At 41.5% G+C, this 144,179-nt stretch overlaps 1 protein-coding gene across 9 annotated transcripts; it reads left to right on the plus strand.

Moving 5' to 3' along the window:
• The first annotated feature begins 5,262 nt into the window (after positions 1–5,262).
• Positions 5,263–109,442, plus strand: TNFRSF19 (TNF receptor superfamily member 19). Of its 9 annotated transcripts, XM_054665083.2 has the most exons (11): positions 5,267–5,821; positions 13,737–14,500; positions 25,096–25,198; positions 28,286–28,396; positions 50,811–50,989; positions 61,644–61,729; positions 94,111–94,275; positions 95,459–95,584; positions 101,338–101,440; positions 102,051–102,456; positions 106,720–109,442. In XM_054665083.2, exons 3-11 carry the CDS (start codon positions 25,130–25,132, stop codon positions 106,726–106,728), a joined length of 1,254 nt encoding a protein of 417 aa, XP_054521058.1. In that variant the 5' UTR covers positions 5,267–5,821; positions 13,737–14,500; positions 25,096–25,129; the 3' UTR covers positions 106,729–109,442. The 9 variants fall into 9 exon arrangements, with proteins under 9 accessions (XP_063648008.1, XP_063648007.1, XP_054521059.1 ...); XM_063791938.1 differs by lacking the exon at positions 106,720–109,442 and having other exon boundaries at positions 5,263–5,821; positions 102,051–103,115; XM_054665084.2 differs by lacking the exon at positions 95,459–95,584 and having other exon boundaries at positions 5,264–5,821.
• The last annotated feature ends 34,737 nt before the right edge of the window (positions 109,443–144,179 follow it).

Here is a 144,179-nt window from a genome sequence, read left to right on the forward strand (position 1 = left end):
TTCATTAATTATTACAAATATATCACAGTGATGCAAGATGAAAATACTAGGGGAAGCTGAGTGGGGCACAGGGAATGTATGGGAAATCTCTGTAGTAGCTGCTCAATCTTTCTGTCAATCTAAAACTGTTCTAAAAAGTAAAGTGTCTCTATATAAATTGAGTGCTGGCATCAACAAAATGCAAATTTAAACTATCATAAGCTACTACTGGACTGCATTTAAATAGCTGAAATGACAAAAATTGACAATATCAAGTTTTGCCAAGGATGTAGAGCAAATGGAAATCTCCTATATTGCCAACAGGAATGCAAACTGGAACAAACACTTGAGACAACAATTTGGCAGTTTCTTTTTTTTTTTTTTTTTTGAGACGGAGTCTCTCTCTGTTGCCCAGGCCGGAGTGCAGTGGCGCAATCTCGGCTCACTGCAACCTCCGCCTCATGGGTTCATGCCATTCTCCTGCCTCAGCCTCCCGAGTAGCTGGGACTACAGGCACCCGCCATCACGCTTAGCTAATTTTTTGTATTTTTAGTAGAGACGGGGTTTCACCGTGCCAGCCAGGATGGTCTTGATCTCCTGACCTTGTGATCCACCCACCTCGGCCTCCCAAAGTGCTGGGATTACAGGCATGAGCCACCACGCCCAGCCAGCAGTTTCTTTTGAAGTTAAACATACATACACCATATAATCCAGAAATTCTACTCCTACATATTTACTTAACAAAAATGAAAATATATATCCACACTAAGACTTGTACACAAGTATTATCAACAAATCCACTGAAAAGGATCTTCCTTAAAAAAGAGAGTGATTTTATTCCTGTAAGCAGTTTGCAAACCAGGGAGACCCAGCCTTCAGTACAAAACAAAGATGCTCTGCCTGAGAACAGAGAGACAGGTTATCCTTTATAGAAAAAGCTCCCACCCAGATTCCCACTCTGGTCTGCTCTGCAAGTGAGGGATGCAAGTATGTTTGGTTTTGATTGGTCAAGGCAAGTCACAAGTCTATTTGTTAGATCCAGGAGTCAAGATGAGACTTCCCAGCACCCATCAAATCAGGGAGCATAAACAGGAGCAGACAGCCATGAAAGTCCCCAAATCACGCGAGCCTGTGGTTTCTCAGAGAATGCAGAAGACGTTTGTGACCTGGCTCCATTCTGAATTTAGACCCAGTTAGCCACTCAGGATCCATTTGGAAGGATTGGCTCTTTCAGGTTCATGAAGTGTTCATGGCAGCTTTATTTACAGTAGCCAGAAACTGGGTTCTATCCCAGTTACCTTTAGTGACTTTCAGTCATACTCAGCTTCACTGAACAGTACCCCTGAACTGGCCCTTTAAGAAAAGGAAGGAGTCTTCTGCCCACGAGGTCGGACGGAGTCCAGAAGGGCAGGGGGTGTCCACTGGAGCTGGGGGTGCTTTGTAGGAGGCAGATGCTGATGAGGAGAATGTAAGGCTTCAGAACATGTAGGAAAATGGGAGTTGTACCTCTTGTAGTTTGTTGGATAGTGGCTTTGTATTAGTTTCTTGAGGCTGTGATAACAAAGTACCACAGACTTCAACAGCAGCAGTATGTCCTCGCACAGTTCTGGGGGCTGGAAGTCAGAGATCAAGGTATCAGCAGGGTTGGTTCCTTCTGAGGCTGTGAGGGACAGGTCTGTTCCCGGCCTCTTACCCTGGCTTGTAGATGGTCATCCTCATGTCCACACAGTGTTCTACCTATATGAGTGTATGCCTCTTTATCTAAATCTCCCTTTTTATGGGGACATCAGTCATTCTGGGTTGGGGCCCACCCTAATGACCACATTTGAACTTGATTACCCCTGTAAAGACCCTATCTCCAGATAAGCTCATGTTTTGAGGTGCTGGGAGACAAGACATCAACATGGGAATTTAGGGGGATACAATCCAACCCATAACAGGCTTGAGCCTTTTTCTTTCTGTGATTATGTGGACCACAGTCCCAGATAGCAGCTACTGGTCCCAGATCATGTACAAGTGGTCCCAGCATTGTGAAGGACCTGAGGATGTCTGGGCTACCTTGGCTTTGAATAACCAGCCCAGGAGCTGTGTGAGAGCCTGTCCTGCCCCTTTAGAATACTGAAGTTTGAATTGGATCCCCTAGCTAAAATGTTGGCATTTTAATAGTTACAGAGAAAAGAAAGGAACCTTAGCTCTTCTGTTGAGGGTTTATTCTGCCTGATGCTTTCGAAATAAGTTTGTTATTTTGGCAACACTAATGAGGTAGGTGTTATCCCCTTCCTGCAGCTTAGGATTAAAAAGCTCAGTGGGACTAGGTAGCCTTCGTCCACACTGCCTAAGCTGTTATTCAAGAACAGGTAGTAAGAGGGATTTGAACACAGGCCTTTCTGACTCCAGCATCCATGTTCTTTTCATAACCATGAGCTATTTCATTTTCTAAAAAGTGTTCAGTTGAAACAAATGCAGAAATTATTCCTCTCAATGTATGTAATAGATCTGTGTTTATCTGATCTAATCCAGGATATATCCTCTGAACAGAAAAGTTAGAAAAGACGGCATTAGAAAAGACATGCAGACAACTCAAAAAACTATGAAACTTGATGGGGAAAATGTGTTATCACTTGATCTATATCTTAAAATGGTGAGAATTTATGGCATCCACCTGTCAAGATAAAGGAGCAAAGGAACCACGCTCCAAGTTTTGGGAAGAAAATAGCGCATGGTGGCAACTGGGGGTGACATGAGACCCCACTCCCCATCAGGAATCTCAGGCAGCCCCTCCCTTCTTGGATATGAACAACTGAAGTTTTCTCATTTATTTTATTTTTAAACTGATTAATAATAATTATACATATCCCTGGGTACCTAGTGACATTTCTATACCTATAAGGTATAGTGATCAGATCAGGGTAACTGGCATGCCCGTCATCTCAAACACTGACCACTTCTTTTAAAGTGCAGCCTGGAGCTCCCCACTGTGGATCCAATGGCTGCCACAACTACTTTGCAGAACCAGGTCGCTGAAAGGCAGCTTGGCAAAAAGACTAAGATGAGCCAAGTGTACTGCAACATGGCACAGGAACCATTGATCAAATGCTGTAACTTGGTGTCATGACAACGGACAGTGATGTCGAGTGGAGTGCTGGATCTCTTATCACCACTGTATCACACTGATTTAATCACACTAATCTAAGCTTCTTGGAGGGGAAAGAGAAAAGCTTTGTAGTAGCTCCCCTTCCTGGTGCCGTTCAGAAACAACAATGGTGCAGGCCACACCTCACAACGAAGGGGGCTCGGCTGGCTGGGCACAGTGCTAAATGAGCCGCAGGTCACGAGGTCACTCCTGCAGCCAGGCCGACCTTTAGCCACACTCTGGTCCAGGCGACAGATGGGGCCCTAGCCTCAGCCCCCTTTCATCTCACATGTGGGGAGTTCTTGGCCACAGGAGGACCAATTCAAAATAATATCCAGTGACTTGGTGAATAAACTGTTCCACTGGAGATGGTATTGCATTGTTAGATGTATCTTGAACTACAAATCTTGCTTGGGGAGATTTATATAAATTGAAGATCATTTGATGGGTTTTCATTCAAGTCCCTGCTTTCAAGTGCCTCCTGTATGTTTTTCAGTGGAACACAAGAACCCGAATTCAGTCCTTCACCTATTTCTACTGGTGTTGAAATCTATAAAGACATAAAATCTACTTGCTTAGCCAATGAGCCTTACAGAGTGTCTAGTTGCTCTGATTTAATATATCAGTGTATCGGGAAACTTTAATCCTGAGTGCAGGCTGCTGGCATGTGGATTCCATGCTGGTGGTAGGTTTGGACTACCTCAGAAAAGAAATGGGCACATGCCTTCTTGTAAATATTTTGTCTTTGTAAATATTTTCTTTGTATTCATGGGTTCAAGATGCCCAGGAAACGTATGTGAAGCCCAGATGTCACAGGAATTTTCCTGGTCTGCTTTAAGGAAGTCCTTAAGCATCACACCTGCCAGTTCAAATACTATTTGAGCCCTGTGCATTTTTGAGAAATGATGTATAAGTAGAAAAATTATACAAGAAACATGGAAAAATCAACAGGACTATTTAAATGTTATACGGAACTTATGAACTGTTCAAACTAAATATTTTGCTATTAAAATTATTCAAGAATCATAGAAATCTGGAAATAAACACTTCATAAATAACGTTTTCAAATATCGCGTCAGGAAAAATTAGACAAAACCAGTTAAGGAGGGAAGTTACATTGAAAAAGACTGAGTTCTACTATCCCCTAAGTTTTGCAAAAATATTTTTAACTTACCTTCTAAAAGTTAGTGAGTTTCCATTATAAAATAGAAAAATTGTCTTCATTCCATGAAAGAACTGTCTGAAAATCAGAAGAGCACCATATCCTGGATTTCAAGGAAGATGAAACTTCTTCTTATCTTCTATTTTACTAAATACTCAAAATAAAATAATCATATTGTATTGCATCTGACATTGTTAAGGAAAATAGCTTAAAAATTTTAAATAATGAGCAATATATTTAATTTTAAAATATGAAGAATTAGGCTAAGGTGGTAATTTTTTAGTGAGTTGAAAGTCCAAACTATGAGTTTGGAAGAAACAGCCCTAAAAGGCAAATAACATGGCTTTGGAATAATCACAGGGCAAATGCTTTGTTCTACATAATTCTTCTTTTGTGAATTTTAAAATGCTCAACAAGTATTAATGAAATATGTCTAAGAAGTAGATATTGCTTTAAAATCTAATTTCCAGAGTCCCAAACTAAGGCAAAGATTGAGATTAAGTCTCTGCCCAAAGTCTTAAGTGAGCCAGTGGAAGACAGCAGTTTATTCATGAATTGTTGGTTATCTGCTGCTTAACTACTTAACACACCCCGGTTTGATTGGTAATCAGATCCTAATAATGTATGTTTCAAAGAAAGGGCAGTTTCCTTAAAATCCTTAAAGACTTGTCACTTTGAAAACTGGAAACAAAATGTGAAAATGTTATCGGTCCATCTGGCAGTGTCCTTGGGTGTTTTTCAGAGTGGTCTCATAGTGCTATTTAACTATGCTGAAAATTTGACACCCAGTCTCTGTAGGAAATTGTGATTTTTATCAGCGAAGAGGCAATTAAATGCTGTCATTTGGCACGTCCATCCATCAGGGATCTTATCACCCAAGAAGCATCCAGCAGCAGTTGCTGTCCTTTCCAGCTGGCAGACAGATAACAGAAACTGTCCTGTGTGAGGCACAATAGTCTAACGTGATTAGAAATCAGCCAAACTCTGGCTTCTCTTGAGCTATACTCCCCCACAGGCTGAATTATAGCTCTCCTACCAGTCCCACGGCGCTGAATGATGTCATGGGATCTGCAGTTCAGCGAGATGAAAGGGATAAAGCAGAACCCGCTGGCACTAGGAAAAGCTTCCAACACACAGTCCACAACACAGCTTGGGAACCAAAAAAGCTACAGATCCAGCCACTCAGCCCAAGCATGGGAGAACTACCAGCATTGCCTCATTGCAAAAAAGAGGAGGAAAACAACGTGATCCATGTTTAACAAAAGAATCTGTGGACTAGGAGGCGGGAGGGTAACTACCTGCTGAAAGTGAACTTTCTTGATATCCATGCATATATATAAACTCAGCCCTGCCTTTGATGTTCAGCAACTGATCACTGATCAGATTACAGGCATTTCATCTCCCTGCTCGTCTGCCTTTGATCTGCATGGTTAATTTTATTTTCCTGGATTTGAAGTTTCGTCTGGGCTTGTGCTGACATACATTTTTGGGAAGGTAGAAGCATTTGGCACAGAAGTGCTGCCAGGAGAAACTAAGTTGCTGAACGGGTAAGTACTGCAAAGAGCTCAGCATGTTGCAGGTACTTTGTTTTAAGTTTTGTTATAGCTTTCACTGCATTTTTCGCATGTGTTCTGAGAAAAGAATGGTTTTAATTAATTTTTTAGAAAGCATTTATACAGCTGAATACTACATGATGCTGAATGTGTGTATCAGAGTAACTATGGAACTTGATGTAATTTTTAGTAGTTTGTACAAGAGGGTTTGCAGTCTGTCATGAAAATTTTACTTGGAAATGAGTTGTACAAACAGGACAAAACAGAACAGCGCTAACTTTAGCATGCAACTGGTACTTCAACCCCTGAGATCTGTGAGCTATAATTGCTCTAAGTATTTACAGGTTACCTTATTTAGTAAACAGTCAGTGCAACTTTGCTTGTTGAAAATGCTTTCTTTGTTTTCTTATATAAAAGTAAAATGTATCTCTGGCAATACTGTTTCTTTAGTTTATTTATTCTCTCACTTCCAAGATGTAAATCTATCAAATACATTTCCTTATGCAGTTTGTACACTCAAGGGAATCACTGAAAAACCATCAAGTATGATTAAAGACTTTTATGTGTAAAACTGAAGAATTTAAAAACAGTGAGGATAAAGTTGCACTAAGTTTGGCTAAAAATACTCTAGTGGTTTTCTATAACCTTTGGAAATAGCATAAGCCTTATTTACAGAAACATTCACAAGGTTAATATTCCTAAATTAACATTTACTTTACATTTATAGTGACAGCTGTTTTCAGTCAAAATTTGCCAACTGTTTATGAAAACTATCTGAGTAATCAACAGTTATTATGTTACATAAAGTATCTTAGTCACATTTTCACTTTAGCTGATGCCCAACATGACAAAACCAAATTATATTGCTGTACCGAATTTGAAAGTTAACTGTTATTTTTTTGTCAGTTCATGATACACACACACTCACGCTCACACACACACACAGTAAAATCTTTACAGTGAAATATAAAAACTAAATACAATGGAAAAGTAACACTGTTACTTTGTTCACGATTTTTTTTTAATGTTCTAGTCCTAAATTTATCTGGGCAAAATATTTAATTATTATCACAAGTCTATTTGATGCTAGCTGAACCATAAAGAAACCATAAGTGATAAGACCAGTTATCCTTTAGTCTGAAATTCTGATGAAACAGGAAAGGTCTAATGAGTCTCATTTCATAAGTAATTAATTTTTCACAGCCAATTAATTAAATTACTTTCTACACTTTCCTCTTGATACTAGAAGGGTAATTAGCATTGTTTATTTAATTTTAAAACTTTGCTAGTTGTTAAGTGGAGGTTATTTAAAGCCATGCTAAACTGATTATATTTTTAAAGTGTGTCATTAATAATTTAATCTTAAAGATTTAACTGCTGTTTTTAGTCATGCCAGGAGAGGCATTTGCTTTTTTTTTCTAAGAGTACAACAAATCATGTTCACAATATCCTGCAATATCGGTTTAGTTTGATTTTTTTTTAATTTGTTTGCTTAAAATCTTCCTTTTAATCACAAAAGTGGTATTAATGTTCACATTCAGATAAAGAAAATTAGCCTTTTAAAACAATGACTGGAGACGGTGCCTAAAGAAATAGTGTGTCTGAAACTTGCTCATTTAGTTCAGATTTGGATTTTAAAATTTTTTAAATGACTGTTTATCCTGCTACTAGGATCATTTTAACAAATACAGGCTCTCCTCAGCACAAAACAAAGGGGAGAATTAGCAATTATCTGATTAATTTAGGCTTTGTAGAAAACTAGCTTGGGCAAGTCAAGTCCTTGAAAATCCACTTCAGTGTTTGAATTAATTCAGTTAATTGTTTATTTCTAGTGTCATTGTTGAGAAATGAAATAGAGTGTATTTGATTTTAAAAGAAAGATGGTTATATCTGAAGGTACAGGTACAGTCTCAAAAGGCATTTCCTAATTAATTGCCACAAAATGACTTTGGCAGATATAGTCCTATTACTTCTACTGAACAAAACCCTTATGGGACATTTTTCAAAGCACTTTCCTATCTGTTGCTTCAATGGCAGCTTTGTTACTACAGAAAGTCCAAGTCTTCAAAAGACTTTTATGTTGAGTCCTGATACTGTCACCAATTAGCTATATGACCTCAAGAGAGTTTCCTCATGTGTGAAGTGAGGGAGTTGATCACATCATCTTTATGAAATAAGCAGAACTGGAATTTTTATGGCCATTTTACAGATGAGGAAACTGAGGCTATAGAAAGCAAGTGTCCCTATCTTAACAAGGTCACATGGCTGATTTTCCCAGTTCTAGTCCAATGTTCTTTCCAGTCTACCATGCAGGGTCTGCTTTCCAACAACTGCTTAAACAAATGCACTCTGTAGCTCATCAAAGAACAATATTAGTTTGAAAAATAAAGACAGCCACTTCCTATTGTAGTGCATTTTTTTTGTTTCCATGATAGATATGTCAGTCAGCTGGATTCGTCTGATTATTTTCCAACTGTTCCTTCTACTTCTGGACTTCTAAGCTGTCTAAACACAGTAGCTGCTACCCATAATTTAACATAATTTAACATGTAAAATAATTTTCACAAAAAGTTGAATGCATCAATGTGACGTGGAATTATATATGTATTTGTGTGTTTGCCTCTGTGTGTATGTGTACATAGGAGTTTGGCATTACATCAACACATATTTGTGTGTTTTGAAGGAACTGATATTTTCTTAGATGATGCCAGTGGCATCCACAAACAGTTTAATAATTAAAGGTTAATTTTCCTCCAGGGAAATTCCCAGTGGGATTTTGTGAAACTTCAGTTGACAAACTCAATGTGCATTTCAAACATGATATGATATGTGTTTCATATCATTTTTGATTATGTTAAGACTCTTGAGCATGTTTTCATTAGCTCTTTGCTTTTCTTCCTTGAAAAAATATACCTTGGGGCAAGGAGCGGTGGCTCACGCCTGTAATCCCAGCACTTTGGGAGGCCGAGGCGGGCAGATCACGAGGTCAGGAGATCGAGACCATCCTGGCTAACATGGTGAAACCCCATCTCTACTAAAAATACAAAAAATTAGCCGGGCAAGGTGGCAGGTGCCTGTAGTCCCAGCTACTTGGGAGGCTGAGGCAGAAGAATGGTGTGAACCCGGGAGGCAGAGCTTCCAGTGAGCCGAGATCGCGCCACTGCACTCCAGCCTGGGTGACAGAGTGAGACTCCGTCTCAAAAAAAAAAAAAAAATCTATCTATCTATCTATCTATATCTTGTGTGAAAAATTTTAATTTAGTTACTGATAAAATTTTATACAAATACAGGACTCTCATGGCCAAACAACTGCCCTCATAATAGGGCTTATCACCCACCTTAGGATTCTTATATATACAAGATTATTACTAACATGACCTAATATTTATTAATTCACTCATTATCAATTAATTCAATATCAAGTACTTGTGCAAGGATAAATAACGTGCAAGATTATAGGAATAATTCAGTGGCAGCATTGTGATCTACATTTTTTTTGTTCTGGGGCTAGGTGGTTCATTCTTTCTCTTATAAGAATTACACAAAGCTGAACTTGACTGTCAGCAAACATTATAGCCAAAATTTTGGCCAAAAATGTGGGCTCCAGTTTTTTTTTTTCCTTTTATATATTTTGTAATAACTATTAGACATTTTTAATAGTATTTTCTGTCAGGATGGCCATAAAGGACCTCCCTAAGCCATGAAGGCATAATCTGTTCTCCCTCTGCTTCAGGAGTGAACTGAGCTCAACCATCTGGCATTGGTTTAGTCGGATTCTCTTTCTGCGATGGCAAGGCCAGTCCAAGCCACCCTGGAAGAATGAGTGATTTGGTCCCCTTTAAAGGATGGTTCTTTAAAACGTTGTCCACCTGGGTGAGCTCTGTGATGGGAGGGCAGAGGGAGGCTCCCTGGTGGCTGTGTTGGCTGTGCTTTAATTTCTCCTCTACTGTCACTAGTCATTCAGCTTTGGCTCCAAAGTTGTTACCTCAAACCCACCCACTTGCCAAAATCAATACTCACTTCTTTAGATTAAGTAGGTAGTTTAACACCCTCCTTTGTGACTTACATTTTCTCTTTGATGAGAAGGGGAAGGAGAAGTCATGTGGGGGTTTCAATTGACTTCATAAAACCATTCCTTCCAACATAACCCACTGTCTTTGAGAGGAGTTCTGATAAAGATAGTTTTCTCCATCCTGTTAAATGCCCCCCATTCTTTGGTGGCTCTATAGCTTAGCACCATGGGCTGCTGCTCAGCCAGCCTGGCCTCAAGCCAGCCCTAGGTCGGGGAGTCCACCATGTTCATCAGGAAGGAGAGAAGGAGAGTCAATGGACTGTCTCTTCCCTCATCAAACTCATGAAAAGGGTCTAGCCAATGAGGTACTCAGGGCCAAACTCACAAAGATCAGTGCAAGTGCTGCAACTTGTAACAACTTTGCTCTGTAAGTGTCTTGAGCTCCACTTACAGGAGGAGGCTATAAAAATAGCCTCCTTGGGTTTTTCATATATATTGGTTTATGCACCCATGGTATGGTGAAGATTATGTTAAGATACAGAAAGCCCAGATTCTGATTCCAGCTTTGTTAATTAACTTGGTGTGCGGCATTCAGTAAGTCACTGGGCATTGGCCTCACAGTGCTCCCTCAGCCCCATGCTGATAGTATATAATTGGCAGTAGTGGGTATTGGGAATTACTTAAATAGCTAGGTCTTGGGGGTTCCTCCTCCACTTATTTTCTTAACTGTATTTGGAAAACTTTATTACCCTTTGAGATTCTCACTCTCAATTACTAATTCATCCAACAAATTTTTAATGAGAACTTACTATGTGCCAGAAACTGTAAACCAAAGAGACAAAATTTCATATTCTCCTGTAGCTTGCATTCTGTTCCACTTTTTTCCCAAGGAATAGTGATTTACACTAGAAATGACTAGAAGTCAGGCAATTTTTCATTAGCTTTGCTACCAGTGAGCTAATTTATCACTGAAACTATTTTTTCAGGGGTTTTTCAAGTTTTCCTTAGTTCAACTTTTGGGGAAAAATATTTTAAACAAATGCACTTTGTATCAGCTCAGATATTGCTAAAACTATCTTCAGAAAACTAACTTTTAACATAAATCTTAAAAACAAACACCTCTATCAAGATTGTCATAGCAATTTTGCTTTTCCAGTAAAAATTTTAACCCATTAATGATATGCAGTGTTTTAAAGGAAGTAAAATGCTCCCAGTCCTAATTACAAGCATCCAGTTTCATTTTGCATGAGCCTAAGGATCACAGAATTCTTTTTTTTTTTTTTTTTGAGACCGAGTCTTGCTCTGTCCCCCAGGCTGGAGTGCAGTGGCATGATTTTGGCTCACTGCAACCTCTGCCTCCTGGGTTCAAGTGATTCTCCTGCCTCAGCCTCCCTAGTAGCTGGGATTACAGGCACCTGCCACCATGCCTGGCTAATTTTTGTATTTTTACAGAGACGGGTTTTCGCCATGTTGGCCAGGCTGGTCTCAAACTCCTGACCTCAGGTGATCCGCCTGCCTCGGCCTCCCAAAGTGCCGGGATTACAAGCGTGAGCCACTGCACCCGGCCCACAGAATTCTTTTTATACTACTATGGTGCTCAATTGTGTGCCTGAGTTTTTGTTCAGACACTGTCTCCAAATCATATAACACTCAAATGAGGGAAAGTGGGAACTATAGTGTTTGTTCCCTCAGCATCTGAGGGGGAGTGCTTTCAGGACACCCTCTTGGATACCAAAATCTGCAAATGCTCAAGTCCCTTACAAAAAATGGTATAAATTTGCATATGCTCTGAATCATCTCTGTATTACTTATAATATCTAATACAATGTCAATGCTGTGTACATAGTTGTTATACCATATTGTTTAGGGAATAATGACAAAATAAAGTGTACATGTTTAGTACAGACACAACCATTCATTTTTTTCCAAATATTTTCAATCTGCAGTTGGTTGAATCCATGATGTAAAATCCATGGATGTGGAGGGCCAACTGTGTTTAACTTAATGAGTCTCTTTAAAGAATTAGATGAATCTAACAGCTGGAGTCCAGAGGTTCAATGTCCTTTTTCTCACCGTCAATGATCATTTATTGATTGATGCTAGGCATTGTAAGAGGATATATTGCTACTAAGAATGGCTATTTAGTAAGTGTCAGGCATTGGCCTAAGCACTTTAAATACCTTATCTATTAATACTTACCAACCATCAATGAAGCAACTCATTTCACATATGGAGAACCAGAAACTTAGAGAGGTTAAGCAACTTTTCCAAAGTCATGCAACTACTGAATGACAGGTTGGCATTGGGACCAGATTGTCAGATGCCCAAGCCCATTCAGGCTAACAATAGGTTCTCTCTCTATTGTAAGCTAACAGGCTAACCGGGAAGATCAGTCAAAACACATAAAATGATTCAAGAACTAATGAACTGAGTAATGTGTTACTACTGTCTCTAAGGACAAAAGGAGGTCAGAGAGAAGAAGAACATTTGGTTGAAGTCAGAGAAGGTAGTTCCTGAGCTGGCAGATTCAATTCCACTCAGAAAGCTTTGGTTGAACATTTATTTGAATGATTGATACTGTCAGAGATACAAATCGGAACAAAATATGCCCCTTCTCTGAAAGTGTTTTTAACTCCTTGAAGAAGAAAGTTAGTACACAGAATCTTATGATACAGGACACAATGGGCAAGCGCTAAATTGCTACAAACCTTGGAGCAAGGAAATACATAGGCTCAGAATTGAGGGAAAACTCGTGAGAGCCGTGGCTTTTGAGCGAGGTGCTGAAAGTGGAGTAAGACAAGTAGGTAAAGCTCAGAGGTAAGATGGGAGAGCACGAAGAGGAAATAGAGAGCAAAGGAAGGGCCACGCGGCGCAGTTTATAAAGCCTGCTCCAGAGGCGAGGCAAGGCTGGAAATAGGTGTAGGGCTGCACCTGGACATCTCGGAATGCTAATCTAAGGAGCGCAGAATCCATTCTTTACAGTGAGGAACCTCCTGTGACTCTTCAGCCTGACAGTAGCAGTGATGAAAGGCGGGAAGCAGGGTTGATGACCGAGGCAGTGCTGTGGGGAAGGGTGGGGAGGGTCTGCATGGTGGTGAAGGAGGTGGTGGGCACCAAGACAAAGAGAGGACGATGGGGGACTGCGTGAGACCTTGCAAAGGAAGATGCAGTAACTCAGCTTATAAGTGCTGAGTATCCGTCGTGTGCTAGGCCCCGGGATATCAAGGAATTAGGAGATGCCCTCGGGAGATCCAGGTGTAGTTGGGGAAGGAAACAGATAAAGAAGTGACTTTTCAGGTTCAGCGGGATGTGGGAATGAATATGGTAGTGATGTGCACTGAGGGCTGGAGTCTGATCAGGTAGCCGCTGGGAGATGGGACAGGGAAGCACACACTTGCCTTGAGGTTCAAATTAGATAACGTACATCATTTGGAAATCGTTTACCAATAAGTCGTTATTGTGATCTATATTCTGGATGTGTTAGATTTGAAATATACAACCTCTATCAAGGTGTGACATCGGGAATGATAATATTTTTAACATTGTTCACAAGTACCTAGTATAGTGCTACGCTGTTGGAAGCCTGGGATCACAAGCTGTGCTTTTGGGCAATTAAATACAACAACCCATTCACTCATTCATTCAACAAATACTGATGGAGGGGCTCCAGTGGGCCTTGGGGTATAGAAAAGAAACAGGGACTTGGGTCCATTCACACAGTGCAGTTGAGTCGGGAAGTCAAAACCAACACGTGAGAAACGGTGGATGCCTTGGTACCAAAGTCATGCACCATACGTATCTTGGGTGAACGAATAGAACAATACTGCTTGCACTTTTACAGCATTCTACTGGTGGAAAAGTATTTTATTACAGACGCGATTCTCTTAACCTTTTCAGCAAAACTGCCCAGTGAGTCCCTGGCCCTGGCCCCGCCTCGCACGCGCTGGTGCTACAGCTGTGGTGCAGACGCCCTTCCGCTGCGAGGGTGCGGCCGTCTCCGGGCGAGTGCTTCCCGGCCTGCAGGAGGCGAACTCGGGCTTCCCCGGGAGGCGTCCGTGGGAACGCGCACCTGCGAGTCCCTGCCGGCTGAGGAGCCGAGGTCTGCGACCTCTGCAGACCTGGCTGCCGTATCCCCTCTGGGTGGGATGCGGGCCCACGCGGGAAAGGCTGAAAGGTGGGGAACACCCCGGCGGAAAGGAACCCTCCCTCTCTGCTCTGAAGGAAAGTTTCCCAACACAGCCATGTTCTTGGTGGTCTCCGGTCCCCCATCCCCAAGCCCCCAGTCAGCCTCACACTCATCCGCTTCAGTAGCCGCGGAGTGGGGGCCTCCAAAGAACCCAACTGCAGAGCAAGTCCGGCTGACGCAGTGTGGGCTGGGGGCGGGGCTCTGGACGGGGGCGGAGCCACGGCGAGGGCTGCGGTGAGGGCGGGGCCCGGGTGGGCGGTGCCCTGGGCGGGGCTCCTGGTGGGCGGGGCTCTGGGGTGGCGGCCGTTGCCGGGCTACGGGAGAGCGCGGAGCCCTGCGCGGGGAGGTGCACGGCGTGCACGCTGGACTGGACCCCCGTGCAACCCCGCGCCCTGTGCCTTAACCAGGACTGCGCCGCGCGCCCCTGAGCCTCGGGCTCCGGCCCGGACCTGCAGCCTCCCAGGTGGCTGGGAAGGTAGGTGCGTCGCTGTCCCGGGCGCGCGGCGTCCCGCGAGGTCTTCAGCCCTCGCCCTGGTGGATCCCCGCTGGGTGGGAGCCGGGAGAGGAGGCGGCCGCCCGAGGGAGGGAGGAGCGCAGGCGGGGGCTGCTCACGGGCGGAGTACTGCGCGGCGAAGGGAACCCCCGAAGGGGCTGACCGGGTCCCGGGGCCGTGACAGGCGGCGAGGCGGTGGGAGGGGAGCGTGTGAATTCACGCCGGGTCCCCGCGGGCGACGCGAGCGACGCGACCTGGACTCCTATCCGGGATATTGTAAATAGATCTGCTTGTGAGGCTCACGACTGGGAGCCTGTCACTCTGCCCAAGCCCGACCCGGCCCCGGCGCCCGCCCGCGTCCTGCGGAGGTCCCCCGAGCCAGCGCGCGGCTGCAGGGGTCTCGGGGCCGCATCCCGGACCAGCGCCAGCGGCGGGAGAGCGTTGTCTGTGAGCGGCCCAGGGTATATTCCTTCTGTGGGAAAGAGTTCCTTAGAGTTCAGCAGGAATTATTAGTATATTGATGAGTAGAGCCTGTGATAGATTTAGAGAGTGAGAAAGCCAGCTCTTACAATGCGTGTAATGCCATCTCATGGGACAGAAATTTGGCTAATATACTCCTGGAGATCAAGTTTGGCGGATCAAAATTCTGTGATCTGTTTTGATGGTAGTGCACTAGTCATCCAGTCTCCGTTCACTATTGTAAGAAACCCATGTCATTTGTTTGCATTTTAATAAAGGACTCAATATGCATACAAAATCATCACCATTGTTCAGTGTTTCTTTTAACTGAAACAGTTTAACCCAAGATATGTATGAAGACGTAGTTTTTACCCCGATGACAGTTTCTTTGACTACAAAACCAAACAATTTCTTTATGTAAACAGGAAAGTTATTGTTAAACATACCTCATGCAAACGATATTTCTTAGTGTTGTCATTTCATGATCAGATATTAGATGCAAAAGGGAGGATTACATTGCGTTACTTCAGGATTTACTCAGTACCTTTTCTGTGGTGCAGTTTCACCTTAGGCGTTTTTGCCAACACTGCTTTCATGTAGTCTTAAAAATTCCAGGCAGTGCTTATTATCTAATTGAAAGGTATAGAACTGGAGGGGTGAGAATTGAGTCCTAGTGTGGAAGACAATTTTTGACATTCACAGAGATGTGAGTACTTAAAAAGAAAGCTTCTTTGCATAACACTTATCAAATTGTTCTGAAAGTAAAACAAAACATAGAAATGCATTTTCATTTGCACAATATAGCCTTGGCATCAATGCATGAAGCATTATCATGAGCCCTGTTCTTTACTTTTTAATCTATGAAACTGTCTTACCATATCTACTTTATTACCAAAGCCACATGGCTTTACTGACTTCAGGAAACTTTTTTCCATAGTAAGTGCTAACTCTGAGAGGTGGTGTTAGTATTTTCAGAAAAATCATAAAAGTTATTTGTTTCTTTGGCCGGAGTGTGTCTTGCAACTCTGAGTCCAGGCTGGATCTTGAATATGCAGTTATGGACACATGAAGAGCATTATGCACTGGAAATTGCAATGTCGATGTGCCTTTTCTTTTTTTTCTTGGTTTTTTTTTTTTTTTTTTTTTGAAACGGAGTCTCGCTCTGTCACCCAGGCTGGAGTGTAGTGGCGCTCTGCGCACTGCAAGCTCCACTTCCCGGGTTCACGCCATTCTCCTGCCTCAGCCTCCCGAGTAGCTGGGACTACAGGCGCCCGCCACCACACCCGGCTAATTTTTTTGTATTTTTAGTAGAGACAGGGTTTCACCGTGTTAGCCAGGATGGTCTCGATCTCCTGACCGCGTGATCCGCCTGCCTCGACCTCCCAAAGTGCTGGGATTATAGGCCTGAGCCACCGCGCCCGGCCGTCGATGTGCCTTTTCTATCCAGAAGACTGAATAAGGAACATTGCTCACATGTAAAAGTAGCTGTAAAAGAGATTTTTTAAAGGGACAGAACTTTTTTTTTAACTTCAGATGATAATAGGCTTTTTACATATATTTTATAATGGAAAATGGATTGCGACATGTAATGTCATATGCTGTCCTTAATATATTAATTTCCTAGTTATAGCTCTGTTACATGAATTTAGGGCATGTTGGGGACTTTTTAAACATAAGTAAGGAATTCTGCTAACATTCATAAAAAGAATTTGAGTCTCTTTTTTCACCTATTGCAATCTCTGAACCTATGCTTAACTCAATCCCCTGTGGCCAATTCTACCCCTCAAAAATTAACACAATTCAAACAAAAACTCCAGGCATCTTTAGTAGGTGAAAAAAGCCAAAGCCCTTTTAAAACTGATGCATCAATATTTAAAATCAAGCATTAAAAAGTCTGAAAAAGGCCAACATGTTCCATTTGTGTTGACTACAGATTGAATATGAATGCCCACTTGAATAAAACACACTCCCAATAAATACATTGACAGCTGCCTATGTGATAAGAGAGCCAGGGAACAGTTAAACGGTTAAATATATTTGTCCTGTGGCAGCTGATTATTAAATATTCACAGGCTTGGCCGGGCGCTGTGGCTCACGCCTGTAATCCCAGCACTTTGGGAGGCCGAGGCGGGCAGATCAGGTGGTCAGGAGATCAAGACCATCCTGGCTAACATGGTGAAACCCCGTCCCTACTACAAATACAAAAAAAAAAAAAAAAAAAAAAAAATTAGCCGGGCGTGGTGGCGGGTGCCTGTAGTCCCAGCTACTCGGGAGGCTGAGGCAGGAAAATGGCGTGAACCCGGGAGGCGGAGCTTGCAGTGAGCTGAGATCTTGCCACTGCACTCCAGCCTGGGCAACAGTGTGAGACTCCGTCTCAAAAAAAAAAAAAGAATAAATAATAAAGATTTGGGATAATGCATATGTGAATTACCCCGATTTGATCATTACACATTGTATACATATATTAAAATATCACTGTCTCCGATAAATATTACAATTATTACATGTCAACTGAAATTCAACAAAACTAACACCCTTAGTGAGATTGATTCGCATATAGTAAGTGGCATATATTTAAATTTATAATTAGGTAAGTTTTGACATACTGTGAAACTGCCAACACAATCCTGATGGTGAACACATAAAACACACCCAAAAGTTTCCTTACAACTCGTAATCCCTTTCTTCCATATTTCCTTGCCCTCTTCAAGCCCCTGACAACCTCTGATCTGCTTTGTCATTATGTATTAGTTCGCATTTTCTAGAATTTCATATAAATGTAATCGTATAGTATGTCATTCTGGGAGGAGGGGTCTGGCTTCTTTCACTCACAATAATTATTTTGAGTTTCATCCACATTATTACAGGTATCAAAAGTTAAATCATTTTTATTGCTGACTAGTATTCCATTGCATGCACCATAACTTGTTTATTTCTTGACTTGTTTATGGACACATGGTTGTTTTCAGTTTTTAGCTATTATATATAAAACTGCTATGAACATTCATATGCAACTTTTTGTACGAAAGTTTACTTTCCAAAATATTGGGAGAAGAATATCTAGGTGTTATTAAAGGTGTGTGCTTAACATTTTAAGAAATGTCCAAATTGTTTTCCAAAGTGTTTGTTAGACTTTCATTTCTAGTAACAGTGTATGGGAGTTCGAATTCTCCAAATCTTCACCAACAATGGTGTGACCAGATGTTGTATTTTAGACATTCAAATAAGTAGGCTGTAATAGTTCATTGTGGATTTAATTTTCATCACTCCAGTGGCTAAAAATGTTGGACCAAAAAAAATGATAAAGTAACCCTCGAGGTGAAGAAAAAAAATTAAAGTGGTTATGAACATAATTTTTTTTCATGATTTACTGATTGACTAGTGAGTTCTTGGTATTTTATGTGTCTAAAATGTTTACATTTAAAAGTAAGATGTTTAAACAGTATTGGGTTATCTTCTAGTCCACATGTCACATAATATGTACCTTTATTTACCTTTTAAACTGAAGTTTTAAAACCTGGGTTTTAAAAAGAGAACAACTACCCATCAGCAATTACAGAAGACAAAGGAACTTGTGTGTCTGAAGACTGAATGTTATTTAGCAGCTCTTTGGTCAGCTTGGATTGGTCACATATGTGGAAACTGGGAAATAATAGGGGCTACTTACACTGGAGAAGAACACTACAAATGGTGTAAAGAGTGGTTTTGGAATGTATCCAGACTTCCTTCTAAAATAAAAATTTAAACAGCTGTGTTTGAGAGATGGGTATGCACAATTCTCGTAAGAAAGACTGTGTAGATGTTTGAGGTCCCCTTAGTCCCTGATGCTACCATTGTTCCATTTGCATTTCAGGGTAGAGAAACATTCATGAATTTTGGGAAAAACACATTAGTTACGGTATGCTTGTTGACTGAACATTTTGAGAATTCTGACAGTGATTTTCCTAATGCAAAGATGATAAAATGTACAACTTAGAGAAATAAAAAGAATCAGTCTCAGAAAACCCTGTACTAGGTTATTTTTTGTTGTTGTTGTTTTTATTTTTATTTATTTATTTTTTCTTTATTTCCATAGGGTTTTGGGGAACAGGTGGTATTTGGTTGCATGAGTAAGTTCTTTAGTGGTGACTTGTGAGATTTTGGTGCACCCATCCCCTGAGCAGTATACACTGAACCCAATTTGTAGCCTTTTATCCCTCACCCCCTTCCACCCTTTCCCCCCAAGTCCCCAAAGTCCATTGTATCATTTTTATGCCTTTGCATCCTCATAGCTTAGCTCCCAGTTATGAGTAAGAACATACAATGTTGGGTTTTCCATTCCTGAGTTACTTCACTTTGAATAACAGTCTCTAATCCCATCCAGGTTGCTGTGAATGCCATTGATTCATTCCTTTTTATGGATGAATAGTATTCCATCATATATATATATACCACAGTTTTTTTAGCCACTCGTTGATTTATGGGCATTTGGGCTGGTTGCATATTTTTGCAACTACGAATTGTGCTGCTATAAACATGTGTGTGCAAGTATCTCTTTTGTATAATGACTTCTTTTCTCCTGGGTAGATACCCAGTAGTGGGATTGCTGGATCTAGGTTAAGTTTTATTTAAAAAAAAAAAAAAAAAAAAGGAGCCTAATAGAGGCCCTTACTGTTTTGAACTTTGGGAGAATTGGAGATACTGTATTTGGCAGCAGAAAATTTTTAAGTTTTTAGGGTTTTTAGTAGAAAATACCTTGTAATTTGAAAAAGAGAAACCATTCTCATTTTCCAGCCAATAACAATACGTATATTCTTAGCACACCTTTGTGAGTTCCTAGGCTACAAAGAGATCTGCCAACTCTACTATGTAAGAAGAATGATTTTCAGAATATAGTGAGATTGAAAGCTAAGATACAGAATAGCTAGAAGCCTGGGGTTATTGTTTTGTTTGGAAATAGCATTACTCTAAATTTCTAATTAATGTTTTATTCTCTTTGCATGTGGGACTGGCAGTATTTCTAAGTCATTCGTGATTATGTTGTGCCATTAAAATGTCAAAGGCTGTATTTATAGCATTGGCTTTATTTCAGTGCTGATTTATAAATTGTAAAACTGCCAGTTGAATATCAACATTTTAAAAATGTTTCATCTTATTACATATTAGAAAAATGTATGGGTTGAATATAGTTTCATTACATAGTGTGAATACAGTTTTTTAGATGAAAACTGTTACCAATTGCATGCACTGCATCTGTTGGATAATAAATAGCTTTCAAGAGATAGGAAAAAACAAAATTAAATAATTTATTCTGAAAAAAAGAGTATCCAGATTATTAGAATTATTACAAAGCACATATGTTTTCATCATTTACACCATCAAAAATATAGATGATTCTCAGAAAGGTTACTGATTATAATATAATTTTCTTTCTAATTATCACCATTCTTCCTCCTTAGTGATTCTTGTCTGTATTAGAGCACTACCTTCAAGAAATGGGGTTCTGACCTGGATTTGTTCTACCACAGTGACTTGCATTTCAACCTCAGGTTATATTTGCTCATATTTTTCACATATACTATTTTATCCCTTAGAACTCTGAGAAGTAAACTGTTATCCCTAGTTAATGAATTTCTCTCTTCATTTAGCATGCATTGGGCACATATTGTGAGTTACAGTTCTGTAGTGAAATCACAGCTCTTGTCATTAAGCCCTCAAATCTTATTTGATTGGTGGTCAACTCCAGTGGCTGGGTTGGTGATAAAATGAGGGAAGGGAGCCCAGTGTGACAGTGGGGAGTGGTGGAGACTAGTGCACTAAAGATATGTCCTTCCGTGTAAGAGACAACTGATCATTAGCTCTAGCTCATATTGCTTTGATGTGGGACTCAGGGCCGTCAGATTGCCTAATTTTTCAAGAACATTTTTCATTTTTAATACTGAAAGCAAATTTTAAAGATTAAGTGCTGCAGTGACTAAAGAAAATAAATGTAGCCGGGCGCGGTGGCTCACGCCTGTAATCCCAGCACTTTGAGAGGCCGAGGCGGGCGGATCACGAGGTCAGGAGATCGAGACCACGGCGAAACCCCGTCTCTACTAAAAATACAAAAAATTAGCCGGGCGCAGTGGCGGGCACCTGTAGTCCCAGCTACTCCGGAGGCTGAGGTAGGAGAATGGCGTGAACCTGGGAGGCGGAGCTTGCAGGGAGCTGAGATCACGCTACTGCACTCCAGCCTGGGTGACAGAGGGAGACTCTGTCTCAAAAAAAAAAAAAAAAAAGAAAAGAAATGCTGACCAGATGCAACAAAAAGGCTAGAAAGAGAGAGGAGTAACAAGGTAATTATGCAGTGAGTGGAAGTCCGGGGTGCTGTGGAAGCAGAAAGAAGAGATGCTGATGCAGATTTAAGGGGATTCCAGAAGACCTGTGACAGGCTGGAGGCAGGCATTGTAGAGGAAGGGACAGTTGAGGGACCTGTTGGTGGAAGCAGTCACTGTGGTTTGAGATCCAGGGGTCCGCCCAGCCAATCAGAGATGAAGCCCAGAGCTGCCCTTCCCAGGCAGTGCTCCCCTGTCTCGGCGTGGTGACACGCTAGCACCGGTGTTCATGATTTTGGGCAAGAAGGTACAAGGGGTGTGCATTATAACACCTATTGGATTTATCTTAGTTAGACGGAGGCCAATTAGGACACATCCGTGTTAGTTACCATTCACTCAAATGAGCAGGCTGAGCAGCTTTGAGAAGCAGCCACTCTGTGTGCAGCTGAACAGCACGTTTCCCCGCTCTGCACTTGGGGTTTGTGTCCCTTCTTCTTTGCATGCTCCTGATACTGCCAAGCTGCGTATTGTTGTTGAATAGCAGATAGTGAGGCCGACATTTCATGTTTGTGGAATACAGTAAACCAGGCATCATTAGTCTTCTCCCTAGTGCTTATGTGGAGGACATGTACAGAGAAACAGTTTCTCTGTACATGTCCTCCAAGAAATGCATTCTAGATGCTGTGGAGACTGGAGGTTTTGGCAAACTGTAAAAACCCCAGCAGCCAGACCCATGGTACATAATCTCAGTTATTTGTATGGCTTGTGCTTGCTAAATCATCCCCAAGTAAATAGAACACTGAAGCATATAAAAGCATTTTTCTATCTTTGGGCCAGACCTTGAATGTCCAGAATTTAAAAATAATTTTAATAAATAACCTTTTGATTGCCTTATTTTTATTTTAAATATTATTACTTAAATGCTTAAGCTATTTCATTAAATTTTCCTTCTTTTTATGAATGCCAAATAATTTCTTAAGGAATTTCATTCCACTCCAGGAAATTAAAGGTCACACTTATAACCCTCCACCAGCTAAATTGTTTATTTCTAAAATACTCCTAGGCCAGGCTATGTCAAAAGGTGTTTTGGAGATCACTACCTTGGCCAAGCTGTGAGCTCCATTGAAGGAACAAGTTGTAGTGTCTTCTAGCCTAGTCCTGCCTCCTTTCAGGCACCTAATGACCGTTTAACCAATGTTTGTTGAATAAATAAATACATGATTAAATGTATTATTGCATTATGTGTCTCTCATCAGTTTTGTTGAGGTAGCCGTGCTGTCCCGAATGGCAGGAGTCATTGGATGCTGGTGATGGGTTAGGACACAACCCTAGGTCAGCATGGCGGGATGCTGAGGAGCCCTGTTGTGGAGTTACCAGGCATGAATTGGATTTGATTTCCACTGGTTCTAGTATTTGTTTCCTTTGACCTTCAGTTTTCTCTTCCATCATATGAGGATAAATGTCTACTTTAGAGTGTGGTAGAAAGGAGAAAAAGCTATCCTTTTTTAAAGCATTAGCACAGTACTCAACATTATAAATGCTTGGTTCAAACTCTTAGTGGATTCTTAGTCTTCAGATGCCTTCTGCAGGCTCCCAGGTCCCGAGCTGTTGCCACTTGACTGCGGCCGCCTAGATGCCTCCTATTTGTCTGATGGATTACAGTCTTCAAGGACTGTCACATCCTAACGGATCATTTGATCCTCAATAATAATGTCATTAACATGAAGGACAATAGTGGTTGCTAACACTTCTATAGCACTTACCATGTGCCAGAAACGGTTTACATCAGCTAATTCTCCTGAAAGTGCTTTACAGCTGTTAGACTCATTCCTCACAGCAATTTCAGGAGGTAGGTACTATCATTCTGCCCCATTTAGAGATGAGGAAACTGAGACTCAGGGTTAAGTAACTTATCCCAGGTTGCACAGCTCATAAGTAGTGGTCTCAATAACAACAGCAGCAGTAACAGCATCAGCAACTGCTCCGGGCGCTGGGCTCAGCACTTTGTGTTAGCCCAGTTAGTCCTCACAATGCCCCTGTGAGATGGGTTCTATTTTTGTCTCCTTATGGATGTGTAGCATCAAAGTGACAATGTTAAGAAATGCTTCACAATTTGTCTGCCTTTTTCAGTAGTTACTGTAGCATCCCACTAGACGATTCTATCCAGACTAATTGCTCGAATATGGTATGTGCTGATTGACTTGTCAATTTCTTTGTCTCATATTTTGTGTAAATGCTTTGGCATTATCCCTGTTTTTTCTTATTAGTTTTAATTCCACCTAAATTACACATTTTTTACTTTTAGAACTTAATACATTTTTTAAAATGTAAGATCGTATCCTGAAAGAAATAACCTGAAGCATGTGCTTCAAAGAATGTGATTTTTATCTTCTCACCCTAACCCTGTGTCTACACAAGCAGTAAGTTGCATGGTTGAGTAATTGCTGGATGATTTTGAGATATGCCAGCAGGAAAAAAAGTTATGACCAAGTAGCTGGAAAAGTGAAAAAAGCTGTTTGAATTCACTTCAAATGGGTCATTCACTCAACAAAGGTAAATGATTTTTCATTGCCCCGGCAATGTGACCTGCCCAGGCAGTGGACGTGGTTCATCTGGGTTCAGCCACTTCCGGGGTACCTGTCAGCTCACCCCTGATAGCCGCTCAGCCTGCGGCGGAGGCAGCTCTGCCCCCTCTGCCTCCTTTGTTGTTGTCGTTGTTGTTTTTCTTGAGCTGTTTGCCCATGGTTCTGGTTCTGTGCTCTGGTTTCTTTCTAAGTCAGATGATCCACTTGGGATCTGTTAGTTTTGGAAACTTCAACTTTAAAGGAAACAGAACTGCTGTTTCTCTACCTGATGGAGCAGCCAGATGAGGCTTCGCTTTTTCTTTTGGATCTCTTCTCTGGACATGTGTGGATCTGTAAAAAACAGCCAGATTTGGTTCTACATTTTAGATCATTCCTGGTAAAGATAAGGAGGCTTGGTTTATCTTGTATTGAAATGTTAGGTTAGTGCCTGTGATTTCATCACTCGTCAGTGACTTTTAGATGTTCTAAGACGAATGCTTATTTTTCTGCCATACATACTTTGCCCTATTCTGGTTGGGGAAAGAATTCATAAATGCAAAATATTGTCTGTCTGCTTCTTAGTGAAGATGAAGTTGTCAAGATACAAGCCTGGTGTCTTCATTTAATAGCACATTGTCTGTCAGGGCGTATGTGACACAGGAGCTGTAGAAAGGGATGCTCCACCTGGGTTTGCATCCAGCTGTGCCTCTCACTAGCAATGTGACCTTGGGCAGGTTACTTAGCCCTCTCTGAGTTTCCCCATCGCTAAAATGGGAATAATGATAGGATCTACCTTCTAGAGTAGTTGTGAGGATTAAGTGAGTTAGCATGCTGAAAGTAGTACCTGGCACATAGTTGTTATTTTATCACTATTATTACCCTGTTGGCATTGTCCAAACCCAGATAAATGGGAGGTTTATATAGTCACTATTTGAATAGAATTTCATGCTGAATGAAGTAGATTGGCTGCTGTAGAGACATGGGTAGAAAATATCAGTAAAGGCGGGTATAGCCTGGGAACTCAGAGCCTGTAAGAGTTTTGCATATAATGTATAGGTAAACAGAGCTTCAATTCTCATAATATGAGTTATAAAAGAATTACATATGATTTTTCTTTTTTCTTTTTTAAAGGTGGTTTCTTTTAAAACACAAATAATATTTATTACCTAGTCTATATAGTAAGTGGTAAATATTATATAGTAAACAAAGCACAGTCACTGATGTTTTTAATATTAACTGCATCTTCCTATCTTTCATTTAGAACTCTCCAACAATAAATACATTTGATAAGAAAGATGGCTTTAAAAGTGCTACTAGAACAAGAGAAAACGTTTTTCACTCTTTTAGTATTACTAGGCTATTTGGTAAGTAAAGTCCTTTTTTCTTTCATAAGAATGTGGTGAAAGAATTCATGTACTAATAAGTAGTAGGAGTACCAAAATCATTTTATTTTTTATGAGACAGAGTCTTGCTCTTTTGCCCAGGCTGGAGTGCAGTGGTGCAATCTTGGCTCACTGTAACCTCTGCCTCCCGGGTTCAAGTGATTCTCCTGCCTCAGCCTCCCGAGTCACTGGGATTACAGGCACCCACCACCACTCCCAGCTAATTTTTGTATTTTTAGTAGAGATGGGGTTTCACCATGTTGTCCAGGCTGGTCTTGAATACCTGACCTCAGGTGATCCGCCTGCTTTGGCCTCCCAAAGTGCCGGGATTACAGGCATGAGCCACCACGCCCAGCCCAAAATTATTTTCTATTTCTGATCCAATATTATGTTTTTATCTGTTTCAAATGGCATTTTATTATTTTTGCATGTAATTAATAAGTGAAAGATTGCTGCTCATTCATGATATTTGTAACAATTGTTGAAATTATCTTATTTAAATGTAGGTGAAGTCATAAAATTGCAGTGTTACTTGTGGCACTATGATGATGATATTATTTTGCCTTTATAGGCATATATCTCTTGTAACATATTCTAGAAGCTAAAAGACCATAAATTCTAATTTGGAGCCCATGACCTACACAGTTTATGAATAATTTAGAATAGATTTTTAAAAGTTATTATTTCATATAGTTGTTTATATTCTTTTTGGTTCCAAAAAGCAGGAAACACAGATGGAAAATTTTAATATTTGAAAGTTTGACAAAAGATTTATGAACGTGTTCAAAAGAACAAAGTTTATTTAATCTAGTGATAAAATAATGATCTACAGATATATAAAGAAAGATTTACACTGAAGACAGTATGCAAAGTTTTCTTGAAAGACAAGGTTAGGCTGGATGCTGTGGCTCATGCTTGTAATCCCAGCACTTTGGGAGGCCGAGGCAGGTGGATCATTTGAGGTGAGGAGTTCAATACCAGCTTGGCCAACATGGTGAGACCTCATTGTTACTAAAAATACAAAAATTACCTGGGTGTGGTGATGCACACCTGTAAACCTAGCTACTTGAGAGGATGAGGTAGGAGAATCGCTTGAACATGGGAGGCGGAGGTTTCAGTGAGCTGAGATCGCGCCACTGCACTCTAGCCTGGGCAACAGAGTGAGACTTTGTCTCAGAAATAAATAAATAGATACAAATAAAAAAATAAAAAAATAAAGACAAAGTGGGATTCAGGTGAATGTAGGAGAGCTTCCCTGCTCTAATTGGAGGCTGTTAAACATTGAATAATGGTCTAAGAGGAAGGTTGTGTAATTTCTTTCTCTTTACAGTCTCTCTGTGGTGGAAGGGAAGCTCCTACCCCTTATAAATAAGTAAACTGCAAGATTGGGAGTTGAGGAGGAGTTGAGGCAAGAATCTTTATAGCCTTAAAAAATTTTCTTTCTTTCTTTCTTTTTTTTTTTTTTTGAGACAAAGTCTCGCTTTGTCACCAGGCTGGAGTGCAGTGGTGCGATCTTGGCTCACCGCAACCTCCGCTTCCCAGGTTCAAGTGATTCTCCTGCCTCAGCCCTTGCAAGTAGCTGGGACTACAGGTGCGCACCACCACACCTAGCTAATTTTTGTATTTTTAGTAGAGACAAGGTTTCACCATGTTGGCCAGGATGGTCTCAATCTCTTGACCTCGTGATCTGCCCACCTGGGCCTTCCAAGGTGCTAGGATTACAGGCGTGAGCCACTGTGCCTGTCTGCCTCAAAGAATTTTCTAGTCTCAAACCTCACCTTGAATTCTTCCTCTTGCTTGCCCTAGATGTTAAACCTTTGACCTTAAAGAGGTTGTTAGATATCTTCACAGATATTCCTGCTTCAAAGTGGAGAAGGTTTGTACAGAATTATATGCATCAAAAACAATGTCCTGTGCTCAACTGTGTGGTAAGCATTAGACAGAACAGCAGTGTCTGTTACCCCAGTTCCTCCTAAGATTTTCAGCTTCCATTAAGGAAAACAGAACCGCGTCAGTAGCACTATTCAGGGCATTCTTGCTTAGGGTAAGGGGTTGGACCAAACGTCTTCACCAATTCTGTGATGCTGCTAATACCAGCATTACTCATGAAATACTGTCCGTTAAGCAGATAAACATACTTTTCTAGGATGATATCATACAAGGAGAACTTGTTGTTTTCAGAAAAAATAAGAGAAAAAAGCTATATTTTGGAAAATGACAAATAACCTCTGTTTTTGCCTAAGTATAAATTTTCCATTTAAGTCCTATGCTGTGAACCAAAGCATACTGTTTGTTAGGTCCCAGGCAGTGGTTCAGTGGTAATCAGTAAAGGCATAAGCTCAGATTTGGATGGCACTTCTACTTTGAAGAGTCCCGAGAATTGGGCCACTACTGCCATCTTTATCATCATCACCAAGGATTTTACTGGTGTCCTGATTGTTAGAAATTATTATTTGAAAGACATCCTCTAAGGAAATGTAGTTCAGTTGAAAAGGGTTGAAACTTCCTCATCAAAACCGCATGGCAGATAAGTCTAAACGATAATTGCGAAGTTCTTGTGGCTACGCTCTTGTGGCTATACTAATTATTCAATTTATTTAATTCATTATACTTGAATATGTTTATATTTCTTAGATTGAAAAATTTTTCAATTCAGGTTTTTTTCTGGTAGCAAAAGGACCTTGGGTCATATATCAAAGAAAGTCATAACTGTTTTTTTTTAAAATATCTTCTTACTTAGAGAAGAGAACAGCTCCCAAGTCATGTCATATCTTGAGTCCCAGAGGGTATCTGAGGAGGATAGCAGTTAATTCCAAGAAAATGGAATACCCTGTTTAGAGAATCAATGAGTATTCTCTGGAATACAGAGAAGAATTTGGCTTATTGATTTAGTTGTTCCACTGACTTATTCAGAAAGTGTGTTTTCTTCCTAAAGTGAACATTGAATTGACTTGAACTGATATTTACATTCAGCGATTGTGTGATTAATATTGAAAATATTGTTCCTTTCTTGCAAAAAAAATGTTTAACATACTTTAAGATAACATTTTGTTAAATTTTTTTTTTCAGTCATGTAAAGTGACTTGTGAAACAGGAGACTGTAGACAGCAAGAATTCAGGGATCGGTCTGGAAATTGTGTTCCCTGCAACCAGTGTGGGCCAGGCATGGAGTTGTCTAAGGTATATTGGATACATGGCAAAGTTGTGTATCTGTGTTTGTAAAATGCATTCGTCTTAACTCAATTCTTTGAGTTAATTATTAATGAAACTTTGGATACCATGACAGAATTATTGGATCATTATGTCACTTTAGCCAAATATCATACAATTCCTTTTTTAATACTTTTGATTCATGTGTCTTACTGAGATAAATAGGTTCTCAAACCCAGAATTCAACAGATGTCATTGTTTTATATAATTTAAGATTTGTAGTGTTTCACTAAAACAGTAAAATTTTTAAGGTTAATTTGCATTAATCAATAACAACCGAAATTTCATTGAAGATTTAAAACTAAAGCATTGTGTGGTGGCTAGCAAGATGGCCGAATAGGAACAACTCTGATCTGCAGCTCCCAGCGAGATCAGTGCAGAAGGCAGGTGTTTTCTGCATTTCCAACTGAGGTACCCAGCTCATCTCATTGGGACTGGTTAGACAGTGGGTGCAGCCCATGGAGGGTGAGCCAAAGCAGGATGGGGTGTCACTTCACCTGGGAAGTGCAAGGGGTCCGGGTACTCCTTCCCCTCACCAAGGGAAGCCTTGAGGGACTGTGCCATGAGTAATGGTGCACTCCAACCTGGATACTACGCTTTTCCCATTGTCTGTGCAACCCACAGACCAGGAGATTCCCTTAGGTGCCTACACCACTGGGGCCCTGAGTTTTAAGCACAAAACTGGGCAGCTGTTTGGGCAGACACTGAACTAGCTGCAGGAGTTTTTTTTCATACCCTAGTGGCATCTGGAACACCAGCGAGACAGAACCATTCACTCCCCTGGAAAGGGGGATGAAGCCAGGGGGACAAATGGTCTAGCTCAGCAGATCCAACTCCCATGGAGCCCAGCAAGCTAAGATCCACTGGCTTGAAATTCTCACTGCCAGCACAGCAGTGTGAAGTCCACCTGGGACACTCAAGCATGGTGAGGGGAGGGGCATCTGCCATTACTGAGGATTGAGTAGGTGGTTTTCCCCTCACAGTGTAAACAAAGCCACCTGGAAGTTCAAACTGGGTGGATCCCGCCACAGCTTGGCAAAGCCACTGTAGCCAGACTGCCTTTCTAGATTCCTCCTCTCTGGGGAGGGCATCCCTGAAAGAAAGGGAAAGAAAGGCAGCAGCCCCAGTGAGGGGCTTATAGATAAACTCCCATCTCCCTGGAACAGAGCACTTCAGGGAAGGGGTGGCTGTGGGTGCAGCTTCAGCAGACTTAAACGTTCCTGCCTGCCAGTTCTGAAGAAAGCAGCAGATCTCCCAGCAAAGCACTCGAGCTCTGCTAAGGGACAGACTGCCTCCTCAAGTGGGTCGCTGACCCCCCATCCTCCCGACTGGGAGACACCTCCCAGCAGGGGTCGACAGACACCTCATACAGGAGAGCTCTGGCTGGCATCTGGTGGGTGCCCCTTTGGGACGAAGCTTCCAGAGGAAGGAACAGGCAGCAGTCTTTGCTGTTCTGCAGCCTCTGCCAATGATACCCAGGCAAAGAGGGTCTGGAGTGGACCTCCAACAAACTCCAGCAGACCTGAAGCAAAGGGCCTGACTGTTTGAAGGAAAACTAACACACAGAAAGGAATAGCATCAACAAAAAGGGCATCTACACAAAAACCCCATCCAAAGGTCACCAGCATCAAAGACTAAAGGTAGATAAATCCACAAAGATGAGGAAAAACCAGTGCAAAAAGGCTGAAAATTCCAAAAACCAGAACATCTCTTCTCCTCCAAAGGATCACAACTCCTTGCCAGCAAGAGAACAAAACTGGCAGAGAATGAGTTTGACAAATTGACAGAAGTAGGCTTCAGAAGGTGGGTAATAACAAACTTCACCAAGCTAAAGGAGCATGTTCTAACCCAATGCAAGGAAGCTAAGAACCTTGAAAAAAGGTTAGAGGAATTGCTGACTAGAATAACCAGTTTAGAGAAGAACATAAATGACCTGATGGAGCTGAAAAACACAGCACAAGAACTTCATGAAGCATACACAAGTATCAATAGCTGAATCAATCAGGCAGAAGAAAGGATATCAGAGATTGAAAATCAATTTAATGAAATGAAGCGTGAAGACAAGATTAGAGAAAAAAGAATGAAAAGGAACAAACAAAGCCTGCAAGAAATATGAGACTATGTGAAAAGACCAAACCTACATTTTACTGGTGTCCCTGAAAGTGACGGGGAGAATGGAACCAAGTTGGAAAACACTCTTCAGGATATTATCCAGGAGAACTTCCCCAACCTAGCAAGAGAGGCCAACATTCAAATTCAGGAAATACAGAGACCACCACAAAGATACTCCTCAAGACGAGCAACCCCAAGACACATAATCTTCAGATTCACAAAGGTTGAAATAAAGGAAAAAATGTTAAGGGCAGCCAGAGAGAAAGGTCAGGTTACCCACAAAGGGAAACCCATCGGACTAACAGTGGATCTCTCTGCAGAAACCCTACAAGCCAGAAGAGAGTGGGGGCCAGTATTCCACGTTCTTAAAGAAAAGAATTTTCAACCCAGAATTTCATATCCAGCCAAACTAAGCTTCATAAGTGAAGGAGAAATAAACTCCTTTACAGACAAGCAAATGCTGAGAGATTTTGTCACCACCAGGCCTGCCTTACAAGAGCTCCTGAAGGAAGCACTGAATATGGAAAGGAAAAACTGGTACCAGGCACTACAAAAACATACCAAATTGTAAAGACCATTGACACTATGAAGAAACTGCATCAACAGGCAAAATAACCAGCTAGCATCATAATGACAGGATCAAATTCACATATAACAATATTAACCTTAAATGTAAATGGGCTAAATACACCAATTAGACTGGCAAATTGGATAAAGAGTCAAGACCCATCAGTGTGCAGTATTCAGGAGATCCATCTCACGTGCAAAGACACACATAGGCTCAAAATAAAGGGATGGAGGAATATTTACTAAGCAAATGGAAAGCAAAAAAAAGCAGGGGTTGCAATCCTAGTCTCTGATAAAAGACTTTAAACCAACAAAAATTGCAAAAGACAAGGGCATTACATAATGGTATAAGGGATCAATGCAACAAGAGGAATGGAAGGGCTAACTATCCTAAATATATATGCACCCAATACAGGAGCACCCAGATTTACAAAGCAAGTTCTTAGAGACCTACACAAAGAGACCTGGACTCCCACACAATAATAGTGGGAGACTTTAACACCCCACTGTCAATATTAGACATATCAACGAGACAGAAAATTAACAAGGATATTCAGGACCAAACTCAGCTCTGGATCAATTGGACCTAATAGACATCTACAGAACTCTCCACCCCTAATCAACAGAATGTACATTCTTCTCAGCACCACGTCGCACTTACTCTAAAATTGACCACATATTTGGAAGTAAAACGCTCCTCAGCAAATGCAAAAGAATGGAAATCATAACAGTCTCTCAGACCACAGTGCAATCAAATTAGAACTCAGGATTGAGAAACTCACTCAAAGCCACACAACTACATGGAAACTGAACAACCTCCTGAATGACTACTGGGTAAATAACAAAATTAAGGCAGAAATAAATAAGTTCTTTGAAACCAAAGAGAACAAAGACACAATGTACCAGAATCTCTGGGATACAGCTAAAGTAGCATTTAGAAGGAAGTTTATAGCACTAAATGCCCACAGGAGAAAGTGGAAAAGATCTAAAATTGACACCCTAACATCACAATTAAAAGAACTAGAGAAGCAAGGGCAAACAAATTCAAAAGCTAGCAGAAGACAGGAAACAACTAAGATCAGAGCAGAACTGAAGGAGATAGAGACACCAAAAAACCCTTTAAAAATCAATTAATCCAGGAGCTGTTTTTTTTAAAAGATTAACAAAATAGATAGATCGCTAGCTAGACTAATAAAGATGAAAAGAGAAAAGAATCAAATGGAAACAATAAAAAAATGATAAAGGGGATATCACCACTGATCCCACAGAAATACAAACTACCATCAGAGAATACGATAAACACCTCTATGCAAATAAATTAGAAAATCTAGAAGAAATTGATAAATTCCTGGACACATACACCCTCCCTAGACTAAACCAGGAAGAAGTTAAATCCCTGAATAGACCAATAACAAGTTCTGAAATTGAGGCAATAATTAATAGCCTACCAACCAAAAAAAGCTCAGGACCAGATGGATTCACAGCCGAATTCTACCAGAGGTACAAAGAGGAGCTGGTACCATTCCTTCTGAAACTATTCCAATCAACAGAAAAAGAGGGACTCCTCTCTAACTCATTTTATGAGGTCAGCATCATCCTGATATCAAAACCTGGCAGAGACACAACAAAAAAAGAAAATTTCAGGCCAATATCCCTGATGAACATCAATGCGAAAATCCTCAATAAAATACTGGCAAACCGAATCCAGCAGCACATCAAAAAGCTTATCCACCACAATCAAGTCGGCTTCATCCCTAGGATGCAAGGCTGGTTCCATATACTCAAAACAATAAATGTAATCCATCACATAAACAGAACCAATGACAAAAACCACATGATTATCTCAGTAGATGCAGAAAAGACCTTTGACAAAATTCACCCCGTCATGCTAAAAACTCTCAATAAACTAGGTATTGATTGAATGTATCTGGAAATAATAAGAGCTATTTATGACAAACCCACAGCTAATATCATAGTGAATGGGCAAAAGCTGGAAGCATTCCCGTTCTCATTGAACAATGAGAACACATGGACACAGGGAGGGGAACATTACACACCAGGCCCTGTCATGGGGTGGGCGACAAGGGGAGGGATAGCATTAGGAGAAATACCTAATGTGGATGATGGATTGATGGGTGCAGCAAACCACCATGGCACATTTATACCTATGTAACAAACCTGCACGTTCTGCACATGTATCCCAGAACTTACAGTTATATATATATATAAACCCTAAATCATTGATAACAGAAATCATGAATGCTACTACTTACTGGGACTTCTTTTTCTTAAAATGAATGTTAGCATTACTAGTCAGGAAGTAGAGCCTGCCAGTGTCTTAAATAAAGATGCTCTGAGATAGCAGGCATTTTCCAAACCATGGTTTTGAACATTCCTTTGACAGTATGTGTCTTATTATTGATCTCACCACAGTGAGTGTATGTTACTCCCAGGAGCACTTTAAATATATTCATTTCAACCACTATATGCTAAGAAACTGTGTGTTAGTGTGTGTTATACCAGGACACATTTCACAGTCTTGGATGTTTTGAAGCCTGCCTTTTCTTGTGAGCACGTTCAGAGCTATACATCCATTTGCTTTATTTGCTGATCTTTTGAAGATGTTACTAGTTGTGGAGAAGTGATGTATTGTTTTGTTTTAAATAAAACATCAAAGCCTTTCTGTTAGAAAAGGAACAATAGATTTTTCTTTTTATTTAAAGGGACTTTTAAAGAGAAGTCCTTTTCCCCTACAGACTGCCATTATCTACAGTTGAGTCTTGTCATTCATAGATTTTTGATCAATGATCTATAAGCAGCAGGAAACAAAGAATTATGCATTCCACAAGTGGCTTCTGGTAGATAGCGTTTCTCTCTGGCTTTTGTGTTAAATGAGTGGTGGCTTTTAGTATCCTGGGCTTTACATTTGGATTGAAACTGACTGACCTTCAAAGTCTGTGTGATATCTCATTAACAGTAGCATCTCAACAGGTATTTTTCAACCCCTGTTGATTACAGTAACAAGTACTTTCAGACATAGATTTTTCTGTGTTGGGTGTAAAAAGATTAATTTTTAACAGGTTGACATATCTAGGATCAGTGAACAAAGTATTTAAAAATGCCATCATGCCCAAGAGGAAAATAGACTGCTGATGGAAAGAGTGAAACTCTGTAAAATATTTGAAGAGATTTATTCTGAGCCAAAAATGTGTGACCAGTGGCCCATGACACAGCCCTCGAGAGATCCTGACAGCATGTGTCCAAGGTGGTAGGGCTACAAGTTGGTTTTATACAATTTAGGGAGACATAAGACATTACTCAACATTGGTTCAGTCTGGAAAGGCAGGACAGCTGGGAGTGGGGAGCAGGTAGGGGAAGGGGGATTCCAGGTCATAGGTGGATTGCAGGATTTTCTGATTGGCTATTGGTTATTATCTAAAGACCTGGAGTCAATAGAAAGGAATGCCTAGAGTCAATAGAAAGGAATGTCAATAGAAAGGGTTAAGATAAGGGGTTTTAGAGACCAAGGTTTTATCATGCAGATGAAGCCTCCAGGTAAGCAGACTTCAGAGAGAATAGATTGTAAGTGTTTTCTTATCAGACTTAAAGAGTCTGTTCCATCAGTAATTCCAGAAGGGAGGAGGGTACCATGAGGCATGTCTGGCGCCCCCTTTCCATCCTGGCCTGAACTAGTTTTTCAGGTTAACTTTGGAATGTCCTTGGCCAAGAGGAGGGGTCCATTCAGATGGTGGGGGCTTAGAATTTTAATTTTGGTTTAAAGATGATGACATTTTCTTTTCCTCAAACATTCGTCTTTTCCCAAATCTCAGTGAAAATCTGAATGAAACTTCACAGATTCTGAGACATGAGTGAATAGTTTCTAAGAAATTACTGTCTTATATTCATCCTTTGAATCTGCAGAATATAACCTTAAGGTAATTTTTGGAGAATCAGACCATAAGATGAAAGTCCTATTAGCCTTAATATTTTTGTTGATTAAGAAATCATTTTTCCATTTCTGATTTCATATATATGAGGAATTTAGAGGTTGTCACTCTATCCCAACAGGAAGTAAAAAGCTGAACAAACTGAAAAGTCCGCAGCTCTTAGATCTGCAAGAGAAGTGAGGTCGCAGGCAGCTACAGAGAATCACAATACACTGCTGCAGAAGCCTCCCCTGGAGCCAGCACCAGGGTGGGAAACCTGCACTGTTATTGACAGCCTGCTGTAGCCTAGGTTTGGAAAAGTCTGAGAGTTAAAACTCCAGGAGGACCCACTCATAGAGCACCCTCCCATGCTTTTGTGAGTTTTACTTCCAGGAACTCAAACCGATTTTCATAGTAAATGTCAAAATCAAAACAAAACCAAACAAAAAAATCCCTTGTTTTTCTGACAGGGGAGGCAGAAAAGGAACATTTTGAAATATGCTAGAGTGCTCTTTTTCTTAACAAGGACTGCCCTCAAGAGAAACACATACACCAAAGGCTCACCTGCTGGGGTTTTATCAGAGCCTAACTGACCTGGGGAAGGGAAATACTGACTCAGTCTGCTCCAGCCATTCTCTCCCATTTAAGGGAGAGGTACTGGGGAAGCTTACAGTACAGAGGCACAGGCCTGCACAGGACTATGGAAAGCTGCCCTTTCCTTCACATCTCACCTCCACATTACTAAAGGCCTGTTTATAGCAGCTCCTTCTACCCAGTATATCATGTATGACATTTAACACAAATGTACAAAGCATACTAAAAGGCAAAAAATACAATTTGAAGAGACAGTGCAAGCATCAGAACCAGACTTGGCAGGGATCTTGGAGTTATCAGAGAGAATCAAGAACAACTATGATTAATATGCTAATAGCATTAATCATGAATATTCTGATTTAATATGCTAATCAGAGAAAGGAACAGAAGAAATATTTGAAACAATAATGACTTAGAATTTTCCCAAGTTAATGCCAGACACCAAACTGCAGATCCAGGAAACTCAGAGAACACCAAGCAAGATAAATGCCCAAAAACGACACCAAGTATATCATTTGCAAATTGCAGAAAAACAAAGAAAAAACCCTCCAAGAAACTAGAGGGAAAAAACGCCATATGTACAGAGGAGCAGAGATAAGAATGACATCTGACTTTTACTCAGAAATCATGCAAGGCAGAAGAGAGTGCAGTGAAACATTTAAAGTATTGAGAAAATAGCATCTAAAATTCTGTACCCTGAGAAATTTTCCTTCAAAAATTAAGGACAAATAAAGACTTTCTCAATCAATTGAGGGAATTTGTTACCAGTAGACCTGCCATGTAAGAAATGTTAAAAGAAGTTCTTTAGACAGAAGGAAAATAATATAGGTCAGAAACAGGGATCTACATAAAGAAAAGAGCATCAAAGAAGTGCTAAGTGAAGGTAAAATAAAAACTTTAATTTTCCTATTCTTAATTGATGTAATAGATGATAGTGTGTTCAAACTAATAATAGCAACAATGTATTTGATTGAGTATGCTTGTGGGTACACATACACACACACATAAGTGAAATTAATTACAGCAATGATACAAAGGGTGAGGAGGAGGAATTAGAATTATTTTGTTGTTATAAGGTATTCACACTATCTGTGAAGTAGTACAGTGTTAGTTGAAAGGAGGCTTGGACTGGTTATAAATGTATAGTGCAACCTCTAGGGCAACCGTTAAAACAAGTGTAAAAAGAAGTATAACTGATATGCTAAGAAAGGAGATAAAATGAAACCACATAAAATGCTCAGTTAAAACTACAAAAGGGAAAATGTGGTAGACAGAAATAAGAACAAATAAGAAGGCCAAGAAATGGAAAACAGTAATATATATGGTAACTATTAGCCCAACTATATCAATAGTCATTTTCAGTGTCAGTGATCTGAATGTACCAATTTATAAACATTGTCAGAGCAGGTCAAAAAACAAGATCCAACTCTGTGGTCTACAAGAACCCACTTCAAATATAAAGACACACATAGATGAAAAGTAAGTGGATGGAGAAATATATACCATGCTAACACTAATCAGAAGAGCAGGAGTAGCTATATTAATTTCAGACAGAGCAGACTTCAAAGCAAAGACAGATGTCAGGGATAAAGATGGACATCACATAATCATAAGGGAGCTAATTCTCTATGAAATTATAATAATCTTTAATGGGTATGCCCCTAGCAACAGATAATCAAACCATGTGGGACAAAAACTGATAGAACTATAAGGAGATATAGATAAATCCACTATTGTAGTTGGAGACTTCAACACTATCAGAAATGGACAGATTCAGCAGGCAGAAAGTCAATATGGACATAGTTGGACTCAACACCATCAATCAATTGGATATAACTGACACCTATAGACAACTTCATTCAGCAACAGCAAAAGACACATTATTCTTAAGCTCTCATGGAAAATTCACCAAGCTAGACCACATTTGGGGCCATAAAACACACCTTAACAAAGGTAAAAGCATAGAAATCGTATAGTGTCTGCTGTCAGATCACAATGGAATAAAACTAGCAATCAATAACAGAAAGATAGCTGGAAAATTCTAAAATACTTGGAGATTAAGAACACACTTCTAAATAACATATGGGTCAAACAGGATATTGCAAGATAAATTTAAAAATATTTTGAACTAAATGAAAATGAAAACAGGACTTGTCAAAATTTGTGGGATGCAGTGAACCAGTGCTCAGGGGGTACTGAAGGCACATATTAGAAAAAAGAAAGAGCCAAAATTGGTGATCTAAGCTTATACCTTATAAAACTAGAAAAAGAAGAACAAATTAAATTCAGAGTAAGCAGAATAAAATAAATAACTATTAAAGCAGAAATCAATGAAATTAAAAACAGAAACTCAGTAGAGAGTGAAGAATCACCAAAAGGTGATTCTTTGAAAAAGTTCAATAAAACTGATGGTCCTCTAACTAGGCCAACTTAGAAAATAAGGGAGAGGACACAAAGTACTAATATCAGTAATGAAAACATGGACATCACTATAGGAACATTAGAAATGCTGTGAACAACTCAGTGCCCACACATTTGGTAACCTAGATGAAATGAATCAATTCCTTGAAATACGCAGTCTGACAAAGCTCACACAAGAAGAAATCCACAGTCTGTATAGGCCTATATTGACTGAAGACATTGAATCAATAATTCGTAACCTTCCAAAACAGAGAGCACCAAGTTAAAGTGAATTTACTGGTGAATTCTACCAAAAATTAAGAAGAAATTATACTCATTATCCACAACTTCTTCCAGAATATAGCAGAGAAAATACTTTCTAACTCATTCTGTGAGGCCAGAAATCACCCTAATGCCTAAACCAAAGACTTTACAAGGAAACTATAGACCAATATCTCTCATGAACAAAGATACAAAAATTCTCAACAAAATATTAGCAAATTGAATCCAACAATGTATATTAAAAAAATCACACACTGTGACAAAATGGGATTTATCCCGCATACACAAGGCTGGTTCAGCCTTTGAAATTCAGTTAATGTAATATGTCACATCAGTGGGCTAAAGAGGAAAAAAATCACATATAGCAGTAAGTGCACAAAAAGCATTTGAAAAATCTAACACCCATTCATGATTAAACAACAACAACAACAAAAACCTCTCAGTAAACTAGGAATGGAAAGGAATTTCCTCTACTTGGTAAAGAATTTCTACAACAACCACAACAAAACCAAAACTCTAGAGTTGATATCATACTTAATGATGGAAACTAGAAGCTTTCCACTAAGATCAGGAACAAGGCAAGGATGTCCCCTTTCACCACTCATTTTCAGCATCATACAAGAAATCCTACCTCATGCACCAAGACAAAAAAAAAAAAAGAAATAAAAGGTAAACTGATTTGGAAGGAAGAAATAAAGTTCTCCTTGTTCACATATGGCATAATCATCTATGTAGAAAATGCAAGAGAATTAACAGAAAAACTCCTGGAATGAATAAGCAATTATAGTAATATTTCAAGATACCTGGTTAATGTACAAAAGTCAGTAACTTTCATATATACTGTCAGTGAACAAGTGGGATTTGAAATTAAAAACACAATATAATTTATATTAGCACCCCCCCCAAAATAAAATACCTAGGGATAAATCTAACAAAATATGTACAAGATCTTTATGAGGAAAATTACAAGACTCTGATGAAAGAAATAAAAGAAGAACTAAATAAATGGAGAGATATTCCATGTTTATGGATAGGAAGATTCAATATTGTCAAGATGTCAGTGTTTCTCAACTTGATTTATAGATTCAATGGAATCCCAATCAAAGTCCCAGCAAGTTATTTTGTAGATATTGACAAACTGATTCTAAAGTTTATATGTAGAGGCAAAAGACCCAGAATAATCAACACAGTTATTTAGAAGAAAAAGTTGGAGGATTGACACTACCCACATCAAGACTTACTGTAAACATATAGTAATCAAGACAGTGTGGTATTGACAAAAGAAGAGACAAGCCAATCAGTGGAACAGAATAGAGAGCCCAGGAATAGACCCAGGTAAGTGTAGTCATCTGGTCTTTGACAAAGTAGCAAACGACATGATGGAGAAAAGATAGACTCTTCAACAAATGGATCTAAAACAACTTGACATCCACATGCAAAAAATGAATCTAGACACACCTAACTCAAAACAGGTCACAGACCTAACTGTAAAATGCAAAGCTATAAAACTCCTAGAAGATTTTCTCTAGAAGACCTTGGGTTTGGTGATGACTATTTTATATGACACCAAAGGCACAACCTATGAAAGAAAGAATTAATAAGCTAGACTTAATTAAAATTGAAAATTTCCACTCTGCGTAAGACACTGTTGAGAGAATGGAAATACAAGCCAGAAACTGGTGGAAAACATTTGTAAAAGATATCTGAAAAAGGACTGTTATTCAAAACATACAAAAAATTCTTAAAACTCAACACTGAGAAAACAAACAAATCCAATTTAAAAATGGGTAAAAGACCTTAACAAACACCTCACCAAAGAAGATATACAAATGGCAAATAAGCATATGAAAAGATCCTCCATATAGAATGTCATCAGGGAAATGCAAATTTAAGCAACGCGATACCACCGTACACCTATTAGAAATCCAGAATCCAGAATCCAGAACACAGACAACACCGAAGGCTGTTAAGGATGTGGAGTAACAGGAGTTCTCATTCCTTGCTAGTGGGAATGCAAAATGGTACAGCCATTTGGAAGACAACTTGGCAGTGTCTTACAAAACTAAGCATACTCTTATTATTTGATCCAGCAATTGAGCTCCTTAGTATTTTATCAAAGGAATGGACACTTAACGCTTATACAGATACCTGCACACAGATGCTTATAGCAGGTTTGCTCATAATTATGAAGACTTGAAAGCAACCCAGCGGTACTTTAGTAAGGGGTGGGTAAATAAGCTGTGATCCCTACAATGGAATATTACTCTGCACTAAAAGGAAATAAGCTATCAAGCCGTGAAAAGACATATAGGACCTTAAATGCACATTACCGAGTGAAACAAGCCAATTGGAAAAGTCTGCTTCCTGTATGATTCCAACTATACGACATTCTAGAAAAGGCAAAACTATGGAAACAGTAAAAAGATCACTGGTTGCCAGGGGTAAGGGTGAGGGAGGGATGGATATGTGGGCATGGAAGATTTTTAGGGCAGGGAATCTACTCTGCATGATACTGTAATGGTGGATGCATATCATTCTGTGTTGTTCAAACTCACAGAATATAACACCAAGAATAAACCCTAGTGTAAACTATGGAACTTAGGTGACAGTGATGTGTTCATAGATTGTAAAAAATGTATCATTCTGGTGCAGGGTGCTGATAAGAATGAGCCTTTGTGTGTGGTGGGGGAGGGCAGAGCATGTAAGGACTATCTCTCTACCTTCCTCTCAATTTCGTTATGAACCTAAAAACTGCTCTAAAAAATTGTGTTTCTAAACAGAAATAATCCATCTTCTGAGAACAGTATCTGATAACAGGTGCTGTATTTCATATTCCCATGGCTATCCAGAAGAAATATTTTTCTCTAGATAGCAGTTTTCCATAAGGATTGAAACAGCTATCCCCCTGTGAAGGAAGAGCCAAAGGGAAGCAACCAGAACATTTCTGCCTTTATGTACTTATTTCATTTGTTCATCTTCTGTTCCCATATTTATAATTTTTTTTAAAAAAGACCAGGACAAATTGAGGGAGGAGCAATAAAAGTAAAGGTAATAATGTCAGTGAAAAATGAGATTCTTAGGACCCACTCAGGTGCACAGTTGTATACCATGTTACCACATGCCTGCCCTGAGCTGTCCACCTGGAAGCCCATGTTGTTCAGTTTTCTACCCTGTATCTACAGAGCACCCAGCTCCTGACACAGTACATGAGTGAACAAATCAGTTAATCTCAAATATTACTTGGAAAAAAAAGTGACACTTAAATCTGGTAATATAAAAATGAATGAATTTGTATATATGTTATAAATCATATATTTTGCCAAGTCTTTTTTCTTAGTTTTAGCTCATAATAAATAAAATCAGCAACTTAACTTTGCTCATGCTCTAACATACAACAGAGAGGCAAAGGATTCAGATACACAAATGAAAACATAAATATATTTTTATTTTCCACCCCACTTAACTCAGAGAGCTTGAGCTTTTTATAAGCAGTTACTTTAAGGTTAGATGTTTTTAAATTGTCCATTCATGAATTTGTGATTTCTTCTTTTCATTGTTCCTTTTGCAACAGCATATGTCTTTCAGAGGAAAGAAAAATAAGTTATGAGGATATTAAAGTCAGATAAATCACTGAAATTAAAATTACATTTAACTGGCTAATTTTCACTTCCAAGCTTTACAAATCAAGGGAAATTTTAGTCTTTTGACTAAGACTAAGCTTTAAAAATTTTTTCAGACAACTACGTTTGTAAATAATCTTTTTTAAAGCTTGAGATATTAAATGTATAGTTTGGGCCAGGCACAGTGGCTCACACCTGTAATCCCAGCACTTTGGGAGGCCGAGGCAGGTGGATTGCCTGAGGTCAGGAGTTCCAGACTAGCCTGGCCAACATGGTGAAACCCCATCTCTACTAAAAATACAAAAATTAGCCAGGCGTGGTGGTGGGCGCCTTTAATCCCAGCTGCTCAGGAGGCTGAGGCAGGAGAATCGCTTGAGTCTGGGAGGCGGAGTTGTGGTGAGCCGAGATTACACCACCGCACTCAAGTCTGGGTGACAAAGTGAGACCCTGTCTCAAATAAATAAATACGTAAATAGATAGACAGTTTGGAGGGATACCTTTTAATTTGTAATTTAACAAGTCTCAGGGCCCTTTTTGACTGAGGCTTAGAATTTTGGTTACCTATGGTATTTGAAATTTTGAAAGCAGAGTAAACATAAAACTTTTTAAAGTTAATTATGAAAAAGAAGAAAAGCTAGACCAAACTATTGATATATACAACAAAAGATTTTTTTATATTGTGGGTAAAAGTACATTTTTTAGTAGGCCATTAGCATTTTCAAATTGTAACGTTATGTTATTTGCTTCTCTGTATTAAAGGTATCTTAAAACTTCTGACATTTTCTGTCCTCCAGTCCATCTGTCTAAAATAACGCACTCTGGGTCATGAGGTTCTTTCAATTACAGACATGTACCTGTGCCTTAAAACTAAAGCCTGGAAGTGCTTTGGTTAAGCAGGTATAGTTAAACTTTCCATCTGCGGTTTTATTTCTCCTAATTATTATTTTCTTTGGAAGGCATTCAATTCTATTTTTTCCCAAGGTATCTGGGCGTCTCTTCCATTGTTAGTTAGGTTTCTACCATAAAAATGTGTAGTCAGGGCTGGCTGGGGCTGCTGGAATCGTATTCCTGGATACAGTCTACGCCTTGACCCACCAGTGGTGTGTGGTCAGTAGGTCCCAGCCTCTTTTCACTTCCTTTCAATTATTAGGTATTAAGAAGTCTGCACAGCAGCTCCAGGTCCACCGATACTGTTGCTGACTTAGATTGATGATACCCTTCTCTTCCTTGGCCACTTTTAAAAGATTCTTATTTTAACCGTTTACCTTGGATATCTTGGGCTATGTTCACGTAAACGACATCTGTTAACATAAATATGAGCTATCTCTTGTAATACATATTATGCAACTAAGATAATATTAGCTAATTTTTCATGCAGTGAGCCAGGTACTATGTGATCTTTGTATATTAAATAATGGAATCCTTACAACATATGTTTTAAATAGGGAATATAACCATCCCCATCTTATGGACAGGGAAACTGGGACACAGTGGTTCACTGATTTGTCCATTGTCACTGCTAGTAAGTAACAGTGCGGGAGGAAGGAGTGGTGGAGCCACATGGGAGTAGCAATCTCTTGCTCGTTTTGTAAATAGCCTAGTGCAATTCTCTCTGATAGAACTGTCTGTGATGGTGGAAGTGGTCTCTATCTGCTCTATCCAGTATACGAGCAACTAGCCACTGCGGTTACTGAACACTTACAGAATTTTATTTCATTTTAATTGATGAAAATTAAATGAGGCCACATGGGGTCTGGCTATTGTATTGGACAGTACAGCTCTAGAATGATTAACTTTCTTCCAGTAATTCTGGCATGGGACCAGCCTGTAAAACAAGGAGATACCAGAATCATATTGACCTAACGCACATGCACCGCGGGAGCTGCCTTGCTGGTCAGCCTTCTTCCTGTCCTTCGTCCTCTGAGCTACCCTCGACCTTGCCACCAGTTCCCGACCCATCTGTTTCCGGTCCTCCATGCTCCTCATGCCAGATGCTGTTGCCCTGGGCGTTCTGAGCAGGCGCCTCTCACTAGCTCCTTTGCTTCCTTCCCTGTAAGCCCCAAGCAGCATCTCTTCCCATTCAGTTCTTTTTTAGAAATTTTGCTTAATACATAGTTATCTTTCCTGCATTTTTAGGAAAATATATGACAGGTCGCTGAGCCATGTGGAGCCTGAGGATTTTATCCCATTGAGCCGTATTTACCCTGTCTCTCCTCCACTACAGGATTTCGATTCTGAAAGTGTATGAGAAAGATAATTCAGAATATTTTTCCTATTTCAGAGTCAAAAAATACAAAAGCTTGTTCTGGGCGCCCCATAAGTAGTACCTGCTCGGCATTCTGAACCATAAATATGGTGAGGGTTACTCGGCCATCAGGCATCCTTTCAGCTCCCAAAAATAAACCTAACTTTGGGATATGTGGGAGAGGATGATTTTTGTTTTCCTGAAGTAACCACATTAGACTTTTAATTCTTACTGCCTAGAATTCGCCCAGCCCCAGCCCATCCTCCTCACTGGTATTAATGCCAACAGTGTGCTTGTAACATGATCGCCTCGCAGCAGTAAATCAGGAAACTAGTTTTTGCATGAACCACTTGAAACAGGCTTCAAGTCTCTGGCACAGTTTTCAAAGTAAACTTTTCTAACCAATTATTGGGAGGACTTTAGTTAATGTGAAAAAATTAACTCTTGTAAACAACAGCATACTTTCCTCCACACGGGGCATACCCAGCTTCATATTTCTGAAGATGTTTACATTTTTGAAAACTGTTTTTGTCTCTATGAGGAAAGTTTTAAAAAAATTAATTTGTAAGCATAAAAAATGAGATTCATTTCTGCCATTTAATTACAGTGTTGCTCACTTTATTTATGTTTAATTATAGCTGATCTAGCCTAGGGATGGTTGTAAGATATTAACAAGCCCTTGCTTGTCAGTTTTCTCTAAAAAACTCAAGCACAGATTTTTAGAAACTGAAAGTTGAGGGGAAATATCTCTTCAATGTTGTTTTATTAAAGGAAATTAAAAGTTGATTTCTAAGCACCAGCAACATAAATCTAATTTGTCATTTCCATTTACATGCCCTAGATTTTCCCTTCAAATAACTTCTCCATCCACATTTAAAATTTAACATTTAACTTTGAAAGTTCAAAGGACTGCAGTTAATAACGCACTGGCTGTACAAATAAATAGTGCTTTCAACCCAAGGCCCAGAATGTGTTTCCTGGACAACGAGGGTCTGTGAGTTTTCCCCTGTGGTCTGAAGAGCTGCTCCTCCAACCTGTAGGTAGGACCCGCTTATGTTTTTGTTAAAGGCTGGATTTGCAGAAGGAGAAAAGAGAGAAGGGGATTTGGGGACTGTTTACTTTGAGTCATTTTGCTACTGGAAAACCACCAAATGTGGCTTAAAAATATTGGGCAGAGTGACAGAGCTACAGCTTGGGTGGAAGTAGCCCAGCTGAACCCAGCCCTCTGCTCCCTTGGGACCAAGATAAGGAAAGCCGCTGACCCCACTCCACCCAGACATCCCCAGCCCAGCCCACCCTGCCTGCCACCCTGCAGCCCAGGAGGACTATATGGCCTCACCACATGGGAGCCCTTGCTGGGGCCGTTACAAGCTATTGCTCCCTAGGATTTTTTAAAAGTATTTAGGAAATACTACCTTAAACAATATTTGTTCATCCATTTGTTTATTAGCAGGCATTTATTTCTTATTCACCGGCCTGTTAGATACCAGGCTTTTGGGAAGGAGAGGTGGAGGGAGGCATTGGATACCATGGGTTGTTCACTTCTCATATGATTTTAGGAAGTAAGTAGGGGCCCTATAATAATGCCTTTTTATTGCATTATTATTTTATCTATGCATATATTTTCCCATCTTAAAGTTTATTGATAAAAAATGTCTTCTCAAGGATTCGGGGAAGTACTGTGTACTTCCTTCAAGCTTTTAAGGTACCAGGTCATAATTTCAAGAATACAGACTACGGGGTATTTTAAAACAGAAATGCATTTCTACCATTGATATTAATGGCGGACCATGCTCCATAAACATAATCACATATCCCTTATCCTGAAGCCCAGGCTAAAGATGGACATACTCTGCCTATACCCTCCTTGCCCTCCCCTCACCAGACATACACACACATGCGCGCGCACACACACACACACACACTCCTTCTCTTGCCATGATGGGAGGGACAACTCTAGTGCAACTTGGAAAGTGTCAAAGAAAACCCAGAACTGGACAGTGGAACAGCAGATTTTACTCAGGACTGTTGCAGTAGAGGAAATGAAAGCTCAGTGTAGAACTGGGCTCCACTCCAAATACAGCACAGGCAAGTGGGGACATATAGCCAAGGAGCAGGCTGGGTTTGGTGGATGGAAAATCATGAAGAGGAACCGTCAGGGGTGAGGGAGATTCTGGCTAAAATGACCTCACAGGATTCTTGCTGAAGACAGGCCAGGGTGACCAGGCATCACCTGGGAGATGGTGAGGGTTGAGGAACCTGAGAAGATACTGAGCATGGCCAGATTTAGCCAGGTTTTTGGGAAACTGGGCTCTTGAGGACAGGGCCCAACAGAGAGTGGCTCATAAGAACCTATCTAGAGTTTGGTCAAGGAGAGAGTCCTTGTCAAAAGGCTAAACTCAAACATAGCTCATTTCATTATTTATTTGCTTACTTGTCTGCCTGCAGCAGAAAATAATATACCTAGGGAAATTACTTCTTTCTATCCCTATGGGGTAAAAAACAAAAAAGATTTGATACTGTTTTCATTTGCTGCATGGTTAGGTCATCTGATCAATACAAATGCAGTGGGCCAAACCTAAATGGATACCCTCTCTGTGCCAGGACTTGGGGTGCAGTGGTGAGTAAGAACAGCTCCAGCTCTATCCATGCAAGGGAATACTCTCTATTTGCTGATATGGAGCACTGTCCAAGATGTATGGCATGGGAAAACAAATCTAGTTGCAGAACAGTGTTAAATACATGCACTCACGCTAGGAGGATATTTTTGGCAGGTCACCCCAATACCTGTGTTGGAGGAGTGGGAAGTTAAGGAGCAGGGATGGGAAGAAAGGTGTACTGTTTGATTAGTTTTGTTAAATCTCATGTGTGTAATAGTTTTTCAGTATACGAATGATAAGAAAAGAAATGATCTCGGCCAGGGTGGTGACACAAGTTTGTGAAGGCAGTGTCAATCTGTGCTAACCAATGTCACCATGGGTTGGAGGCTGTCAAGCTTCCCTTTCAGCTGTTTTCCCTCTTTCTTTTGTTCTTGGTAATTATTTATTGAACTTAATGGGGAAGATTTCAAGGCATTTTAACCACCCAGCTTTACTGAATGAAATGAAAACATCAAAGCAGACATTTATATTGGGGGTAATTTAGTATTTATATGTAGTTTACTTTATAGCCTGGATTATGAGTAATTGCAGAGTCTGTGTTTAAGGTGCATTAGAAATATGACAGTCAACTCAAAAAGCGGTTGCTGTCATGGACACCATACTGTAATTTAATTCCTTGGAATCACCTTCTTTGAATTTCTAGTTATTTCATGGTTTCTAGTTAATTCAATGTGTAGAATGGTCACTTCATCAATTTCTTAGACTTTTATGAACTGCAGGCTATTTTTTAATAGTTTCAAATTAATATTAGGCTTTAAAAATATTACATTTTTGAAAATAGTAAATACTTTAGAGAAAATCTATTTTAAGTAAAATTTCCCAAATAAACAGTCTTTATGAAAGCTCCCACGAGTATTTGGGATATGATCAATGAATTTTATTATTTTGTCAAAAAATAACCACAAAGACCTCCACCACATTAAGTTGTATGTTCATTTTCAAAAGAGTTGTGACACTCAAAACTTTTAGTCCATTGGATTACTTGTACAGTTTCTCAGTGGAGGGAGGAGGTGACTTGGAGACAGTCAGCAGGACAGGGAGCCACAGTTGAATGACTGACAGGAACGCAGGGCTCTTATAGCACAGTGCAGCAGTTGACTCAGATAGGGTTGAATTAGAGTTTGTGTTCCATTAAACTTGTTTTAATTAAGAAAATTATGATTTCTTTTTGAAAGATTCTTAGTCAATAAAAATGTCTTAGATGTAAATTGGGGTCTGATGGTCCCCTTATTTCCAGTGAAGCTTTATGATTCTTGAATCAGCAAAGTTGGTTTATTTATTGGATTGTAGAAAATCCAAAATCCTAACACTTATAGGTATAATTTGTTTAGGAAATGTGCACTCCGTGCTTGATTTAGAGTTTAGCACTTTATATGTATTCCCATTTATTCCTCACACAACCTTTAGGGCAGGTATTCTTATCCCCATCTCACAGATGAAGAACTGAGGATCGGAGAATTCCCAAAATAACTTGGCCCACAAGTGGCAGAGCTGGCATTCAAACTCATGTCTCTTTAGATCCAATGTAGGAAAATACATACTTTTCTCCTATGTTGACCTGGCTTGAAACAGAATTTCCAAGGACATTTATTTCCAGTTAATGCACCTCTTTCTCTGCATTCTCCTTTCTCTTTCCCTTTGTTTTCCCTTGTACTTCTCCTCCTCCTTCTTTTCCTTTGTTGTGTTTTAACTCGTACATGAGACTCTTACAACCTCAAGCTGCCTGGATCAAAGTGTGATTTTGAAATACTCTGCTCTTTCCTGAACCTTTGCTGTGGAGAACCCTAGCTTGGGAACAAGGCGGAGACCACCCCCAGAAGGTCACGTGCACCTGTGCTTTGATCCCAAGGGACTTTGGGAGTGGGAGGCTCTCTCCTATACTTCAGAAAGCCTGTGCCTGCACACAGCTCTCCCAGCAACCAAAGTGCTCAGCAAAAACACAGCTGTCCCAGCCCAGAGCCAGAGTCACAATGATCACCCCGCAAAGACCCAGCACATGTCCAGAGAAATTCTTCTTGAATATGCATCTTTATTGTTTTCCTATTACAAGAGTAATGGATGCTTTTTGCAAAAATTACATTTTGCAGAACTATAAAACTTGAGACCACCCCGTAATTCTAATCTTCCCCTCCTCTGAAAGAGATAATCCCTGTTAACAATTTTAAAGAAATTCTAACTTGTTAATCAGTTCTTTAAATCAAGTGTTGTTTTTCTCCCCCCTCCTCTCTGTGCCTCTGATGTAGAACATTGTGTGGCTGGAGCTCTCAGGAGTGAGGAGGAGGCTGACCTTCCACCTTTTTCTCCTCACTTCTTTGTTGTGCGCACTCCCGATGTACGTTTGAAAGACAGGCAGAGTAATTGAAAGGAGGAAAGAAAGTATCACTCACCCAAAATGTGAATGAGTTAATTAGTAAAAATCTGGATGGAAGTGATTCCTCCGAATCCTTTGTTGAGTAGTTTATTAAGTACAGGCAGCACTATCCTTCAAGTTGGTTTTCATTTAATTTTTGGCCAATAAGTACTGCTTAGTTGATTTCGTATACAAATATGGATGAAGAAATTAAAATATGTAAATTTTACAGAAAAAATGGGAATGTTGAACTAGGTGGGACTTGCATTTTAGCATCCAGGGTTTACAAATGAGGAAACTGAGGTTTCTTGCAAACCTTTCTTCCTCTGCAGCATCCAGTCTGCATTTGTGGGCATGCCCAGCCTGCTGCCTGCATGGGTGCCCTTCTTGCTCTTCTTAAGCCACTGTCTGTTTTTTGTTAATGATGAGTGTTCTATAGAAACCATCACAAAGACTGACAACAGGTGTTACCAACAGTGTGTAGTCCTTCAGCCGCTTCCTGTGGATAAGTAATACATATATATATATGTAGTACCTGGCAGGCCCTGTAGTGTAGTGGTTATGAAGCCTGACTCTGGAATTAGATGACGTAGGTTGAAATCCTGGTTCTAACACTACTTCTGTCACCTAGCCCAAGGTACATAACTTCTCTGATGCTCTATCCCCCAATCTAGGAAATGGGAAAAATGGCAGTGCTGCCCTGATTGGGAAGGAGTATGGATTATTGAGATAATGGTGTAAAGTTCTTGGTCTAGAGTAAGCACCCATAAATATTGGTACTTACATGAATGTTTTTGTAAACAATGGAATCATACTTCTATTTCTGTATTAAAACTTATTTTTAAAATTGTCGTGAACACAGATCACATCTACATTCTTCTTTTTATAGCTGCATTATAATTATGTTACATGATATGCTATAGTTTACTGAGTTCTTGAACTTGTGGAAATGATTGTATGTGGGTCAAAGAGCCATTTGTTTTGCCCACTCTTGGAAAACAGTGTGTTCTGATGTTCAAATCTAGAGAAGCTTGAGACCTTTAGTACCACAGAGTTTGTCTCAACAGGAAGTTAACATCCTTTTAACAAATATGTAAGACTCTTTCTACTCTCAGGAAATACTAAATTGCTAACTATTTCAAGGAGCTCTCCATTTGGATTGATTTCTAGGCTTGTCTGCTAATGAAATTTCTTATGCACTTATCCTCATTTTTGAAAATAACACCCCTGATATCAAAGTACTGATTTTCTGCCTTAGAAGTGAGTGTGTGAATGTTTCCCTGGCGTTAGCTTCTGAGCATGCACATGACTGGCTTAATTAGAGGAGAAGAATTGCCATAATTCTGCCATCCACTGATAGTAACGCAGCAGTGGGAGCCTGAGAGACCCTTGATTATTCTCATGCTCACGGCTTCTTGAATAAAGTGGATGACTAAGTGGACTTACCGTAGTAAGAGAGATCATTAGCAGTGGAAGACACATTTGAACTTGCTGAAAGAGCTGCCTTTGTGTCTAGGAAGGCCGACACTTGGTAATTATTAGACCAGGTCTTCGTTTCATCCTAGCGGTCTTTCCTTTTCACGCTTGCAAAGTCTGAATAGCTTTCTATTGCCCGTTAATCCCCACAGGAATGTGGCTTCGGCTATGGGGAGGATGCACAGTGTGTGACGTGCCGGCTGCACAGGTTCAAGGAGGACTGGGGCTTCCAGAAATGCAAGCCCTGTCTGGACTGCGCAGTGGTGAACCGCTTTCAGAAGGCAAATTGTTCAGCCACCAGTGATGCCATCTGCGGGGACTGCTTGCCAGGGTGAGTTGGCCGGTTTCTTTCACTTGTAATTATTTAATTAAGTAACTTTTAAAAAGGCAATTCCCTTGTTCCATTCTGAACTGGAATGCATGCTGGTGTTAACCTGAAGATGCTGGTGGAGTATTTGTGACTTCTTTCAGTATTAACCACTGGATTATCTGTGGTACCGTGTGCCGTGCATGCAGCAGACACTGGCTATAAAGAAAATGAATAGGCATGCTAACAAAGGATTTCTGTTATGAAAATCTAAGGAGTTCCTACAAATCAGTAAAAAAGAAAACTTGGACAAATGGACACAAAAATGAACAAGCAACCCACAAAAGAGGCGACCCATGCGACTGGCAATCCTCTGACAATGTTCACCCTCATTAGCATCAGAGGAGGGCAGGTTACACCATTCAGCCATTCAGCAGAGACGTGCCCAACCACCTTAGGCATTGCTTTACATACTTGGGCTATGTCAGAAAATAAAGTGGCAAAGATCCCTGCCCATGGGGAGCTTATTTCTTATAGGTTTTTTTTGTTTGTTTGTTTGTTTTGTTTTGTTTTGTTTTGAGATGGAGTTTTGTTCTTGTCACCCAGGCTGGAGTGCAGTGGCGCAATTTCAGCTCAGTGCAACTTGTGCCTCCCAAGTTCAAGTGATTCTTCTGCCTCAGCCTCCCGAGTAACTGGGATTACAGGCATGCGCCACCACGCCCGGCTAATTTTTTGTATTTTTAGTAGAGACGGTGTTTCTCCATGTTGGTTAGTCTCAAACTCTTGACCTCAGGTGATCTGCCTGCCTCAGCCTCCCAAAGTGCTGGGATTACAGGTGTGAGCCACCATGCCCGGCTTCTTATAGGGTTTTAAAAAATATTTAAATAGTAAATAATAAAGAAGCAAATTATGCAGAAAGATAGAAGATGATAACTGCTATGGAAGAAACCCTAAGGCAGACAAGGGTGATTGGGCATGGCCACAGTGAGGGGCAGGACAGTGACAGCGTAAATTGGGTTGTCAGGATAGGCTTTATTGCAAAGGTGAGATCTGAGCAAAGGCTTGAAGGAGACGAGGCACTGAGCCAAGCAGAGAGGTGGGGAAGAGCACCGCAGACAGAAGGAACCTCCAGCAAGAGGTTCTCAGGTGGGCATCTACCTGGTGTGGGTAAAAAACTGCCAGGAGGCCAAGGGAGTGGCAGAGAGAGGGAGGTGTGCAGTACACCGAGTTACAGAGAGCCGGGGAAGGGGTGGGCAGGTGCGAACGCAGAAGCCTTAAATAGACTTGTCAATAAGGCAGCCAGGTCCAGGGAAAGGAGAGGGACCACACCTGGGCCAGGGGGAGCACCAAGGAGGAGGAAGTTAAATTCCTGACTGCTTCTAAGTAACTGTGGGATGGATTAACACAGACAGCTGGAGGAGAGAGTCTGGATGAAGAGCCGGACTCAGGGTGACAAGGGGGGTGATCTATAAGGCAGGGAGAAGCCATTGCTACACCAAGTATGCAGAGAATGGGATGAAGCAGAATATCCTTAGAGCTTAATGGAGACAGAGTGGAGCCAAGAGTTACTGACCAAAGACAGAAGAGAGGGGAAGCAGAAACCCTGGAGCATCAGAAACCAGTCTGTATTGCAAAAGTAAGAAACAACCAGAAACTGCATTGCAGGGGCAGCAAACATTTATTACTTGCAATGTACCAGGCACCTGGCCAAGTACTTCTCATGAATTATTTTCTATACTTTTCACAATGTTTTAAGAAGGAAGAAACTGAGACTTATTCAGGATTAAGTTTATTCAGGCAAGATCACCTAACCTGTGTGTGGTGAGTCTGGGAGTCACATCATGGGAGTCTAACATCAGAATTCATGCCCCGAGGCACTACAGACAAAAGACTCTAACTGGATCGACCACAAGATCAGAGTGGTTTTGACCAGATGTCCCGGGGGTGGGGTCTTGTTGAGGCCAGAGAGGAGATAAAGCTCTGGGCCTGAAGGGTGGAAACAGAGTAGAAAATAGACTAGTGGGTCCCACGTGGTCATATACAGAGACCCAGCACCTAGGGAGCTGTAAGATGTAGTGGGCTAACACCAAAAGTACAAGCAGCAAAAGAAAAAATAGCTCTGTTGGACTTTATCAAAATTTTAAACTTTGTACTTCAAAGGAAATCCTTTGAAGTACAAAACACAACCACACAACCCACAAAATAGGAGAAAATACTGGCAAATCATATGTCTGGTAAGGAACTATCTTAAGTAGACTATGTCCTCACATATTCTTACAACTCAATAATAAAAAGACAAATAATTCAATTAAAATAACAATGAAGGATTTGAATAGACATTTCTCCAAAGAAATATACAAATGTCCAATAAGCACATGAAAAGTTGCGCAACATCATTAACAATCAGGGAAATGCAAATCAAACCCACATTCTTCAACCCCACTAAGATAGCTATAGCCAACAAAAACCAGACGGTAACGGTGATGACATGGAGAGATTGGAATGTTGGTGATGACGTGGAGAGATTGAAACCCTCATACACTGTTGGTGGGAACGGCAAAGGGTACAGCCAGGTTGGAAAACAGTTTAGAGTTCCTTCAGAAAGTTAGACATAGAGTTACCACGTGACCTGACGGTTTGACTCTTAGGTATATAACAAGAGAACTGAAAACATGTCCACACAAAAACTTGTACACTAGTGTTCATAGCAGCAGTTTACATAATAGCCAAAAAACTGAAACAACCAAGCTCTGGTTTGAATGTGTCCCCTCCAAAATTCAGGTGTTGCCAGTGCGATTGTATTAAGAGGTGGGGCCTTTACGAGGTAATTAGGTCATGATGGGCCCTCCCCTCACAAATATGCCCTGATAAAGGGGCTTGGCAGAGGGAATTTGTTCCTTTTTTATTTGCCTTCCACCTTCTGCCACGTAAGGACACAGCATTTCTTCCCTCTGAAGAGTGCAGCAGAAAGGCCCTCACCAGACGCCAGATACTGGCATCTTGATCTTGGACTTCCCAGCCTTCAGAACTATGAGAAATAAATTTCTGTTATTTATAAATTACCCAGTCTGTGATATTCTATTACAGCAGCACAAAACTAAGACAAACCCAAGTGTCTATCAACTGATAAATGGAAAAACCAAATGGGATATATTCAAACAATGAAATATTATTCTTCAGTAAAAAGGAAGGAAATGCTGACATATGCTATGAGATGGATGAGCCTAGAAAACATTATGCTAAGTGAAATAAGCCAGTCACCAATGATGGCATATTACATGATTCTATTGAAATGTCCAGAATGGGCAAATCTACAGGGACAGAAAGGAAATTAGTGTTGCCTAAAGGCTGGGGTTGGGGAGAGTTGGGAATGGGAGGTGACTGATAAGGTTATGAGGCTTCTTTGGGGGATGATGAAAATGTCCTAAAATTGATTGTGGTGATGGTTGTACAACTCTGTGAATGTATGGAAAACCATCCAATTGTACACTTTAAATGGGTGAATTGTGTGGTATATAAAGTATAAGTCAATAAATCTGTGCCTTAAAAAAAAAGGAACGGTCTATAATCTCAGACCTGTGATGATATCTATGGATAGCATTACTCAGAGTTTTGATCTTGTGCAAATCTAATTGAGGACATGAACTGAACATCTCACACACCTCTGTTGTTCGTGTTCTCCAGTTCCCTGATAAAAGCCTGTCTGTGCGTGTCTACTCTCTACACCTGGGGGTAGAGAAATGAGGAGGTCTTCAGGGGATGTACAGCCTGAGATAGGCAGTGCCCAGGGAGGGTGGGGAAAGGCCTGACCTGGGACTGGGATTTTATAGAGCCCATGCAGGGCTGTGCTGCCGGAGTAGGGGAGCAGGTCTGCCCGGGACTCCACCGTGCCTGGTTCCTCCTGCTTCCCCGTGGTCCTTGTCATTTGAGCCCACTGCTCTAGTTTCTACAGTGTTTGTTTATTCTTTAAGTAAATTCTTGGCTATAGGAAAGTTATAAGTGAATAGACAGTTGAGTGATGTTTCACAATTTATTTATATGATTACTTTAAAATCCCATTTTTTTCTAAGTCAGCATTAGTATATGAGGCAGGCGTAATTACATAGTGACTTTTACCCAGGTCTTTTCAAAGTGTTTTCAAAGTACTCTTCCAGTTTAACTGTACTTCTGTGAAGAAACCGAATAGTTGAAACCCATTTTATAAACAGAAAAACTGAGGCAGAAAGACGTGAGCAAAATGCATATTGCTCCCCAAAAAGTGATGCAGAAGTCAGGCAAAAGGCAGGCATTGCTCTTTTTGGTGCCACTCTGCCTCCTACGGCCTCGTTCTCTAGCAAGAACCTGCTGCTGTCCATAGGCCCAGGTCCCCCAGGACACCAGCTGCTTCCCTCTCAGTAGCAGGTAGGGTGTGGAAATCATCTGTCCTCCGTGCCCACAATTTGAGTCATTCGAGAGAGCCAGTCCCCTTATTCCCACATCTGCTCTGTGACTTTAGACAAGTCATTTAACTTCTCTGAAATGCACTCTTCTCACCTGTAAAATGACCATGCTGTAAGAATCCACCCTGCAGAATTGTTAGAAGGATTAGAAATAGAAGGCATGTAAAGTGCCTAGCAGAGTGCCTAAGCCATAGGAAGTGCTAATGGAATATTGGACATTATTGCCAATTGATGATTTTGGGGGCCAGTGAAAACTTGGCATGACTTTTTCAGAGTGTGGCCAACAGGCCTCCAAGCTCCTTTGCTGGCACCCGGTTCCTGATCCCTTCCTGGCCCAGGGGAACTGGAACCCGCCCTGAAGAGTAGGCTGGCCCCTGCCAGCTCTTTGCTTCTTCTGGTGACAATGACAACTAACATTGAGCACTTACTATCATCCGAACCACTCTGTAAAGTAGGGATTCCTACCACCCCCTCTTAACAAAGAGGGAAACTAGTTCTCAGAGTGGATAAATGACTTCCCAGAATCACCCAGCTTGTAAATGAAAGGACTGGAATTCACCTTGCAGCTCCTCTGCCCCATGCTTAGGTGAATGTCTGATATCACTGGGAGGTCACTGCTGGGGCTTCCGTGATTGATTGATGGGAATCACAGGGACTGCCTCTGCCCGTGTGTGCTGTGTGCCCACTTCACCCTCACCCTACCCTCAGCAGACCCCTTGCTCCTGGAAGCTGCCTGAGTTGCCTGGGTTTTCGCATCCCTTTGCCTCAGCTCTCTGGTCTGTGCTCAGGGTGTTCCCTAGTAACCATGACACTGTTTTGGAGACCTAGACTCTTACTCTAATGATTAATCTTGTCATTAGCATTTGTTCACCTTCAAATAAGGGGCCATTGCTGTGGATTGCTGAGGAACACAAACAGCAGGCTGACTAACCACCAAGGTGCTAGCAAGAGCCCAGGACAGAGCAACGCTGTCATCCAGTGTCTCACAGACACTTCAGAAAATCCCGCCCTGACTTGACTGATTCACAGGGCATAGTAACTGCCCTCAACCTTGTGTTAAGTGGGGTCATTGTAAAACCAGAGCTGTTCTATGGCATGCCATCTCCTTGCAGAAATGCACTCACTGATTGAAGAATTAGCGGTCTACAGCCAGATTTTTTTAAAATAGCAGTTTTCAAACACTGTGTTCATTAGGCTAACCAGTGCTATTTGGATTCAGTTCAGTTAAAAATTCCTCTTCATTGGGAGGCTGAGGCAGGTGGATCGCTTGAGCTCAAGAGTGTGACATCAGCCTGGGCAACATGGCAAAACCCCATCTCTAAAAAAAAAAAAATACAAAATTAGCTGGGCATGGTGATACACACCTGTAGTCCCAGCTACTTGGGAGGCTAAGATGGGAGGATGGCTTGAGCCCAGGAGGCAGAGGCTGAGGCAGAGCCAAGATCGCACCAGTGCACTCCAGCCTGGGTGACAGAGCGAGACTGTCTCAAAACAAACAAAAAAGAATGAAGAAGCAAGCAGACCAGATACTGCTGATAGCTGCTCTCAGAGCTTGGTCTGAGCATCACCTCTCCATGCGTAGTAGTCACACGGGAGCCCCACTCACCCTCCTTTCTAAATAGCATTTCTTATTATTTCTAGTTAGTATTTAATGGTCATTCAGGCCTGGCGTGGTGGTCACACCTGTAATCCCAGCACTTTGGGAGGCCGAGGATGGTAGATCACGCGGTCGGGAGTTCGAGACCTGTCTGGCCAACATAGTGAAACCCCGTCTCTACTAAAAATGCAAAAAACAAAATTAGCCGGGCATGGTAACGCGTGCCTGTAATCCCAGCTACTTGGGAGGCTGAGGGAGGAGAATTGCTTGAACCTGGGAGGCAGAGGTTGCAGTGAGCTGAGATCATGCCACTGCACTCCAGCCTGGGCAACAGAGTGAGACTCCATCTCAAGAAATAAATAAACATTATTTAATTAATTAATTAAAAAATAAAAATGGTCATTCAAAACATGACAACCTTCTAGCCTCATTTGTCTCATGGTCCTCAAACTTTAAAAAAAATTTTTGGCAAATATATTCTCTTCGATTGTCAGGGAAAGCTCAGACCTCTAAACTGTTTTGTCACAATTAGAATTCTTTATTTTTAAAATGTTAAGTAGTGTCTATGCTTGATCATCAATACCTCCCATTTTCCTAACTTTTTAAGTGTTAAAAGATGGATTTCTGTATCCCCAATATTTATTCTTGAGAATGTTGGATATTACATTTTTTAACTTTTTTTGCTTTTTACATGAAATGAGTTTTTATATATAAAACACTATTTTGTGCTTTCTTGATATTTAATTCAATGAACTTCTATTGAGCAAGTTTTCGGGGTGAAAAGATAAAAAGTATTAGTCTGGATGTGTTACAATGTTTAGCAAGACTTCTTAAAGAAGAAAGCTCCTTTATATTGTCTTGTGATTTTTTAAAAAATTGTATATGCATTTTTTTATTGTGGTAAAAAACACATAACATAAAATTTACCATCTTAACCATTTTTAGGTGCGCAGTTCAGGAGAGTTAACTATATTCACATTGTTGTGAAACAGATCTCCAGAACTTTTTCATCTGCTCAAGCTGAAACTCTATACCCGTTAAACAACTCCCCTTTGCTTCTTCCCCCAGCCCCTGGAAACCACCTTTCTTTCTGTTTCTGTGAATTTGACTACTCTTAAGTACCTCATATAATTGGAGTCATTCAGTATCTGTCTTTTTATGACAGGCTTGTGTCACTTAGCATCATGTCCTCAAGGTTTATCCATGTTGTAGCATGTGACAGGAACCCCTCCTACTTGTTAAGACTAATAATATTTCATTCTGTGAAATACTTTGTTTATCCATATTCATCAGTGGACATTTGGGTTTCTTCTGCCTTTTGGCTACTGTGAATAGTGCTGCAGTGAATACAAGCATGCAAGTATCTCTTCAAGACCCTGATTTGAGTTCTTTTAGATATAGACATAGTAGTGGAATTGCTGGATTATATGGTAGTTCTGTTTTTAATATTTTGAGGAACCTACGTGCTGTTTTCCATAGCGGCTGCACCATTTTATTGTCCCGTCAGCAGTATACAAGGGTTCCAGTTTCTTCACATCCTTGCCAACACTTGTTATTATCTGTTTGTTTGTTGTTATTGTTTTGATAGTAGCCATCCTTATGGGTGTGAGGTGATATCTCATGTGGTTTTGACTTTTCAGTTCAGGGATGATTAGTGATGTTGAACATGTTTTTATATACCTGTCAGCCATGTGAGATATTTCTCCAAAGACATTTCTCTGGAGAAATGTCTATTCAAGTCCCTTGCCCATTTTTAAATTAGGTTGATTTTTTAATTGATGAGTTTATAGGAATTCTTTATATATTATAAATATTAACCCTTTATCAGACATATGATTTGCAGATATTTTCTTCCATTCCATAGGAATGTTTATGTCCTCTGATTTTAAGTTTAATATAGTCCCATTTGTCAATTTTTTCTCTTGTTTCCTGTGGTTTTGGTGTCATATTTAAGAAATCATTGCCATATCTAATGTCATGAAGCTTTTCCTCTATATTTTCTTCTAGGAGTTTTATAGTTTTAGGTCTTTAATCTGTTGCATGTGGATGTCCAGTTTCTCCAACATTCCTTAAAGAGACTGTTCTTTCCTCACTGAGTGGTCTTGGCACCTTGTTGAAAGTCATTGACCATATACACGACGGTTTACTTCTGGGCTCTCTTGTCTATTCCACTGGTCTAGTTGTCTGTCTTTATGCCAGTACTACATATTTTGATTATTGTTGCATTGTATTAAGTTTTGAAATCAGGAAGTATGAGTCCTCGAACTTTGTTTTTTTTTTTAATTTTTACTTCATAAATGCCAAAAGGAGTAATTTTATTAATATCTAATGGGAAGTCACTGTATTATATATCCTTTGGAAAGATTGTCATAATCAAGTGAAAATAGAATGTTGAGCAATTTCTGAATGTATCTGGGCATTTGAGATAACTTACCTAGTTTCAAATGCAAATTTTGCTTCTACCATAAATTATACAGATTTGCTACTACATTATGCAGTTTCACAAAATAATTGCATCTACCTGTCCTTTGTAGACTTGTTCTCTATATTACTATTTTTGTCATAGAAAATTTATGTTATATATATGAAAAAAAGAAAATCACTTGAATTCCCACAATCTAGAAATAGTCGCTGTTCATATACAGTATACTCCCAAAATTTTTTCATTGCAAATATATACACATAACTTTTTTTTTTTTTTTTTGAGATGGAGTTTCACTCTTGTTGCCCAGGCTGGAGTGCAATGGCGTGATCTTGGCTCACTGCAACCTCTGCCTCCCAGGTTCATGTGATTCTCCTGCCTCAGCCTCCTGAATAGCTGGGATTATAGGCACCCACCACCATGCCCAGCTAATTTTTTGTATTTTTAGTAGAGACGGGGTTTCACCATTTTGGCCAGGCTGGTCTTGAACTCCCGACCTCAGGTGATCCACCTGCCTCAGCCTCCCAAAGTGCTGGGATTACAGGCGTGAGTCACTGCACCTGGCCACACACAACTATTTTTATATGTATTGGTATAGAATCTGAGAAAATTGATAATAAAAGTGTGTGCCTGCACAAAATGGAATTATATGCATTCCTTTGTTTTCACTTAATGATATTTCATGACTTTTTAAAAATGCGTATGGTAGGTCTTCATCATCATTTTTAAAGGACACCTGGCGCTCCATTGCCTTGGGTCTACCCTGACTGGTTATTGGTGGACATTGGGATTGTGCCTAATTAGCTTTTTTCCTTTCATAAACAATGCTGTGATTGTATTCTTTTTTTTTTTTTTTTTGAGACAGAGTCTTGCTCTTTTGCCCAGGCTGGAGTGCAATGGTGCTATCTCAGCTCACTACAAGCTCCACCTCCCAGGTTCACGCCATTCTCCTGCCTCAGCCTCCCTAGTAGCTGGGACTACAGGCGCCCGCCACCACGCCCAGCTATTTTTTTGTATTTTTAGTAGAGATGGGGTTTCACCATGTTAGCCAGGATGGTCTCGATCTCCTGACCTCGTGATCCACCTGCCTCAGCCTCCCAAAGTGCTGGGATTACAGGCGTGAGCCACCGCGCCCGGCCTGTATTCTTACACATACATCTTTACCCAGTTGATTATTTCTTTAGGATGAGTTTCTAAATATGAAATTACTAGATAAGAAGTGTAAACTATTTTATTGAGTTCTAGTGACAGATTGCTAAATTGCCCTCCTAAAAGTGGCAGTTTATGTTCCCACAGGCAATATATACATATACCTATTGGCCTACACTCACACCAGCACTTTACTAATTTTCTAAGTAAAAATGATATACTTTCATTTTAATTTGAATGTACTTGATTAATAATGAAGTTAAACATTTTCATCTTAAATTTTTAAAAAAAATTTAATTGTGTCGTGCTTTTCAGTTTAATTATGAAATTTTAAAATTATGAAACATTCTTCTTTTGAGAATGAAAGTTGTTTGCTTATTTTTCAATTATAGTGTTCATTTCCATGATCAAGATTTTTAAGTTTTACCTTATAGACTGAAGGTATAGATAGTACCATAATTAGGACAATTTTTCAATCTTTGTTTGCCCATTACCTATTATTGATGATGCTATATTTATTTATTTTTGCCCTTCAGATGTCTTTAAAATCTCTGTGTGTGTGTGTGTGTGTGTGTGTGTGTGTGTGTGGTTGCTGTTCATCTCTTCCACTCTGACTCCTGGTTTCTTGTTATGCCTAGAAAGACATTCCTGTATCAAGATTGTATGAGTATTTCCCTACATTTTTCCGTTGCTTTTATGGTTGCTTGGTTTTTTGGTGTCTGAATTCCAAATGCTAAAACCTAGTTCTTTATTCATTTATAAGGTATTTTGTCGTTTAAGTTTCAATAGAAATGCCGAAGACCACTGACTTTATATTCCCCCACCTGCACCCCCACCCCAATATAGAAGAAGTGCACTGAGAAGCATCTGCAAAGTTACGTTTAGGGGAATTGATATTTCTTAAGTGTCCACTGCTTCCTCTTCAAAAATGTGTCTACCTAAGATACTATTATTTAAGCCTCTGTATACTTTTAACCGTAGAACTGGTAATGGAGACTGCTGGTAATTTATGACCACAACTGTAAGCTTAGATGAAAGAGTTAACAAGGAGTATTTTCCTTCCTCTTCTAGATTTTATAGGAAGACGAAACTTGTCGGCTTTCAAGACATGGAGTGTGTGCCTTGTGGAGACCCTCCTCCTCCTTACGAACCGCACTGTGAGTGAACCCAACACAGGCAGAGCCAAGGGGATACCTGGCCTTTTGAAAAAGTTTAAATTTGTAAACGTTTCTTATCTGGCAAATGGAGCCAAATCTGTCTCTCCTGTGGGGTGTACAGTGTGTCCTCTTTTATCAGGCTTCTGGCAGGACAGAAAGTCCCTTTGTTGTGTGCCTCAGTCAGCAAACCGGGCCCAGGGATTTGAATCTCAGAGTGGAGTGCAGACATTTTGCCGCTGCTCAGCTCCTTCTGAAGCCTTCCCTGGCTCCCTGGGTCTGTAATTCAGGCAACTTTGAATAACCAGGCGGCTCACATCCTCACTCTTAGGTCTTCGTGCCCTGGCCCCATGAATTCCTGGATTTTCCTTTCCTAGTCCCCAGACAGGATCATATGGTGGCATCTCTGCCTTCCCAGAGAAGTTCCTCTCTGTGAGTCACCTGCGCTCACTGTGTGTCACTAAATGGAAATTAGTTCACTTCATCCATTCCTCCTTTTCTCTCATTTAACAAATAAATGAGAAAAGAGAACTCCATTGCATGCTGGGGATACAACTGTATATGAGAAAATTGTGCCTTTTCCTCTTTATGTTAACATTAGTTACTCCTTTTGACTATGTATTTTGTGTAGCTATAAAAGGTATTTGTTTCAACTTATCAACCAGCATCAATTTTGAATAGGAAGAAGAGTGGCCTCTCACTCTTTTTAATCCTAAATACAAACCTGGTCAATAGAAACCCACAGGAAGGGAACCAGTGAGTGGCCTCTATGTGGCAGAGCACGCTTGTCTGTGCCACAGCAGGGCTCAGGAGAGCCGCACTTCACGGCTCAGGGGAGAGCGAAGGGCAGGAGGGAGGATGGAGGAGGCTGCTTTATCCCACACACAGGTTGCTCATGCCTTTCTGGGGAGCATTGTTTTGATGTCATTTTTAATGCATAGGCTCTGTCCTCTTGCTTTTTGCTATGGTAAAAGTCCCCTCTGAACTAATTGAAAGTTAGTGCGTCATTTGATAAGGTCACATAGTACTTCTCTTTCCAAGAGTGTCATGGAATTTTGCAGTCCATATTAGTGTGTCCTTTACCAAAATGCATTATTTTCTATTCTTCATTTGAAGTGACAGAAAAGCAAAAGAAGTTGGAAGATTTTCTTTTATAGAAAACATATATCGATCCTCATTTTTATAATAGGTAAACATTCACCAAATAATTCATTGCAAATAACAAATGCAATATTGAATGCCTGTTATCAGTCACAATGCATACGCTTTACTTATTTTGTTTTACTTTTCTCAATAATCCTATCATCAGTCCAAATTTGTCAATGAGAACACTAGTCCAGAGAGGTGAATCCTGTTCTGTTGTTGGCTGCTAAGTCCCAGAGACAATATTCAAATTCCAGTCCAATTCTTTCTACTACAACCTACTGTCTCCCTAAGCTCCCTAAGGAAAACTAGGCTATCTCATCTTTCCTATACATTGACTCTTTCTTGTGTTGTTTGCTTTAATATTAATCACTTAAAGAAAACGCTAAAAATCTAACATGTCAGAGACACTGGAAGAGTGTCTTTATGCCACGACACAACCCATCAAAGGACAAGCCCTCTTGCCAGTTTAACATGCAGTGACCTGGGCCTGCCTGTGGGCCAGCCCAGCCACCATTCTGTCAGGAAGGTGAGTTAAAATCATGCACTGCAGCCCAGACTGCTGCACAGAGATTCCGTGAAGTCAGTATTGCCACTTTAGAGTCAGAAAGTCTTAGGGGTTTTTTCCCATTAATTTATTGGATTTATATTTAATACAATCAAGTCAAAACTCTGAGGCTTTGGGATTTCCTGCCTTCTGGGTTCTGACTAAGCTCAGATATCACAAATTTGCCTTTGAAGGTAGATCTCACGTGTAACTTTTAGTGTCTTGTGAAGTCCTTAGTAATTTAGTGTTGGGTGAAGTCCTTAGTATTTTAAAAAGAAAATTAACCAGTATATATATATACATATATATGTGTGTGTGTATGTTTCTTCATATATGAAACTTTTTAGAAAGCAAGGAAGAATAAGCTATTTGTCAAAGTAAAACTTGCAGTGTGCACAGCTGATAGCCTTTCAAATCACAAAGCAAGACAGGCTGGTAGTCTTCAGTGAGCATGAGTCCTTATCTCTGTAAAAGAAAGTTTGCTGCCTTTGGCACAGTTCTTGGCAGTAATTCCAGAATACAACTAATCTCCTCAAAAGAGATTTTGGAGTCTTTTGGGAAAATTTTGTAAGGCGCCTTATGTTTTCATTTCTTCCACTTTGGGCTTTTTTTTTTTTTTTTTTTTTTTCAGCTCATCCATAAAGAGCTACTGCTTCAGTGATTTTTTTTCTCCCCCTTGAGGAGTTCCTGTGCTGCTTAGATTCTCAGCTAGAAGAAAGTGACACCTCTCAAGCTAACTTAAGGAGTGGGGTTTGTTTCAAGGACATGCCTGGTAGTGGGAGAGGCAAGAACTCTCTGGAACCAGGAGTAGCCCTCCCTGGGGGTCCCAGGTGGCTCGGAGTCTGGTGGCACACCACGCCTCTGCAGAAGGAGACCCTGTATGCTGCATGCTCTACAGCAGCTCTCTGGGTCTGCGGGGCTGTCTGTCCTAACCTAACGGGTCTCTTTGCTCTGGATTTCCCATTTCTGTCAGCTGCTCCAGGGACCACCCCAGTACCACGCCTATCTGTGGCTGGTGACCTGAGCCAGCACTCCCCTCCCCGAGGGCTAGGTCTTCCCTTGTGAAATGGAGTGGTACCTGCCTGCTAAGGAACAGACCCACCTGCCTGCTGTGGTTGTGTTGCCAGAAGTGTTGGATTCACATCTTGGCTGCGCTTTGTACTGATGGTGTAACCTTGGGCAAATAGTCTCCCCTCTTTGAACCTCTGTTTACTCTGGAAAATGCCCAAGTCTGCAGATTTTGGATAGAACTAAATGAACTAGTAGTCCAGCAACATGATACCTGCCCTGGGGCAAGCTCAGTAATGACTGTCTACCTGCTGGCCTGCCTTCTTTCAAACCACGACCCCGCCTGTCCTCGGCCATACCCTGACCCAGATGTGTTCTTTGGAGGGTCTGCTGCTTTGGAGTTGTCCTGGACGGGGAGGATCTCATGGTGCATCTGGCTCTGATGTTTGTCTTCTGGGGCTTCACCTCCCCTGGTGGGTGAGCACTGAAGGGTACCGGAAAGTGGGTTCCATGGAGTTTTGTGCCTGAGCAGCTCAGATGGGGGCCAGGTGCTGTGGCTCATGCCTGTAATCTTACTACTTTGGGAGGCTGAGGTGGGAGGATCACTTGAGCCCAGGAGTTCAAGACCAGCCTGGGCAACATAGTGAGACACCATATTCACAAAAAATAAAAAATTAGCTAGGGATGGTGGTGTGTGCCTTTGGTTCTAGCTACTTGGGAGGCTGGGGTGGGAAGATTGCTTGAGCCCAGGAGGTTGAGGCAGCAGTGAGCTGGGATTGTGCCACTGCACTCCAGCCTGAACAACAGAGTAAGACCCTGTCTTAAAAAAAAAAAAAAAAAGAAAAGGTAAAAAAAGAAGAAACTCAGATGGCTAGACTGGGAGGCTGAAGGCTGAAGAGACCCGAATTAGGCCAGTCTCTCCCCTCTCTATCTGGATCTGAGGCCTCTGGCCCTACCCCCACCAGATGAGCTCTACGCCCCGCCTCCCCAATAACAATGGATTTGTGATGATAATCCTCCCATAGCCCCTCTCTCTGGGCACTAATAGCATTAATGTGTGATACTGACTGGCTGGGCATGGAGCTCAGGGTTGATGAGTGACACTCCTGTAAACTGCAGATAAATAAAAGACGCCCATTACATAGAAATGCCTGCTGCAGGCATTGTTCCCCCAAGTAACTTCAGTTCCTAATCACCTGTGCCCACTTAGAGCTTCAAGGAGAAATAGAGAAAAATACACAAGAAAGTTTAGAACCGTATCCTGCCTTCAGTCTGATAAGAAATGCAGATTTAGTATGATTTCTTTTAGCAATGTTTACTTAATTTGGAACAAATACTGTGGTTGGAACAAATGGTTTTGAAAAAATTCAAAGGGGTTTTCACCAGAGTAAAACTTTATTTAAGTATGTTTAACCTAGATGTTTGCTTTGTTCTCGGGGGCTTTGTAAGACAAGCCACGTGATTCTGGAGAGATAAGGGATCAGATAAATCACTGTGTGGGAGAAAGGAAAGCCTGAGCTGGGCTGACCTGCAACTCTTAGGAATTATATGTGGCTTCATAGTCTTAGAAGACAGCAAGCAGTTGTTTGCACCAATAAGTAATAAATCACATTATTAAAAGTTTATTATTTTCCAAAGGAAGTTTACAATATATTTTAAATAACAAATAAAGGCAATTTCAAAATAAACTTTGAGACGTATTTGCTCATTAAAGATAATTTTTAACATTTAGTAGAAAAAAGTGAGTGGTGGAAGGGAACCCCAGTAGTCCCCTAAACAGAGCATTTGCAGCATTGATCATTACAAAAACAAAGCATTCTAAGGGTTTTCTTTTCAGTCTTTTTTCTATCTATGCCACTGATTTTGAAAAGATGAGCATAATTACACTGTACATACTATTTTGGATTCTTTTGCCACTTCGGATATACTTTTTTCATATAATGACTTGTCTGGGTAAAGTGTCACACAGGTATGTGGCCTACAGTTGGACTTCTGAGGCTGTTCCTATTCCACGTGACACTGCTGTCCCCTTCTGTGCGAGCTGTCATGCCTTATTCATGCACTAACGATGGATGTCCATGAGTGTATTTCTGTGTCCAGAGGTACTCATATTTTTGTCTCTTGACATTCAGTGTTAAATTATTTTAAAGTAAGAGTGCCTGGTAAGTAAGAGTACCTCTTTTAAACCAAACAAAAACAAATTTAAAAGGAAATAAATTGGGAGCATTTTGAAATCAATACAGGTTTCCTTTAAAGGAGAAGGGAGAGGAGGGAGTCTGGGAGGGAGGGGGAGAAACAGCAAGTTCTTCGTGTTGAATTCCAAGTTGACTTCAGCTCTTTCCTGGGTATTTCAGCCAACCAAACCATGGAGTTAAGAAGCCAGCTCTTGGTATCCTCTTCTTCCTGGGCACTGAAACATTTACTGAATCTGATCAGAGTAAATGACTGCATAATGAGACGCAGATGAGATATAGATAATCCAAAAGCATTTTCCATTTGCTGGGAACGTTATGTGATTTTTACTCTGTTTGTGGATGGTTTTTTGTTTCTGCAGTGGAGTTGTTTCTGATGAGTTTGCTAATACTTAACAGCCCCCTTTTCCAAGAGGACTTCCTGGGGCCTCTGCATGATGAGCCCACAAAGCCAGTGCGTAGAGGACTAATTAAGGGCTCCATTTACTGAGGGTTTTCAAGTCGGCTGTGGTCCTCAGACCAAGACTCCTAAGTGTCCAGCCAGGGGATCACTGGCACAGCTGCTCTTAAGGGGCCTTACTTTGGGTATTGTTTCAGGAACACATAACTGCTACTATGCATTTTAAATGAGTATCTGAGGCAGCAGAGAAGGGGCGGCTTCTTATAGGCACGTCTTAAATATTTAGCTCTTTACTGCCAAACAGAACTTTCAGGGCAGGGAATAGGAAGACAATGAGATCAAAGGAAAGCCCATGGTTTGTGGAAGACAGATTACCCAGCCAGGCCTCCCTGGGAGGTTCAAAGCAGGGATTCCCTCCATTGTTCACTCATTTATGGTTGGTTTAAGTTACTGTTGCTCCTTCTCCCCTTCCTTCCATTGTCTAGAGTTCCTTGGTTTTCTTTACTGTATCTCTTTCTTTTTGTCAATAACATGTGATTTCATTATTTTACTGGAAAATAATCTAAAATAGTAGTAGTCAAAGGTTGCTTATGTGGAAACCAAGTAAACACAGCTGAAAACTTAAACCAGGTCTCCCCACAAAGTCCCAGCTCTATATCTCTATCAAGAGGACACCTTTAAATCTCTCCCTTGGAACTCATTTATTTTTTGTTGCAAGCATTACTGTACCAAGCCAAACCAGCCATGGTGGAGAGGATTAGAAGAGAGAGGAGAAGCTAATCGAGGCAGAGATGGAGGCAGCCAGAAGTGAAAGCGCAGCCTGCAGGGAGGAGTCAGAAACTCACAAAAAGCAGCATGAAGAACCCCAAACACATTGTCATTTGATGCCTTTTAGTGTGGAGCAAACAGACCTTTTCATCCTAATGACTGACCCCTGAGGTTTTCTCTCTAATACCCCTTAGTATGATAATTACAGTTCTTATTATTATTCTGGACCCCAAAAAGGGGTGCAGGGATGATCAAATTACACTTGTTGAAGTCTTTTTTTTTTTTTTTTTTTTGAGACAGTCTCACTCTGTTAGCCCAGGCTAGAGTGCAGTGGTGCAATCACAACAGATCACTGTAGCCTCAACTTCACAGGCTCAAGTGATCCTCCCACCTCAGCCTCCTGAGTAGCTGGGCCCACAGGTACATGCCAGCATGCCTGGCTAGTTTTTGTGTTTTCGGTAGAGCTGAGGTTGAATTCCTGAGCTCAAGTGATCCACCTGCCTCAGCCTCCCAAAGTTCTGGGATTACAGGCATGAGCCACCACACCTGGCCATGAAGTCTTTTTCAAGAAAGCAGAAAACTGTTGTAATTCATTTAAAAATGATTTACATCAGAAATGACCCTCTCAAGGTTATTTGCTTATTGAGGTAAACAATTGTTTTCTGAAAATATGTTGAAAATTTGTTACAGCAAACTCCTCATTTTCTGAGGATGCTCAAAACAATAGCTGGGGCTGGGCATGGTGGCTCATGCCTGTAATCCCAGCACTTTGGGTGGCCAAGGTGGGTGGATCACCTGAGGTCAGAAGTTTGAGACCAGCCTGGCCGACATGACGAAACCCTGTCTCTATTAAAAATACAAAAATTAGCTGTGCGTGGTGGCAGTCACCCGTAATTCCAGCTACTCAGGAGGCTAAGGCAGAAGAATCACTTGAACACGGGAGGCGGAGGTTGCAGTGAGTCGAGATCTTACCATTGCACTCCAGCCTGGGTGACAAGAGCGAAACTCCATCTCAAAACATAAGATAAAATAAAATAAAAAATAAAACAAAACAAGAAACAATAGCTGAGCAGTTTAAATGTCTTGGCCTGTTTAGAGAAAAAATACACCATAAATGTAATTGGTTTATATAATTATTTAGCTATTTCAAACACTTATTCTCCAGATATGTTTCCATAGCCCTAATTTCATTAAAGTTACAGAAATCAGAAAATTCTTTAAAAAGTTTCTTAAACACTTGTGCCCTACATTGATTCTTGTCTCCCAAGAAATGCCCTTTTTCTCAAATTGAAAACTTTCAAATTTAGCAGTTTTCTCCCATAAAGTTGCTAAATATTTGTAAGTCATTGACTTTGTCTGTTATCAGTAAAAATGGAAAAGTTGAATGCCTTGACTGAATGAGTTGACAGCACCCCTTGAATTGGGAGCTGCTCTTCAAAGTTGCTGTGTGCCTGAGCCTTTGGTGGGGCCTTCTGAGAACAGTAGCAGTTGATTATTACCCAGTCACCAATAAATCTAATTTCTCTGGCTTTTATCTTCAGTCTCTGTTAGACATTTAAAACCATTGAGCTGGTTTAAATATTTACTCACAATCAACAGGTTGTGATTTGTTAAAGGGCATCACTAAATTAAATGTTTTTCAGATTAAATACAGTTTATTTTTAAAAATATAAAATCCAGCAGGACTGTTTCCCTAAGTTGTGGACTTAGTGAAATAAGGTGGACTTAAGTCCACAACTTAGTGAAACAGTGCGTTGGTGGCCACACACATGGATCAGTGATTTGTGTGTGTCCCCATCAAATGCTTAAAATAAATGTGAGCTTATGGAGGAAAGCAGACTCACATTTGATGCCAAACCTGTAGTGGATATACTCAAAGTTCAGGCTCTATCACTCCTTTTTGTATAGGGAGCATTTACCCTCTTGAGGTGGCATGTGAGGGCCTGCACCGTGTGGGAAAACAGCTCTTGGGTTCATGGTCTAAGGAAGACTAGGGGATGTGGCCTTAACCAATGGATTGGGATCATTTTGTCTTTAAACTTGGGTGTCTAGCCACTTCCTCGGGGGTTTACTTGAGTACCGTCGTTTTTGAGAAGGGAAAAAAGAAGTTCCAGAATAGTGTGAAATAGCAAGTATTTCTTGCATTCCGAAAGGTACCAGGCATTTCATCTGCATTTCTCAGCCTGCCCTTCACATAATGGTCCATGGTGTGTGTTTCCTTAAAGCCCTCATTCCACAGGACATGGTCACGTGGAGGGTAGACGAGTCCCACCCCAGGCCTTCCTGGCAGCACAGACAGGCCAAGCTCAATACTGCCTCTCCAGGTGAACTCCGAGGGACAGGATTAAGAGAGTTTTAAAATAATTTATAAATTAAGAAAAATTCTGAACCTATAAATAAAATGTAATTGAGTCATCTTACTTGAAAAAATGGGTAAAGAATCTCAAAGGTTGAAAAGGGCATTAGAAAGTTAAAAATGGAAGCTTGAAGTCAAATTTCAAACAGGAATTAATTAATTTAGAAGATAATATCCCACTTTGGGTTTTTAAAACATTATTTTTTGAGACAGAGTCTCGCTCTGTCACCCAGGCTGGAGTGCAGTGGCGTGATCTCGGCTCACTACAACCTCTGCCTCCCAGGTTCAAGCGATTTTTCTGCCTCAGCCTCCCAGGTAGCTGGGATTACAGGTGTGTGCCACCATGCCCAGCTAATTTTTGTATTTTTAGTAGAGATGGGGTTTCACCATGTTGGCCACGCTGGTCTTGAAATCCTGATCTCAAGTGATCTGCCCGCCTTGGCCTCTCAAAGTGCTGGGATTACAGGTGTGAGCCACAGAGCCTGGTCTAAAACATTATTTTAATTGCTTCATTTATTATTTCGATTATCTCAGAGAAAATATTTTAGGTATTCATGAGAGTTTTATCTATTGTAAGTCATGCAGCAGTTTTCTTAATTAAATATTTAAGAAACATTTTTCTTGATAATTATAATTTTAAAAGGACGTTTTAACTTTCAAAATAATTTTTGAACTTTACTGAAATATAATGTATATACAAGAAGATGCATCATTTTAAATGTAAAATTCAGTGAGTTTTGATGGATGTATAACTTGTGTAATCATTTCCCCCATCATGATACAGAACATTTCTGTCACCCTCCCATAAGGAAAGTGACTATTTTTAAGCATTGGTCTTCTTGGAGTGGCCTCAGAGGGGTCCATTAGGGAGATGTCTAGGGGATATGGTTTAGGCATCTTTTTGCTCTATTGCTGTTGTAAAATGTGTGCATGTGTGTGTTAATGTTTCCTGTCCTTGCTTCATTCTCTGTCAAGAGACCAACGGGTTATGTTATGAAATTTTCTCTTTAAAGGATTTTCTGAAAAATCTTCACTATTGAACTTTCTAAAATGCCATTGAAAATAATTCCTGAAAATATTGCCAGGGGTCGTAGGAGGCATGGTTTTCTTCAAAATGAGAAAAATTGCTTTTTAAAAATTCTTGGTATTGGACTGTTTAACACAGGAAACATGTCAGGGAGTCTGTTTTGGGTGCAGAATGCTAGTCTAGATATTAATGAAGTGCTGCAGAAACACATCTCTCCCACGTTGTGAATGATCTCCTCGTGTTCTCCTTTAGGGACAGCTATCTTGAATGCTAAGATGTCCGTATCACTGATGAGGACACTGGGGCTGCCCTGGTGAAAACCACAGGCCAACGTCCCAGTTCTCAGGGAGTTAAGATTCCGATGCTGCAGGGCAGAGCTATTATTTACAATAAGGTGCTGAGGGAAGGTTTATTAAGGTGACCCTAGGACAGGGCCCTGAAAGAGGGGAGGAGGCAGAGACACCCACAGCAGAGGCCACAGTTGGTGACTGAGTCAATAGGTGCATCAGGTAGGGCTCCTGGGCCGTTATGAAGATACATTTAACTTCCCTCGGACTCCTGTTGGAAATAGAGTTGAGGGGAGCAAGGGAGGAAGCAGGAACTCACTCTCCTAGTTTCAGCAGAGCATTTTTAGCTGGCACAGTAAATGTATGTACTTTGAGAAACAGTGTGGCTTTTCACCCCTTTCTCAAGAGTTGGTTATTAGTTTATTTAATTCAATTTATTTAATTTAAATAACTCATGTATTTACTAGTTATGTGTTAATAATATTATAATATTTGCTATGTTTTGTTTGCCTCTTCAGATAGTCAAGGAAAATTAGAATTTTTTTTTTTCTAAACCCAAGTGAAACACATATTTGAAAGAGGTTAACTTAAGCTTTTATATTCTGCCATAAGCTTTTACATTATCATGAGTGTTTTCTATGATTTTAGGCCCGGGGGACACAGATAAAGGCCTGAAAAATAAAATCAGGGGAAGCTCTCTCTGATTACTAATTTTCTCATAACTATCTCAGTTGATATCCCAAGACTAATGCAAACCCATCTACTTGATGTTTTTCATGGAAGCTCATTTAGGCTTCGCTGTGAAGAAGGCTTGATTTTGAGTCCTAACACTTAATTTTCAGACAAATTATTTAACTTTTCTTCATCCCTGTTTCTTAAAATGAAGATGCTAGTGATTGTAAAAGAGGCAGTAATGCCGGGGCTGAGTCCTGAATCGCCTTCCTGTTCCAAGTCTCAAGAAAAACATTCTCTTTCTAACCTAACCTGGAGTTTTGTGCTTTGCCATAAGTCCTGTCAAATGTAAAATTATAAGTGAATTAATACCGGTATCAATTCTGCTGGCATAGAAGATAGCAGGAAGCACTGTCTAAATCCAGATTTTCTTTTCAGTCTAGACTCAAACAACCATACCAAACTGTGCACAGATATACATTTTTTTCTTAGTTGGAAGTTAATGGGTGGAAATAATTTGAGTGTCATCATCTGAGAATAATTTCACAGATTACTTCTTCAAATAGTGCAGTGAGGTAAATAAGAGTTATCCACTGATGACAGGGAAGGCAGCCTCACAGGATCAGGGTCTGCAGGCTAACACCTGCCTGTCTCCACGTGGCCTTCTCCAAATGCAAGGGAAAATGGACACTCCCTGCTTTCTTTCACAGGGGCTGGAGGCCGGAGCCCAAAATGGAGCCTGGCACTCAAAGGGTTAAGGAGAGTCCGTGGTGGAACTGGGAGGGCGGAGGCCCAAGTTTCTGGTCTCTGTTGGATTCCCAGATGGCAGCCCCAGTTGAAGCACACTATTTTTGAGCTTGCTCTCCCTCAGCACAGATGTTCAAGGCCATAATAATGTGTTTCTTTTATGGTGTCTTTTCTGTTTCTCGGTGCAGAAGTTTAAAAGCTTCATTGTTTCATCAGTCAGATAAACACAGCAAGACGTTATGGGTCCGTAGAATATTAAAAAGAAAAACATCCTTGCCGGTAGGGAAGGTTCCTTTACTCTCTCATGTTTGTGAGAAACACTGGAGGTAATCTGCTGCCATTGTGCAGCTTTTAATTGTTTTCAATGTTAATGATGGTATTTATGGTAATTAACGTACAAAACAGCTGTACTTACAATCCAGCAAGTGCCAAAGAGGATCCCGAAGCAGTGAGTTGCTCCGGCATAATGGGGTGCCTTCAGTCAGCCCTGCAGTTAGGGCCAGGCGCTGAGGCCTGGGGTGCACCTGCCTGTCTTGCCAGCCCCTCCCCATGGTCATTGCTTTTTCCGTCTTCTTTTCTTTTACTCAAAGACAGGCGTGATCATATTTGGCCTAGTCCATCCTGGTGGGCAGCAGGTCTCTAGACCAAGTGATCTGGAAGCAAGATGGAAAGAGCAGAAACCAAGTTTGGTTGAGGAACTGACCAGATCTCAGCTGCGGTGGCCGTCAGCCCCGTAGCAGCTTCCTCCCTGACTTCCTCCCTTCTGCTGATGTCCCTGGGTCCCTGGTTTGCTTCAGGGTCCCTCTTACTGCCTTAGTTTCTCTCCCTCACCCCGTGCCTCTGAACCATCCTCTTGACTCCTTTGCTCCCTCAGCCTCCCATCACGCTGCGGGTTCCTGTCCCTGGGCTGCCGGGTGCCCTTCAGTCCTGTTTTCCTTGAGTTTCATTGCGGCATCATGCCAACATTTCTACTGGTCTGTTGGGTAATTAATACACATGCACATCATAGAGTGGAAAACTCTTCATGTCTTTATCTTGTCCATCTGTAATTTGCTTTTGTCCTGTTGAGAAGAAATAAGAGCTGTTTAGTTCAACTCAACAATTAATTTTTATTTTCTTGATAGAAACATTCACATTTTATACTAATAAATAAAAACCAAAGTCAAACTTAAGGAAATTTTAAGGCCAGGTGTGGTGGCTTTCATCTGTAATTCCAGCACTTTGGGAGGCTGAGAACGGTGGATCACTTGAGGTCAGGAGTTCGAGACCAGCCTTGCCAACATGGTGAAACGCTATCTCTACTAAAAATACAAAAATTAGCCAGACATGGTGGTGTGGGCCTGTAATGCCAGCTACTCAGGAGGTTAAGACAGGAGAATCACTTGAACCCAGGAGGCAGAGGTTGCAGTGAGCCAAGATCATGCCACTGCACTTCAGCCTAGGCAACCAAGGCTCCATCTCAAAAGATAATTTAAAAAAAATTTAAATTCATATAGCCCCTGTAGCAGGTGTCCTTGGGGACACCAATTCATGACATAGCTCCTTTCCTTTGCCTCCCCTCAGGAGCCCTGCTGTGCACAGTTATAGCCACATGCCAGGGGGATTTGCCCTCCCCTTTCCCTGGAGTCTCCCACCAGTGTTAGGAGCAGACTATGAAAGATTATAGCTCTTGGAGTTCATGCTTGGTGCTTCTTCCCTAGGTAGCTCCCCAGCCAGTACCACCTGGCACAAACCAGTCAGGCCCCCTGGAAGATTTGGCCAGCAGGGCAGTGGTCTGCGTGCCCTGACCCGGCCCTGGAGGGAGCGGGCGACAGTGAGAACTGAGGCAGTGGTGGGAGGGAGGCAGAGGAGGAGAGAGCCCAGAGGATTTGGAAAGACCATTTCCAAGCGCTGCACATGGCTGGATTTGAAAGCATATGCTAAAATTGTTCTTTATTTTTCTAGCAATTGAAATACAAAGGACTTATTGTTGCAGTCAGAATGAATGATGATACTGTGGGGTTTTGGCTTAGGAACAAAACAAAACTCTGCTGACATGAGCGCAATACTCTGTACTCAGGTTAGTAAGGACCATCAACTCACTTTATAGTTTTAGACAGCGTTGACACCTGACTAAGACACTGTAGTGCTGTCAAGCCAAGCAGCGGAGACGTTCTGGGTGGTGCTGACCTGCAAGAGAAAGGGGTTTGGCTATCTGAGAGGCTCTGTTATAAAACATGCTGTGGGAGGCCGTTTGTGTAGTTGGAGGAGGTTCACAATGGAAAATAATGGTCTTGATTGGACAGGGAACCAGTGCCGTATCTCCACACACCAAGTAGAGACTTGGTGACTTCTAGCTTACTTTTAAAAATCAATTTTAGTAACCAAACAGGATGCTAATACAGGTCAGAAAATGTAGCTAGCTGTGTTGATGAGAATCATTAGAAACTGCCAGATTTCTGTGTAACTTCATGCTGCCAGCTTATCGCCAAGTAAGTGCTACTACAGCCTTCCTCGACGACTAACCTGTACCCAGCTTTGAGTGAGAGTGTGATTCTCTCTAGTTAAAACTAAAACAGTCAAAGAGAGAGGGGAGGCACCAGATGAGCTGATCTTTCTGGTTATAAATGCTAGGCTGGGCCAGGTGGCCTCCCGTCTTCTTTCTCCTAACCACCTTTCTCCTGCACACCTTCTCCTCTCAAGTAGGCCTTTGTCTTTCCATGTTGGCAAACTGCATGCCAAGATGTTCATCTGAGAATGTTCACCAATCCATTCTTTGAATGAATTAAATCAAATTGGCTTGTCTACAAAGAGAATTCTCATATGCTCCTCTCACCAGCCTTTTTTTCCTGCCATAATTTTGCAGTAAGTGAGGGAGACCATTTGAATGTTGATAGTAGAACTAAAAACATAGGTCCAAGGAAATACAGGTTTCTTCTCTGCCTTTTTTTCTTCAGGTTCATTTCTATCAAACTCCTTTCCTTCAGTGCCTCTTTTCTTGCATGTATTTTAAATATGTGATGTTATTGTTTCTTAATGTTCATTAACGCTGTTATTTTCTTGTTGCTACATGGTTAATAAGTCCAAACCCAGGTCTTAGTGCCCAAGCAGCTAGGGAGGAAATAGTCATACTGTTTTAGTTCGTTTCATAAAAGCCTCCATGCAAGATTTTTGAATCTTTGTACAAAAATTACACTCAATTATGGTACTATCAGCTGTGTCTCGCCTGTGCAGAATTCTCTAATGATCTATTTAAGGAAAATCTTCTAAATACAGATCTTGGGCTTGTTTTCCATATCCCTTGAGTGAGAACATTTACCATGATGACTTCTTTAAAAATTTGGCAGGAGGCACCTCAGCTGTGTATTCTGAGAGCTGTCTATGTAATTGACAAATAATTAAATGTTTTCTTATTTGCAGATCAAGGATTTTCTTTTTTGGTGAGGGATGGAGTCTTGCTCTGTCACCCAGGCTAAACTGCAGTGGCACAATCTCAGCTCACTATAACCTCTGCCTCCCACGTTCAAGTGTTTCTCCTGCAGCCTCCCAAGTAGCTGGGGTTACAGGCATGTGCCACCACATCTGGCTAATTTTTTGTATTTTTAGCGGAGATGGGATTTCACCATGTTGGCCAGGCTGGTCTTGAACTCCTGACCTCAAGTGATCCACCTGCCTCAGCCTCCCAAAGTGCTGGGATTACAGGCGTGAGCCACCGCGCCTGGCCAGGATTTTCTTAGTAATGGCTTTACCATTTCATTCACAATATTCCTTGAGTTTAATTATTTTGCCAATTGTTGCTTATTGTTATATAACATTGCTTGATGTTACCAATGAAGAAATCATTTTGATGAAGTCCTTTGAGATACTTAGATAAATGTACAAGATGCTGCTTGACCTACAATAGGGCAACATCCAGATAAATTTGTTGCAGATTGAAGATATATGTCAAAAGTGTTAGTACGCCTAATCTAACGAACAGCATCGCTTACCCTAGCCTGCTTTAAACGTGCTCAGTACACGCACATTAGCCTACACTTGGGCAAAATCATCTAACATAAAGCCTATTTTATTAGAATGTTGAATATCCCATGTAACTTACTGAATACTGTATCATACACTATGTCAAAATTGCAATGGTTTCACGCCATTTTAAGGTCAGCAAATCTTAGATTGAACCATCATAAGTTGAGGATTATCTGTAACAGTGTCTATGTCTTTTATAAGAAAGAAGTCTGAACTTCTGGAAAAGATTATTTTGGTTTGTTTTTAATCATTAATTCTCCTTCTTAACTTTAGTACTTGAGGGCTATGGGGACACATGCATCAACAATTAGTTGCAAGTCACTCATTCCATCACGTTTTCAAAGGCCTCTCCACTATATAGGTGGTTTCAGTTAAGAGACACTCCAGATTCTGACATAATCATTATAATGTCTTGATTCTGAATAATAATTGGAGGAAGCATGACTAACACTTATGGCAGTTTACTGTGTGCCAGGTTCCATGCTAACCCTTTATGTGCAGTACTTCATTCAGCTCTCACAAAAATCCTGTGAAATACATATTGTTATTTCTTGGTTTTACCAATAAGGAAACTGAGGCAAGAGGCTGTCATTTGCTGGTGGTTACACAGCTAGTGCATGCAAAGCCAGGAGGAGAACCCAGACTGTTGGCTGCAAAGCTGTTAACCATTAATATGCAGCATCTTCCAGTAAGTTTTAAAGCCAAGAAAGAGGGAAGGAAAGACGGATGATGGCCTGTTGATGTGCTTGTTATCACACATGGACCAGTGGAGGGAGGCTCTATCTAAATCCTTTTAGAAATTTAAACTATGATCCCTCAGAAGCAGAGTTCTTACATTTATCAAGAAGCAATGCTTTCAGTTTTAGCACTATATACCTACTCCAGAGCTCCAGCAAAAAAATCAGGTCAGGTCTTTGGAGTAGATGTGTTTCCAGTTTACTCCTCATTGACTAAAATCAGGTTCATGTAAGCCAACTTTAATGTGCGTTCACAGGCACATGAAAATTTACCACATCGATTCTGCAAATGCAGTTTTTTCATACGTATATTAATTTATCTAGACAGTCAGTGCTGCCATTTTCTGCTTCATCAATAGGTGTAATTAAAAGCAACTATTCTTTGTAATTAATTGTTGATATTGCGTTCTTACCTTTAACCCTTCGATCCAGAGTAATGTTCTGTCAGTACCAAACTAATAACAATAAACTTATTTCTCTCTCTGAGAGGAGATTTAAAGGCACTGGCTATTATCTAAGATTTTCCAAGAGCAGAGATAAAGAGCATCTAAGAACTGATAGAGTAAAAAGTTGTTATTTAAAGAAGTTTCTGCTTTTCTAATAGCATACCTCTTCTGTTTTATAAATTCAGCAACATGTTTTGATGAAAGCTCTTGTGAATGCAGTAGAGAGCTTTGATTCATGTAATTGCAAGATTTGGACCTTTCTGCCTATAATTCAGAAGATAAAAATGGGATAATAGAAACCATTTTGGAACATTAGCTGTAATTCTGTCTCTTTGAATGCCTTGTAAAAGAGAGTAATGTTTATTAATAATCTAAAGGAAACTGTTTTTTAAGTGACTCTTGTAAGAACTTGAGAATTAAATGTGAGAGGAACCAAGTGCTTTAAATTTCAGAACGGATATAAACATCTCCCCCAGTTTCACAGAGGACATTTCACATTTTCTTCTGGTTTTCTTCCAACACACAGTAACAGGCTGAGGATGGCAATAAAACAATGATGGGCAGGCAGCCAGAGGAAAACAGAAATAGTTAAATCAGAATTGCCGGATGGCGAGAAGGTGCGAAGATCCTCCATGGGATATCTCCAGGGCGAGTCCTGCTCTGTGTGGTTCTAAATAACTAAATAACCTCCACCCCCCCAGTGCCCCAGTTGAGATCCCATCAGTGCCATTGCAATGTGCATTTCTTTTGTTCCAGGGATAGTCTTTCATCTTTTACATTTCACTTTACTTACCCTGGCTCATAGCCCTTAGACACAAGTTCATACAACAATCAAAGTGGGAAAAAAAGATATAAAAGTGTACCTCTTAGGAGTGAGTTCTGCTCACAATGAAAGCATAGTTATGAATCATCAGTATTAATATTAAAACAGACAGCTTGAGGCCACCATAGGGTTCTGCCTTGATTCACTTACATTTAAATCACAAAAGGGCTGATAATTAGGGCAGTGCCTACCAAGGGAACTTAAAAGAAGAGTCAAGCTCAGAAGTTCTGTATTTATAAACCAATGTTACAACATTGCTCACCATAGGGGAAAAGCTTGCATAGCTGTACTGGTTTTGATGTGCCCTCAGTTTGATATGGTTTGACTATGTCCTCACCCAAATCTCATCTCGTAGTTCCCATAATCTCCACATGTTGTGGGAGGGACCCAGTGGGAGATAACTGAATCATGGGGGCAGTTTCTTTCATCCCGTTCTCATGATATAGTAAGTTAGTTCTCACAAGATCTGATGGTTTTATAAGGGGCTTTCCCCCCTTTGCTTGGCACCTCTCCTTGCTGCCGCCATGTGAAGAAGGATGTGTTTGCTTCCCCTTCCAGCATGATTGTAAGTTTCCTGAGGCCTCCCCAGCCCTGCTGAACTGTGAGTCAATTAAACCTCTTTCCTTTATAAATTACCCAGTCTCAGATTTGTCTTTATTAGCATCATGAGAACAGACTAATACACAGTTCAAAAAAGAAAAGCAGTGAAAACGATATCAGGCACTAGCTTGGAAACGCAGCTCTCAGAGCATATTTGAGGACTGTGGTCTGACATGATGAACTTTTGCTTCTACTTTGTGCAGTACAACTGCGTGCGGTGAGCTGTCCTAAACACAGATGGTAGGAAATAGGCTGGCCTGTATGTCTGCCAGTCTCAGATGCTGGTGAGCAGAGATATCAAGCCCCTGTGTGTATATATATATATTTGGGCAAAGTTTCAAAAGTAATATCAGAATGATTCCTTAGGAAAAGGATGCAAATCCTAGTGTAATCCTTCTGTGATCCTCTATTTGAAAAACAATACTTTCTTGCTCTAAACAACCCACTTCAGTAATAGATCACCAGTACTCTTAACTCCACTGAGCTCTGCTCCTCTTACTTTGTGACATCACATTTTCAAATCACATTTTGGTTTCATTTTAGTTCAGAATCATTCAATAATAAATTTGTAAGGGGCTACAATGGGCAGGGTCATTAATTTTTTAAAAATCACCAGTCTTTTTCTTCAGAATGTACAAACTTGCTTTCTGTAACTAATCTCTAAAATAAAATATCCTGATGTAGCCTACCTTTATTTTTTTGAGACAGAGTCTCACTCTGTTGCCCAGGCTGGAATGCAGTCGTGTGATCTCAGCTCACCACAACCTCCACTTCCTGGGTTCAAGGGATTCTTGCACCTCAGCCTCCCAAGTAGCTGGGATTACAGGTGTGCGCCACCATGCCCGGCTACTTTTTGTATTTTTAGTAGAGACAGGTTTTCGCCATGTTGACCAGGCTGGTCTCAAACTCCTGGCATCAAGTGATCTTCCCGCCTTGGCCTCCCAAAGTGCTGGGATTACAGGTGTGAGCCACTGTGCCTGGCCTGTTGTAGCCTACTTATTTAAGAATCAGAAGAATTCATCCCGCAAAGCCTTGGTTTATTTATGTGTTTCTTGAAATATGTTCTTTATACCTGCTTGTTTTTCCCTTATCTCAGAGGCTGACTCCTCCTCTATCAGACTTCCTAATTTCAAAGCCTACCTGCATTCTGCCCTAGGTCCTCTTCTTTACACTGTACACACCTAGGTGATCTGATCAGTCCCTGGCTTTGGACTGCATTCCAGCCTGGGCAACAGAGTGAGACTCTGTCTCAAAAAAATAAAGGTAGGCTACATCAGGATATTTTATTTTAGAGATTAGTTACAGAAATCTTACCTATGCACTGATGCTTTTTGAATTTATATCTCCAGCTACAATCTCTTTTCTGCCTCAGTTGTGTATGTCCAGCTGCTGGCTTAACAGATCCACATGGATAAATAGGCATCTCAAACTTAACAATTAAAATGTTTTATACCTCCTTCCTCCCTCCACCAAACCCATGGTCCCTCAAAACTTCACCATCTCCATAAATTAATAGACAGCACCCAATTCATCCAGTGGTTTACTCTAAAACCTAGGTGCGTTCTTGATTCTGCCTTTCCTTGCACCTGACTCACAATCCATCAGTGTATCCAATTACTCTTAGAACAAACAGTTCTCAAATCAAGCCAACTGACAAGCCTCCATGACTGTAATCTTAACCCAAGCCATCACCATCAATATCTGGACCAGTGCGGCACCCCCCAGCCTGCCCTTTCTCTCTTTCCCTCCCCGGTCAGCGGGCAGTGATCTTTCTGAAGTGGAAGGCAGAACCTGGCACCCTCCACCCTGAAGCCCCCCCAATCACTTCCTATTAGCTTTCTTTTTAATTGTGGGAAAACATATATAACATAAAGTTTGCCACTTCAGCCTTTTTTAAGTATACAAGTCAGTGATATTAATAACATTCATGATATTGTGCAGCCATCAGCACTAAGCTACTTCCATATCTCTTTCATCACCCCAGATAGAAGCTCTACACCCATTAAACAAAAGCTCACTGTGCCTCCCTTCCCCCACCCCTAGTAATTTATAATCTACTTTCTGTCTCTATGAATTTGCCAATTCTAGGTATCTCTTGTAAGTGGAATTATATTAGTATTTGTCCTTTTGTGTCTGGCTTATTTCATTTAGCATAATGTTTTCAAGATTCATTCATGTTGTGGTATGTATCAAGTTTTCTTTCCTTTAAAAGGCTGAATAATATTCCACTGTATGTCTATGCCACATTTTGTTATCCAGTCATCTGCTGATGGACGACTGGGTTGTTTCCACCTTTTGGCTATTGTGAATAATGCTGCTATGAAGATATACAAGTATCTGATTCCTTATTTTCCATTCCTTGGGGTATATACCCAGGAGTGAAATTGCTGGACTGTATGGTAACTTTGTGTTTAACGTTTAGAGGACTACCAAACTGTATCCCACAGCAGCTGCACCATTTTACGTTCTTACCATAATAGTCATACATTCACACAGGTCCCAACTTCTCCACTTCTCCACCAAAACTTGTTATTTTCTATTTTTTAAGTTGTAGCCATCCTAATGGGTATGAAGTGGTATCTCATCATGTCTGGATTTATATTTCCCTAATTATTAATGGTGAGCATCTTTTCATGTGCTAATTGGCCATTAGTATGTCTTTTGGTAAATGTCTATTCAAATCCTTTGTCTACTTTTGAATTTGTTTGTCTGTTTTTTGTTGTTGAGTTGTAGGAGCTCTTTATATATTCTGGATATTAAATCCTTACCAGATGTATGAAATGCTAATATTTTCTTCTGCTCTGTGGGCTGTCATTTCATGTCCTTGATGGTGTCCTTTAAAGCACAAAAGTTTTTAATTTTTATAAAGTCCAATGTATCTATTGTTTTCTTCTGTTTTCTGTGCTTTTGTTGTATATTTAAGAAACCATTCCAAGCCCAAGGTCATGAAGATTTTCCTCTATGTCTTTTTCTAAGATTATCTATTTATTGATTTATTTAGAGATGGAGTCTTGCTCTGTCACCCAGGCTAGAGTGCAGTGGTGTGATCTTGGCTTACTATAACCTTGAACTCCTGAGCTCAAATGATCCTCCTGTCTCAGCCTCCTGAGTAGCTGGGACTACAGGTGACACCACCATGCCCAGCTACATTTTTTTTTAATAGAGATGGGTTCTTGCAACGTTGCCCAGGCTAGTCTCTAACTCAAGCAATCCTTCCACTTCAGCCTCCCAAAGTATTAGGGTTATAGGCATGAACCACTGTGCCCAGCCTCTTCTAAGAATTTTAGTTTCAGCTCTTGAATTTAGGTCTCTGATCTATTTTTAGTCAACTTTTAAATATGATGTGAGGTAGTCTTCAACTTCATTCTTTTGCAGGTGGACATCTAGGTTTCCTAAGACCATTTTTTGAAGAGGCTTCCCTTTCCCCATTGAATGGTATTGGCACTCATTTAAAAAAATCAGTTGACCATAAATGTATTGGTTTACTTCAGGACTGTCAATTCTGTTCCATTGGTCTATATGTCTGTCATTATTCTAGTACCACACCACCCCCCCTTTTTTTTTAACTGTAGCTTTTGTAGTAAGGTTTGAAACTGGGAAATGTGAGTGCTCCATCTTTGTTCTTTTGTAAGACTATTTTGACTATTTCAGGGTTCCTTGAAATTCCATATGAATTTTAGGATAGGCTTTTTCACTTCTGTAAAAAATGCCATTGAATTTTGACAGGAATTGCATTGAATCTGCATATCACTTTGGGTAGTATTGTCATCTTAACAATAGTAATTTTTTCAGTCTATGGACATGGAAGGTGCTTCCATATATTTTGGTCTTAATTTCTTTCAATAATGTTTGGTAGTTTTGAGTGTACAAGTCTTGTATCTCCTTTGTTAAACTTATTCTTAAATATTTTAGTCTTTTTGATATTTTGTAAACGGAATTATTTTCTTAATCTGCTTCTTAAATTGTTCATGCCTAGTGTATAAAAACACAGCTGATTTTTGCATGTTGATTCTGTATCCTGCAATGTTGCTGAATTAATTTATTAGTTCTAACAGTTTTTTGTGGAATCCTTATCGTTTTCAACATGTAAGGTAATGTCATCTACACATAGAGGTAGTTTTGCTTCTTCCTTCCCAGTTTGGATGCTTTTATTTCTTTTTCTTGAGTAATTTCTCTGGCTAGGATTTCCAGTACTATATTAAGTAGAATTGGTAAAAGTGGGTATCCTTGTCTTCTTGATCTTGGGGGAAAGTAAGTGTTCAGTTCAGTCTTTCATCACTGAATATGATGTTAGCTGTGAATTTTTCATATATGACCTTTGTCATGTTAAGGAAGTTTCCTAGTTCATTGAGTGTTTTTATCATGAAATAGTGTTGGATTTTGTCAAAGCCTTTATCAGCATAAATAATTTTGTCGTGTATTTTTCCCCTTTATTTTATTATTGCTTATTGTATTGATTGACTTTTGTATGATTAACTACCATTGCCTTCCTGGGATAAATCCCACTTGGTCGTGGTGTATAATCTTTTAATATGCTGCTGAATTCAATTTGCTACTATTTTGTTGATAATGTTTGTCTCTATCTTTATAAGGGATCTTGATCTGTAGTTTTTTTTCCTCATGGCAGCTTTATCTGGCTTTGGCATGCAGTAATGCTAGCCTTGTAGAATGAGTTAAAAGTGTTCTCCCCTCTTCATTTTTTGGGATGAGTTTGAGAAGTGTTGGAGTTAATTCTTCTTTAAGTATTTGGTTGAATTCACCAGTAAAGCTGTCAGGTTGTGGGCTTTTCTTTTTCAGGAAGTATTTGATTACTCATTCAATCTCTTCGGTTATATAGATCAATTCAGATTTTCTGTTTCTTCCATTTTGTTAGTTTATGTGTTTCTAGGAATTTTTCCATTTTATCTAATTTGTCCAATTTGTTGGCATATGACTGTTTATAGTATTCTCTTATAATCCTTTTTATTTCTGTAAAGACTTTAGTAATATTCTCTTTCATTTCTGAATTTACTAATTTGACTATTCTCTCTTATTTACTTAGTCTAAAGTTTTGTAGATTTTACTGATCTTTTCAAGAAGTCAACTTTTGGTTTTTTTTTCCCATTATTTTCCTATTCTCTATTTCATTGATCTCTGCCCTAGTCCTTACTTCCTTTCATTTGCTACCTTCTAGCTTAGTTTGGTTTTTTTCCCCATAATGTTTTAAAGTGGAAGGTAAAGTTACTGACTTTAGATCTTGCTTCTTTTTTAATGTAGGAATTTATTGATACAGATTTCCCTCTGAGCACTGCTTTTGTTGTATTCCATAAGTTTTGGTATGTTGTGTTTTTGCTTTTATTCACCTCAAAGTATTTCCTAATTTTCTTTGTGATTTCTTCTTTGACCCATTGATTATTTAAGAGTATATTGTTGCATTTTCATATATTTGTGAATTTTCCAGTTTTCATTCTCTCATTGATTTCTAATTTTGTTCCTTTATGATTGGAAAAGCTACTTTGTATGATTTCTGTCTTTTCAAACTTATGGACACTTGTTTTGTGACCTAACAGGTGGTCTGTCCTGGAGAAGGTTCCATGTACACGTGAAGAGAATGTGTATTCTGATGTTGAGTACCTCCTGTCATTCTTAGAATAGAATCCAGACTTCTCACTGCAGCTGTAAATCCCTACAGGAATTGACCCCAAACAGCTCTTCTGGCATAAAATCCCTCCATTCTTCCCCTAGCTCTTGCTTAGGAAGTATTTTTGACTGACTTATTAATTAACATAATCTTTAGTGTAATGGCAATAATGTATCTTTTGATAGCAGGTGAAACAAGTACAATGTACCTTTGTGGAATGTTTTTAAATATGTGGAATAATCTTGTACATGAGTGTGCATAGCAGCACTATTCACAAGAGCCAAAGCTGGGAAAACCAAGATGTCCATCATCTGAGAAATGGCTAAACAAAATGTGGTGTATCTATACAATGGAATACTATTCAGTCATTAAAAAGTGAAGCTCCGATACAAGCTACACTGTGGATGAACCTTTAAAACATTATACTAAGTGAAAGAAGCCAGACATAAAAGGCTGTATAATACCGTATATCCATTTATATGACATATGCAGAATAGGCAAATCCATAGAGACAGAAAACAGATTAGGGCTTGCCAGGGGCTGCAGGGATGGGGGAAAGGGAGTGACCACTTAATGGGTATGGGGTTTCCTTTTGGGGAGATAAGAATGTTCTCGAATTAGTGGTGATGGTGGCATAACATTGTGAATGTATTCAGCTTCTTAATAGTAAATCTTATGTCTATTTTACTACAATTTTAAATCAGTTCAATTTAAAAAATGTAGTTATGGATATAAATGGAAGAGCAAACAGAACAAGCTTTTTTTGGAAATAATATTTCTTTTGGTTATTGAAAAAGAAACATAGTCCTAAGACTAAAGTCTAAAATTTTGAAAACATAAATGACGAAGGCTTCTTCTTTCACATGTATCCAGTGTCAGAGTGCTTGGTGTAAAGTGTATTTTACAAATTCAACTATTTTGTTTATTGGCAGACTCTATAGTGGTACATCTGGAATTCATATGTTGAGTGTTACATAGATATTTTTGCTTAACCAGTTTAGATTAACAAGATAAAGCTTACACTTCAGAACTGTATGCTTGTCTCAATTAAGATTGAAGAGAGCTCTTTGTTAATAATTTTTTAAAGAGCATGACTAGAAATAGATTCATCATCAGGTTTTAATTTTGTTAAACTTTTATTTGATTTGGGCTTTTTGATGGTACTGGTGCTGGTAGAAGAGCACAGAAAGCAATGGATTGAATTGTAGTTTACTTGAAGCAAATATGAAGGTCAAAGATAAAATATTTCAGTGAAAAATATTTTTAAATGTCTCATTTTTGTGCTTATATTCCAGTACTTATTGCTAATTGAATTATATGTGTCAAAACATAGTCACCAATAAGTAAAAATGCTTACATTTCCAATTATGTTGGAGTTGCCAGAGTGATATGTTATACAGAAGGAAACCAGATGTGTTATTTTCATGTGCTAAACTCTCTAATGAAAACATAAGGCGTTAATGAAATCTCGAAGGTGGAAGCCCAGACAGAAAGCATAATTAGTTCATTTACAACTTAATCTTCCCTACTACATTTATTTAATGCTCATTTTATGATACCACATAGACCTTTAAAGTAACACTTAAAAATGAAGTTTATAAGCCATATGTTGTTTTTTACTGCAATAAAATTCAATAGCCTCCTTAATCTAGGGTTTAGATAAAACAGGTTGGATTTGTAAAGTCATGCTTGTGTTTTAAATTAGGTCAAGCTATATTGTATGTGTTAGCTGATTAACTAGAATATACTGGTCTATACAGAATCTGAACCAGTAATCCTTCGCACTATAGTCTTTTTTTTTTTTTTTTTTTTTTTTTACTCTAAATGGTTGGAAAGAACATAGCATGCTAAAAAAAAAAAAAAAAAAAAAAAATGCATAAGTTTTAAGAGTCAAACTAACCTGAGCTCAGATCTAGATCCAGCCACCTAATGGTTGTTTGGCATTAAAAAGTATGTACAGATAACATATCAACTTCTCCATCTATGAGATCCTTTCTGCACAGGGTTATTACAGTGCCCAGAAAGTGGGTATGTAGGGGCTGGCCCCTGCACGTGTGGTTATATGGTAGCTGTGATGGTGTTGATGATAATTCAGCTAACTTTCTACAAAAGACAAATATAGGTTCCTGTGGTTAACTGCTCTCTAGGCACTCACTGTTTTCTCCATACCTCTGTCTACTGTTGGAGGGGAGTAAGTAAAAGTGTCAGATTAATACGACTAATTTGGTAAAATGATGTGAACGCTTAACTGTCCCCATTATCCAGCTCACCTGATAGTTCCTGAAATTGGTACCAAAGCACTTGTGTTGGAAGAAGCGGTTCACCTCCTGAAGGTCTTCCCCTTTTCTTCTTTGGGCATTCATTATAAATCAGTCATCATTTTATATAGATTGTTAACTAAGATTACATTTGGCATATAATAAGATCCTTCTGTGATGACTCCATGAAGTGCCACTTAAAATGGACTAGAGAAGGCTAAGTTTTTGTTTGATATTCATTCCAAGGATGTGGTCAGTGGTCTACATGGATTCTCTATTGATATATATCTGAGCCACCCTTGCTCTCTCATGCATGGCCTGAGTAATTGCAAAAACTAAGTGCATGCAAACAAAACTGTTCTTTGCTCCAGCTGTTTCCATCTGCATTGTCATTAGCGACATAGTCCAAGGTGGAAGGTTATTAGACAACCAATGAACACATCATTGGCATAATCTCATCTTATTGATTGCACAAGTCCCCATTAAGTCATCTTTCTGGAATACTTGGGATTTTTCCTTTTATTTCATAGACATTCATTCATTCCGTCATTTAACACATATTTATCAGGCACCAGCTGTGTGCCAGGAACCCTTATAGATGTTAAAAATATAAGCAAAACTCCCTGTCCTTTCTGTGGGAGATGTAATTGGCTAGGATAAATACTAAGCTGCTGTTCAACAAAGAGACCCAGAAATATCATGGCCTAAGTAAGATAGAAGTTTCTCTCTCTCGTATTTAGCAGTTCAGCCTGGGAAAGAAGCTCTGCGTCAGGATGTCTCAGAGCCCAGCTTCCTGCCCCCTGTGCTAAGCCAGCCTTAGACATCTGCTTCCCACAGAGGATCAAGGCTTGGCTGCTGCATTCACCTCCCAGCTCACAGTGAGGGGCAAGTCTAGGTCAAGCAATGGCTCCCTAAGTGAAGCTGACCCACACATAACCCACACCCCTTCTGCCCACTTTCGTCCCCACTGACTCTAACCTGGATATGGTCAGGCTCAGCTGCAGTGTGGCTTCTTGCTGGACCTAGCTTAACGACAAGCCTGGTGGGTGTGTTTGAGAAGCAGGGTGGGATCTCCAACTCCTACCTTGGGAGAGAATGACAGTGAACCAAACAAGTAAAGTATACAAAATGTCAGATGATCGTCAGTGCTGTGAAGGAAGAGAAAGCAGGGCAGTGGGTAGGAGGTGCTGGGGAGAAACTGCAATTGTAAATAGATTGGTGGGAAGCCTCACTGAGGTGGTGACATTGCGGAAGGACTCCGGCAGCTGAGGTGCAGTCCTTGTGGCAGTCTAGGGGAGCATTGTGGACAGAGGCACTGACAGGTGAGGAAGATCTGTGGGAGGGGCAGGGAGTGTGTTGAGGGATTTGCTTGTAGTTGGGGACACGTGCTTTGGACATGGTGAGTTGAGATGCATCTTTATCCATGTGGAGGTGCCAAGTAGGCTGTGGGATGCATGACTCTGGAGTTAAAGAGAGCAGATCAGACTGGAAAGAAAATTTCAGAGTAGTGAAATCAAGTATCCTACTTCATCTTTCATGTAAATGCCATGCTCATTTCTGCAGGGAGAGCACAGCCAGGCCACAGTGGCCACGGGACTTTCTGGGCAGCAGATCTGTTGGAGTGTGCCTGGCAGCTGGTTCTGCAGGAGCTCACCTGCCCTAATAGAATGTTCAGGCCCTTCTGCCTCAGTGGGTCTTGGTGTCTGCGTGAGGAGCTTGCCCAGGGAGGAAACTGAGATTAAGAGCTGTGAAAAAAAAGTCTTGTTTGTGGCCAGGGTGGAAAGTGGCAAGAGCCAGGTTTTGGACAACAGTTCCCTTCCTCCCAAGCAGCCCCGCCTGAATGGGGCCCTTTGTTAGGAAAATTCTCCAGGAAGAAGGATGTTTTGTTGAGCAGGTTTTTAAACATTGCATAGTAGGAAGTTGGAGAGGTTAAGCAAGTAGGGAGTAGCAGTAGAAGGCAGAGGAGGGAGCCTGGCAAGCCCAGGCGGAGTCCAGCTGTGACTGCCTGTGCACATCCTTTCCCATTTCCCTCCCTACTCGGGCCCTTTCCAGATGCAGTCACCTCCACAGAATGCCCCCCGCCCCTGCCCCAGGACACCCAGTCGTTGCTCAGCACGCTTACTGCCCCCACGTCTGATCACAGTGGCCCGTCATGCAGACACCAAGACCCATGGGAAGGCGGAGGACCCCGAACATCTCTGTGGGCAGGTGAACTCCTGCGGAACCAGCTGCCATGCACACTGGGGCAGCTCTGCTGTCTGGAAAGCCCTGTGACTGCTCTGTGGCCTGGCTGAGTTCTCCCCGCAGAAATGAGCAGGGCCCTTACATAAACAAACATGAGCTGTACTTTGGTTATCATTACCCCACAGAATGTTTTGATCTCAGAAGCTACCTGCATCTGTGGAGCAGTGCGGTCTACTAGAGGGGCTCAGAAGGCCTGAATCCAGTTTTCAAGCTGCCTCTGCTTTGCTGTGTAACCTTGAGCATGTGACTCAAGGTCTTGATTTTCTTGGGTATCAAACGAAGCTCATCAATGAACGCTCACCACTTTACCTAGTGAGGAGGGTGAGGCACTGAAGGTGCGTTAGAAGCTGTGTCTACAGAAGCTAGTGTGCACGTTTTAGCCACCTCTGTGGCTTGCAAATTGGTTCCTCATTTGCAGCATCTGAGAAGTTGCTCTTGCCTTTGTCCAGTGTGACAAGTCTCTCCAATAGATGTGTTTCAAGGCTTTCCAGCTATGCTTGAAGCTCTTTAGGGGATGCAATGTGGGGAGAGGATATGGATTTCTGCACCTTGGTCTACTCCGAAGAAGTTCAGATGGGACTTTATAAAAACACTTGGCAGATTTTGCTGGAGACCTCCATTTCCTTTTCTTCTATTCAGATTTGCCTCCAACTTTTTTAATGCCTTGTAGGATGTCGTACTCGTAATAGACACTCAGGACATAATTGTTCAGTTGAGTTGAACTCCTAAGGAGATGCATAATATAAAAGTGAACCCATGTAATGTAGGTAAAATTTAAGCTGAAAGAAAACAGTCCTTGCTCTGAAGTAAATTGCTAAAGGGTAGTGCTAACATTATGGTGGAATTTAATAACTTAATTGGTTAGAGTAAGAAATATTTTGCATTCCAGAAAAGTTAAAAACTTTCCAAGGCATGTGGACCTTCCTATTTCCACTTCTTCAGAAGTACTTTCGGAATCCTAATAAGATACGGGCAGAATTCCTGGCTGGCATTCAGTCTGCTTAGTGAACTAGAACGGGGCATTTAGTCAAGGCATTGAGTAGAAAGAATCTTTCATCTCAGTATCATTGCCACAGGTTAGCAAAACAATACCTTTTCCTTTAGCGTAGATAAGTTCTTTTCTTAGGAATTATCAGCAATATCTCAATTAACAAAAACTTTATAGAGTGGAAGCCACTTTATATAGCTAGTATAAATCTGCCCCCCCCCTTATTTTTGGTTTTGTTTTGTTTTTGTTTTTGTTTTTGTTTTTGCTGCTCAAGTCAAAAAGAATTATAAGAAAATAGTTTTTTTACTAGAAACTAAAAAGAATTAGTTTCTAGAGCTGTTCTAAAATCAAATGATACTCAGTTCAATCTCCTATTTATGTCTGCATTGCTATATGTGACAGAGCTAAAAATGATGAACCAAAAATGACGAACCCATTTCCTAGAAAAAAAGAATGTTTGCTCTGAGTGTTACCATAAACTCATACATATAAACAAGAATCAAGAAGGCAGTTTCCAGAGCCCTGCTTCCCATGAGCACTCTCTGAGGGTGTTTGGATCAATAAGATGCCTGTTGTTATATAGGTGTCAAAAATCAAGAAGTAAAACTTGTATATTTTTCTTGTTCATCTTTAGATGTCACTGCCTGGGGAAATGTGTGGAGAAGGGGCATATTGGATGTGCTTTTCCTTTAAAATTGATATTACTGTGGCAACTATATATCATTGACATTACAGTATTGTGCCCTATAGTATTAGATATGTGTTAACAAGACACGTTTAGAGAACATAAATCCTGAGTTACAAACCAACAAATTAAGAAGAAAATCTCCACTTTTGGGACATTTTAACCTATCTGTAAGTTAGAGACAGTTCCTTTTATATTAAGGAAAATAAGTTGACGAATGTATTATAGAAGGATTTTAAACAATAAGAACTTAAAGGACTCTAATTATGATACTACTTTAACCCAAAATCCCTATTCTTACCAGGATTTTTCTGAATATCCAGTTTTGTGTCAATTGATGAGCTTAATGGTTACAACAGTTGAGAACTTTGAAGTCCTCCACTCAAATCATGCATTAAGCTTCATTTTTATGACAGCTATTGCTAAAACCCCATATTGTGTAGGGCTGGGTTATTTGACCAAAAATTTAAGCTAAGGAGACTCTTCTCCCTCTGAAGTGAACGCCTTCCTCACCAGTGTAAATGACAGCTTCCCACAGCTTCACCATTTGGTCCAGATGGATAATGCTTTCATTTCCAAGTCACTTCCCCTTCTCTGTGGCTGCTATTTCAACTTGCGTGGGATGCAAGTTCCTCTCCAGTTATGCATTTTCAGTGTTTGCACAGCTGTGCTTGTGCTCATATGGCCTTTTGTGACTCTGTCCAGTGATAGAGGCTGTTACAGATTAGATTTAATCTCTATCAGGTCAGGGGTGTAATTTTTTTTAGCTTGCTGTATAATGAACATTTAGTGTGTGCCGTTTGCTTATTATAGTGTTCTATAGAGTTAGAAGTGATGAAATATATTTTGTGAATATTAAACATGTTTACAAATAAATGTCCTTTAAAATGTATGATTGGATTATGAGCCTTATTCATCTAAGCCCAAAACATATGGTGTGTGTGCCTTCCCAGATGGCAATAAGAGACTTTTATATGTGTGGCCTAGAATCACTGAGACTGGAAATACCAAGACTCGTGCTCCAAGATGATAGTTCCTGCTATCCTGTTTTTATGATTCAGTAATATTAACCCAAGTGTTTCTCTCTGGCTGTAGTCTCAGGTGTCATACGATCTTATTGGGAGTGAGGGGTGTGTAGCCAGGGAGAAGGAGAAAGGCACCAGATGACAAATTGGCTTGTGTTTAGGTGCCATCTTGTACAAATATAGACACAGACCTTCAATCTCTAGAGTTGCAGTGTCCATTATGATAGCCATTAGCCACGTGTGGCTACTGAGCATTTGAAGTGTGGCTAGTCTGAATTCAGATGAACTGTGTCTTTAAAACCACACCGGATTTTAAAATTTTAATACAAAATAGAGAACGCAAAATATGTCATAAATAATTTTTATATTGAATACATATTGAAATGCAATATTTAAGATATATTGGCTAAGCAAAATAGACTAAAGTTAATTTTACCTGTTTCTTCTTCTTTTTCTTTTGTTTTTTTTCTTGAGACAGAGTCTCGCTCTGTCGTCCAGGCTGGAGCGCAGTGGTGCGATCACAGCTCACTGCAGCTTCGTAGGCGCAAGGGATCCTCTCAGTTCAGCCTCCCAAAGTGCTGGGATTACAGGCATGAGCCACCGCACCTTGCCTCTCTTTTACGTTTTAAATGTGGTTCCTAGACAACCTGAAATGACATGTGAAGCACACATTGTACCTCTACCTGGAGTAATCTTCAGTCGAGGGGAGGCTCCTGTGGTGAGCGGCACCTGCCGGGGAAGCAGAGTGAGGGCCCCTCAGCTCACTCAGGGCATCTGCTTGGGAAAGAGAAAATGTAACTGCCCCTCTGTGTAGATTCATGCCCCTTTTAAATCCATTTCTCTCATTATTTTGGGGTTAGTTAAGTAGGATATGCTGTTTAACTGCACTGGATATAGATCTCTGATTTAAATGAGTTTGTTTATCCTGGTACCCTCAGGATAGTTTTAAAATGGTAATTACTATCATCATCATTACAGTGGCTAATGATTCTACAGCACAGCCAGTCCCACACACTTTACATAACGCATGAGCCAGTCACTATTATTACCTCCATTTGAACAGATGGCAACTTGAAATTCCAGTCAGTGTCTCAAGGTCAGACAGGTAGAGGTTGACCCAGGCCATGGGGTTCAGAATCTGCCCTGAACCACAAAGCAGTACTGCCCTCTAAAATAAGATCTATTTCTTGACTTTCTTAGCACATGACTATGCCGGCCTTTCCATAGTGTAATAACAGTATTAGTCTTTTCTCCAAAACTTAGATGTTTTCCAGTAGTTTAACAGCTAAGGCATTCAGAGATGTTTACTGTCTCAAAAATTGGGGTCTACTGTAAGGTTCTGGATGATCCAACTCCTTGTTTTCCCCTAAAGTTGCCCCAAAAAGCATACATGCATTCAGTCTGCTTAAAAATGTGGTGTAATTCCAATTAAATACAAAACATTAGTTCCCTGCCATATGCCAAGTACTGGCCAACCAGAGGTAAAGATGACAGACCCCCAGCTCACAAAGAATTCTGCTCTGGTGGAGCTGAAGGCAGATTCTAGTAACACAATGTGTTGAGGATTGTGTGTCCATAGTGCTCTGGGAACAGAGGAGAGGGACACCCTGCACATTGTGGGGTGCCGGGTAAAGGTGTCCCATTAAAGACATCTTCTGGGTGGAGGGGGTGCTTGAGCCATCTTTAAATATCTCATGCTGGTTTTCTCACAGCATGGGAAGGCCACTGGTAAGGGTGCCTGCCAGCTTCGCCATAAACACTGCATCTGCGGTTGTTCAGAGCATGCTGACCCCATTCCTGTGGTTTCAGGTGCCAGCAAGGTCAACCTCGTGAAGATCGCGTCCACGGCCTCCAGCCCACGGGACACGGCGCTGGCTGCTGTTATCTGCAGCGCTCTGGCCACCGTCCTGCTGGCCCTGCTCATCCTCTGCGTCATCTATTGTAAGAGACAGTTTATGGAGAAGAAACCCAGCTGTAAGTTTTGAGCTCATTACATTTCTTAGCATTTAGGGGAAGGGCATTTATTACTACTGTTGTGCAAGTGTTCCACAAGAGACTTGGCTGAGACAAGCACCAGTGAGTTGTGGAAGAACGCAGGGCACAAGAAACACAGGTGATCCCTGAACAGCAGAGGGCTAGGAGAGCAGTTAAGAATCCACACGTCAGTGTTTATTCCCCAAAAACTTAACTACTAGTAGCCTATTGTTGACGGGAAGCCTTACTGATAAACAGTTGGTTAATACATCTTGTTTATTATATGTTTCTTTGTTTTTTTGTTTTTTTTGGAGACAGAGTCTAGCTCTGTCACCCAGGCTGGAGGGCAGTGGCGTGACTTCAGCTCATGGTAACCTCTGCCTCCCGGATTCAAGTGATTCTCCTGCCTCAGCCTCCAGAGTAGCTGGGACTACAAGCGCCAGCCACCACGCCTGGATAATTTTTGTATTTTTAGTAGAAACGGGGTTTCACCATGTTGGCCAGGCTGGTCTCGAACTCCTGACCTGGTAATCCGCCTGCCTCGGCCTCCCAAAGTGCTGAGATTACAGATGTGAGCCACTGCACCGGCCTATTATATGTATTATGCCCTGTATTCTTACATTAAAGTAAGCTAGAGAAAAGAAAATGTTACTAAGAGAATCATAAGGGAGACAAAATAGATTTACTGTTCATTAAGTGGAAGCGGATCATTGTAAAGGCCTTCATCCTCATCATCTTCATGTTGAGTGGGCTGAGGAGGAGGAGGAGGGTTGGCCTTGGTGTCTCAGCGTGGCAGAGGCTGAAGAAAATCTGTGTATAAGTGACCTGCGCAGTTCAAACCCGTGTTGCTTAAGGGTCATCTGTAGAATTCACTGAGGTTGCACAGCTTTGTAAGGAGACTTACAAGGCTGTGATGTCCCTGCGCCACTAGGCAAAAATAAAAATCATTCTCAGTAATGGCAACATTAGTACCCTACATTTTGAACTTTCTTAACAAATTATTTCATGTTTGTGCTTCCATGTAAGAAGAAGTCATCAAACATTGGAAGGATAGCTGATTTGTTCTTTAAAAATACAAAAGCTAGAATGGCACAGGTCTGCATTGAAATACAAAAGCTAGAATGGCACAGGTCCGCTAGAGAGGAGACTGTGTTCCCTGACAGAGTTCTCACCCCTCATTTAGGGTCTCTGCGGTCGCAGGACATTCAGTACAACGGCTCTGAGCTGTCGTGTTTTGACAGACCTCAGCTCCACGAATATGCCCACAGAGCCTGCTGCCAGTGCCGCCGTGACTCAGTGCAGACCTGCGGTAAGTTCAGCAGGGAGGTGCCGTTAGGAGGACTGGAGGTGCACAGAAGCTGAAGCAGCAAGAATTGGTCCTGGTTTATTCATCTCACAGCGAGGTGGCTGTGTTGAGTCTTCTGGTTAAAACTAATCTTGTTAAATTATTCTCCACCATCTCCTGTTGGTTTGGGTGTTTCGAGTCTCTTAAGTATTAAAAAGGAAATAAGCATCTCGTTAAAATTCTAGAATTTTTCAGCAACTTTTGGGTCATGTTTGTCTTTCTTGTTTTGAGTCAGTTTATTTAAAATCACGGTAACCTTTGGTAGAGTAGGACTTTATATCCTTTGCTGTCTGGTTGATTCAAACCAAACACTAATATGCCTATTTTAAAAATATGTCTATTATAAAAATATATCTATTTTTAGAATTTCTTAAAGAAGAGCTGAGAAGTCCATTTCAAGGTTTTACACAAACCATAATTGCCCCTTGGACTATTGACAGATTGAAAGTTTAGGAAAGTAATTCAAAGGGAAACTGGTCTCTAACTTGGGCAAATAGGGGCAAAGGTAATACTAACTTTTTAAAAACTTTTATTTTAGGTTTGGGGGTACATGTGCAGGTTTGTTATATAGGTAAACTCATGTTACACGTTTATTTTACAGATTATTTAATTATTTAAGCCTAGTACCCAATAGTTACTTTTTCTGCTCCTCTCCCTCCTCCCACACTCCACCCTCAAGTAGACCCCATTGTGTGTTGTTCCCTTCTTTGTGTTCATGTGTTCTCATCATTTAGCTCTTGCTTATAAGTGAGAACATGTGGTATTTGGTTTTCTGTTCCCGCCTTAGTTTACTGAGGTAATGGCCTCCAGCTCCATCCATGTTCCCACAAAAGACATGATCTCATCCCTTTTTATGGCTGCATAGTATTCCATGGTGTATATATACCACATTTTCTTTATCCAGTCTGTAATTGATAGGCATTTAGGTTGATTCCATGTCTTTGCTATTGTGAATAGTGCAGCAGTGAACATTCATGTGCATGTGTCTTTATGGTAGAGTGATTTATATTCCTCTGGGTATACACCCAATAATGGGATTGCTGGGTCAGGTGGTAGTTCTATTTTTAGCTCTTTGAGGAATTGCCACACTGCTTTCTACAATGGTTGAACTAGTTTACACTTCCACCAACAGTGTGTAAGCATTCCCTTTACTCTGCAACCTTGCCAGCATATGTTATTTTTTGACTTTTTAATAATAGTCATTCTGACTGGTGTGAGATGGTATCTCATTGTGGTTTTCATTTGCATTTCTCTAATCATCAGTGCTGTTGAGCTTTTTTTCATGTGCTTGTTGGCCACATGTATGTCTTCTTTTGAGAAGTGTCTGTTCATGTCCTTTGCCCAGTTTTTGATGGGGTTATTTTTCTCTTGTAAATTTAAGTTCCTTATAGATGCTGTATATTAGACCTTTATCGGATGCATAGTTTGCAAACATTTTCTCCCATTCTGTAGGTTGTCTGTTTACTCTGATGATAGTTTCTTTTGCTATGCAGAAGGTCTTAAGTTTAATTAGATCTCATTTGTCAATTTTTGCTTTTGTTGTGATTGCTTTTGATGTCTTTGTCATGAAATCTTTGCCCATTCCTATGTCCAGGATGGTATTGCCTAGGTTTTCTTCCAGGGTTTATAGTTTTGGTTTTTACATGTAAGTCTTTAGTCCATCTGAGTTGATTTTTGTATATGGTGTAAAGAAGGGGTCCAGTTTTAATCTTTGGCATACGGCTAGACAGTTATCCCAGGATTTATTGAACAGGGAGTCTTTCCCCATTGCTTTTGTCAATTTTGTTGAAGATCAGGTAGTTGTACATGTGTGGTCTTATTTCTAGGATCTCTATTCTACTCCATTGGTCTATGTGCCTGTTTTTGTACTAGTACCATGCTGTTTTGGTTACTGTGGCCTTGTAGCGTAGTTTGAAATCAGCTAACATGATGCCTCCAGCTTTGTTCTTTTTGACTAGGATTGCCTTGGCTAATTCAGGGTCTATTTTGGTTCCATATGAATTTTAAAATAGGTTTTTCCTAGTTCTGTGAAGAATGTCTTTGGTAGTTTGATAGTAATGGCTCTGAATCTGTACATTGGTTTGGGCAGTATGGCCACTTTAATGAAATTGATTATTCCTATCCATGAGCATGTGATGTTTTTTCATTTGTTTGTGTCTTCTCTGATTTGTTTGAGCAGTGTTTTGTAATTCTCTTTTACCTCCCTGGTTAGCTGTATTCTTAAGTATTTTATTCTTTTTGTGGCAATTGTGAATGGGATTGTCTTGCTGATTTGGCTCTTGGCTTGGCCGTTGTTGGTGTAGAGGAATACTAATGATTTTTGTACATAGATTTTGTATCCTGGAACTTTGCTGAGGTTGTTTATCAGCTGAAGAAGCTTTTGGGCAGAGACTGTGGGGTTTTCTAGATATAGAATCATGTCATCTGCAAACAGGGATAGTTTGACTCCCTCTCTTCCTACTTAGATGCCCTTTGTTTCATTCTTTTGCCTGATTGCCCTGGCTAGGATTTCCCATACTGTGTTGAATAGGAGTGGTGAGAGAGAGCATCCTTGCCTTGTGCCAGTTTTCAAGGGGAATGCTTCCAGCTTTTCCCCAGTCAGTATGATGTTGGCTGTGGGTTTGTCATAGATTGCTCTTATTATTCTGAGGTATGTTCCTTCCATACCTAGTTTATTGAGAGTTTTTAACATGAAGGGATGTTGAATTTTATTGAAAGCCTCTTCTGCATCTATTGAGATAATCATGTGGTTTTGTCTTTAGTTCTGTTTATGTGATGAATTGCATTTATTGATGTGTATATGTTGAACCAACCTTGTATCCCAGGGATGAAGCCTGCTTGATCGTGGTGGATTAGCTTTTTTGATGTGCTGCTGGATTTAGTTTGCTGAGGATTTTTACATTGGTGTTCATCAGGGATATTGGCCTGAAGTTTTGTTTTTTTGTTGTATCTCTGCCAAATTTGGGTGTCAGGATGATGCTGGCCTCATAGAATGAGTTAGGAAGGAGTCCCTCATTTTTTTGGAATAGTTTCAGCGGGAATGGTACCAGCTCTTCTTTGTCCTGTGGTAGAATTTGGCTGTGAATCCATCTGGTCCTTGGCTTTTTTTGGTTGGTAGGCTATTTACTACTGATTCAGTTTTGGAGCTCATTTTTGTTCTGTTCAGGGAATTGATTTCTTCCTGGTTCAGTCTTGGGAGGGTGTATGTGTCCAGAAATTTATCTGTCTCTTCTAGGTTTTCTAGTTCATGTGTATAGAGATGTTTATAGTAGTTTCTGATGGCTATTTTTATTTCTGTGCGGTCAGTGGTAACATCCCTTTTGTAATTTTTAATTGTGTTTATTTGGATATTCTCTCTTGTTAGTCTAGTTAACGGCCTATATTATTTATTTCTTCAAAAAAACAACTTCTGGATTTTTTAATATTTTGGGTGGTTTTTCATGTCTCAATTCCTTCATTTCAGCTCTGATTTTGGTTATTTCTTGTCTTCTGCTGGCTTTAGGGGTGAGGTAATTTGTTCTTGCTTCTCAAATTCTTTCTGTTGTAATGTTAGGTTGTTAATTTGAGATCTTTCTAACTTTTTTATTTGGGTGTTTAGTGCTATGAATTCCCTCTTAACACTGCCTTAGTTGTGTCCCAGAGATTCTGGAATGTTGTATCTTTGTTCTCATTAGTTTCAAAGAACTTGATTTCTACCTTAATTTTAGTATTTACCCCAAAGTCATTCAGGAGTATGTTGTTTAATTTCCATGTAATTGCATGGCTTTGAGTGATTTTCTTAGTCTTGACTTCTATTTTTATTGCACTGTGGTCTGAGTGTGTGTTTAGTACCAACTTTCTTTGCTATGTATTTATATTCTTCAGCACGTGTTTTTACACTTACACATCCCACTCCCCCACCACCCTACCACCTTACCTCCTCTGCAAATTAAAACCCTCTATGGCCAACCACCCTCTCTACAAGTCTGCCCCAGTTCCCCCGTCCTCTTATTACTTTACAGTTCTGTTAGCACCCATGGAAGCAAAACTAATAGCACCATTTTGTCTAATAACCCATCTGTATTTGTTTTCACCATATTCCATTAGATTGACTTGTCCTCTTGGAACTGTCTAATCAGTCTTCTCAAGAAATTATCAGTTAAGTGTTCCAGTCTCATGTTGTATATACAGCCATGCATTGCTTCTATGCAAACCTTGTAGAGTGCACACAAAGCTAGATGGGATAGCCTACTACAGAGCTAGGCTATGTGGTGTAGCCCATTGCCCTAGGCTACAAACCTGTACGGCATGTGACTGCACTGAATACTGTAGACAGTTGCAACAAATAAGTACTTGTGGATCTAAACATAGAAAAGGTATGGTAAAAATACGGTATTATAAACTTCCAGGACCACTATGGTATAGTTGGGCCATCATTGAACAAAATATTGCTATGCAGCATATGGCTATATGGAATAAGAAGATTTCATTTTAATTCTTTTTCTGCTAATTATTACTATCTCCTATTTTGGGAATGGGTGAAGAATAAAATACAACACTTTCTGTGGTGTGTGGATCTAGTTTTGCCTTTGCTTATATAGACAAGACTCTTAGACACTATTAATGGTAACTGTGTGATCCTTAAACGCCCCCAAGCATTACATTTTCCTAGATACAATACCGTGGACACTGTCACTAGAGTCAGAGTAAGTAGGAATACTTTCTGGAGAGATGAAGTCTAATTTAAAATTTTAAATGTAATAAAAGGCAGTTTGTATAAACTCTGCCTCACCTTACTTCAGTCTGAAATGAAAGATTAAATATACAGATGGCCTTGTTGTGTGACCTCCTAACAGAACACTGGGGCCAGAAATGATCCCCATGCCAATGCACTGGTTCAGTGCAGCTTATTTCAAATGTTTCCTCCTTAATGGCAGATACTTTTTTCCCTTTAACTTTTTATTTTGACATAATTTCAGAAATCAGTCATAATTACAGAAATATCGAAAGTGTAGAACAAAGAATTCCCACATGTCCTTTACCGAGATTCCCCAAATATTAACGTTACCCATGTTCACATTTGCTTTATCCCCTCTCTCTCTTGTGTGTGTGTATACTTGTTTTTCATTTTCTGTTTTAAATTCAGTTGTGAATATGATGTCCCTCTCCCCCTTAGTACATCAATGTTTGCTTCCTAAGAACAAGAACATTTTCTCTCACATAACAACAGCATAATTATTAAAACAGGAAATTTGTGTTAATTCAGTGCCATTATATAATCTACAGAGCGTATTTGTGTTTTCTTAATTGCCCCAGTATTGTCTTTTGTAGCAAAAAATATTCTGAAAACTTCTGTTGCATTGAGTTGTCAAATCTGTTTGGTCTCTTTTAATCTGGAATTGTCTCCTAATGTTTGTGTCTCATGATACTGATTTTTTTTGAAAAGTACAGGCCAGCACTTTTCAAAACTCTACAGTTTTGTAGAATGACACTCAATTTGGGTTTGTCTGATGCTTCCTCAGGATTAGATTCAGAAATACTGCTGAGGGGATGCTGAGTCCTCAGCGCACTGTATCAGGAGGCAGAGTTGTCTATCTGGCCTATACCTGGTATTCCTTTTCCCCCAAAAGTCACCCAAAGGGGAACATCTAAATTTCCGAGAGCAGTGTTGAAGTGTTATTAAAGTGAAAGCTGCCAGAAGGAGGCACTGTGCTTCACACCTGTGCTGTCTTCCCTAGGGCCGGTGCGCTTGCTCCCATCCATGTGCTGTGACGAGGCCTGCAGCCCCAACCCGGCGACTCTTGGTTGTGGGGTGCATTCTGCAGCCAGTCTTCAGGCAAGGTAACTAGGTGCTTTCAATCAATCATTTCATAACCCCCTGTGCAAATATGCATTCTACTAATTTACCGATTTTCATCTGAAACGATGGAAACATCACCTCTTAAATATTAATGACATTCTGGATATTGGTGGGGTGCAATTCTCAGGGAAGAATTAGGTAGCTCTCTCAAGGTCACTCATATCCAGTGCAACATTCTTTACACTTTACTCTTCATTAATTTTATTTTTGTCTTATGTCTGTGATTTTTGACACCTCTGTCATCTGTAAGTAATTAACACGTAAGTAATTTTTACCCATGGAATAATATTTTAGAATTTCAGAACAGCACTCAAGGAAACTCAGATGAGACCCAGGAAACTGCATGTTTTAGACATTGGATTAAGTATAACTATATTAATTAGAAGGAGGTGTCAAAACTCAGTTTTCAAATAAATGGAGTAATTTGACTTATTGTATTGAGATGAGTTTATAACAATAGGAAACACTAGAATTCTGATGCAGTAAATTGCTATTTTATTTAGAAGACCTAAAATTACGGCTGACATGCTTCTTTGTAGTAGTGTTTTTCTCCCCATCAAAGACTTTAAGTTCTTTTGAACATGTGTGCAGAAACGCAGGCCCAGCCGGGGAGATGGTGCCGACTTTCTTCGGATCCCTCACGCAGTCCATCTGTGGCGAGTTTTCAGACGCCTGGCCTCTGATGCAGAATCCCATGGGTGGTGACAACATCTCTTTTTGTGACTCTTACCCTGAACTCACTGGAGAAGACATTCATTCTCTCAATCCAGAACTTGAAAGCTCAACGTCTTTGGATTCAAATAGCAGTCAAGATTTGGTTGGTGGGGCTGTTCCAGTCCAGTCTCATTCTGAAAACTTTACAGCAGCTACTGATTTATCTAGATATAACAACACACTGGCAGAATCAGCATCAACTCAGGATGCACTAACTATGAGAAGCCAGCTAGATCAGGAGAGTGGCGCTGTCATCCACCCAGCCACTCAGACGTCCCTCCAGGTAAGGCAGCGACTGGGTTCCCTGTGAACACAGCACTGACTTACAGTAGATCAGAACTCTGTTCCCAGCATAAGATTTGGGGGAACCTGATGAGTTTTGTTTTTTTGCATCTTTAATAATTTCTTGTATGTTGTAGAGTATGTTTTAAAATAAATTTCAAGTATTTTTTTAAAAAACTAACACAGCTAATATATAAGAGCAAAGTGGACAGCTGCGTTCTTTTATTCCTCTTTGTAAGTACAACCACTTAGCACAGCGCCTGCTGCCTCCTTCCCTGGTTGAGAGAGGTGAGTCGGGTATGGGAGCATCTTGCAGACAATTCCTGACCTTCATTTCTTCCTGTTATATATACTTATTATTATATATATATTACTTATGCCCAATACTTAAATGTACTTCATTCACAGCCAAGTTTATGTGAATTTCGGTCTCCTAAAGCTGCTCTTTTCCCTCCTCTCTCCTTGGCTGTTGTTTTCTGGATCACTCTGCTTTACCGGATTGATTGATTTGGCTGGAAATTGATTGTTGGTTGTGACCTGAGACCAGGTCATAAGACCCTCTCAGGTGGAATGGTTTAAGATCAGGTTTGGGTGGAGCGAGGGTGGCACCTGCAGAGAGATGGGGGCTTTCTGCTGATGCAAAGCTGGAGGCAGCAAAGGATTCAGGGATAACTGGGCACGTCTCTGCTTTCTTCAGGTGAGGATGTGGCCTTTGCTGAATTTGACCTAATGTTTGTAAACATTTCCTTAAATGGGAGCGCATGTATTGTTAGTGTAAGTTCTAGGAGAAAAGTGTCAAGCCTTGAGTGTAAAAGGGCAGAGTCACAGCAACAGTCCAGCTCCCAGGCCCACAAGACCCTGCCCCACAAAGAGGTTGCTGCTCTCACTGCCTGTCCCTCCCTGCCCCAGATCAGGGTTGTGGGTGCTGAGGAGGCAGCTGAGCCTGCTCCAGAGGGGCCTCACTTCCATGTCATTCTGTATCCTGGCCTGATTATATCAGAGACTTAGTGCAGAGTCAAAGTGTGAACGCTGATGTGTTCCTTTTAAGATCAGTTCATAAGTTACATACTAAGTCTGCAGTACTTGTTTTTGTTTTTGGTTTTTGGGTTTTGAAACGGGGTCTCTCTCTGTCGCCCCAGCCAGAGCTCAGTAGAGCAGTCACAGCTCACTGCAGCCTCGTCCTCCTGGGCTCAAGCCATCTTCCCACCTTGTTTGCTTTTTTAAAGTACAAAAAAAAAAAAATTATCTGGAGAACTTTTAGGGGATTCTATAGACAAAACATTTTTTAGCTTTGGAGGGAAAAAATTGGTTTCATTCTCAAAACGGGGGAATGGAGAAGTAAGAGAAGGGAGACGAGTGAATGAAGGAAAAGCAAATTAGGCAGTTAACACATACAAAGTATCTACCTCTGAGCTCTGCCTGGAGTTAGGAAAGGCTGTTCATTGGTCTTGTTCTTTTCAGCCATCCATAATTTGTAAAATTGTTATGATAATAAATAAGAAAAGACTTAAGAATTAACCTAGCTGAGTGTAAGTCTCAAGAATGGACTGTGCCCCACACAACGTAGGAACTGAGAGGCCCCAGCAGCCGAGAGCAGGTAACAAGTCCTTCAAAGCAGAGAGCGTCCACTGACGGATCAGAGGATGCTAGAAACAGGCGGAACCCCCCTGCTCAGCAACAGAGGGCTCAGCTGCCTCCCAGCAGCACTAAATGAGGGGCCCTCACCATGTCTAGTGCATCATCCGTGCCTCTCTTGTTAGGAGATCATCTGAAGAACTAGGGTTACGGTGCTGCCAGCTGACTAATGACTGTTTTTCAGTTTTGTCAGGAAACAGAATTACCACTCACCTTAATTTTGTAGCTTGTACCCAAGTTTGTGATGTCAATTGCCGAGACTAAGGAATGAAACATCTTCATACGAGGTCATCCCGGAGCCAACTCATTGCCTGCTTTTTTTCTGTGTATGTTGGTGGTGCGGTGGGGACAGGATTGATAAGCACTGTCATCACAGCTGTATGAACATGATATTTTAGAAACATGTTTAGTTGATGAGATTGGCATATCATGACTTACTAACTCTTTTTCAAAGACATGCAAGGTAGTTCTCATGATTTATATACACTTTCAACTCAAATCATTATGAAAAGAAAGTTACAATTATATCTAAACTGAACCTGATGAGAAAATATTACACTCAAGTTGCACAGTATAATAATTTATTAATGAAAGGTTTTTACTAACTTTTCAAGATGTGTAGCCCTATAATTGTTAGATTAATTTAGGTAAATCTAAGTATGACATTGAATTTAAAAAAGGAAGTGTTAAAATATAAACCATTTTGATTTTTCCCCTATAATAGTGAATAATATTTTGAGCCCATTTTACGAGATAATCATTTCCAGATGCTGGAAAAAAAAAAAACTTTAGTTGCACTTACTAATCTGTGAAATGTAGCAAATGAACCTTAAGCTACTTCAGGCCTTTGGGGGCCTGGTCCTCCTCTTTATTTCAAGGTCCAACCAAGTGTTTAACTCAAGTAGTTTTGCTTTTGTTTTTCTTTCCCAATCTAAATTCCAACCCACATTTCCCCCAACAGGCTAATTTTCCAACTAGAGGACACATTCACATCTCATAAAGAATTTGATTTTAGGCTGAGGCAGGAAGATGACTTGAGCCCAGGAGTTTGAGGCTGCTGTGAGCTAGGATCACTCCTCTGCACTCCAGCCTGGGCAACAAAGCAAGACCCTGTCTCTTAAAAAATAAAGTAAAATAATTTGATTTCAGCAGCTCACTATTATGAACCAAAGCACAGGGCTTCTTGTTAATTTTATCCATTCCACAGGTTTGTGTTCAATTAGCTTGGCTCCATGATGTGGGCTCGTTCATAGCTCAGGAAAACAACATGTGTCCATCTGGGAGGTGGATAAGGAGCAGCAGTGGCCAAACAGCACTTCTGTCTTTACGTGATGTGAGGCCATGATTTCAGCGCATGATGCATTTGTTTACACAACCTGCATTTCCACACACTAGTTTTCTTGTGGGTGATTTAAGATGACCCATAATCTGATGATAGTTATGGTTCCAGATAAAGCAAATAGGTGTGAGAGCCTTCTTTAGTTTGTATGACTCAATTTTAATCAAGTTTTTCCTATACACATCTCTCCAGAAGGGAACAAAACTGAGATATTTGGAACATTTTTTGCTGAGATATTTGAGAGAACAAAGCCAGCCTGTTTACTTACAGGAAAAGCATATCTTGAAGTTGTTTTTAATGCAACATTTAAAATGTCAACAGGAACAGACAGAAAGAAGGTTAGAAAACATATGAGAGGACCCTGGGTTCTAGTGTTTCAATCTATTGAAATGTCTACTTTTTCCTTATTGGCAAAATGAGGGTAATTTGCCTCCCACAGAAGGGTTCATGTAGTTATTATAATCATGTCAGTTAATCAACATATTTGATAAAACTATCTCCTGTTATTGGAAGTGTTTCATAAGATTTTACTTCTAAATAATCTCCTTAGACCTAGGAATAATTTTTTTGCATACACTTAACCTGGTATGTCACCAATGCCAAATTAGTGGTAAGTTAGTGAAGGGTTAATACATGAAATTAATGTTCAGTGGTTTCACTTGTCCCCTTCCTGGCATTGGCGTCAGTGCCCTTTGTGATGAGGACACGTCTAATGGCTACACTTTGCTGAGAATATTCTCCCGATAAGGACTGTGAGTATGCTAGGGAGATTGTTATAAGAGAAATCTTATTCCCAACTATTTCTGAACATTCTCTAATAGTTTAATGGAAGTACATTCAAAGACTAAGTTGGCAGATAAAGAGTGGTACTATTCATTCATCTTTGTTCTTTGAAAGAAAGGAAATACAGAATCCTAAAATATTTACCTACAAATGCTTTAAAGGAACACAGTATAGAAGAAAGAAGCTTTAAATGTTTGAATAAGGTTGAAAGCCCACAAAAGAATTGTTTGTTAATACATTATGATTGCTATGGGTTACGGTATCATCTTTTAAGTACTCTGCAGTTATTGGGTGACTATGAATTGTTATGAAAATATTTATTTTATCCTGAGATTACATGGGTAGCTGGATATTTGGATACTATTGAATGAGTTTCTTGTCCATATGCTATTAAATCCATGTATACTACTAGTAAAAGTTATGCATAATAATTCTTTACCATTGAAATTTAGCAGATTTAACTTGTAAGACATTATTTCTAAAGCTTCCTTTCTGTTGCTGTTTTAGGAAGCTTAAAGAACCTGCTTCTTTCTGCAGTAGAAGCGTGTGCTGGAACCCAAAGAGTACTCCTTTGTTAGGCTTATGGACTGAGCAGTCTGGACCTTGCATGGCTTCTGGGGCAAAAATAAATCTGAACCAAACTGACGGCATTTGAAGCCTTTCAGCCAGTTGCTTCTGAGCCAGACCAGCTGTAAGCTGAAACCTCAATGAATAACAAGAAAAGACTCCAGGCCGACTCATGATACTCTGCATCTTTCCTACATGAGAAGCTTCTCTGCCACAAAAGTGACTTCAAAGACGGATGGGTTGAGTTGGCAGCCTATGAGATTGTGGACATATAACAAGAAACAGAAATGCCCTCATGCTTATTTTCATGGTGATTATGGTTTTACAAGACTGAAGACCCAGAGTATACTTTTTCTTTCCAGAAATAATTTCATACCACCTATGAAATATCAGATAAATTACCTTAGCTTTTATGTAGAATGGGTTCAAAAGTGAGTGTTTCTATTTGAGAAGGACACTTTTTCATCATCTAAACTGATTCGCATAGGTGGTTAGAATGGCCCTCATATTGCCTGCCTAAATCTTGGGTTTATTAGATGAAGTTAACTGAATCAGAGGAATCAGACAGAGGAGGATAGCTCTTTCCAGAATCCACACTTCTGACCTCAGCCTTGGTCTCATGAACACCCGCTGATCTCAGGAGAACACCTGGGCTAGGGAATGTGGTCGAGAAAGGGCAGCCCACTGCCCAGAATTAACGCATATTGTAGAGACTTGTATGCAAAGGTTGGCATATTTATATGAAAATTAGTTGCTATAGAAACATTTGTTGCATCTGTCCCTCTGCCTGAGCTTAGAAGGTTATAGAAAAAGGGTATTTATAAACATAAATGACCTTTTACTTGCATTGTATCTTATACTAAAGGCTTTAGAAATTACAACATATCAGGTTCCCCTACTACTGAAGTAGCCTTCCGTGAGAACACACCACATGTTAGGACTAGAAGAAAATACACAATTTGTAGGGGTTTGGATGAAGCAGCTGTAACTGCCCTAGTGTAGTTTGACCAGGCCATTGTCGTGCTCCTTCCAATTGTGTAAGATTAGTTAGCACATCATCTCCTACTTTAGCCATCCGGTGTTGGATTTAAGAGGACGGTGCTTCTTTCTATTAAAGTGCTCCATCCCCTACCATCTACACATTAGCATTGTCTCTAGAGCTAAGACAGAAATTAACCCCGTTCAGTCACAAAGCAGGGAATGGTTCATTTACTCTTAATCTTTATGCCCTGGAGAAGACCTACTTGAACAGGGCATATTTTTTAGACTTCTGAACATCAGTATGTTCGAGGGTACTATGATATTTTGGTTTGGAATTTCCCTGCCCAAGTCACTGTCTTTTAACTTTTAAACTGAATATTAAAATGTATCTGTCTTTCCTAGTACGTTTTTATCTTCTCATGTATTATCCATGGTTTTCTCTGTTTGTGAGAGATTAGTAAAATTTAATGAGCCCTCTTTCTTGTGGCCGTTTCTCCATAGTTTTAGGTTTTGATATGTGTTTACTAGCTTGCCTGTGTCTGGTACATCTCATGACCTCAATTCCCTCACCTGAAATAGGAAATGAGAATGTTTCATTGTAGCCCCAAGCGGTCATGTCAACCTCGTGCCTAGTCATAATTAATTGACTTTTCCTGTATTACTTCTTTTTTTAAGTATAAACCAATGATCCTTTGGTAGTCAAGAACTCTTAGGAACATTGCCTTTTGGACATGTAAAATATTTAGGATTTGACCACACAATGGCTATGAAAATGCAAGTAGTTTCCTCGCGTGACCTCACCATGATTCACATACGTGCCACTGTTTGCAATCTGGTCTGTTTGCATTTCTGTTATGACAGAGAGATGATGTTTGCATTTCTGTTATGACAGAGAGATGATGAAAGTAGGCAGGGCTGTGTTCCTTTGTGTAGCCTGTATATATTTTCCATATGTAGAGCCCTGATTAACTTCAAGGACAAACACTGGCTGGAGAAAGCCAGACTGATGGGAATGAGACTTTGGCCAAAAATCCCAAAACATCATTTTCAATCAGTAGAGAAGTGCTTAGGGTTGAAAATTGATTTCATTTGCTACTGAATTTGGTAAATCCTGGGTAACTTTTATCAAGATGAAGACATTTTACCCTACCTACTCTAGAAATATACAACGTTATATTTTACACTCCTTGTAAACATTTGAGGAAAAAAATGCAATTTGCACTTCACTTTGTTGGAATATCCCATAGCACTCAATAAACTCAGCTGCTAGAGTGCCGATGTCAGGAAGACTGCATCGGGTAATGTGTGTGGCTGAATGGGCATAACCACTGTGGCTTCTTGTGCTGCAGAAGCTCGTTGACAAGACTGAGGAGGATTTCAAGAGCAACCAAGTAAAGTCATGCATTTTCTAATTTTGTGTATATGGAATATATTTTTAAATAGAGATTTTTCTACTTTAGATAATGTGTTAATATTGCTATTACCTAGGTTAAGCACTATTGTCTGTGCTAGTAAGAAAAAAAAGGAAATGAAAACCATCATTGCTTTAAAATAGCTTATATCAATTTAGATTTCATCATTACTATTTTGCATACTGGAATTTATAAATGTGTAAATTATCATTTTCTTAGTTTTGTAATACCTTTTTTATTTGTGAATAAAATTATCACCTGGTATTCTTATTTATGTGTTCAGTGAGAGAATGATTGATTTTGTGGATGCAGACATGTTTTTTTCTTTTCAGAAGTCTGTGTGAGGGTTTTGCAGAGTTCTGCTCTCTCGGCACAGGCAGCGGCTCCTGCCTGTGGTCCCAGATACTAGGAGGCTGAGGCAGAAGGATCATGAGCCTAGGAGTTTGAGGCGTGCCTAGGAGTTTGAGGCCAGCCTGGACAACATAATGAGGCTGTGTCACTAAAAAATGTGCTCCAGAGAGGGATGGAACCCTCTCTGCCTCCTCAGGCTTTTGGAGGGCTATTTGTAATCCTCACTGGTGACCTGTGAGGGATAGCCTGGGAACATAACCAGGCGCATTGGGCTAGTGGAAGGTGCTCTGCGGCCCCTGAGAAGCTTTGGCATCAAGGTCTTATCATGATCTCTTCATTTTTTCCCTTTTATGGCACAAAGAGGGAAGGAACTAAAGAGAAAGTTTTGTATCCTTGATGGAGCTCAGCCAGGTGTCCTCCTGCAGAGGAGGACTAAAGAGAGGAAGGTGGAGGCTTCCACAGATCAGGAATCCTTTTCTTCCCTCTACTCAGTAAAGCTTTTAAGGCTATTATTAGATTTTGAGAGAGGACTTTAAACTTTCTGGAAAAAAAAAACTTTAAAAAATGTTACAGTTACATCCTGCTCTCTCAGCAGGTGAGTTTCTGCTGTTGACACTGGATTCTCTGAGGGAAGGACATTGACTTCTTCCCCCTCTGACACCCCCACTCACACCCCAACCCCCCAGAGCATGTGGACTTTCCTGGTGTCCATGGAGACTGGTTTAGCTTATGGGTACCATAAATCCATCAACTCTCTGACAAAAATAACTCAAAGCTAATAAGGTTCTCCCAAGAGGTCTGGACTATTTTATAGTAATGTGTCCGGAATTGGTGGGTTCTTGGTCTCACTGACTTCAAGAATGAAGCCACGGATCCTCGCGGTGAGTGTTACAGTTCTTAAGGATGGCGTGTCCAGAGTTTGTTCCTTCTGATGTTCGGAGGTGTTCGGAGTTTCTTCCTTCTGGTGGGTTCGTGGTCTCTCTGGCTTCAGGAGTGAAGCTGCTGACCTTCACGGTGTTACAGCTCTTAAGGCGGCACTCTGGAGTTGTTCGTTCCTCCTGTCTGGAGTTGTTCATTCCTCCCGGTGGGTTCGTGGTCTCGCTGGCCTCAGGAGTGAAGCTGCAGACCTTCCTGGTGAGTGTTACACTCATAAAGGCAGTGCGAGCCCAAAGAGAGAGTAGCAGCAAGATTTATTGCAAAGAGCTAAAGAACAAAACTTCCACAGCATGGAAGGGGACCCGAGCAGGTTGCCACTGCTGGCTTGGGCAGCCTGCTTTTATTCCCTTATCTGGCCCCACCCACACCCTGCTGATTGGTCCATTTTACAGAGAGCTGATTGGTCCGTTTTGACTGGGTGCTGATTGTTGTCTTATTTGCAGTCCCCTAGCTAGACATAAAGATTATCCAAGTCCCCACCAGATTAGCTAGACACAGGGTGCTGATTGGTGCATTTACAAACCTTGAACTAGACACAGGGTGCTGATTGGTGTGTTTACAAACCATGAGCTAGACACAGAGTGCTGATTGGTGTATTTACAATCCCTTAGCTAGACATAAAGATTCTCCAAGTCCCCACCAGACTCAGGAGCCCAGCTGGCTTCACCTAATGGATCTCGCACGGGGGCTGCAGGCGCCAGTCCCAAGCCATGCACCCGCACTCCTCAGCCCTTGGGCGGTGGATGGGACTGGGCACCATGGAGCAGGGGGTGGCGCTCGTAGGGGAGGCTCCTGCCGCACAGGAGTCCACTTGTGGGGAGGCTTAGGTATGGTGGGCTGCACGTCCTGAGCCCTGCCCCACGGGGAGGCAGCTGAGGCCCTGCGAGAATTTGAGCGCAGCGCCGGCTGGGGTACCTGGCACACCCTCTGCAGCTGCTGGCCCTGGTGCAAAGCCTCTCACTGCTCGGGCCGGCGGGCCGGCTCCGAGTGCGTGGCCCACAAAGCCCACGCCCACCCGGAACGCATGCTGGCCTGCAAGTGCTGGGCACAGCCCCTGTTCCCACCCACACCTCTCCCTCCACGCCTCCCTGCAAGCAGAGGGAGCCGGCTCCGACCTCTGCCAGCCCAGAGAGGGGCTCCCATAGTATGGCAGCAGGCTGAAGGGCTCCTCAAGGGTGGCCAGACTCGGCACAGAGGCTGAGGAGGCGCTGAGAGCGAGCAAGGGCTGCCAGCACACTGTCACCTCTCAGTAATAACAATGACATATTTTCATTATTACCACTATTATTAAGGTCTCTGCAACTGGGTACTTATTCTGAATGTGTCCCATTTTAAACTAAGAAGGTATTGTCTGATTTCTTTTTTTTAATTTAATTTAATTAATTTTTTTGAGACAGTCTTGCTCTGTCACCCAGACTGGAGTGCACCTCCCAGGTTCACACAATTCTCCTGCCTCAGCTTCCTGCATAGCTGGGATTACAGGCACATGCCGCCACACCCGGCTAATTTTTGTGGGTTTTTTTTTTTTTTTTTTGTATAAACGGGGTTTCACCATGTTGGGCAGGCTAGTCTCAAACTCCTGACCTCAAATGATCCGCCCACTTCGGATTGCTGGAATCCCAAATTGCTGGAATTACGTTTTTTAAAAACAAATTTGGCACCGACTAAGGTCTGTAAATAGAGCTTAAGTTTATCATTCAGTCTTGAAAGTGAACAGTGGTCTGAGAGGTTTCAAAATCGTCTATAATGTCAAACAAGTTTCAATAAGTCCTGGTATGCAATTATAGGGATATAATTATGCTGAGTCAAGGCAGCAGTTCACACTAGCATTAGTTATGTCACACTTCAACCAACGGAGGGTTGAAAGGTTTCTACTCCAGAGAGTCAGCTGGCCAAGGGTAGGTCATGTCATGAATGGCCAGTGGCGTTTGAATTAGTGTGATCTATGGCTGCTTGAAATTCACCTCTCCAGAAGACTTGAATTTTTAAAAGTTATCAGCAAAACCACTTTCTCTAGAACCATGGGTGGTCTTCTGAAGCAGGTTTCATTTTTTGTTCTATAAAGAGAGAGGATTCTTTTTTCCATAATTTCTAATGGCATTAGCTATTCCTACTTAAGACTGAAATAGCTGTGTTCTGGTAGCTTTGTTTGGGGTGGAATTTAACTAGCAGAACTATGTAGAGGGATTTTCCTTACCTGGGTTGATTATTTACAGTAAATAGAAGATCTGCAGACCATTCTGCCAGCAATCTTTTAATAGCAGGTTAGGGAGGCAGGCTGCGCCACCGCAAGGCATGCTACCCCTCCACAGATCAGAGATGAATCATTTCCCTTGAAGTTCTAAACACAGGTCCAATTCCTCTCAGAAGACTCACTCTAGTAAGATGCGTTTCCTGTGGCAGTCCTTAACGTATGCACTCAACATACATTTATATAGCATAGAGCATGTGCTTGGTTCTAACTACAGTGCCAGGGCCGGAGAAGATATGAAGAAATATAAGGAAGGCAAGCCTTTTAAGTGTTTATAAAGTAGACCTGGGCCAGCATGGTGGCTCACGCCTCTAATCCCAGCATCTTGCAAGGCTGATGCAAGAGGATTATGTGAGGACAAGAGTTTGGGATCAGCCTGGACAACAATCTGGGACTCCATCTCTACAAAAAAAGAAAAGAAAAAATTAGCCAGTATGGTGGTGCATGCCTATAGTCCTAGCTACTCAGGAGGACCAGGCAGGAGGATCCTTGAACCCAGGAGTTTGAGGCTGCAGTGAGCTGTGTTAGATCCATTGTACTCCAGCCTGGGCAGCAGAGCAAGAACCTGTCCCTAATAAAATAGCTCTTAATTGTAAAAATACAAGTGCAAATCCTTCTGGGGACAGTGAGGAGGGGGCACAGAAGCTGGGAGGGAAAGTCCTCTGCACTGGGCCATGAAGACTCATGTGATATTCACCAGGCAAGTGGAGGGGTGGAAAATGCTAGAACTGCAGGTGGAAAGGCTCAGCCTGTGCTGGGAGTGGGAGAAGTGCAGGGAGGCTGGAGCACGAGGACACGGGTGAGGTGGCTCAGGGCAGATTTCTAGGCCAACAGGCATCCAATGGGCCCTGCCCTGGGGCTCGAGCTTCCCCCATGGGGGACCGACTTACCTCTATGTGAAGGAGTGACAGACATAAAAACCAAAATAGTCTTCCAGAAGCTTCGGAGTTCCAGAGGGAGGTGAGTGGACCTCTCTCCAGCAGCAGAAAATCCCCAATCACTGGGAGGGACCAGCCCCCTGCCAGAAGTGAAGATGGATAGTCTCTCTCCTGTTTGGAAATACTGAGCCTGAGCTCGTTCTGCAACATCTAGGTCATGTTGGTCTGGTCCTGATTTCCAGCAGGGCAGTGCTGAGCTTCAGGTGCAAGTTTAGGACTCAGCGGAACCACCTGCTGACATCAAACCAACGCTCCACTGGAGTCCTGAGAATACAAGGCTGAAAAGGCTAGTGCACTGCGCTCAAGCGGCCATGGCCTTCCTGTGCCTGTGGATTGCATCAAGCACCTTTGTGGCCTTTTTATCCTGGGCCTGGGATGCACTCTCATGGTCCTGCCCAGCCTGGAGCTCCAGGCAACCCTACCACCAGATCGGGGCCAGCCTTCAGGGCGATGAGTGTTGGCATATCCATTTGTAAATCTTAGCTTTGTGCATCCGTTTCTAAATCTTAGCCAGTCGCCTTCACCTGAAAGCTAGCTAGCTCTAGCCTGATCGTGTCTGTCTGCACTCTACCCTTGTCGTGGAGATGCTGCTGCTTTTGTTCCCTGCCCTCACATGGCTGAGCAGCCTCCACACGGGAAACCCATGGGGCCAGAAGGCTGGCCCCTGGCTTGGGGAGGACAGCAAAGCCCGTGCAGCCTGCCTGCAGCTGGTTCTGCATCATTGCCTTCTGTAGCTCAGGAGGAGTTACCCTTGCCCTCCTGTCTCCCAGACTACTCCGGCTGCTCCCCAGCATCCTGGCATTATTGAAGTGACAGAAAGCTTCTGGCTGCATCTGAGAGCTGTTTGGATATTTTAACCACACATAAATGCACTGAGAGGCAACTAGGTTAATAAATAGGCCTACTAGAGGCGAAGCCCAAGCATAAAATTGAGGGAGAAGCCACCCGGAAAATGCAAGAATCCCCAGATCCGATGATCAGATGTGAGAGAATGCACACTTGGTGCTCTCTAAAGGCCTAGAACTAAAAGGCAGCAGCTCCCTCGTGATTGTAGTGTTGTGTGAAAGAAAAGTAGAATCCCAGGACCCAAACTCACTATGCTGAAGGGAAAGTTAAGCTTGGGAACTGAGTCACTGTTAATGTTTTCCCAAACAGCTGTAATTTCACAACCTGGCTTCACAGCCTCATTCTCTCTGCTCCCTCTTTTCACAAGCTTGCTTTATCATCCGTAGAATGCAGATTTACTGTGCTCGAGGTAATGCATAGTTGACATTCTCCTCTACTCCATCTTTTCACATGTGAAATGTAGATTTACTAAAGCTAGACAGAGCTGCACAAGATGTAAGCATTGGCTTCACTGCCTCACCTCTTCCCTTTTCCCCCCTCCTGCTTGCTCTTTCCCCTTTAAATACTGAAGTTCACAAAGCCCCCTTTAGGAAAAGCAGAGGTCACAGATGCCCCTGTTTTCAGAGGTTTGTGAACCAGAGCAAATCCATCTTAAATAGGAGCTGGGTAAAATGAGGCTGAGACCTACTGGGCTGCATTCCCAGATGGTTAAGCCATTCTAAGTCACAGGATGAGATAGGAGGTTGGCACAAGATATACAGGTCATAAAGACCTTGATGATAAAACGGTTGCTGTAAAGAAGCTGGCCAAAACCCACCAAAACCAAGATGGTGATGAGAGTGACATCTGGTCATCCTCACTGCTACACTCCTATTAGCGCCATAACAGTTTACAGATGCCATGGCAAGATCAGGAGTTACCCTACATGGTCTAAAAGGAGAGGACATGAATAATCCACTCCTTGTTTAGCATATCATTAAGACATAACCATGAACATAGGCAACCAGCAGCCCTCAGGGGTACTGTCTATGGAGTAGGCATTCTTTTATTCCTTTATTTTCCTAATACACTTGCGTTCACTTTATTCTACAGACTCACCCTGAATTCTTTCTTGCTCGAGATCCAAGAACCCTCTCTGGGGTCTGGATTGGTACCCCTTTCCTTGTAACATCTTTCTGGCTACCACAGAAGCAACTGTAGTGCGGAACCCCCCACCGACCCAACAGCTAACTTTGGATAAGTGGTGGGGTCCAATAACATCCTTCTGATGAACCACGTAAGGGATGATACTGAAGAAACCCCCCCTATCCAAAGGAAATAGACTGCAGAACTGATTAGACAACTTTGGGTAAGTGGTGGGGTACTTGGGAAAAGAATGGAATTGGGTTAGAGGTCCAACTTAGGAGAGTTAGAGTCTCTCCTAAGACAGAGCGGGTTAGAGGCCTCTTAATAAAAGGCAAGGATGCTTGACCGACCTTGGATTAGAGCCAACTTAGGAGGGTTAGAGGCCCCACTCCATAAAACCCTTCTCAGTAAAATCCCTGTTGGCTAAGAATGGGTTTGGCACTATGGGATGTTAACCTCTATTCTCTTTGGATTAATCACTTTTCACTCTTTGCTGATGGCTATGGGTGAAAGGGTTAGGCATGTACAGTATCATGGGACATGGGGAGCTTTTTCCTCCCCAAAAAGGGGAAACTTGAGAGCTGATGGAACTCCTGTAAAAGATCCCTTTGCTATTGACAAGCAACCACTTGAACTTTTCAGGGTTGTTGCATGGGTGGGTCTTTCTCTGGCCTCACTGAGTGCCTCACCTTCCCCACCCTGCCACAAGCAGTGCTTTTCTCCCTTGCCTTTCCTCTCTCTGTGCAAACTGGTTGAATGAATGGTAAAAATCACCGTTTATCTCTCATAAAGTTTTGATTAATGAGAAAAAGGATTTGTGAGGCTAGTCGTAAGCTGTAGCAAAATCGATGTGCTTCGTGGGTCTTTCTGTATTGTTCTGTCATGGAGAGGTGTACCTTAGGATAGAACAAGGCTTAGGACACCTGTAAGCCTGCTTTTCAAGACAGCCCAGCAAACTGGTCAGTCATGTCCGTGGGAGCTTGATCTTGTAACCACGTGAATGGGCTTTCTCTTTTCCCAATGGCAGCCCAAGTTCAGAGTTCAATTCCTGGCTTAGGTAATAAGTCCTTTATCTTCTATGTATTTATATATGTTGTGTGTGTGATGTTTATATCTCAAAGAACTTTGATTAATTGGTTTAGTAATAATAAGAGCTTAAATAGAATATTTTGTGAGAAAAGTAAAAAATGTAATGCCTTTTATTTAGTTCATGTGACTTAATCTTTAGGAAATAAAGAGTTTTAAAGATTATTGGTAAAATAAAAATATCTTCAATAATGTAAACATTTGGTGTAAATTATGCAGGTCAGATATTAAGTTTACTAAATGCTTTAAGGTCATAAACTGTTTTTTTGGCTTTTGAAAACTGTTCAATTTACCTGCTTTGGAGCATTATATTCCAGTTAAGGCCTGGGGACATGTGGTGTTAGCCAGGCCCCCCAGCTATGCTGGAAAGAGTCAATCCTTATCTGCACTTCTGCCTGGTGTGTCCTGGGCTAGGCTCCACACCTAGTACATCATTAAAATCCCAAACTTACCAAAGTTTTCACCAAAAGAAAAAGTTGCTAAGAGTTAACAGTGTGACATGTATTTGAAGCTACTGAAAAAACAGTTTTACATGTAAGTTGTGTAAGGAAAGTAGAATGTACTTTTAGCAAAAGATTATTAAGAAGTCATGGGAATGTGGATTTTCTTGCCTACATAAAAGGGTTAAAGAATTGTTTTAAGTTAGGATAAAGCTAAAGGTTTAAGCAAGTTGTGGAAGGTTTGTGAAAAATTAATCTTGTACAAGAAATTCTGTGTGTGAACATATTGGCTAAAATTAAAGGGGTACTATTTGTTTTTTTCCATAAATTGAACATTCGAATGAAAGCACAGCAGGTTTTTCTTAGAGCAAAATCCTGCTTATGAGCTGCTCTTTAACAAAAATTGTAAAATGTTATAAAAGGTTTATGATAATCTTACCTTATGGTCAAACAGTAAAACTGGGTAGATATATCTATAAGGTTTTATTAAGAACGGGGTTTGACATCAATAATGCATTAATGCAACAGTGACATTTGGCTTATTTGGTTAAAAAAATCATACAAGCAGCATTGTCAAATATAAAATGGTGTTTGGCTTTCTTTGGGCTGTATTTGTATAAATATGTTACTGGTATGTGTCCAAAAATTATGAGAAACTCCTATGATTCTAATATGGCTTACCATATGTTATTAATAATTACAATCGTTACATAAAATCATTGTATGCCACAGAGGTAACCAAATTTCTTTGTCAATCATATTTTTGACCGTGGCTGTCCTAAGACATTTTGTCATCCACAAACAAGTGTTGTCTTGTTTTTTTCCTTTTTAGAAGGTGGTTTATAATCAACTACAGGGCTTTGACAGGTGTTCTTAAATGCAGGTTTCTGATAACTTTAAAAATTGCAACATTAGAGGAAACAATTTTCAGAACTCTCATGGAGAAGTGGAATGCTCATGAATATCAGAACAGGAGTTAACTGCGTAGACTGAACTAACAGAAGCTATTTACAGTTTTTAACAGTTCAGTAAAGTACACTCCTGTGAACAAAATTTGGAGTGTATTTGTTTCTCTCTACTTGATTTCTTCAGAATTTGGAAACTATTTGTGAGTATTCTTAATTTATGGCAAATAGTTATTTGTGTAAGTGCAATAAGAATCTGTTTTCTTTTGTAACAGGATACAATTGGAAAAACTGGTTATTTTACCAATGCTTTGACTGGAATGGCATGCTTTCCTTTAAGGAATCAAACTTGACTTGTAAAGCCAATAAAAGCCACTTGGTGAAATGCCTTATACCTTGCCTATGCAGTCCCTGTGCAGGGTTTCTGACCTGTGGTAAGTAAAGAATGTCACTTTCTAACAGGTCCAGGAGCCCCAAGTTATCTTGGAACCTCAAGAGGAGAGGAATTTACCCAGCTCATAGGTATTTGAGGGTACAAACCGATGGCAGGGCTCAGCTCTAAAAAAAGTCTTATCTAAAACTCCTTCTATGGAACAGAGTTCCATCAAAGCCAATTTAAAAAAAGCTTACGTGAAAAATAAGTATTCTTGCTGCACTTTACACAAATAGTCATGCGAAGTATAATAAAACAAATCAGTCTTACCGTGATTTGTTTTTAGTAAAAATAGGAAACTGGAGAGAGAAATATTATGTTTCAAGAACTACGGAACATCTGTTATTAGATTCTAATCTCATCAGTTGTTTTTAAAGTTTGTTTCTGCAATTTAGGCTAACCCTGTTTATTCCTATGAACCAACCAGTGAGCTCTGACTGCTGCTCAGAAGAAACAAGAGAGATGGGTAAGGTAGAAATCTGGATCAGTATTCTAAATCTGGACATGTATTAGAATTGACTAGCAACCCCATATCAGCTTGATTCCAGCAGATACTCAGTTCATGGAAAGCCTACTTATTTAGTTTACTTGAAATAACTTTACTTGTTTTGCTTTATTATTGTGAAATATCTTGCTGTTGTACTCTTTGTGTAGGAATGCAGAATAAGCTTATTAAATGTTGTCTTAAATTGAACACTTGTTAATCTTCCAGATAAAACTTTTTGTTGGAACTCAAGAAAGTTGAATGGCCCTCGCCATACTGACGCTTTCTGACTGAGCTCTACCCTGAATACAAGAGACCCTAATGGTTGGGCAGGAATAGCATCGCCCCTTCTCAGCCTCAAGAAGTTACAGAAGATGGATCTTTATCTAGGATTAAGGGTTCTCTTATAAAGGGAGGGGGGGAAATGTCAGAGGCCTGTGAACCAGAGCAACTCCATCTTAAATAGAAACTGGGTAAAATGAGGCTGAGACCTACTGGGCTGCATTCCCAGATGGTTAAGACATTCTAAGTCACAGGATAAGATAGGAGGTCAGCACAAAATACAGGTCATAAAGACCTTGTTGAGAAAACAGTTTGCAGTAAAGATGTCTGCTAAAACCCACCAAAACCAAGATGGTGACAAGAGTGATCTTTGGTCATTCTCACTGCTGCACTCCTACCAGCGCCATAACAGTTTAAAAATGCCATGACAACATCAGGAAGTTACCCTATATGGTCTAAAAGAGGGGGACATAAATAATCCATCCCTTGTTTAGCATATCATCAAGAAATAATTAAAAAAACGGGCAACTAGCAGCCCTTGGGATGCTCTGTCAATGGAGTAGCCATTCCTTTATTCCTGTATTTTCCTAATAAACTTGCTTTCACTGTACTCTACAGACTCACCCTGAATTCTTTCTTACACAAGATGCAAGAACCCTCTCTGGGGTCTAGATCGGGACCCCTTTCCTGTAACACTGTGATGTGTGAATTTCCCCCTGGGCACATCCTCACCGTTGGCTAAATAAGCCTCAAAAAATTTGAGACACCTGCCTATCACTTTTTGGTTCAGTTTGCATCTTTCTGCAGATGAATGTGTTATACTGATGTCAGTAAAATTAATCCCGAGATCCTGAGAGAAAAATGGGATCCTGGTGTTTCTTCAAGACTCAAGAAGCATAAGGTTAATTTGGGGGAGGGGATTAGAATTAATACTCGTGGAAAGAAGACTTTTCTTCTTCAGTTGCTGCTTTCATTGTTTTCTCCTTTCCTTCACGTCCCTCACCACATCTCTGAAGGGAATATTCAAGCCTTTTTTGTTAAAACAAACAGAAACAATCTCAATACTTAACAGCTAGACTTTGCACAGTGGACATTTCTTTCAGAAGTGATGAATATACAATTATACACTGCATAATGATGTTTAGGTCAAAGACAGACTGCGTATACCACAGTGGTCCCATAGCTTATAACGGAGCTGAAAAATTCCTATTGCCTACTGATGCCACAGCTGTCGCAATGTTGTGGCATAATACATTATTTGTGTGTATGTGGTGATACTGGTGTAAACAAATCTTCTGTGCAGCCAGGCATATAAAAGTATAGCACTCACAATTTGTACAGTACATAATACTTTGATAACGATACACAACTATGTACTGGTTTATGTGTTTACAATACTATTTATCATTACTTTAGAGTATACTCCTTTTACTTATAAAAAAAAAAAAAGATGTTAATGCCGGGTGCGGCGGCTCAAGCCTGTAATCCCAGCACTTTGGGAGGCCAAGGTGGGTGAATCACCTGAGGTCAGGAGTTTGAGACCAGCCTGGCCAACATGGGGAAACCCCATCTCTACTAAAAATACAAAAATTAGCTGGAAGTGGTGGCACGTGCCTGTAATCCCAGCTACTCGGGAGGCTGAGGCAGGAGAATCACTTGAACCCAGGAGGCGGAGGTTGCAGTGAGCCAAGGTCGCACCACTGCACTCTAGCCTGGGCGATAGAGCGAGACTCTGTCTCAAACAAACAAACAAAAGAGCTGTTAAAATAAATGAAGACAATCTCAATAATCAACAGCTAGACTTTGTACTGTGAAACAGCCTCAGGCAGGTCCTTCAGGAGGGTCCAGGAAAAGGCATTATCATAGAGATGGCAGCTCCATGCCTGTTATTTCCTCTGCAGACCTTCCAGTGGGATGAGTCGTGGAGGCGGAAGGCAGTGATGCTGATGGTCCTGACCCTGTGTAGGTCAAGGCTAAAGTGTGTGTTTGTGACTTTGTTTTTAATTAAAAAGTTTAAAAGTAAAAAAAATACAAATAATTTTTTTCTATTTTGAAAAAAGTTCATAGAATAAAGAGATAAAGACAATATTTTTGAACAGCTGTACAATGTGTTTGTGTTTTAAGCTATTTTACAAAAGGGTAAAAAATAAAAGTTGGCTGGGTGCAGTGGCTCACACTTGTAATCCCAGCACTTTGGAAGGCCTAGGTGGGCCGATCACGAGGTCAGGAGATCGAGACCATCCTGGCTAACATGGTGAGACCCCGTCTCTACTAAAAATACAAAACATTAGCTGGGCATGGTGGCGGGCACCTGTAGTCCCAGCTACTCGGGAGGAGAAGGCAGGAGAATGGCATGAATCCAGGAGGCAGAGCTTGCCGTGAGCCAAGATCACGCCACTGCACTCCAGCCTGGGCAACAGAGCAAGACTCTGTCTCAAAAAAAAAAAATTAAAAGTTTATAAAGTAAAAACATTGTAGTAAGCTAAATTTATTATTGAAGAAAGAAAAATGTATCTCTATAAATTTAGTGTGGTGTCTGTGTACAGTATTTCTAAAGTCTATAGTAGTGTACAGCAATGTCCTAGGCCTTCACATTCACTCATCATTCACTCACTGACTCACCCAGAGCAACTTCCAGTTCTGCAAGCTCAGTTCATGATAAGTGCCCTGTATAGGTGTGCCATTTTTTATCTTTTATATCATATTTTTACTGTACCTTTTCTATGTTTGCAGACATTTGGGTGTACAAATACCACTGTGTTGCAACTGGCTACAGTATTCAGCACAGCAACATGCTGTGCACGTGTGTAGCTTGGGAGCAACAGGCTCTCATTGCCTGGGAGTGCAGTAGGCTGTCCCATGCAGGTTTGTGTAAGTCACTCTATGATGTTTGAAGAATGACAAAGTTGCCTAACGATGCATTTCTCAGAAAGGTGTCCCCATCCCTATGTGATGTATTCACCTGGGGCTCTGCTGAAATAATGTGTGATATTTGAAAACAATTCATCTCTTATTGAACACTTTTACATGCATTATTTCAGTTTGATCTTCACATCCATCCTGTGTGTAATGTTACTAATTTTGTTTTACAAAATGCAAAATGCAGACTCCAAGAGATGAACTAACCAGCTCCACAGTCAGTTAATAGTAGAAAATGGTAGAAAATGTTTTGAGACATTTTCATCCAGTAAGTGGCAGAGCTGTAATTTGAAGCCTGAATTTTGGACTCCCTAAACCAAGATCTTCCTGCCCTGCAGTGCAGTTAGAAAGTGACTTTCCAGACTGAGTGACAGCATTGAAATTTCCTGTTCACCTCCCAGGGTTCCATCCTCATTTTATTCTCATCCCAGGAAAGCAGCAGGACCTGGCTGATTCCCCAACACCGCCACCACCATTTCTGGTCGCTGTTGGAACACAAACACTCCATCTCCTAGAAAAGCTTTGCAGATTGCAGACTGTTAGAGCTGCCAGGGACCGCAGAGGATCACTAGTCCTTTTGTCTCTCTCAGAAATGGTCTCTACCCATCGATGAATGGATGGATAGACAAAATGTGGCCTATGCATACAATGGAATATCACTCAACCTTCAAAAGGAAGGAAATTCTGACATACGCTACAGCCCGGATGAACCTTGAAGACATTATGCTAAGGAAAGTAAGCCAGTCACAAAAGGGTACATATTGTATGATTGCACTTACTCCAGGCCACTAGAGTAGGCAAATTCATAGAGACAAAAAGGAGAATGGAGGGAGGAAAGAGGGGAGAGCTCTGGGTTCAATGGATACTGAGTTTCTGTTGGGGATGATGAAAAAGCTTTGGTTATAGATGGTGATGGTTACATGACATCGTCAATGTATTTAATGGCACTGAATTGTACATTTATGAATGGTTAAAATGGGAAATTTTATCTTACGTATATTTTAGCACAATTGTATTTTTTAAATGTAGTCTATTATCTAAGTCAGGACCAGCCAAAACAGACTGAGGCTCCCCTCGGCGGTGGAACAAGGGCCCCAGGTGATTCTCATAAAACTGACATTTGGGGACTGTTCATCCAGTCTTGTCATTTTACAGATGAGAAGACTGAGGCCAAAGCTCCTGAGATCTTTCCCTGCGTTCGCATAGCAAGTGGGAGAGGGAAGGGCACCCGGCTCCTGGCCTGGGCTGTCTCACCATGGTGATCTCCAGAGGAGGATGCTTTTCCCAACACTCTGCTGAGATGCATGCCTGTGGGGACACGCTCCCCTGGAGAGCAGGAGGAAAGCTGGGGATGGCCTGCCAGACAGAGAGTGGCACCTGCCTCTCAGTATCACTCACCAGTGTCTGCAGTGCACCCGGGTGGAGGGAGGCCAGGCTGCGGCACACTGTGGTGGACGTTTGTGCACACGGCTGCTGCAGAAATCTCAGTTTAGCTCAGTTTACCTCAGCAAGCAGGAGCTGAGGAGAAGGCTTTCTTCAACTCAGCCTTAGGCTTGGCGCGGTGGCTCATGCCTGTAATCCCAGCGCTTTGGGAGGCCAAGGCAGGTGGATCACTTGAGGTCAGGAGTTCGAGAACAACCTGGCCAACATGATGAAACCCTGTCTCTACTAAAAATACAAAAATTAACTTGGCGTGGTGGTGCGCACCTGTAGTCCCAGCTACTAGGGAGGTTGAGGCAGGAGAATTACTTGAACCCAGGAAGTGAAGGTTGCAGTAAGCTGAGATTGCGCCACTGCACTCCAGCCTGGGTGACAGAGGGAAACTCCATCATGCACCCACAAAAAAACCTAAACCTTACTCCCTGGTCGGGGGGGCACTGGGACCCTCCTGCATGTGCTCTATGTTTATCCCAGGAAGCTGGCAAAGCTGCAGGTGCTGCAGGGGGAGCTGACAGGCCCTGTCCCAGTGAGCATCTGCAGCTGCAGTCTCCCCTTCAGTCCTAGGAAGGGCTGAGGCTGTGGCTCAGCTGGTGTCCAGGGCAGGGCCTATATTAGTCACTGAGGGTGTCAGAAAAAGAACAGAGTGGCCACCTGGGTTCCATCAGCCATGAGCAGGTCCTTCCCCAGGGTAGATCTGTTCCATCCAGTGTCAGGTCCATGCAACCGGCACTGACTGAGCCCTGTGTGGAGTACTGAGGCTGTCCTGGACCTGACATGCTTTGGCCCCCCAGAAGTCCTGCAGACCCAATCTGACCCATTCTAGGCCACCTTTAGAATGGGTCAGAGTCAGCTGGGTGCAGTGGCTCATGCTTGTAATCCTACCTTTGGGAGGCACTTTGGAGGCTGAGGCAGGTAAAGAGAATTTACCACTTACAGAGCCTCACTTAGGAACTATAAACTTACAATAAAACTTAGAGTTTTATTGAAGAAAAAGGAAATTAACATGGATGAAAGAGTAGGTGAAAGAAGCAATGGTGAGCAAATAAATAATAAAAAATAAATATCTGAGCATATCAATATGAATCTGCTATATAAAATAACAATGATAATTCTGGCTGATGGGGGTTTGAAAACAAAGTTGGGTGTTTACTAGCTTGACTGTGGTGAGGTGTGTACACATGCTAAACTACATCAAGTTTTACACTTTAAATAGACCAATATTATTAGTGTCAATTATATGTCAACAAAGCTGTTTAAGAAAAAGAAAGTAGAACTAAAATTCTCAACAGAGTGACCTGAAAGATGGGGGGATAAGATCAGAGTTAAAGTTTCTAAGATCTTTCTGTTATTCAGAGGAAGGTTAAAGATATTAATGTTAGACTTTGGTAAGTCAAGTATGTGTTTTAAAAAATTAACTGGGCCGGGCGTGGTGGCTCAAGCCTGTAATCCCAGCACTTTGGGAGGCCGAGGCGGGTGGATCACGAGGTCAGGAGATCGAGACCATCCTGGCTAACACGATGAAACCCTGTCTCTACTAAAAATACAGAAAATTAGCCGGGTGTGGTGGTGGGCGCCTGTAGTCCCAGCTACTCAGGAGGCTGAGGCAGGACAATGGTGTGAACCCAGGAGGTGGAGCTTGCAGTGAGCCGAGATCAGGACACTGCACTCCAGCCTGGGGGACAGAGCGAGACTCCATCACAAAAAAAAAAAAAAAAAAAAAAAAAAATTAACTGTAAACTACTGAAAAAAAAAAAAAAAAAAACAGACTGTATAAACTTCCAAACCACTAGAGGGAAATAGTTGGAATAAAGAAAACGTAAAAATCCAAAAGAAGGCAGGAAAGGAGAGAAGCAAAAGAAAGAAGATGGTACATAGAAAGTATAAAATCACATCATTAATATCTCAATAATCATAGTTACAGTAAATTATCTAATCTCAACATTCAAATGCAAAGACTGTCAGATTAAATAAAAAACAAAATCTGGCTCCAGTTTTGGAGGTTTATAAGAGACATACCTAGAACAAAAAAAGGAAAGATTAAATAGTTGGGAAAAAATATCCAGGCAAATGCTGATCTAGAACAGAAAGCTGGAATAGCTACATTAACATCAGACCAAATGAACTTAAGGCAACACATCTTTATTAGAGTTGGTAAAGAAAGGTCAATGTATAATGACAAGAATACAACAGGAAAATATAGCAGTATGTGATCCTGATGGTATAGGCTCAAATATATAAGTGAACAAATGAAATATGGACCAAATATTGTGAAAATTAATAATTCAAAATCTACACTCTTGGAACTCTAGATTATTTTGAGCCCCTTTAAAGGAATGTGATTATGAACCCGAGTCACATGATAGCCAGGTATAACCAAGGCAGCTGTAACCTCTGTTTCTCTGATTAAGCTTTCTTCCTTACCTGCAGGCAAAATGTTGTAAATGACCGAAGAGTGCTGGGGAAGACCTCCTCGGTCTCCACTGTTGATCTCCATGATAGATTAACCTCCCCCTTAACTTTCTCACATGTAGATTTCATGACCATCATGCTGTTTTAAGATTGACACAAAATACACTCTTTTAAATTGCCAAAAAAATGAAAACTAGCTATGAAAAATAAAATAAGCCCTGCGGAAAAGAAAACAAACTGTAACTAATTAATTTGTTGTAACTCGTAAACCAACCTTGATGGAAAAAGTAATCCTGTTAAATTTATTTGTCTTCTTCCTGTATAAGCAAGAACTTAACTTTTAACTTCGGAGCATGACCCTATGTGTTTGGAGTCTGTGTTTCCTGGATGACTATTTCAAGCTTTTTGTTTAAATAAACTCTTTAAAACTAGATTCCCATCCTTTTGGTTATTTCAACATACAGTATGGACAGAATTACCCAGTGAAATTTATTAATTTATCCTTACAATGAGAGATTTTAATATACTTCTCACGATAAATGCAATACAGCTTCAATCAAAACCCTCATCATTTTAAAACTGAACTTGATGTTCTGAAGTTTTTCTGGAAGTGCGAAGTGTCAGGAAGCGCCAACACATTCCTGAAGATGAACAAGGTAAAGCACTTATTAGATATCAAGACACTAGAGAAAGGAAATAATTATGACAGTACAGTATTAATGTTACCAGAAGGGGTCCTGATCCAGACCCTAAGAGAGTGGGTCTTGCACAAGAAAGAATTCAGGGCGAGTCCGTAAAGTGAACGCAAGTTTATTAGGAAAGTAAAGGAATAAAAGAATGGCTACTCCACAGAAAGCAGCCCTCAGGGCTGCTGCTTGCCCATTTTTATGGTTATTTCTTGATTATATGCTAAACAAGAGGTGGATTATTTATGCCTCCCCTTTTTAGGCCATATGGGGTAACTTCCTGACGTTGCAATGGCATTTGTAAACTCTCATGGCGCGGGCGTGAGTGTAGCAGTGAGGATGACCAGAGGTCACTCTTGTAGCCATCTTGGTTTTGGTGGGTTTTAGCTGGCTTCTTTACTGCAACCTGTTTTTATCAGGAAGGTCCTTATGACCTGTACCTTGTACTGACCTCCTAGGTCATTCTGTGACTTAGAATGCCTTAACTGTCTGGGAATGCAGCCCAGTAGATCTCAGCCTCATTTTACCCAGCCCCTATTCAAGATGAAGTTGCTCTGGTTCAAACGCCTCTGATATTTGCACAACAGACAAAGAATATAACATAGAGTGCAGACACTGGCCATCCATACATGAAAGTGTGACATGTGACAGGCAGCACCGCAGGTCAGTGGGCCTTGGGACAGTTGGTTTCTATGTGAACATTTTAAATAAACTTGGAGGTCTAGCTCACACCATGCACAAAAATAAATTCCCTGTGAATTAAAGATCTAAATGTTCAAAGCAAAGCTTGAAACTTTTAGAATAAAATAGGGGAGAGTATCTTTTTTGGCCTTGGGTAGAGAAAGCTTTCTTTAATTTGACTTTAAAAATATAAACTGCTTATGAACAGTTTATAAGAAATGAACATATTTGACTACATTCAAATTTAATACTTGTCTATCAAAAGAGTCACCATGTATCAATTAATAAGTTAAGCCACAAACAGGGAGCAGATATTTACAAAGGACATAACCAAAAAAGGATTGGTATCATTATTGATGAGAAAAAGAAAAAAGAAGCTACTGAGATGGTGGATAGATTTAGTTGCCAAGAAAAGGTAGGGTAAAGGGTTGAGGGTTGAGGTGGGGGTGGCTGAAATTGTAATGTTTTTATTTAAAAAACCTCTAAAACAACTATGGAAAAATGTTACTATCTATTTCATCTCAGGTGTGATTTTATAGGTATCTGTTTCCCATATCTTTAATGTGTGTGTACATATATATATATACACATTTTGTTTTGCTTTGTTTTGTTTTTGAGACGGAGTCTTGCTCTGTCGCCCAGGCTGGAGTGCAGTGGCGCGATCTCGGCTCACTGCAAGCTCCGCCTCCCGGGTTCACGCCATTCTCCTGCCTCAGCCTCCCCTGTAGCTGGGACTACAGGCGCCCGCCACCATGCCCGGCTAATTTTTTGTATTTTTAGTAGAGACGGAGTTTCACCGTGTTAGCCACGAGGGTCTCGATCTCCTGACCTCGTGATCCGCCCGCCTCGGCCTCCCAAAGTGCTGGGATTACAGGCTGGGATTACAGGCGTGAGCCACCGCGCCCGGCCTTAATGTATATTAAGAGAGGACATAGGATGTGCCTAATAGGGAAGATGATGAAGGAATGGACATATGACATTGTGCAATTTGGCGGCCCACGTGGGAAGTTGCTGAGCCCGGGTCAGGAGACACTGGCTGGAGGGTAAGGAAAGGGCAGGCCCCTAGGAGGGGCCCCGCCGGCTGAGAACGCACCCCTGGGCCTCCATGCCTACAGGATCGCAGGCCAAGCCTTTTGGAAAGACATGCGCTAATGCTTACAGGAAATAAAAGGGGTTTGGTGTTTTTGTTTGAGTTTTCATTTGATTGTTGTCGTGGCAGGACCACCTGAGGAGGCATCCAGGGAAAGTCAGCTGGGGACACTCGCAGGCTTGGCTCCTGAGCCCCCTCCAGAAGGGCCTGGGCGGGAATTCCTGTGAGCCTTGCCCGCCGGGTCCCCAGCCGGCGGGCGCCCAGGGCCCTCTCCAGGTAGGGGTGTCGGCCTTGGAGCGCCGGCTCAGAGACAGCCAGCACCTCGCCGGCCACAGCCTTCGCCTCGGAAATGGCCCGGATTGCCTAAGAGGGGGCTTTTCCCGGAGACTCCGCGCTCCATACGCCGCAGGCACAAAGGGCCCTGGGGGGCTGCCAGGGTTCGGGAGGGCCCGGAGCCCCTGCGCGCGCGATTACACTGGGCATTGGGTTTTTTCTTTTCAGCAGGTGACCCCGGGGCATTCATCCGACACCAGCCATCTTGGCCTGAAGTGGGCAGAGGGAAAATTTCCTCCCTGCCGTGGCTTCTTCGAGGGCTTTCGGCCGATATTCCCGTGAAGTCCCTGCCAGCTGCTGGGCCACGTCCGCGCCCCTCCCTCCCGCCAGCACCTTCTCCTGCAGAGGCCGCCCCGCCGCGCTGCTTCCTCATTCAAACCCAGAGCCCTCTGGCAAGGCCGCGCCCGCCCGCTCTCGAAGTGCATATCAGCAGCAGGTGCAGGCCTGTGCCCCCACGGGCGCCTGACCGGGGCCTCTGTGCTGCAGAGCGCCATTTAATCCGGATTCAGTCCAGGCCGAGTGCTGACAAACCTGCCTCCCCCGGGGGTTGGGGCGGCTCAGGCTGTGCGGCAGGAAGTGGCATAGGGCCTGTGCTCAGAGCACCTCTGGGCTCTTGCTCGGCCTGCCGTCACCCTCGGAACTCTTAATACTCTTTTGAACAGGAACCCCACATTTTCATTTCAAATGGGGCCCCACCCATCGCGTCATGGGCCCCTCTAGCGCGAGACGCCAGGCCTCCCCCCAGCGGGCTGGAAGCATCAGGCCTGCCTGCTAGGAAGGAGAGCAGATCTTCATTTGAGTGGGAGATCGGGAGACTACCAGAGAAGGAGGGGCTGGCCGACAGAGTGGCTGGGGTGCACCATGCGCCTCCGCCCAGGGGCGGTGCGGGCTGAGACATTCTTTCCTTCCTACCTCTTTCTCTTCCCTCCCTCAGCCCAGCCTGCCCTTCTCATTTCACAGCGCTCATCGTGCTTACTGGGACGGGGTCTAAACTGATGCTGGACAGCCTGCCCACGGGAGCTCCCTCACACCCCTGCCCAAGGACAGAATTGGGCCCCAAGTCCTCTGGCTTCACTGAGTTTAAAGCATCTCAGTTCACCTTAACTTGAAAATGTGAATGAAACCTTCCTTGGGAACTTACCAGACATTACCTAATCAGAGGAACCAAATGCTTTTCTAAATACAGCAGAAGCACCCGGCAGAGGCATCGGGAAGGCTGGAGAGCCCCCCTGGACTGAAGACCCCACGGCATTGGTAATGCACTGGCCTTGAGGCCCAGGGAATCGCAGGAAAGCCAGCCGGTCACTTGTGGTTGGGCTGGGTCCTTCCTGTGCTTTACACACAAAAGATTCCTGATGCCCAGCTCAGGAGGTGGGAGCTGGGAGCAGCAGTGAAAGAAGAAAGGCATGGAAATGGGAACCCTCCACGTTGAGTCATGGGAACACTGGAATCCTCCCTCTTTCTTAGAGCTACAATGCTGCAGAGCATTCTTCCTCAAAAATAAAAAGACCAGAAGAGAATGGGGTGGATTTTCTGTTTTCATAGCACTGGGGTGGAAAATCCACCCAACTGTGTGAGTGTCTGTGGGGGTGGGGGTAGGGTGAGGTGTTCTGGCTGCATAGAGCAAACCTGGGTTGGGACGGACCTGATGGCCACACCTCGCTTTTATTGCGCTTTGCAGATATTGCATGTTTTATAAATTGAAGGTTTGTGGCGACCCTGCATCAAGCAAGTCCATCAGCGCTGTTTTTCCAACAGTATGGGCTCACTTCATGTCTCTGTGTCACATTTTAGTAATTTTTACAATATTTTAAACTTTTTCATTATTAAAATTATAGCTATTTGTTTGTTTGTTTGTTTTTTAGAGACAGAGTCTCAATCTGTGGCCCAGGCTGGAGTCCAGTGGTGTGATTATAGCTTACTGCAGCCTTGAACTCCTGGGCTCAAGCAATCCTCCTACATCAGCGTCCCAGGGAGCTGAGACTACAGGTGTGTGCCACCATACCCAGCCAATTTTCCTATCTTTTTGTAGAGATGGGATCTTTCAAGTTTGTCCAGGCTGGAGTGCAATGGTGTAATCATGGCTCACAGTAGCCTCAAACTCCTGGCCTTGATATTGTACCTGTTAAGGTGATCAGTAATCTTTGATGTTACTATTGTAACTATTTTGGAGCACCATGAACTAACCCCATATAAGATGGTGAACTTAAGCAATAAATGGTGATTTATTAAGCAATAAATGGTGATTTATAAGCAATAAATGGTGATTTATCCTGATTGCTCCATGGACCAGCTATTACTTGTCTCTCTCCCTCTCCTCAGGCCTCCCTATTCCCTGAGACACAACAATATTGAAATTATGCCATTTAATAACCCTATATTGGCCTTCTAAGTGTTTGAGTGAAAGGAAGAGTTACATGTCTCTCACTTTAAATAAAAAGACTAGAAATGATTAAACTTAGTGAGGAAGGCATGTCAAAAGCTGAAATAGGCCAAAAGCTTGACCTCTTGAGAAACAATTAGCCAAGTTGTGAATGCAAGGAAAAGTTCCTGAAGGAAATTAAAAGTGCTACTCCAGTGAATACACAAATGATAAGAAAGTGAAACAAGCTGATTGCTGATATGGAGAAAATTTGAGTGGTCCGGATAGAAGATCAAACCAGCCACAGCAGTCCCTTAAGCCAAAGCCTAACCCAGAGCAAAGCTCTAATTCTTTTCAATTCTGTCAAGGCTCAGAGACATGAGAAAGCTGAAGAAGAAAATGTGAAGCTCACAGATGTTGGTTCATGGGATTTAAGGAAGGAGCCTGGCTCTGTTAACACAAAAGTACAAGGTGAAGCAGGGAAAAAGTACTGATGTCGAAGCTGCAGCAAGGTTTCCAGAAGATCTAGCTAAGAGCATTGATGCAGGTGGCTTCATGAAACAACAGATTTTCAATGTAGATAAAAACAGCCTTCTATTGGAAGAAGATGCCAGCCAGGACTTTTTTTTTTTTTTTTTTTTTTTTTTTTTTTTTTTTTTGAGATGCAGTCTCGCTCTGTCACTAGGCTGGAGTGCAGTGGCACGATCTTGGCTCACTGCAGCCTCTGCCTCCCGGGTTCAAGCAATTCTCCTGCCTCAGCATCCCAAATAGCTGGGACTACAGGTGCGCACCACCATGCCTTGCTAATTTTTTTGTATTTTTAGTAGAGACGGGGTTTCACCATGTTGGCCACGATGGTCTTGATCTCCTGACTCGTGATCTGCCCGCCTCGGCCTCCCAAAGTGCTGCGATTACAGGCGTGAGCCACCGTGCCCAGCCCCAGCTAGGACTTTCTTAGCTAGGGAGAAGTCAATGCCTGGCTTCAAAGATTCAAAGGACAGGCTGACTCTCTTGTTAGAGGCTTATGAAGCTGGTGACTTTAAGTTGAAACCAATACTCAATTACCGTTCTGAAAATCCTAGGGCCCTTAGGAATTATACCAAATCTGCTCTGCCTGTGTTCTAGAGATGGAAAAACAAAGCCTGAATGACAGCATATATTTTTGCATCATGGTTTACTGAATATGTTAAGCCCACTGCTAAGACCTATTGCTCAGAATGAAAGATTGCTTTCAAATTACTACTGCTCACTGACAATGCACCTGATCACCCAAGAGCTCTGATGGAGGTGTACAAGGAGATAAATGTTGTTTCCTGCCTGCTAACACGGCATCCATTCTGCAGCTCATGAATCAAGGAATAATTTTGACTTTCAAGTCTTATTACTTAAGAAATACATTTTGTAAGGCCATAGCTTCCATAGGCAGTGATTCCTCTGATGGATCTAAGCAAAGTAAACTGAAAACCTTCTGGAAAGGATTCACCATTCTACGTGCCCTTAAGTGCATTTGTGATTCATGGGAGGAGGTCAAAATATCAACATTAACAGGAGTTTGGAAGAAGCTGGTTCCAGCCCTCATGGATGACTTTAAGGAGTTCAACACTTCAGTGGAGGAAATAACTGCAGATGTGGTGAATTAGAGAATTAGAATGAGAAGTGGAGCCTGTAGACGTGATGCAATTGCTGCAGTCTCATGATCAAACTTGAATGAATGAGGAGTCACTTCTTATGAATGAACAAAGAAAGTGGTTTCTTAAGATGGAGTCTAGTCCAAAGAAGATGTTGTGAACATTGTTGAAAGAACAGCAAAGGATTTAGGATACTTCATAAACTTAGTTCATGAAGCAGCAGCAGAGTTTGAGAGCATTGACTCCAATTTTGGAAGAAGTTCTGGTTGTCTTTTTTTTTTTTGAGATGGAGTCTCACTCTATTGCCTAGGCTGGAGCGCAATGGCACAATCTCAGCTCACAGCAACCTCTGCCTCCTGGGTTCAAGCGATTCTCCTGCCTCAGGCTCCCGAATAGCTAGGATTACAGGCACGTGCCATCACACCTGGCTAATTTTTGTATTTTTAGTACAGACGGGGTTTCACCATATTGGCCAGGCTGGTCTCGAACTCCTGACCTCAAAGTGATCTGCCTGCCTCGGCCTCCCAAAGGTGCTGGGATTACAGGCATGAACCACTGTGCCTGGCCATTATTGTCATATTTTAACAAATTGCCACAGCCACCCCCGCCTTCAGCAACCACCACCACCACCCTCATCAACATCAAGGCAAGACCCTCCACCAGCAAAAAGATTATGACTTGCTAAAGGCTTAGATGATTATTAGCATTTTAAGCGATAAACTATTAATTAAGGTACATACTTTTTTAAAGACATAATGCCATTGCACACTTGTTAGACTACAGTATAATGTAAACATAACTTTTCTTGGCACTGGGAAACCAAAAAACTTGTGTGAATCACTTTATTTCAATATTAACTTTATTACAGTGGTCTGGAATGCAATCCACAATATCTCTGAGTATGCATGTATATATAATTAAGTCCTGAATATAAATATGTCTATATGGAGACACAGAAAGGAAAAATAGCTGCCTTAGGATCATTTCCGTCATTGTGTTATCACCATAAGCCACCAATGTATGTATTGAGCACATAATCTGTTTCAGGCATACATAATCTGCGTCCTTCACTTTTTCGGCACTAACTGTCATGGTTATTGGACATTGGGTTGCAGTACTTAGGAAGAACCAGCAGCGTAGGGATTTAGTTCCCATTGTCCCATGGCTGAGATCCTTCCCTGGAGTTACTGACTCCCAGGCTGAAGCAACTGAAGCTCTCAGTTTCATGTGGGACATGAGATCCCAAAATGGCAGACACAAGCAAACCATCTTCAATGTCTGACATGAGATGTGTGAAGATCAAATAAGGTTCCTTATTTTAAAATGCCTGTTGTAAACCTATTGAGACTCATTTGTTCTTATATCAAAATGACTCTAAAGATACTGAGATAAATGGTTAGCATAGAGTAGAAGGAAAGCATAATATTGAGAACAATGTCCAAAGGGCTGGAATCAAAGCCAGAAAATATTGAGAGAGTCTAAAGGCATTAAGGATCCCATTTTATAAGGGGTGAAGATTTAGGCCCTTCTGGATAGAAGAATCCCTGTTTTATTGTTGAAGATCTTGGAGGAAGAGAACTCCCCTTTCCCAACGCAGGAAACCTTCCTTTGTCCCTGTCTCATGCCTCAAGATAATTATTGGGAAGCTTTTTCTCAAATCTAAATGCCACCCCTTACTCTGGTATTAACCGATTTACACCCTGTAAGAGAGATGGGAAATAGAATTAGTCTTCCTCTGTGATGTAATAACTTCTCACCCACAAGAAGAACACAGGGCATTCCAAGTGAAGCAGCCCCAGTTATTTCACGTTTTCATCACAGATCCTATCTCCAAGTCCTTCCATCAGCTTCAGTGATGGGTCGTGGTGGGCAGGACCTGGAGGAACAGTCCTGTCTCAGCCAGGAGAAGACCGATCGATTGCTGTCAGCCCCATGGTAGGGTTAATTCCCTCTGACACTGCCTCCCCTTGGAGGAGCCTGGGGTGGGTGGCTGTCCATTAGCTGAAACTAAATCAGACTCCCACTCAGGAGGAGAAGATGATGTAAATAGCAAAAGGCGGTAATTAATGGCAGTAAATAAAGGGAGGTCAATGTGGAAAAAATGCAAGTTATTACACCAAGGAGGACAAGAATCCCAAACATAGTTATTAATGGCAAGGAGATAAAGTATTTGGAAAATACAAACACTGAAAGAGACCTCAGGGGAATGAAAACGGTCAACAAATTATATGTGAGCTTGCAACGTGATACAGCCGAAACAACCACACGAAACACAAATAATTCTGAATTGCATAGTTGAGGTATCAAGTCATGGACTGAGGAAGCAAGCGATCTCCCCACAAGCCCCCAGAGACCACAGCCAGGGCCTTCGGACAGCAGAGAGGTTTAGATGCACTGGAGGGGCCTGGAAAGAAAGCAACCGCAAAGGGCCAGGCGCAGGAGGGCTGGACTGAGCAGAACCAGAAGAACTTGTGCAAGCGGTGACTAAGAGCCGTGGCCACTGCCCAGGCCAGCAGCCAGACACAGCGGCCAGCAGCTGGACATAGAGGCCATAACTGAGGGTGCTGGGCCATGGCTGTGGGGACACCTGGGAGCCTCAGGGCCATCAAGATGGCCCTCACAGCACAGCAGGTGCCCTGGCAGGCATGCAGCATTGCAATCTGGAACAGGGTCTGCACAGCAGGGCGCTCATAAGCCCCTAAGAGCTCCAGGTGTGTTCAGTGAGAGAGGGACTGGGGTTCTGTGCAGGGCTTTCCAGACTGTCACTGTCAGGACACCACCTCTGAGAGGAGAGGCTGAGCCGCTCAAGGACTGCACAGCCTGTGCCCACTCGCACACCCGGACCCTGACTTTTGTGAGGGCTTCATGATACAGACTGTTCCTCACTTGGAGTCCACCCTCAGCCCCGCACCGTGCTCAGGCCTGGTCTTTCTATAATTTCCTGTGATCCGCTTTCTGCCCATGTTTTCGAAATAGCCAAGAGAAGTGCCTAAAGCAGTGGTGGGCAGAAGGGACCACAGACAGCGCAGAGGGTGGGGAGCTCAGGGAGGCCCGGCTTATGGGGGCCCAGGCAGCTCAGGCACAAGAGCCACTGCCCTGAGCACCCATGAAAAACAGGTCCCCCTCCATGCCCCGCACCTGCTGCCAGGGCTTGTACTGTGCAAGCCACTCTTTCATGCTTTCAGCAAATACTTCTTGAGCTCCTGCATGCCTAGCCTGTGCTAGATGCTTAAAATGCGAACAATGGAAAGCAGGAGCCTCAGCGGGGCCACAGGAACAGGGGGATGGAGGTGAACGTCGAGGTTACAGCGCCAAGAGGTGAGTGCGAGAACTTGGAGGTACAGGGAAGCCGCCGGCCCAAGCCTACAGGGGAGACTCGAATAGAGCAAGCAATGTGAAGGTTCTTGCAGAAGGAGTGGAGTCTACCCAGCAGAGGAAGGGGTGAGGTCCGCCAAGGCAGAGAGGGCAGCTCTCCGAAGGTGTGAAGTATAACATCCGAATGAAAAGTGGGGAGGCTGGAGTCACACTGGCTGTGTGGCCCCCAGCAAGCTGCTTAACTTCTCTGTGCCTAAGCATCACATCTATGAAATATGGATTACAAATAGGCTGGACCCAGTGGCTCTCAGCTGTAATTACAGTGGAGGATTGCTTGAGGCCAGGAGTTCTAGACTAGCCTGGGCAATAGAGCCAGACACCATCTCTACAAAAGTAAAAATTAAAAAGTAGCTGGGCATGGTGATGCCCCTCTGTAGCCCCAGTCACTCATGAGGCTTATGTGTGTTAGTGTACGTAGAACCCTTAGAACCCTGTCTGAGACACACAAAAGAACTCGTTAAATATGAGCGATTGTTTTTTCTACAATGCTGGGAGAATCTGGACAAATCCAGTCTGAATGGGCAGGGCCAGGCATCAGGAAGCTCAGCAGCAGGCGCGGGAGCAGGACTGACCCACGGTGAGGCCAGCCCAGGGCACAGAGAGGCACAAGGCCCTGGGACTTTTGGAGAGTGAGATGAGAAATAACTTTCTCATTCTTGTTTCACAGATTAAAAGATATATTACATTTTTTTCATTGTTTTCATTGAAATCATTTTCCAATTACATGACCTAGAAAACTAAAATTAAAACACACTGGCATTTTTATATTGCATAATTCAAGAGCTGTAGGAAGCTATTGCTTAAACGTGTATTTACTTGTGGCCAAAAGAAAAAACAAAAACCAAATGTCCTATTTTAATGATTTGGCTCACAAAATGCATAGTGCTCAGGGAGCTTGAGAACAAAAAGTGAGCTCTACAAAAACAGGCTACCCAAAAAGGTGAAAGCCAAAAGAGTTGACATTTAAAGCGAACGAAGTCCTTTACCTGAATGAATTGGACCAGCTGTCCAACCACTCTTTCAGGCTCTCGCCCTAGAGGTCACGGGGAAGGGAACTTTAGGGCTTAGGGAGAAGCCGATGCCCAGAGGACGCCTGGGGTTAGAAAGCCCAGATTCCTACCTCGGGACAAGTCTTCACAAATCTCTTAGGTAGGGAAAGAGCCACTGATTTTTTTTTTCAATTTTTTAAATTGTGGCAACATACACATGAAACTTACGATCCTAACCATTCTGAGGTGCGCAGCTCAGCGTTATTACCCACTCTCATGACGCTAAGCAGCCAGCACCACCTTCCAGCTCCACAACTCTTGACCTCTTGGAAAACTGAAACTCTATACTTACTAAGTCCTAACTCAGAAGCCACTGACTTCTAAATTAATTTATAATACATTCACCCACGCTTCTTGAAAATATATGCATCCTTTCCCCCAAGGAATTGTTTTTTTTTACTTGAAGTTCTGGGATACATGTGCAGACATGCAAGTTTGTTACCTAGGTTTTAAGGCCTGCATGCATTACGTATTTGTCCTAATGCTCTCCCTCCCCTTGCCCCCACTCCTCCCACCCCAAGGATTTTAAAAAGCATTTGACAAACATGTTTAAAAACTGATACATAATAATTGTACACGTCTATGGGGTATATTGAGTGAGTTCTGATGCATACTGTGCATAGCGATCAAGTCAGGGTAATTAGCTTACCCATCACCTCAAATAGTGATCATGTGTTTGGGTTGGAAACATTCCAAATCCCACCCTACAGTGCTGTAGAACACTAGAAATTATTCCTCCTATCTAGCTGTAATTTTGTATACTTTAATCAGTCCCTCCCTCTCCTTCTCCCTCCTCCACTTCCCAGCAAATGCTACTTTTTGTGGCTAGGGGGTTGAAGGTGCAGGCCTCTGCCTGCCGGCCCTGGTGGAGGGGACCCGCTCCTCCCTCCTGCGGCTCTTCTATGAAGGAGCGAAGTAGCAGCTAAGTCCAGTCACTGTCAGTCCACAGGTATCGGGGAGCAGGGCTCCTGGGTGTTCGAAGGTCTCTGTTTTTCACCTTCCTTCTTCTTCCTGTTTTTTTATCTTCCTGTTTTTTACTTTCCGTCCTGCTCCATGTGGTGACCCCTGGGTGGGCCTGGCCAACTCTCTTCACTCCATTGTCAAAAACGTGAGGACACTCATCTCCCCCGTGCATCCAGCCAGGGAAGATCACAGGAGCTAGGAGGACCCATGAAGCCACGGGCCTTAGCCACGCGTTTCAGGCTGGTTTCCAGAATGCTTTGCACGCCCGCGAAAAATAACACACTGTTTGGTTTCCCTGGCCATAGTATTTGGGTAGAGGCCTCCTGCCTGGAGTTCCTGCCCAGAGACAGCAGCATCAAAGCCAGATCCCATAGCCCTGTGTCCATGGCTGGAATAGCCTCTCACACCGTCAGAACCACTAAAGATGAGCACACCTAGGTCCCCATCACAGCTGGCCCCTGCAGCCCTGGACAGTGCCCCTTCCCTGTCACCTAAGTGCTGATGATGGGGCCATGACAGAGAGCTCTCACCACAGCCCAGGACAGCTTCTGCGCAAAGCCTGCTAAGCGCTCTTCGTGGTTAACACACAAGAAGTGATTCTGTCCTATCAACGCCTACATGGCCTCTCACAGGATTAATGTGACTTCCCTCGGACCTCTCCTCTACCATTTTCCATGCAGGCTTTGTACAAATTATAAGCCACTTTATCAGAGGATGCTTGTGAGTTCTTAAAGCCTCTGAAAATGCTGAGGTTTGGGGAGTGACCCCACAAGGGCAGGAGGTCTCTGGATGGTCGATAATCAGGTTGGTGATTTCCAGGCAAAATGCTGGATGCCTTAAAGGTAGGATGACAATGGGGGGAGGATTCCTCTTCTGGCTGCAGCAACCAAAATGTAAAGAGTAAAAAAAAAAGGCTCAGGAGTCAGGAAATTCTATACTGATTTCAACAGCAGTGCTGCCTCTGCCCACACATTCCCACTCAGCATCCAGTGATAGGCTGGAGGTCTTGCCAAAGGCCACTTGAAAGAGAGTGGTTTGCTCTGTGCTCACTGGAACTGCAAGTTTGCAAATCAAAAGGCTTTGATAAATATTTGACAATGCAGCTTCTGCTGAACCCTCTCCCCCATCTTCCTGGATAAAGTGCAGGGCCCCGGGACTCCCTGCATGGATGGGGCAGCTCAGTTCCACACTGGCCCAGATACAGGCCAGTGGTGACATGGCCAGGGCCCCCACCAACCTCCACTCCCTGAGATCCCAGAGGATTGGAAGATTCTTCCCAACACCCCACTCAGCTAGTGTGTGATACTCCATGTGCTAGGGACACAGGGAGGGGTAAAACGGGACTCTGCCATCAAGGGGCTTCTAAAACAGAAAAAATAGGTTAGATAATTTCCAGTCCCCTGTGAGTGCTATGGAGGAAACAGCAGAGGGGCACAGGAGGCCACGTGGGGTGGGTGGGCAGTGGCAGTGAGGCCTGGAGTGGAGCTGCTGGGCTTGAGTGGACCGCACATGGAGGAAGCAGTCACACACATCCGTGGTGAGATTTGGGTGGAGGAAAAGCAGGTCCAAGTCCCAGGATGGGATGTGGTGGAGCCTCAGGGGCCAAGCACAAGATGGTGAGAGGTGGTGCTGAAAAGCAGGTGTTCTGTGGGGCCATGGAGGCCCAGTCATGAGTTTGGATTTGACTCTGGCCTTGCTCCAGGTCCCCACAACCAGGCTTCAAGTAGGTGCAAATTGTTATGTCTCATTTTACGGATGAGGGAGACCAGTGGACAGAGACAGGAAGTAAATTGCTATTAGCCACGTATCTCACTGAGTCAGAATTCGAACCTAGGTCCACCTAATCACTGCCTGTTCTTGCCACTATGCTGCACTGGAAATTCCTAATAGAACATTCACTTCAGTGGTCAAACAGCCCTGGCAGATGTTAGCCCTGTTGTAATGTAACAATGCCAGAAGGGCAGGTGAAGCTGGAGTGGGGGTGTCGGGTAGGATGAAGTCAGGGGATGCTTCAAGGGGCTTCAACCCGAATTGGGGTGCAAAAGATGGCAGGGAATCACGGCGTGCTGGTAAATGTGCAACAACCAGGTTTTTGGGATGCAAGGCCCGGACTTACAGCATTTGCCGACTTCCGTGGTGTAAACCCTCCCACTGTGGCTAATTTTAAGTACCAAAGTGATGTTACTGATGCAGAAGAGGCAAGAGATGCACACAATTGGCTCTTGTGGGCTGGTCCAAGCCGGCTCCAGCACACCTCTGGGAGAGGATGTGCCTTTATCAGAGGCTGAGCATGGACTCCAAAGCCAGGTGGACTGGGCACAAAGCACAGCTCTGGTGTGTGTGTGTGTGTGTGTGTGTGTGTGTGTGTGTGTTTGAGGCAGGGTCTCACTCTGTTGCCAGGATGGAGTGCAGTGGTGCGATCTTGGCTCACTGCAACCTCCGCCTCCCAGGTTCAAGCAATTCTCCTGCCTCAGCCTTCCGAGTAGCAGGGATTACAGGCACCTGCCACCATGCCCGGCTGATTTTTGTATTTTTTAGTAGAGATGGGATTTTGCCATGTTGGCCAGGCTGGCCTTGAACTCCTGACTCAGGTGATCTTCCCGCCTTGGCCTCCCAAAGTGCTGGGATTATAGGCTCTGGTGTTTATTAGCTGTATGATCTTAGACAAGTAACCTAACTTCTCTGTGCTTCAGTTTACCCCCTTGCAAAATGGAAATAACAACAGTACCTACCCTAATAGGGTGGTTATGAGAATTAAGAGAGTTTATATTTATAAAGTGTGTTTGGAAAACACATAGAATCTAGTAAATTCTATTTAAATATTTTCTAATAAAACACAGAAGGGGAGCACAGTGATCAAATTAACTTTATGGTACTGAACAGGTGTTTGTGTTATAAAGGAAGCAGAATGTCAGGCAATAGTAAAAAATAGTAAAAAAAAAAAAAGTACATAAATAATAAATGAATGAATAAAATAAATAAATAGTAAAAAAAAATCCTTTGTTTTGTGCTCTTTAAAATATATTGTCAGTATTCAGCAGAGTCTGGTGCTTGAAGATCATTATCTACTGCCCTCTACAGTTCAGGCTCCTTTTCCCACCTCAGGGCCTTTGGACATGAAGCTTCCTCTGCTCTTTCCCCAGACACCAAAATGGCTCTTTCCTTGGCCTCTTTCAAGTCACCTTCCCAGTGAGCTCACCACTGACCACCCTATTTTAAGTTGTGTACTTCTCCAGCTTCTATAGTCTCCCGCCAATTCTTCCCATAGAAGTTGTTACTAGGCCAGGCACAGGGGCTCACATCTATCATCCTAGCACTTTGGGAGGTCAAGGTGGGAGGAACGTGAGAGGCCAGGAGTTCAAGATCAGCCTGGGAGACATAGTGAGATCCTGTTTCTACAAAAAAATAAAAAGTAAAAAATCAGCCAGGTGTAGTGACATACATCTGCATCTGTGCTCCCAGCTACTCACGGGGATAAGGCGGGAGGATCATTTGAGCCCAGGAGTTCGAGGTTACAATGAGCTTCACTCCGGTCTGGGCAACAAAGCAAGATCCTATTTCAAAAAAGAAAAAAAAAAGAAAAAGAAAAGAAAAAAGAAGCAGTTACCTTTTCATCTAGTTTATGTAGCATCTTTGTTTTTTGTCATTCGCAGTATGCTAGAATGTAAATGCCATGAGGCTACAGAGTTTTGACAGTTTTGTTCGCTGCTGTATCCCTAGCTCCTAAAATGTAGCAAATGCACAGTAAGTGCTTAATAAGTTTATGAAATGAATATAGGAATATGTTGCTCTGAGTTCAAGGAAATTTTCAGAAACATTAACTTCATAATAATCATACCAAACTGCACTAAAGCTTCAGCTACAAATGTTAGCAGTCTTTTAATGCAAATATCCAGGTGAGACAATAAGACTCATCAGTAAGATTGCCATTGTACTTCAACACAGATGACCTTCATCTGTGTGTAGTTATTATTATTATTTTTGAGACAGAGTTTTGCTCTTGTTGCCCAGGCTGGAGTGCAATGGCACAATCTCAGCTCACTGCAACCTCCACCTCCCAGGTTCAAATGATTCTCCTGCCTCAGCCTCCTGAGTAGCTAGGATTACAGGCATGCACCACCACGCCCGGCTAATTTTATATTTTTAGTAAAGATGGGGTTTCTCCATGTTGGTCAGGCTGGTCTCAAACTCCCAACCTCAGGTGATCCACCCGCCACAGCCCCCCAAAGTGCTGGGATTACAGGCAAGAGCCACTGCACCTCACCTGTGTGTAGTAATAATACTTCTTTGAACATTTATTTTATAGAGTTTTCTTCATGCTTCATATCCCTCCCACTGAACCTGGACATGAATTACTGGGTACCAATGAACCAGGCACTGAGTAAATATATTTTCTTGAATCTTTGTTGACTCCATGTCTTGAATCCTGGGCACACTGGGGCAGGAGTTCGACACCCAAGGCCTTGGGTAGCTGGCCCTGTGGCTTTGCTGGGTTCAGTCCACTGAGCAGTTATCATGAGTTGGATTCTAACGCCTGTAGCCTTCCTAGGCTGAAATTGTACACTGGTGGCTCTACACTTCTGGGGTCTTGGTGGTGGTCCCACTCCCACAGCTTCCCTAGGCATTACTCTAGTGAGGACTTTCTGTGACAGCTCCACCCCTGTGGCAGGTTTCTGCTTGGGCCCCAGAGAATATTTGAAAAACTATTTGAAATCTAGGTGGAGGTAGGCATGCCCCCATAGCTCTTGCATTCTGTGTGGCTGCAGAATTAACACCACATGAATGTTACCAAAGCTTACTACTTGCACCTTCCTGAGTGGCAGATTGAACCACGTCTGAGTCTATTAATAGCTGAGCCATAGCTGGGGCAATCCACAGGCACTTTGGCAGAATGTGGGAAACAGGGACCAAGGCAGCTGTAGGCAGCAAGCCTCTGGAGGGCACCCCAGGCCCATCCTCTGAAATCATTCTGCCCTCCTAGATCTCTGGGGCTGTGATGGGTGGGGAAGACTCAAAGATCTCTGGAATGTATTCAGGATCTTTCTGCCATTATCTTGAATAGCATCTGGTTCCCTTCTATCCAGGGTAATCTCTTTAGCAAATGGTCACGTATTCTCTCTCAAACATGCTTTTTCACACTTTATATGGCCATATGTATATATATATATATACACACACACACACACACACACATATATATGTATATATATATGCATATACATGCATGTGTGTATATACACGTACATGTGTACACATGTATATACATGTGTGAGTGTATATACATACTTGTGTATACACATACACGTGTGTATATATGTATATACATATACACGTGTATGTGTATATACACATACACGTGTATATGTATATACACATACACGTGTATGTGTATACACGTACACGTGTATATGTATATATACACACATGTATATGTGTATATACATGCATGTGTGTATATACACATGCATGTGTATATATACATATATGTGTATATATGTATATACATATATGTGTATATGTGTGTATATATCTATATACATATGTGTGTATATATCTATATACATATGTGTGTATATATGTATATACGTGTGTGTATATATGTATATGCATGTATGTGTGTATATATATGTATATATATGATTTACAGACAGGTTTCCATGGCAAACAAGAGCAGATGAAACAAGTCCAAGAGAAATGTAAACAGAAAAGACAAGTCTCAGCCAATCTCTGATGAAACAGGAATACAAACTACCCAAAGGCAACTATTTCAATCATCACAACTAAAATCCCTGAAACATGATGAGAACTACCAACTGAATTAAGACAGTGCACTTTTTTATGAATGTAATAGTCACAGGTTCAGGAGACTCTAATGACACAAGGGCAGTCACTTTCTACATACAAATGTATCTCCTTGTTTAATGGTCTAGACAAGTGTTACTGCTTTAATTCATGGCCTTACAAAAAAAATTTGTATATCTTCTTCTGAATCTTG

The sequence above is a fragment of the Pan troglodytes genome, chromosome 14 (genome assembly GCF_028858775.2).
Source record: "Pan troglodytes isolate AG18354 chromosome 14, NHGRI_mPanTro3-v2.0_pri, whole genome shotgun sequence".
Classification (NCBI taxonomy): Eukaryota; Metazoa; Chordata; class Mammalia; order Primates; family Hominidae; genus Pan; species Pan troglodytes.

Bases quoted from the DNA above. Each gene is read 5' to 3' on its own strand.
- TNFRSF19 (XM_063791938.1), top strand. From the start codon at position 25,130: ATGGCTTTAAAAGTGCTACTAGAACAAGAGAAAACGTTTTTCACTCTT. The intron at 28,397-50,810 runs GTATATTGGATA...TAATCCCCACAG, and splicing joins CAGGCATGGAGTTGTCTAAG to GAATGTGGCTTCGGCTATGG. The intron at 94,276-95,458 runs GTAAGTTTTGAG...CCCCTCATTTAG, and splicing joins TATGGAGAAGAAACCCAGCT to GGTCTCTGCGGTCGCAGGAC.